General features: G+C 38.5%; 1 protein-coding gene across 4 annotated transcripts; it reads right to left on the bottom strand.

Moving 5' to 3' along the window:
- Positions 1-2,166: 2,166 nt before the first annotated feature.
- On the bottom strand, positions 2,167-94,783 carry RAP1GDS1 (Rap1 GTPase-GDP dissociation stimulator 1). 4 transcript variants are annotated; one of them, XM_071431664.1, is made up of 15 exons: positions 94,508-94,783; positions 62,829-62,936; positions 47,441-47,563; positions 42,399-42,524; positions 29,698-29,844; positions 21,725-21,853; positions 19,279-19,404; positions 15,348-15,491; positions 14,994-15,125; positions 14,461-14,595; positions 12,755-12,880; positions 11,630-11,769; positions 8,296-8,422; positions 6,890-7,018; positions 2,167-2,834 (listed from the first exon to the last, which is right to left on the bottom strand). In XM_071431664.1, the coding sequence occupies exons 1-15, from the start codon at positions 94,509-94,511 to the stop codon at positions 2,707-2,709; spliced, it is 1,824 nt and encodes a 607-aa protein (XP_071287765.1). In that variant the 5' UTR covers positions 94,512-94,783; the 3' UTR covers positions 2,167-2,706. The 4 variants fall into 4 exon arrangements, with proteins under 4 accessions (XP_071287765.1, XP_071287766.1, XP_071287767.1 ...); XM_071431665.1 differs by lacking the exon at positions 47,441-47,563; XM_071431666.1 differs by lacking the exon at positions 29,698-29,844 and having other exon boundaries at positions 94,508-94,778.
- Positions 94,784-122,669: the final 27,886 nt, after the last annotated feature.

The raw sequence follows: 122,669 nt of genomic DNA, 5'->3' as shown, positions 1-122,669 counted from the left end.
GTGAAGCTTCTCCTTGTTATAAGGGCACTGAAATGTAAAAACACATGGATGTGTTCACCTTCCCAACAGTGAGATGCTGGGCAAAAGTTTGTACAGATGCCAACGAGCGTGACACTCAAGGGAGGTGCTGCCTGCCCTGTGGTATGGCCATAGGGATTGTTCTGATTGTTCTGGCTTGGCTGTGGTGGCACTAAGACAAAGACAAGGCTCCGTGTCTGGCATTGCTGTCATAGAAACAGTCTGAGCAGCAGATGTCAAGGTTTGCTTAGATGCAATCTAGCTAGTAAACATCCAATTGGAACTACTGTCAGCGTTTTGACTTCACTTGACTTCAGTCCAGTTAGTAGTGAAATGCATGTGATAGTAATGTCCTTAGATCCCGTTTGTTATTTAAAGGTGCTCGGAGGATAAATGATTTACCAACTGCATAGAAGTAATCTGCAGACTGCAGCATGCCTCAGGACAGCACAGCATTTGTGTGGCTAGATAGTCTCTTCAGTTACCTTCTCCTACTGTGACATACACCCATCTTTGCCCTTATGTGGGCTTTCCTTCCTAGGCTCAGCACAGATTTTATCCAGGAATCTAAGTCATTTGATATTCCATCCAAGGAAACTGAAAGTAGGGTATCACCATTGGCCTGTGTTTATGCTTGCTGTGACAGTGGTACTCCTGATAAACATCTGGTGATGAGAATAGAGCTAATGCTTAACCACAGCTCCAGTTAGACAACCAAATGGGAATTCTGTCAACGTGACAACCACTTTGTGTGAGCATGTGCAGTTTATACCAATGTCAAAAGGAGCAGTCTCTTTCAAGAACCAGGTTGTTGTTAACAGGCCTCAGGCAGGTTGTTGATAACTGGCCTTTCAAATATTATTTTAGATTCTGTTTAAGTCAGTGGAGTTTCTGTGCCTGAGAGAACTTGGGCTTGTGAGGGCCTGTGAGCTGTGATTGTAAACATGCTGGTTATGTTCAGCAGCTGTGCAGAGGTTCTGTGTTATTTGGAGCCCGATGTCACGAGCTCCTGGTTTGTGTTGACAGTTCTTCACTCTGTCAGTGGCTTTATTGCACTAGTACTAGCATTTGCCTTTTTGAATGTGTTTTGTTGTTTTGTTTTTTTGCTGTTGTGCAGTTTGGTATTGGAGGATTTTTCTGCATGTTTCTGGTCCTGGATTAAATGGATGTGGAATCTCTGCAGTGTGAAAACTCCTGTAGCATCTGCTGTGTTTTGGTACAATCTGAGACCTTAAGTTGGCTATTGAAAGCAAGTTTCTTTTCATATCCAGCTTACATAAAAAATCCCTTTACCCTCATGGCTGGCATCTTCCCATCACAGTATCTGAGGGATAAGCAGTGGTTTCATGGAGCTGGGGAGTGAATTTGTGAAGGCCAAAAGCAGTGATTTGCAATTACCTGGCATGGGATGTCATAGGTGCTTGGACTTCGGGTTTGCTGCCTCTGCTGGTAAGAAAAGGAACTTGAAACTTCTGAGGCAGGCACTTCAGCACTGGGGGTGCTGAACTCACTTTAAAATGTTATAGATCTTGTGACCTTCATGCATGGTGGGCTTGATCAAGCTAGGCAATGGTATCACACAGTCCAAAATAACATCTGCTGGCTTGTTGGAAACCGCTATCCCAACTGGCTCCTTGTTTTGCCCAAGTGCTGTCTGCTGGTTTGCTCACTGGCATGTTATAGACCTACAAAAGAGCAGCTGTGAGATAAGATGCTCAGACTGGCAGTTTTCCATCTCCCTTACCTAGAAAAGGGGAAAAAGGAAGTCTCTTGCATCTTCCATTTCTCACTCGATGGGCTTCTGTTGAACAGCTGCTGCAAGATATTATTTTAAAAATCTATCTATAAAAACCCCCCAGTAAACAAAGAAGCAATCCCAAGCAAGCCCAGGAGCACTCATATGCACATGGCTTTATAAGATAAGGATTGTATCATGCATTGCTGCTAAAATGCATGATTGTTATGCCACACAGTGCCTCTGTATGAGCACACACAGTGAAAGTGGTTGGAATAGCTTCCTTTGTATCTGCTCAACTGAAAGGCAGTGATTGCGTCGGGCCAGAGCCAGGAACAGAAAGAACTCACCAGTGCATGGTGGTGCAGTCGCGGCTTCTGTGTGGGATTAGAAAAAAAGGACAAACCACAGGGTAAAGTGAGAGCACTGAAATTTTTATTTGTTACCTCTAGGTACCACGAGTTTGACATTAATAGGCAAGACCAGTGAATGAGCAGCAGTACATTGCATTCAAACCTGAATCTCCAAAGCACCAAAAATTGAGCTAGATTTACTTCTTAATCCTATAGTCAGCACACTAGTCTGGAGCTGCTGCATCTCGTGTTGTCCCTAATTTAGTAGTACATTTTTATGCAGTTAGGGGGCATGAGGAAAGAGTCAGTTGTGTAGTACCACTTCTACATCATCATAGGACTACAACATGCACATTCTACTATGTGGCCCAAGCAACAAGAATACAAGTAGAACAGTTACGGGTGGAGACAGGTTCATGTTAACACCACCTATGAATTTGTAGAAACCTTTTTGGACAGGTACCTACAGCAGTTCATCAATTTGTGTGGGAACGTTACACGCATGCACAAGTGATACAGTGGAAAACATAGCAGGAGCGGCAGCAGGACGGAGGACAAAGGTGAAATCTGTGATGGGATGCACTGGAAACAAGACCTTCCTCAGCTTTCTACAGCAAGTCTCTGCTCTGTTAGCGAGGCCTGCTGGGCAACAGTTTTGTTCTCATGGCTGCGGAGTTTTGATATGACTTCTAGAAACGCCATGCTCTGCACTTCCTTTTGGAGAGGTTCTGGAAAAGGAAATATTAAAAGAAACAGTGCTTTGTATGAGATAGGCAGAAGAAAACTGGGAGAAACTTTTCTACTAAATCCTGTACACACAAGCACGCGGCTGTGAGTACGCATAATCTGGTTATTGTTTACTTTTTTGAATTGCTTTTGTTGATGGAGAGACAACTTTTCAGGGCCTCCAGCACACACAAACTCCATGGATTTCAGGTCATGATGAATGATCAAGCTGCTGCATAGCAGTTAAGAATATCCACCTGAATTGCCTTCCAAAACAGGTGCTTAGGAAGTATTTTTAGTGAAAATACTTTTTTGGTTTATTCTTTAAACTAGCCTGACCAAGTGAGCTGGCTGTGACAGGCTCACTGCATCATTTGTGTGTGTCAACTCTTACTGGTTGTGTGGGGGTGTGAGATGGGTCCTTAATGGATGTGTCGCCACCTGGTCACTGTTTGCTGTCCCTTTACAGCTCAGCTCTGATGTTAATGCAAACAAAAACATGCATAGCATTGCTCAGTGCTGTGCATATGGATGCAGTGTTTATGTTCTGCTCAAAACTAGGAGACACTGTCTGATGATTTTGATCCTGGATTGAATGTTACTTACTTTTTGTATTATTCAAGAGAGGTTGGCAGCAACTCATAAAATTGAGCAGAAATTGTAAGAAATTTGACAAGTTTTCTCAAAGCCCTGTACACTGAACATCTCATGGTTTTGATCTAAAATGGTTGGTTTTGTTACATGCTTCTCTAGTGAAATCCCACTCAGCAACAAGTACATATTATTTTGCTTTCCACATGTTGCTGGAGGCCTAATCTCTGAATTTCCTGGGAGAAAACCCAACCATCTGTTTCAGATAGCTATGCTTTATGCTGTGCTATTTACTTTTTTTTTAAAAGCAAGCTCTGGCATTTGTTCCCACCCCTACCTACTTTCTTGTTCACATGTGTTTAGTTCTCATGCAGTTTAACCCCTGCCATGTAAGAGCTGGCACTCTCATGCTGCTGTGGACCTGGGAACGTGTATGTACAGACTGATGTCAGTGAAGCTGGTGGGGTGTTCATGCTATGTATGCACTTCCTGCTTTCTGATGAGATATCAACATGTTTAAGCAGGTATTTAAAGCACTGTGCTTTACCATGGCTGGTAACATCCAGTTTCATGGAGACTCTTGCCTACAGAAGACTGTGCTAGCTAAGAATGCTCTGATTTGGATGATCCATTTTCCATTGTCCTCATTTTTCTTTTCCTATACATTCACTCAGTTGCAAGAGAAACTTCCAGATGGAAAGAATCATATAAAAATAGGTATCTGTTAACTGCTTAAGACCATCTGAAGTTCAACAAAGGCAAATGCAGAGTTCTTCACCTGGGGAAGAATAACCCCAGGCACCAGCACAGGCTGGGGGCTGGTCTGGAGAAAGCATCTCTGTGGAGAAGGACCTGTGTGTCCTGGTAGTCCATGAGCCAGCAGTGTGTCCTTGTAGCCATGAAGGCCAATGGTATCCTGGGGTGCATTGGGAAGAGCATGGACAGCAGGTCAAGGGACCCTCTGCTCAGTCCTGATAAAGCACCATCTGCAGTGCTGTGTCCAGTTCTGGGCTCTTGAGTACAAGAGAGACATGGAGCTCCTGGAGTGGGTCCAGTGGAGGGCAACAAAGATGATAAAGGAATGGAGCATCTCTCAGAAGGAAAGGCTGAGGGAGCTGGGTCTGTTCAGCCTCAAGAGGAGATGACAGAGAAGGAAACTCATCAATGTCTATGAATATCTGAAGGGAGGGTGTGAGAGGACTGAACCGGCTCTGCTCAGTGATGCCCAGCAATAGGACAAGAGGCAACAGGCAAAAACTGATGCAGAGGAAGTTTCACCTGAACATGAGGAAGAACTGCTTCACTGTGCAGGTGATTGAACACCAGAACAGATTGCCCAGAGAGGTTCTGGAGTCTTCCTCACTGGAACTTTCTGGATGCAATCCTGTGCCATGTGCTCTAGGATGGCTCTGCTTGAGCAGGGAGGCTGGACCACTGTGGTCCCTTCCAACTTGACCTATTCTGTGAACACACAGATGTTGGCAACATCAGGTTAAATGTGATGCCAGATACCCCATAACAAAGCATAGTAACAACAGCAGTCACTGGAGAATTAAATGAAACCAGTACCAGTGGAGCTGCTTCTATTCTTTATTGAACTACACTAGGGTCAGTTACTTCAAAAATAACTACACAGGTCTGTTCACAGTAGAAAAAGGAAATGTGGTTCATGATGTGGAGATGGTAATGAAAACAATTTAGAAGCAACAGAGCTGTAAGAGGTGCATGTTAGTATTTTCCCTTGTAAAGAGCAATCAGATCCTTGATTCTCCTCTCCTTGGTTAAAATAGTAAACTCCCTCTCCCCAACTTAGAAGTTAATACCAGGGTTGCTCAGTTGTTATTCTTGTGTCCTCACTTTTCACACAGGTCTGTTCAGCAGGAAGCAGGGCAGAACACTGGGTTAGTCAAATACTGGGCCTTAACTTCACAGCTGCATAATGCAGTGACATGCTGCTGTCTGTTCTCTGGGAGCAAGGGCAAGGAGCCTTATGCCTAGGCAAAGCTTACAGTGCTGTGGCAGACTGAGCTCTGCCACTCAGATAACCCTAAAATAGCCCCCCTAAGATAAGACTGCTCTGTACTCTGGAGACAGGTATTTGACTTTAACTCTGTCAGTCTTGCAGGTAACAAGATTCAGGAAGGGCAAATGCAACTGTCAGGCAGATTTTCTGAAGATGATTATTTTAGTTGGAAGCAGTGGAAATAAAGATCAAGACGGTGAGGCTGACTGTGAAACTTTGGCAAAAGGCTTCTGCTCTAAAATGCATGGATAGTCCCAAGCATGAAATGGCTCAAGAAGGTTGTGAGTAACAACTAAGTTTACATGTCCTAGCATTAAAGTGAGTGCCTACTGAGAGCTGAGGCTTGTTAGCAAATTTTGAGCACAATCTTTGCACACGGAGATGTGTATACTCTCTAAAACCGAGTATTTGTTCCTATAAAATGGCAGGAATAGAATATTCAGTTGCATGGCTGTACAGGTCTCCAAAATTGCACTTGCAGTAGGCATGGTGAACTCTGTTTAAATAAAAAAGCGTGTTTGTTTACAGAGACAGCACACGTTTAACTGTGGTAACTTTTAATCTATTAATTGAATTGCTGTAAACTACCCTCTAGAGAACCTTCATATGTTTCACACTTGGCAAGTTGTGCAGACAGGCTCTGATTTTCCCCTTTTCTGTAATTATTCCAGTTCTTTGTCATCTTAGTTGACTGTAAATGCCTAGACCTTTATGGAATGAAATTTGTTCTCTCTCCACAGATTCAATCTTTCTTAAAGAACTGAATGAAAGAAATGTAGCAACTTCTTGAAACCTTGAATGAAATTTCCCCATGACACCTTGCTCTTTTTTGTTTTGTGGTTTTTGTCTGCCCACACACAGATGGGAAATTGCAATATCAAACCACAGCCTGCTTGAAGAGCCTGTAAACAGCCTGACCTTTAGCAGAGGGTGAGCTCAGAGAGATGAGAGTTTACAGTGTCCAGCACTGATGTGTGTTAGTGCACATTGTGACTGGTGGGCTGAGCATGCGAGGGCTTGAGGGAAGGAGTTTTCCTAGTGACATAAATGTAAGGATCCTTCCTAAAGCACCATCACACATCAATTACAGGGAACTTGCAGCTAGAAATGAAAATTAAATTCTTGTGATCTGCATATTTACAATGACAACTTGATATTTGTATAATTTTAAATGCTTTCATTTCTTTCCTGTTAAAGTTTGAGCTAGTTGCATCCTGCAGAAGCTAGGGTCAAGTTTTTGCAGTTAATATCCAAAACTGAGTTAACAGCTTCATCCTTGACACTATACACTACAGAGTCATAGTAAACTGAACTATGTGTGTTTATATCCATTCTGAACAGAGAACCAGTCACAGTGTGTTTGCACGTGATCTGGGTTCAGCTGTAGGACAGAACTATATTGCGTACATAAATCTTGGGAAGCAGCCTCTCCTGAATACTCACCAGATCCTATAAGAGCACAGATCAGCACCATGGAGTTGTATTTTATTTCTGGAGCACTCCTGTCGTCTGAGAGCAGTCTGTGTAGAATCTGAACAAGCTGAGCATTTTCAAGATCCTTTTCAGCAGTGACTGAAATACAAGTGAAAATTTGTAAGTCTGGAAGTGCCACTTGCTTTGACGCTTCCGTGAGTTGTCCCTTTATTGAAACATGATCTCTCACCAGAGTGAAAGACTGGTACATAACGCATTGGTATAAAACTCAAGCACATATTTGATGGAATGATGAAAGATTCACAGCTCTTACTATAAAAATGTGAAGTTGTCCAACTGCTTGAAAGGACAATCACAGGTTTAATGATGAAATCCAGTTTAATGTTCAGTAAGCTGATGGAAAAGCCATGAGGCTTCCTAGCCATTTAGGCCAACACCTGGAATATTTCAGCTTTCAACACTTCCATTGCCTGAATTTGCTTTTGGAAAGTCTGTCTGAGTAAATAAAGATTGCGTAGTTCTTGATTCCATGGTAGAGGGAGCTCAGGGTCCATTATAAAGCCTGTGGAAAACTTTTCAAGATCTCCATTTGAGTTACTGCCTCTGTAGCTTTCTAATATACATGTATTGAATTCGGCTCAACCTTTAAATGCCTGAAGACAAGACAAAGGGATGATTCATGTTAATAGGAACATCTTTCCTTCTATTTAAAACAATTCCTTGATGTATTGGCAGTGATTCAAAAGTTGAACAGAGCATTCCTGTAGTACACAATGGCAAGAGATGAAATAAGGAACAAAAATATGTAAGGTTGTTTGTTTAGTTCCTTAGTTAATAAGAAAGTAAACAGGATAAACAAAACCTCTGTTGAGCATTTACTTTACTGTTTCAAAAGCTGAGGTACTATAAATGCAGGTCAAGGCATGTAATCATATCTGCCTACATATGGCAATTCTTGCACTTAATCCTGGGTAATTTAATGGAGACACGTTGGGGGCATTAACCACCTCTGTGTATTCTCAAGTTCTTACTTATTAGGTAAGTGGACTCTTCATTTTGAAAAGCTCTCTCAAAAGCAGATTAATGTTCCAGTGTAGGAATGTGGTCAGGTCATATAGTCTCTAGTCTAAGATATGTTTGCTTTCTGAGTTTTACCCCAAATCTGAAAGTTAAGCTGGAGGGCCTTTCTAGATCACTCCACCACCTACCAGAATGATGGAGCAGATCCCGTATAACCAGCACTCTCCAGTTTCCTGCATAACATGATGGCTTGCCTGTGTCTGCATGAAGCACAATGGAAAAACTGAAAGGCAGGTGGAAGGAGGAGGCTATTCTACACTGCATTCTCCTTCCACGACTTCTCCTGGGCACAGACTGGAAAGGAAACAGGTGGAGTGAACTCCTGGGATACTCACCTAACTCTAGAGCCGCTATCAATGCCAGTGCAACAAGAGCTTCGTTTTGCATTATTACGTGTTCGCTGGTCGCCATGGTTACTAAATGCTTGATGCCACCGCTTTGTACAATGGTCCTAATTACATCCTGAAATAAATAACGCAAAGATGACAAAATTCTGCATTGCATACAAACTATATTAAATAAGGGAACTGTCAGGAATGCTGTGTTATCTTTGGGTAAGGGTACTTGTTGGCTTTGTGCACATACAATCACTTTATACATCAAGGTACAGATATGCAGGCCACCTGTTACTGCTCTGCAATTCTAAGATACAGTGTGTTAAACCAAGGCAGGTTGTTGCAGTGTGATGCCATTTCCTGTTTCACCTATCCCAACCCCTCAGGTGTGCCAACCTTTCCCCTTTTGCCCTCCTCCTACGAGCTGTCCATCAATCTTAACATTCCAGCAAGGGCGTCGTGTGGTTGGCAGAAGTTCAAAAGGTGCCCCTCAGGTCCGGGCTCATTGGCCTGTCCAAGTGTCTTTATCCCTCGAGCCTTCCCCTCCTCCCACCTGGTTGGCCCTCACCTGTCCCTTCCTCTCCCCCTGTCCCCGGGGCTTAAAAGGAGACGGGACCATGCGGTCGGGATTCTATTGGAGCTGTTACAAGATTCAGAGGTCTGTCATCCTGGAATAAAACTCTGGATTAAAACTCTTCAATAGAATCCTCTCCTTTCTCTTCACCGTCGCCTGAACCTTTTCCACCAGAGGTAAACTGAGTTCCTACTATGCCTGGATTTGTTCCGAGTGCCCAGCTGCAGCAGGTAAACCCATAACTAAGTTAAGACACACATAATGAACTCTTTTCCGGGTTATATGGCGTAACTCAAGTTCTCATGCTGTGCCATCAATCATCAAATAATTAGGGGTTCAAAGTATCCAACTAACTATATGGTTGAGGTAAGGAAACACACAAACATAGTTATAATAAAGTTATTAAATGCTTCATCTCTCTCCACGAATTTTCAGAGTTTCTTCAAAATGTTCAGAGAAGTGAGATCACAAATATGACACCTTACTATGTAACAGAAATGGTGTACTTGAAAAGCTGTTTAGATATAAGACAGGAAAACAAGCAGCGGTATCTTATTATGGAATTTTTCTTCAAATACAAAGGAGGTAAGGAAAAGGTATGTATGGGACATCAATGCGTTGGTTTCTGTTCTAAAGCCAGCTGTTAAAGCGAACTGTTGTGCAGTACTGCTGCCCAGTATCTAGGAACTTAAAATGTTATTTAACTGGGTTAAATATGTCTAAAATAGATAAAAATACCCAGCTGGGATTCTGTTTTCAAGTCCAAAATTTGATCCAACTTATGTGACAAGAGATAAAGATTATAGCAGACTAATACTCTACAGGTATTAGTTGTAATTTCACAAGTGGTTGTGCACCTCATGTTTTCACCATCTTATATACCAAAAATAGTTGCAAATTGTTTGCCTGAAAATCAGGTAACTTGGCATGCTGAAAGGAAACTGTTCAAGGAAATGTGGATTGTTTTTTTATTATTTTTTATTTGTCCTGTGAGTGCACAAAGGTTTGAAGTAGCATTAATTTCTTGAAACAAGAACACAATTTAAATTTTTCATCTATTTCTTAAATTTCCATTTAACACACATCCCCCTTTCTTACACTAGCCACAGCCAAGATAGTGAGATTTATAGTCTCACTACTGTGAGACTATAACATAAATTTAAAAAATAAACATCTAAACCTAAACATAAAGTACCATCTGAAATACCTTCAATCCCAATCTCAACAAAAAAAAAAAAAAAAAAACCAAACCAAAAAAAAAAAACAAAACAAAAACCAACACTCCAAAGTAGTTTTCAGACTGAGATAATCTGGGAACTGCTAAGTTTTATTTAAATTGGTGTGGAATTTTGGGTATATAAGGCTTAGGAACTAATCAGCATCTTTGACATCAGAATTTTTAATATTGTAGGTGAACCTCACCCTTTAATAGGCTGTACTGAATAGATGACAGCCATCAGGTTTGGTGCTAGTGTGGCTGAAATCACAGGTACCTACTCCAGTTTTGTAGAATGACTAAAACTGACTGTTGCCTTTGTAAATATTCCCCCAAAGCATTTAAAGTTAAAAGCCAAATTCAAACCTTATGTTGTTAAGAGCCATACAGCTGTACTCATATTCAAACCTAGAGGGCAGCAAAAGCTTAAAAATCCCTACCCTCTCAGCTCTGTTATCCTCTTCATGTCAAATTTCCTCTGTCAATACATGCACACAACAAAAATTAATTCACCTGTGATAATGCTGTTAATTTCTGCCTTAATATCTATTTGATGTAATCAGTACTGTCTCCATATTTAGAATTGAATTCTGCTGTCCTATAGAGAATATTAGTCTCACATCTGTGGTGGTGTTTGCCATCCATGCATACATGTTGGGGACATTGGGGAGGGGTGCAGAAGAAGTGGGAACCAGAAAAATGAACACTGATCAGTTTTAGAGGCTGAACATAAAATGGAGAAGGGGTTTTAGGCAGAGACAGTGATATTAGCAATCAGCAAAGATTTGAATCCCTGTGAGGCCTGTTGATTTGTTCTTGGAGACACTCAGTACACAGCAGGCCCCTACTATATTTTTCACTTCATAAATACCATGGATGAATGAAGAGGTCTATTATTACAGTCCAAGCTCTCCAAATCACACTTTCTATTTAAGTTCAGTAATGCAGCCTATGTTCTTATCAGTGAACATGCTGAAGGAAGTCTGAGCCTGAAATAGCCTGTCTCCAGAGATGTGTTTGTCCTTCATAAGGCTGCTTTGTCTAATACTCAGCTGAACAAGAATGACGGACTTGGACTGCTTAAGTAAAGATATTCGATTGATATGAAAGTGAAGGGAGGGGCAGATGAATTTTTCCTAATGTTGTACCTTTTGCCATATGCAAGCAAGCTTTTGTTAGAATTTGGAATAAATTATCATTTCTTATGATCCATCAGAATATTAAAAGTTTGAAATATGCTGTATGAAGAGTAGGGAGACAGACTATTTCTGGATCTCAGTTTAATATAAATATATAGCAAGATCCTAACTGAGTTCACTGATTCTTCATATATAGCATCATAAATACAGAGAGAATACAGCATGCTGAACTTCTGCAGGATACATTTAAAATAAAAATGAGTCAAGCCTTGGGCAGAGGAGATGTAACACATGAATACAAGCTGGCTCACTAGAAGGATTGCAAGGTGGAGGGTTGGTGACCAACAGGAAGTGCACAGGTAACTCTTGGTTCTGACAAGTTGACCTTTTTGTCCGCTAACTTACTTTTGATTTGCTGTGTCGTATAAGTGCAGAAAGTAGTCTGTTGGACTCTCCCATCACACCTGCGTGATCCTTGGCTTCACACCACTCCACCAAGCGTTCCACCAGTTTTACGTTTTTGCCCAGCTGTTCAGCTGCTTCTGCTACATGGTGCCGGAGCCAACAACACAACAAAAAGGTTGTCACTTTTTTAAAGCAAGTGCTAGAAAAACAAGCTGAAAGTTACTAACTTGAAGGAGTTAGAAGAACTTCACTAGCTTGTACTACCAGTGGGAAAAGTCTAGGTTGCATTGAAGCAAGTAAAGCCAGTCAAAATGAAAAGAAATTAAAAAAAAAATCTAGAAAAACATTAATAATCCAGTTTTTGAAACAACTTATCAGCCCAGTTAATGAAGCTTGTGCACTGATGAAGAGTAGGGAAAATACAGGTGATATCACATCCCCAGCTGAGCTGTGAGCCAGCTAAAGAATTAAAAACCAGGAGGGACTGCTGCCAGAAGGGAGCACTGTGGTCAGTCAGATCAGTTTTGATAGACTGTAAGTCACATAAGTTTTTTCAAAAAAAGTCTATTTTGCATCCAATGCTTTGCTAGATCTAGAATGGATCTTTTGAAAAAATCTGTAGGACTGAGTCAAAAATAAATACACAGCTAATTTACCTCATGAACTATTTCTGTTTTTTTAGCAGATTTCTGATTTTATAAATCCTCATCCTGGAACAAGTTGGTAACTAAAAAGTGCTTTTTCAGAATTGCAGTCTATCAATTAATAGAGTATTATCTTGTTCCAAGGACTGAGGTACAGCCAGGGAATACAGTAAGTGAACAGCAAAACAGGAGTGGTAGCTCAAAACACTCACACCTCAATACACACTTGTAATGTGACAGTGTAAAGAAGTTGAAAAATAAGCATTTGACACCTATTTGGAGGGTCCCTGGTAGTCAGTTTAGGAGTTCTGAAAAAAAAATCAACCCATGTTCCTCTCCTTTTGCATGTGTATTAAATTGATTCCATGACTTCAGGAATGAAATTTAGAAAAGCTCTGCTTCTCTCTTTTAAGAATCTTGGCAGCGTATCACAGACTGAACCAAAGAGAATCACTTAACATAGAGAACAGTTTATTTTTACCTTGTGCATCTATTAACATTCTTAATGTTCCCAGCAGCTTGAACTGAACGGGGGGCATCTCCGATCTGAGAAATTTCAACACAGCTTCTGCAACGCCAGCTGATAGCATCTTAGCCTTATTTACAACTGCATGAATAAAGAACAGGGATTGATCTCAAAAACATTTCTGGAAGATGCAGTTAATTTCAGAGCTGGACTGGAAGCAAATTTTCAGACTTGGTTTGAAAAAGAGGTTGTGAGCACAGACTTCAGGAACAGTGTGCACTGGTGATACTGTGTTGTGGAAAAATGTCACGATTCCTGTGAAATTAACTGCTTTTTAATAGCATGCACATCTAAATTTCTGTATTCAGCTTGAGCACCACCACAGGGGTAGACTCCTCCCTTTGGTGTAGGAAAGGTATCTTCCACAAAATGCATCAGGCAGGAGCCCAGGCTAATACTTGCACCCCCAAATAGGAGGAATCTTTGAGTCCCAACCACACTCTTCAATTTCTCACACGCAAAGGAACTAACTAGCAAAGCAAAGCATCCAAATAGCAGAATAACCCCTTATCCAGTTCCAATACTTCATACAAATAACACTCTAGCCTGACATGCCTGGAGTCTGTAGTCTTTTGTTGCCTTCTTCCCCTCTCCAACCTCTCTTTCATCCTTTCCACTAGTCCATGTTCTCCACTTTCACAGAGCTCTCTGAAATGTATTTAAGGTGCAAACCTTGCCCAGTAGTGTACTTGGAAAAAAATAGTTATTAGGTATTTGAAATAGTGTTTTGACACAGAGCTCATCACTGAGGTCAGTTATTACTTGCTCGTTTCTTTCTAACGTGTACAGGGATGGTGATGTAGGTCTCTGGCAGACACCCTTCAGCACAGGCTACAGGGAAGCTGACTGATGGAAGTGAAAAGAATGACTCACCTGAGAAAGGTAAGCAAATGGAATACTGCTAAACCTCAGTGGGTTATGTATGCATGATCATTTCTAAAAGTTAGGATTTGTCAAAACCAAAAATAGTAAAATAAGACTATGTGAATGAAAGACTTATTTTTGGCTTGGCACAAGAAACCATACACCAGTGTTATGGATTTGATTTGCTGTTTTGTGTTCATGCTCTACCTTTATGCTTGGGTAATCAAAACTCACACAAATCAAGTTACTAAAAATGACAAAATTAGCATTCAGCTTACTGCCAACAAACAGTAACTAACTGCAAGAGGCTGGCTATTCTGTCGGTCTACCTCCAGCTTTAATTTGGCAACTTTCAGTGTCTTATGTAAGATGCAGTGTTTTAACAAAGTGGACACTGTTCTCTGGTAGGAACCCTCAGCAGTGAGACAGATTGCAAATGAAGCAAAAAAAAAGCAGAAAGAAAAATAAATATGCAGTGCTCTGGACAAAAAAGGTTGAGAAATCATATTCAAGGCCTCCTCAGCTCCTCACCAATTACAAAGCTGCCCTTTCTTTGGTGGGGGATACTGTGGGATCAAAGTGGCAAGGGACAGTCACTATGCCTGTGATGTATTCAGAACTGCTTTTCTGAACTGCTGTGCAACAGACACAAAAGCAGTGATGGGCCAGAATGAAAAGCAGCAGTCTGACCTGCCTCTGGGACTGTCAGTCAGTGCTCCCACCCACATTCCCTAGGGGGTACAGTGGGAGAACAGAATTTCACCTTTGGGTGGTTAGCAATGCAAAGAGAGGCTTACCAGGAATAGCCAGGTTTCTGAGAGCACTCAGTGCAGCATGCTGCACAGTTACATTTCCATCCTCCACATGTCTGTCTAGCAGATCCATCAGCTTTTGAACTATGCCATTATCCACCATATGGATGCAGTTTCCGTCTGTGCGAGATGTAACAAGTCATTTGTGAAGGGAAGATTATTACTAAGATTTTTACAACAGCTTCTTATGAATAGAAGGGTTGTTTCCTTGCTCCTTTTTAGTTTTCATTGTTGAGAATTTGACTACCATCATATATGAGAATTGCAGTGCTCATGACAAACAAGAGTGATAAAAGAAATCAGAAGGCAGAAATCTCCTTTACCCCTCTACACATGCAAAATAATATTTTTAAAGTAGGTTTAAGGCTTTTGAGGATTGTAAAGTTTAAAACTAGTGATGTTGCTGTGTAACTCAACAGCAGCTTTACTGCAACATAGTTCTTGTTTGCAGCTCTACAGACAGAGCATGATAGAGGGGCACACATAAATTTACTTAAGTTATTTTGGCATGTTCTTACCATTTCTGGCAAAATTTGCAATAGCCAGTGCTCCTGCAAGCTGTAGCTGATGACTATTGGAAGGAATCCATGAAAGTACTCTTTGGAACACACTGCCTTTTCCTCCTTCAAATAACTTTTGCATGGATTCATCTGAGGTAAAAAGCACAGAGAGTCAGCAAGCCAAAGTGATTGTTAGAGAAACTTCTCTTTATATTTGTGAAGCTCTCCTGGTTCCACTACAATTAATCTGCCTGGTGTGCAGCAGGTCACCTAGGCTATTTAGAAAATTAATAAATAGTGAAATTCAGCTGCCAAACAGTGCTACAGGTATCTGCTGTTGCTTAGCAGAACATAGTGACAGCCCACCCTTACCTCCAAGCAATAATAGAACCATAAGATCAGAAGCTGTTTTAAGCTCTGCAATATCATCCTCTTTGTCACTGTCCACAGTCTTCTGGACAATCTCAAGTAGGCACTCCACCAAACCTGCTTCAACCAGCTGAAGTTTAATGACATCTGGAAAATAACATGGATAATAGGAGTCAGAATCATTTTAAATGCATCTATCCTACACACATAGGCAGGACAGACTGTAAGAAACAGTGATGTCAGTGTTTTCACTGACAACTTGTGTACATAAAACCACAGGTTCTTTATTTGAAATTCTTATGGCCAACTTCTGTTATTATTCATCTAACAGGCTCTCTGGCTCTGGACTTCCTTTAGAGCACAAGTCATAAGCTGAAGGTGTATGGAGCTCTTCACTTCTAAAAATGAGGATATTTCTCTACAGCAAACTTCTGGCACCTCAGTCATGGCACAGCAGACTCATAAGGACTGTGCTATGTTTATGCTTTCCAAAGACAGACAGTATATCTGCCATTTGTTGAAAGGGCTGCAGGAGGAGTGCAGAAAGGTCAAATCCAAAAGGTTGGGTTGGCAGAGAAGTTTGTTCTGGAAACTGATGAGGCAAACTAATTTCTTAGTTGTTATTCAAAACAAGGCTTGAGAAGGTAGTATTTTTTTTTTCAAGTGACATAAAATCTGGGAACAATATTTTTTTCTCTTTTTTCTAAAATAACAAAATATTTAACAGATGGAATCTTCTTTGGAATCTTCTTTACGTGCCTAAACTCCCTTTCTGTTAAGAGGGAATGGCAGGCTGTCTTATGCTATGTGAGGTCTCTTCATACATGGAAGTGATTCTGGTAGTTTTTGCAGGCTGATTTTGAAAAATAGTCACAAAGCTCTGCAGAAGTGTGCAAAAGTGGATTTCTCTCAGTTTTCTACATGAAATGGTATTTTTGCAAAAAGGTGTTAACCCAAGTTAAAATATGTTTAGGCCAGGGCTTTGGAAATATTTTTTTCATACAGCTTACAAACCACACTTGGGAGAGGAAGTGTGTTTCATCTCTGGTGAAGGATGTGTTTGACTCTCAGTTTCCTGGTGTCACTAGGCTTTTTGCCTCAGTGAAATTCATTGTTCCTTTAAGAGTGGCTGACCTTCTCATGAACTTTGTAAGGAAATGCAAAATCTCCAGTGGGGATTTTTTTTTAAAATAGGCTCTTTTGCACTGAGGTGCTTTAAAAAATAGAGAATACCCTTAGCTATAGAATACAGGGTTGCAGATGTTCTGTGATTTGAAATTGCTACACCAGCATGCTTAATCAACAAGTAAATTAGAAAATGTCATGGTTTGACACTGGCACAATGCCAGTGCCCCCGTGAGAATACTCTCTCCCTGGTTTCTGCTGTGAGATTGACCAGGAATAAGCAAAGCAGGCTCCCACTTAGAAGAGAAAAAAAAATTTATTAACTAAACTACAAGGGAAAGGAAAAAAAAAAAAGAAACACACAAGGCAAATGAAAACTTCACAAATACATCTCCTCCTCCTCCCCACCAAATCCCCAATACAATGCATCCCCCAAGTCATCGACTCTCGGTCCGGCACCACCCTTCAGAACACTCAATCCTCAGTTCATCAAGAGGAGAAGGAGTCCTTTTTGTGCCAATGGTGACCTCTTCCTTTCATGTCCAGCGCTCTCACCACTGAACATGGACCAGAGCTGCTTCTAGGGTCGACTTTTAAGGATGCTTTGTCCCACTCCAAAAAGGCACAGTCTCAACTTTGGGACATCTGTCCCCCCCATATTTTTCACCCCCTGGGGCCAAGGGGTACCCACACTGAACCCTCTTGGTCCTGAGGCATTGCCTCCCCCTAGAATGCAGTCCCTGTATCACAAGGAACATGGTTCTGTCCATGGCTACACAAAAAGAGTCCAGCATAAGCCACTCCATCATCTCTTCCACCTGAGTTCTTCTCTATTTCTCTCGTGGCCCATTTCCACTTATCTCATCTCTATCTCTCTTCTCATTCAGCTCCAGGAGGATTAGCATTTGTAAGGTTTCCATCATCCAAGAAAAGGGTTAAAAATCTGAGGCTCTGTCTGTCCAGAACTCCCATGGCTGCCCAGCTGCACACCCCCCCCCACTTTCTCCTTCTCAGCTGGCCACTATTAAATTTCAAGGTGGCACAAGCACAGACACAGGCTCTCTCTCTGTCTCTCCTGGGGGGGCTGCCCGATACCTCCTGGTGCTTCTCCCACCCTTCCATCCTCGGGGCCTCTTCACCTCCCTTCTCTGTCCAAGGTCTGGCCTACCTCTCCCGGCCACATGGCTGCCCTTCCCCTGCCCAGCCCGCAGCTGGGCCGGGGCAGAGACCTGAACTCTTTCCCCGCTGGAACCCAAGAGAGCCTCCCAGGGGAGAGCCCTGCTTTAACCCCGTGCTCTCAGAGGTGGATCCAATGTCCCAATGGCCACATTAGGCGCCAATATTAAAATCTGAGCATCCATTGCCCTAACCACAACATCCCAGAAAACATATTTCCTGTCAAACCACCACGGTAAAAAACCTTAAAACGCCCTAACCACCAAAATCCAGACTCTGCAAATACTTAATTGAGATGTTTTTCCCTTCTGACCTATTGCTAATTATCTACAATGAAAAGCACCTAAACAGTACCAGCAAAGTGAACTCATTTATGTATGCCTTGAATCCACAGTGGAAATGTTTTTCTGACTACCTTTCAACATCTGAGTCAGGGTCAGCAGCAGTGAATTTCTCAAATCTTATTGCAACTAAAAAACATACTCTAAGAAAAATTAAGCATTTGAACTGACATATATCAAACACACAAAAAGTTCAACCCTATTTTGTGTCACTCTGAGGATGGAACTACCTTAGAGAAGATTTTAAGTTATATATTTTGGAAAAGATGTGCATTTTTAGAGCTGAAAAAAGGAATTGATTTTCCATGCCACTTAAAAGTCAAAAAACCTTTTTAAATTGAAGTGAAAGTTTATACTGACTTACATAAATTGAAGTGAAAGTTTATACTGACTGACTTATACTTTGTAAAACAGACACACACAGAGTGTGCATGCACAACAGAATAGGATGAAACATAAATCTGAGTTTGCAGTTCTATCTAACAATCTGTTCAATTAAAAAAAAGCTTTAATGCTGAAGTGGTTAAAACAAGGTTAGAGAGCCATCAAATACTGTGATGTCTTCCCTACACAGAACTGCTTCCCACAGTCCATCTCCACCTCTTAACTCATTTCTTTATTTCCATCAAGGGCAGATGATACATTGTACAAGCCACCTTTGTTTGATCCCTTGTTCCTCTGGAGGAACATCCCGGACGGGTGACCAGGGGTGCACATCAATTCCTGCTCTGGCTTGAGCAGTGAGTCAAACTCCCAGGGGCTGCCTGGGGCTATGTAAGATATGCCACCAAACACCCAAATTAAATTCATATGATCTCTCAATGAACAGTAAGGGCAGAGTGTCCAGACCTTAGCTCTGCAATTGACATGCCCCTAGCAAAAATAATGTTATAGGAAATGGAACTGCCAGTGGCTCTGCAATTCCAGGAAACAATGTCCTGGTGGTCCAATGGTCAATGAACACTTGAGCCAATGTTTGCAGACAAATGTTATGAAGCTCTCTAAAAAGCAGCTTTTGATATTCCCACTGTGGGCAAAGAGCAATAAAATATAACATAATTGTATACAGAGTGAATCAGTGATGGAATTAGCATCAACAATGTCATATGCTCAACAATTAAGACCCATTCACTTTTCATGACACCACAATCACAAGGATCAGCTGTGGTGGCTTTGGAAGGAGACAGCCCAATACTCTGCATTTTGTGCCTGAAAAACACACCGATATACTGAAATAAAAAATACCCACAAGAGAATGAGTAAAAGATAGAGTAAGAAAAAAAAATTCTCACCATTTTCTGCCAGGGGGGCCAAAACTTCAAAAATCATCTCTTTTTTATCATGCTCTATTTGCTTCTTGAACAGTTTCACAAGCTCTTCAGCAATGTTTGTGTAGGCAAACTGCTCCTTACTTGACTCTGTGAAGCAAAAGGAGAAAATCAGTATAAAGTAAACAAATCACATAAGAAGGTAGAACAACTTTTTCTCTTTGTTACCAGGTTTATTCAGCAAGATGACTAACTGCTCTTCATAGACAAGAGCAATAGACTCATGCTTGTCACAAAATGAAAAGATAAATGTCTAACACTTTAAATGTGCTGACCTGAATTAGTTATGGTTAAGGCTGTTAAAAATATATAAATATATGATTCAAGGCTGTTTGGTCTGGTTTTGCCCACCAAAATATAAGCTAGCTCTAGCAACAGTAATAGTACAAAAAGTAGTCTTTGATTTCTCTCATCTTAAGAGAAAGAAGAGCAGGTTATATACTGCATTTTCTATGGGAGAGATGAAGATTTGCACCAAATGCTTTAATATTTACATGGTCTCATGATGGTGACATTTCTTTTGAAATCTGTGTGTGGCTGTTGCTGAGCCATCTCATACTGCACAGATACAGCATAAAGCAGTTTTACAGATGGGCGAGGTTCCTACCAGATTAGCCAGCAGGTCTTCAAATGTACACTCAACAAAAGCATCTCTTATTCCATTGCCTGTATCATATTCCTCCTCACTGGCAGTATTACAAGGGCTGCAGGTGGTAGGGCTGGTGTTCTGCATTCTCCAGTTGCCACCTCCTGAGGGCCATCTGTAGCCAGAAAACCTTCCAGCACCTTTGCTATTCTTCTGACAGATGCTTAGGGATTACTTTACTGTAGAACTGACCCCAAGGACTTGGGAAAAGCATGAACTGCAATCCTGGACACTTTTGTGCACATCTCATAATTTTCTCTCACTGTGCCTGGTTGCATAGTATATTCTATGTGGATTTTTGATCTTTCCAGTATTTTAGCAGATCCATCACTGGTTTGTGCCCTGCTTTGACACAGAATTAGAGTCATATAATGCTTTTCAAGGGATTTGTGCAATGCTGTTGTCTTGTAAGTGATGAAAAATGATAACCTCACCAAAAAAATTCCCCGAAGTTACAAGGCAAAAATAAAATAATACAGTTACAATGTGATTGACTACTGCTTAAGGGAGAATAAAGTATTACAGAGTAAATTAATTTTGTGCCAGTCTTAAAGAATGAGCACCTTTTCAATGTGTATGAACTGAAGGGAAGCAGCTGCTGTAAAGTTTTTCCCATGGTTCTCATTACTCAACAAGAGAGAGCTGGATCTTTCCAAAGAGGGGAAGGAAATTCTCAGTGAGTCTACCATTTATCATATTTAATATCATTATGGTTTTGGTTGTATTTAAACACTAGAACTTGCAGTGTATGACTGTTACAATTTTTGCTGTGCAGACACAGTACACAGTGCCCAACCTGCAGACCTCTGATTCGTTAATTTCTTTAGTGCTACCTTGATGGCTTTTTCAGCTATTGATTTGTTAAGAAGAATTGTCTCCTGTAAATAAATTTATTATGTGTATGATCAAACTAAACTAGGTAACATGATACTTTCTCTGGCCTTGAAATCTGTGAACTCAGGCCACCAAGTACTACAAATTCAGAGATATATTTTTCATATTTTGAACTGCTAAATGTTCTTAGATGATATTGTAAGTGCTATGTATTATTTACTCCAGTGTAAATAAAACCCCAACTCATAAAACTAGAATTTCTCCAAATATGTTAGCAAAAGAACAACATAAACCACAAATGTTAATAAAACACAGGCCTTAACAACCCATTGATTTACACATGGTTGAAGTCCAATGAAAACTGATCTGCTTGAAAAGACATCAGATCAAAGCAGGGCCACAAACTTCAATTTAAATGGAGTTCTAACTAAAATTAACATCTATTCATGATTTATACATGGAGGTATTTAGATTAGAGTATATTAAAATTCTGTACCTAAAATAATACTGTATATGCAGATTAATGACTATGCCTGCCTCAATTTCATTCAGAGATTTTCATGAGCCAAATTTAATCTTGATAAAACTTTGTGGAGCTATACCAGGTTACAATATTTATATTATTAACAAATAATTCACATTTAGTAGCAGTGCTATGGAAATACTGTTTAGATGATTTAAAATGTGCTTAGTTGAACTGAAGCACAGTAACATAAAACATAAGGTTGAATTAAGTACCCAAATAAATTTCAGTTGCTGAAAGGGGAAAAAGAAGAGACAACTATATATTCTAGAGAAAATAAGCAAAAATTACTCATCTGTTATTGTTGAATGTACCAAAAGAACTTGAACAAGCTTCTGGTAGTCTTTAACTAAGACTTAACATTATGAAAACTGGATGTAAATTTGAGATTAGTATCGTGGACTTACCGAGTTCTGCTAAATTGCCAAATGCAACAAGGCACATTTCTGTCAGAGCTGCATTTTGGCAATGAATGCCCAACAATTTCACTAATGTAGGAATAACACCCATATTGATAAGCTGTGACTGCAAGGTATCTACATAAAAAGAGAGTACAACAGTGAATTAGCATTTCTCTTCATAGTACTGTTCTTTTAACCAAAAAAGCATTTTTTCACACAAAGCAACTTCTAGGCTAAGAAACATTAAAATTTCTGTCTCCTCTACTCTTCAGACTAGGATTTGGTTCAGATTTGAGATATGGACTCATAATTCTTGTCCCTGGCAATGGAGTGTACTTCCAGAAATACTCTTTCCTGATCTGTTCATAGGGTATAGTGAATTATGCAGCTACTGACAATTTTGTGGTTATCAGGTTCCTAATAAATGTCAGGTTTGATTCTGGGCTCACTGAGACTAACTGACTGAAATTGACCTGAACAAGGTCAATGAAACAGTGATTTATCTGAGAGCTTTTTCTATGTACTCTTTTTAAAATTAAAGATCAAAACTGGAAAATTAAAATTAGAATGAATATAAACTGGCACTGAAATAAACATGAAAAGTTTCATAAACACAGGAAGTCACAATGTAGATTATGAAGAGCTTGAGAAAAAAGAAAGTTTAATAAAGACAAAAAATGGAAGGTTTAAGAAAAGTCCTTAGAAGCCATTCTGATAATTTCTTGCATAGGATGAAAGTTTATAGTATTTACAAGTAAGAAAAGTATTGCTCCTAGGTGTCTGCAAATAGAAAGATGCTCTGATGGTTAGGCAGAAACATGATTGGTTTAAAAGATTATTTATAACAGTATTTCCTCTTACACATTTTACCTATAACATAGCAAAGAAGAAAAACATTGTTTCACAGTTGAATAGAATGAAGCAGACATAAACATACCAGATGTTGTTTAGTAATTTTCCTAAGCATCTTTTTTTCCTTTGTTTCTAAAGCACTTCTACTATGTTTAAATGTTACAGACTCAAAAGACAAGGATCCAAAGCCCAGTGATGTCAAGAGAACTGTATTACTTAATTTAGCTTTTGATCAAGCCCTGCTGGTGAGTTCTGGGGTGGCGTGGGGTTTTTTTTGTTTGTTTGTTTGTTTGTTTTTTCATTTGTTTGGTTGTTGGGTTTTTTTTAGTGTGGTTTTCTTGTTAAGGAATTAATTCTAGGCAACTGAAATCAGTTGGAATTCTTATATCTGTGGCATCAGAGCCATAAAAAAAGCAGATTTTTACAGGGAGATAAAACCATATGACATCTGAAGTTTAGCAAATTTAGAATCATCTCTTTTTCTCAAAAAACCTTGAAATTTTCATATAATGAAAATTATGAAAGCTTCCAGAATGTTTAGCTCATTTGTATTCAGTATAAAATACTTTGATAATAATTATGAATTAGGTGTACCAAGTAATTAAATGGCATGGTTATTACAGGTTATTGGGGATAAGCAGGAATCCTTATGGCTTGACATCTTTAAAAAACTGTATTACTTACCAGTAACTGAATTTCCTTTTTTGGGGGGAGGGATTACCTCTTCCACAGATTCGTGGTCTTTAGTGAAATTTATGAGAACGCCATGTCAGACACCAAAGAGCTGTTGAAGTTGTCAAATTTCAGGTAAGTACAAATTGTACTAGCGCATGCATTGAATGCCATTTTACCTCTGGCAGATGTGTGAGTCACTACTACACCCTCCTACTTCATTCCAAACTGACTGGAAAAAATCTGTCTTTCAATAGGAAACCTGGGGAAAGAGGGAGATGGAATGGTTCTACAGAGAAAATTGTTGTGTAGGAGAACTCAAGTTACTGGTAAATAATCTGTTTTTGTCCTTGGTTTGTGATTGTCCCCTGTAAACACTTAAAAATTCTGAAGGAAAACTGGTCGTCATGGAGAGTGGGAGAACAAAGACACAAACCACAAATGCCATAGAAAATTATTTGGAAAGAAATTGTTTTGTTACTAGACTATACCTTTGGTCACTCTAAAAATCTTTTTATCCAACTGTAATGGATGAAGAGACAATCTCTGTGGACTTCATTCCAACATGAGAAGCATAAACTCTCCATTTTCAGCAGGTTTTTAGTTCTGCTGTCTCTTTCTTAATACAAAATATATAAAAAGCATGGAGGGAAACCACATAATCTTTGAAAGGAAATAGGAATCTTAAGAGTCAGATAGAAAGATATATCATTGTTCAAGAGAGCACAGAGTGCACTCACTAAAGGACCTCTAGAATTTCCAAACTAAAAAAATGAAAGAAGTCATACTCTAAAAAAGAATAATTGTATTGGGTCAAATGTCAGGTATTATACCAGACTCCATACCAGTCTGATTTTCCCAGAGTAGAAGGATGACATCTGAGTGCAGGAAATATCTACAGTGATAAGAATGGCATTACAAGAATTGACAATAAGGTAAACATTGCCTTAACAGCAGTAAGTGTTAATTTAAAACTTTAATTTTTCTCCTTTGACAAAGACAGGGCAACCCTGTGAGTCACAAAGGAAGCAAGACCTTTGAAAATAAAAGGCTGCCAGCAGCTATTTGCAATGTTTAAACTTAAGCCTGGGCTTGCCATACAAATTCTAGACCTGACATTTACATCTGTCATTATCACCAACAGGAGGCTCTTTCTCTAGCAAAGTCTATTAAGCATATAAGAGAAAAGTATCAGGCATCTCACTGGTATGGAGACCCACAGCACTTTTTAATTCAGATAAATTAAAAATATCCAAGTGGTTCCGTCTCAGCTGGAGGAACTGCCAGCAGTTCTCTCTCTGCCCTAGGAAAACCTCAGACTAGGTAACTTGGACTAATTGTGTATCTTGGCCTTTCACTGCAGAAATTGTAAATGCCCCACTAGAGCAGGAGACCATTTTGGGGAAACATGCATCCATCCTACAATCAGTTGCCTGACACAGGACTAAAGTGAGCCATGATGCCAGGCAACGTTGTTTCAGGATGAAACAGCACTTCTGTCCACTTCCTAAGCAGAACTTTATGCACAGAGAGCAGGAAGCATGAAAAACTGAATGCCTCTCCTGAATTTATGACTTAAAGCCACAATTTACACTGCTATCAGGTGTTGCACTATGTCTGTGTGTTCTTTTGGGTTGAAAAGCACTGACAGTGATGCTGTACAGATGCATATACAGGTAGATAAAAGGCAATCAATACATGCGCCAGCACAAAGAATTACCTACCTAAAACTTGAATTTCAATGGCTCCATGTCCTTCGGTGACACACATGGAAACTCCAAAGAGTAAGATCTGAGGAGAATATCCCAAATTGAAAACTTTATTGGGGACATTTTAGTTAAAAATGCTGATTTAGGCTAATTCATGATTTTGAAAAGAGTTTCAGAAAACACCTCATCATTTGTGTCCCATCAATAACTGTGATTATAATACTGAAGGAAAACTAGTTTTGTAGAAATTGATGGCATAATTTCATACTCTAGAGAAACCTGCTTGCAATCCCCACAGCTATGTTAAATCATGACAGAACATAAAAGTGATTCTATTGATTATCTCACTGTGGTAGGGAACATACTTTTATCTGCTTTTGCATACTTTAGGTTACTTTGCAATTCAGTATATTTAGGTCTTGAGCATGCTAGGCATCTCTAGCTGTGGTGTAAATGAAACAAAATGACAAGCATGAAAATTAGCAAAGGTAAGTCTTAGGAGGAAGCATTACTGAAATATTGCCGTCAGACCATAATAATGGTGCCATAAATCTCCCTTTCATTTCTTGCATATTTACATAGCTTCTGCAGATGGTCAACAGTGCACATCAGACACCAACATTCATTCCAGTTGCTAAGAGTTTTGTGAGAATAAGAAAGGCTCAGCAGTTGTATGATTTAACTTCAGGCTGTCACATTTTACAAAGGTGCTGAAGGAAAGACAATCTCGACAGACTGAAGTTTGCTATGAAATGAAATGAGGCAGCAATCTATAAAGGTAATTATTTTTATCTACATATATATGCTGACATATGTAAATGTACGTATACTTTCACACATGCATACTGTATCCAGTTAACTCCTGATCTCCAATTTGACTATCTAATAAGCCAATTGGCCTAGTTCTTCCATAATTTCTGCATTTCTTTAAAAAGCCTTCCTGGTTTGTTTTAGAGATCTCGAGAGACAATTTATGGACTGATCCCATTTACTTGCAAAAAGTCTTGCCTCACAGGATTATGGGATCTGCAGAATAACCATTCATATTTGTAACTCTTTTACATGAGTGTTTGCATATGATTGTTAGTTTTATTAGATTAGTTATTAGTTTTCCCCTCTTTATCCAAGCCTGCTTTGCTTCTTGCTCTTAAGCAGATTATTGGCTACACAGAAGCTAATAACTGAAAGCAGGGATGAGCTATTTGTGTCTGATTGAATTTGGATAGTAAAATAAAATTATGACAAAAGGGTTGAGATAACCTGGGCTGAAGGCAAAGGGATGTGTTCCATCAGAAAAAAAACCCTCTAATTTCTAGCAGTACAATTAAATATCAGCACTTTTTTTTAAGCTTAAAAGAGCTGCAAGAAATGCCAAAGTTTGAGTTTCTTGTCTTCACAATTGTAGTTACTATTGAAATGATAAGATACCAAGGAAGCAAAGAAAGAATTGAGAGACAGTAAGCAAAAATAATTCCTGAACACAAGCAGATGACACAAGAACCTTGTAAAAGGATTCCTATTTTTAAAGCTTAGACAACACTGTTATAACTGGAGTTACAATTTCAAGCTGAGTGTCCAGAAACTGGATGAGATAGAAGAATGCTCCATTAATTTGTTCTGTTTAGGAAAAGGAAGTCTTCCTTGTAGCTGCTCCTTAGTTGCCTTTTTTGTAAAACTCATATGTGATAAATCCCTTAAAGTACTCCAGACTGAGTCTCTCATGTTTAAAAAAATAAAGCAGTTGATAGTTACTAATAATAAAGTAGTAGCTATTGGAAAAAGAGGGCAATTAGCTGACTGAGAATGGCAAAACGTTTGGAATCAACTACGACAATTTATATAGTCTTTTGCTCATAAAATGCTGATGATTAGAAAATATTAGGGTGCTCACAGATAATTAGATGCAACTAAGAACCAACTGTGGTGTAATGGTCCTTATCTGGATAGCGAGTACAAATTAAAATAGTGCAAGTCATTAAGAGCAGTTAAAGAAGTCTTCCAAGTCCCCACCTGTAACTTTTTAACACAGCATGCCAAGCTGGAAAAGATTATAGAAACATGAAAAGAGAATGTAGAAGTGCTATTGCAAAGACTGAAACACTTCTTCCTTCCCTAATATATTTTCTTTTATTTTTGTCCAATTGGTTTCCATAACTACGGACAAAGAAATCTGTGACTCTAGGCTGCAATCCCTTACTGCTCATCCTTCAGCAAAACCAGTGCAGTGTTTTATCTTCTTTGTAAGTAGCTGGGATCAAACCTTTGCAAGTAAATCCCAAAAATGGTATTCACTAAGTTGTGACTACAATTAACTGTCAGGGCAATCTCTGTTTTGATGTTTAACAGGTCAGCAAAGAACTGCATTTAGTCAGAATATTATTCACCTACTGCTGCAATGCATGGAAGTGTGTGGTTGACTCAGGCTCCTAGATAACACTGACTGCTGGCCTGAAAATTCACGGTGGCCCACAGGTGATGTTTTTAGACCAGCTCACAATTACATTCCAATTGTACTCGTGACTCTTAAAACTGGCAAGAGAGGTCAACTACCTGATTCTGTATTCACATGCTACAGGTATGGACACTAAATTTTCTTCTAAAAATTTAGTCCTCTAAATCACTTTTTTTTTTTTTTTTTTTAAATATTGATTTGTCATATTATTTGGGGTTTAATTTAATGGTTGCCCCAGTCAGTGAGCAAATTCACAATTTGTGAAAATAAGAAAGGCTTAGCAGTTGTATGATTTAACATCAGGATGCCACATTTTATGAAGGTGCTGAAGGACACAAATCTAGAGGACACGAATCTTACACAGTCTACCCATGAATGCTGGGCCAAACATGAGCTGAGTTCCTACAAAAGGGACCCTTCCTCATGGAGACAACCAGGTGTGTGTGGGGTAATGTGGAGGTTTGGTAAACTCCAGCACTCCTCCCTGGTGGTAGAACACGGGGCTGGTGAGCACCCTGATCGAAGAGCTTTGAATACTCCTGCATTTCTCACTTCTGACACTGCTTCAGTGGCTCCTGTGAATAGTGTGAGATGAAAGATGTCCTTTAGCAGAGAGGAGAGCAGCTAGTGAATCCTCCTGGCTGTCACTGAACCACACAACTGCTTTATTGATTGCATCAGAATAAGCTCTCTCACTAGATGGAATGAGTCATTTATTCAATGTTCCTAACAGTTAAGCTGTTCAGAAGCTGCTTGTTTGGGAGATTTATCTCATAATTAGTTTTCCTAGAGAAGATCTGCTGGGAGCTTGGTCACTGAAGCAAAACTGATAACAGTATCTCTACACATTGCTTCTAGATTCATCTGTCTTGAGCTACCAAGTCTACTGTATGCTCATTAGTCTTAATTAATACAAAGCATTCTGGTAGCTTAGAGGTGAGAATATATATTTGCTCCAAATATTGTAACAAAGAAAAGTACTGAGTTAACACGATGAAATATAATAAATGTGATACTCATGCAAAGTGGTCAAGCAAAACAATTCCTGGAAACTCTATGAAATGAAGGAACTAGAAAGCTGCTATATAGAGAAGATGGAAGAAGTACTGTAAACAAGAATTCTTACATAATACAAAGAAAAGAGGAGGAAAAAACCCAATGTAAGAACAAGTGAAGGAGATGAGACACATACAACAGTTATATTTGGAGCTGGATGAGTAACACAAAGAGCTGAGATCTCCAGAGAGATGGCACAGAAAACACATGTGGAAACTATGCTAGAAGAGATCATAAAGCAGATTAAAAATGTATACAATAAAGCCTATGGACCATCCTGTAAAGTAGAAAAGTTTTGGGGACATAGGATTGGAAAGTGAGTTAGCAAGTGCTTTCCTTCAGGAAATGGTGAGTAAATAATAAAGAAGATATTTGTTCCTAAGATGAAACACTGCAATTTAGGAAATGTAAAACAATATAATTATTAACTGTATTTGTAATCTGTGCCATTGCAAGTCAGGAGAACAGCCTCTCTGTAGCCTTCCTAATGTATTCCTATTTTCATTTTGAAAACTTGAAAATGTGTGAATACTGTAAATATATTTTGGCACATTAAAACACTTGCGTGCAGAAGCATGCTAGGTACTAGTTTGTAGAACTAATGTAGAATGCTATTGTGTTACTCTCATTGGTCAAGGGTTTCTCATTTAATATACTCTCATGTTTTTGTCCCAGTCCCTAAACATCTCCACTTAATGGGATAATGAACATAAACATAATTTGTAGACACGGAACAGTGTTGAACATACCAATAAATGATTTCCCATTTATTTTAGAACAATGTAAGATATGGTTTTACATAGATTTCACAAGGAGAACTGTTTGGCATATACACCCTTAAATAATTAACAACACTGAACATCTAAAACAAATTAGTCTTATGATGTTGATACTATTTGAGAGAGGACTTAATGTAGCCTTCTAATTAGCTTCTGTAAATCTGTGTGAAGCATCTTTATGCTTTGCTTTTAGACAAAGAAGTAAATTCCAGATGCTGATCTTAAAACTTCACACAATTTATGTTATATGGAATTGTGTCAGGAATATATCTAGTATTTTTGGGAACATAATTTTACTGAAACAGAAAATTGTATATGTGAATTAGGTCCCTGATCTCATCAGAATAACTTAGTGTTAAGCATCCTCAATGTAAACCTACAGATGATTTTAACTTTTTATCTTTTTTTGTTGGGGTTGTTCTCCTGGTAGACATAAAGCAAACTTTCGGTGTTGTTTACCATTCTCATTGCTATAGTTCATCAGCATGCCACAAAAGACAGTCAAGAGCTTCTCACTGGCTGGATCTGTTTTACTGCACAGTGACCTTAAATGGTCTACTACAATATGTGCACCACCTGCATGGTCAACTGCGTTCCTGCCCTCATCTGTAAAACAAAGAGTTACATTAAAAAAAAAAATGAAACCAATCCCCACCGTCGAATCCCAAATGTAACAGTAATCATACAAAATGAAGCTTTTAAACAGAGTGAAGTCATTCCACCAGGGTTGTCAAATTCATCTAGAGAGATGCCTGAGGGCCAATTTTTAGTGCAACAGAGCTAGGAAAGTTAAACACCTACAACAAAAAGGATTAAGCACCTGGCACTAATACCTTTGTAGAGGAGTTCAGTGTTTGAGGCAGAGCTGCTGGAGCTGATAAATAATAGTCTGAAGATGCACTCAGTTTTGCCAGAGGGAGGTTCTGAGCACTTGACACAGCTTAGTCCATATACAGGTAAATTACTCTTGCTGTTACACAGATCAAGAAATTGAAATACAGAAAATAAATTGCTTGCATTACTTAAAAACAAAAAGAGGAATAAAATGGACAAAGCAGACAGAGGTGCTAGTTCCCAGTGGCAATTATTCATGCACTCAGTCTGCCACACAGCATGTTCTCTGCACTTCTGTAGCTGAAATTTAATGCCACTATCAGATACTTTTTGTATGGCTAAAAGAAAAATTTACTCTGCATCTATAAAAGACTACAATGTTCTGAAGGGTTGTAAATAACACATCATAATCTTTGTATGGAACTCTTCCTATACAACAAATCAGATTTGACACAACAGTGTAGGAATAAAGGAAAAATAGGCCTTATATTACAGTAATCATCAATACTGCTTCCTTCCCCAGCAGTAAGAAATAAGCAATAGACAACAGTCAATAAACTAAATTCCAGGGCTTCCAAAAGGAGAGATTTCCATGTGAGCTATCACTGGAATCAGCTGGAAAATCTGGATGAAAACAAAACCTTGGGGGGAAAAGGAGGAGGGACTCTCTAAAGTTTTGCAATATAAGAAAAAATAACGCCCTCTCCTCAATTTCTTCATGGCCCCAAAGCAAATCTCCTCTTCTCCTTGTTATTCACACTCTACCATCCCTCCTCTCTTTCCCCATCATATCCCCACAAGTCAAGCACCAAGTTTTCATCATTCTGCAACATATTCAGCATGAAACCCAAGGCTGTGCACATTTATAATATGATCTTCCACTGTAAAGTGTTCCACTGCTCTGCAAAAAGAAACTTCTAAATCTTCCAGTTCTTGTTAATACCATTCATGAACTTTATATACCCCTTTACTATATATAAAGAACAGGATTCTAAGTATTGCATATAAGGACTTCAGAAAATTTGCTGAATGGAGCTGAAGGAAGGGTAATTCTTGGCAGGTCTTAAATTATTAACAAAGTAGAAAGAATTTTGCAGAATAAATTCACTGCCATGACTATTTCCACCTTGGACAGGATCAGGATGTCAAAAAACTGTGTTTTGCTGCTGGCATGTCTAGTTCATTTTGAAAAAGGAGAAATTATAATCTATTAAGCATTTAAATTCAAGGTAGGACTCTGTGTCAAGTAGCAACTATTAAAAAAAGGACAAACAGAAAAGAAATTTCTTAGATCCTTGATGCCATAACAAACATAGCTGTAATGCTGAAACAAAAGGAAGTCCTACATCAAAATACAGTGAAACAATATAGTCAGGTGCTTAGACTCAGTGCTTACATGTACCAAATCAGCAGAGAATAAAAAGTAATTTGGGTTGGAATATTCAAGCATTCTGCTTTATTTATCCTCTTCTGGTATTTTTTACTAGAAAATTTATGTAAATACATGATTTTGTATTTAACTCATCTGTTCTGTGAATCAAAACAGGTATGCAAAATGAAACTGAATCACTGATTCTGGATCAGATGGACTGAATGTGATCTTCAAATTACTATCATGCAACTTAAATCAACAAACAAAGATGGTAAATTCAGGTAAGAATCAAGCTCAACTTGGTGTCTTGATGTTGATGAACTACATGTAAAATATGTAAGCAAAGGATAATAGAAAGGTAGAGTTTGGTGAGTGTTTGGAAACAAGTGTTAAAACACAAAAAAAAGATAGTTACAAGCCAAGTTCCTTACCTGGACAGCATTTGGCAGAACTCTACTGAAAATTACTGTGTGATAATATTTTATGAAAAATTTAAGTCATGTATCCTTTAAATTAAAATATCTCTGGTTTGTTAAAAACTGCTGCACAGTCTCTCACTTCAAATACATGACAAAACTCTTATCCACACAATGTTTTTGTTAAGTAAACAGATCACCAGCTTCTGCTGTACAGGCAGCAAAAGTAAAGCAGGAAGATTCAGAAACAAATCTCACTCCAAGAAATGTCTGGCCTTATGGTACACTCAAAAAGTTAGTTACAAATGAACCTCAGAAGGTGGCAGGCTGTAAGAGCCAGCCTTTGACAGGACTGCATATGCTGGCAGACTTGTAAAGGAGATGCCATAACTGAGTTTGTTGCGCTCCCTCTTTCCCATGCTGGAGCTGCTTCTCTGCCCCAGGCAGCTGAGTAAAGAACAGACCTGGGTGAGTGCTATAATTAGGATCTCCTGGTGCTGCCTTCTTTGCCCAAGAGGATTAACTCAGCTCATTAGTGCAAGGCCACAAAGAATCCTGTGCCAGATGTTGGAGGAAAACCCTGAAGGTCCTGCCTACCCACTGCCAGCACTGCTGTGACACTCTGCAGCATCCCCAAGCAGAAAGTGTAGTCCTGACTCAGAATGCTTCGTGTGCATTTCACCAACTCGCTTCTCACTAGTCCTCTGTCGCTAAGGAACAGATTTTGCACACTAGAATACTCATCAAACTCCAGATCGTTTACAGTCAAAACAAGCCCCCAACATGCTGAGTCTTGTTCTCAATCCAACTATTACCTTGCAGTTCAGCAGCTCTATGAACTCCCACACTTAATGTGCTTCCAAGCCTCCCAGAAGCTGTGTTGAATTTTTTTCCCTGTGACCTTTTTAAATAAACATTTTCTATTCCTATGAGAGCAGTGATTGAACAGTTTAATGACAGCATTCACATTTCTGCTTAAAAATGCTTCTCTGCAGCTCACAAAGGGCAATGCTGTATAGCTTTTTTTAAGTACATGTAATGCAGTCTAAAGATGCCAGAATGAGAACCTGAGAAACCAGACAGATTCTTTTCCCTGTAAAATGTACAGTAAGATTTATTACAGGATGAGTTATTACTTCACAATATTCTCTAGCCCAATTCAACACAACTGTCTCTAAGAATTAGTACAGTCCCTTTTTCTATCCTGAGTTGTTCAAAGGAGTTTTATGCAAAAAAAGGGTTTTAAGTAGATTATCAAATTACTGTAACTGTTGACATTCCCTCTATGAATAGTCTTGTCTAATCTTTCTGTTGCTCAACCCTGCCCAAAGTCAACAACCAAACTTTTTTAATGTACGGGATTGTTAAATCTTAACAATGCAGCATTTAGAGCAGTTTCAATTTACTTTTCCCAAGCTGTTTGCATCACTTTCCCTCGAGTTTTTTTCCCTAATTCACCAAGCCCTAAAACAAATCATTAAGTCACAAAATGTTAACAAGAAAAAAAATCTAAGTCAGGAAAAAAGGCTGTGCCATAATAGAAAGAGATATCAGAAAATATTTAGGCTTAAAAAATACACCCATTTCTCAGATGATCAGCTAGAAAATAATTTGATGGCATTTCCTAAAAATAAGCTTTTGGGCTTTAAGTATCAGATTTATACTTTGAAATGTTCTAGTTTTGTCTTGCAACTGGATACCTGAATTATCCTTTCCCCAGTTCATGTTCTGCACAAGTTTATTGGTTTAAATAGATGCATTGGTATAAATGGTGCAAGTCAGGGAGGAAAAGATCATCAGAATGATCAAGGTCCCTGATTTGTATAGACCAAATTGCCAAGACAGCAAATTTGGGTGACATGGGAAAAATACAGTATTTATTTAAAAATTCTTTTTACTTGTGTAATGATCAAATCATTTAAGTGACATACTGCCATTTTACTTTAATTACTTCATCGTTATTGCTTTTAGCTACAATCCTGCATTTTTTGACCAAAATATTGCTTAGATTGGACAGTGCTTTACAGATAACTCTTTCTTGCTTTTCTTAATTACAATAAGAAAAACATTAGCCCAAGTTGGGGGGTTGGAGGGACTGTTCTTTCTACGTGTTCTATTTTTATTTTCCCCTGTTTTTTAATTAGGTCTCTGCAAGACCTTTGTGGTGAGGCACTCATTTGCTCCTGCTGCTTATTCTTTCACCTGAAACCATAATGGTCTGATAGCAAACTGGCTGCTGCAAAGAAATTATGATGTGGCAAATATTACAAACATGTGTAAGGAAAAAACTGCAGGAGTAGAACTCCAAAGAAAAAAAATCCTGGTCACATGTGGAAAAAAAGAAAGGAAATATTCAAAAAGCAATGGCAAACCTTGAGCTAGTGTAAATGACATTACCTATGTAGACACTAGAAAAATACTGCCCCTTAGATAAACTGGGACTTCACCTTTTCTTTCTCTGCCTGAACACTGTAAGATTAAAACTTTCCACACAATTCTGTCATTCAGTTTTAACACTTGACTCTACTTTTTATCTTCAGTCTGGTTTGTGTATGCTTTTTGGTCACTGCCCCTGTCAGGTCTCTGACTGCATGACTACAGACCACAACCCTGTTACACAACACACACAGTAGCATTTCATTAATTTTATTTTTCAAGGAAAGAAAGCTTCATGTGATTATACCACACTACCTTTGTTTGCTGCTTTTTCCATATCTTCTGGGCAATGTCCAAGAGGGACATTACACAGCAATACTGTATTTTGAGATTCACGCTTTAATAATTTGAAAGATAATTTTTGGGATTGCTCTGTCTTGTACTGCAACTTCCCTTTCCTTTATTAATTCCTTTAGGAATTATAATGCTGATTACCAGAAATACTGTTTTGTTTTATTTGCTTACTGGTTAAAATCAATCAACATAATCTTAAAAGTTTTGCTTTATAAAGAAAAAAACAATCTTGAATTAGTTATGTTTGCTTCAGATAACAGAACTGTCCTGTAGTCAGTTCATCTTAAAATGCTGGCAGCTATCCTTAGCCCTAAGGGTAAGCATTGAAGGTGCTGTTTGATAAGTTATTCTTTTAGAATAATTGCTAAAATAATACATATGTAAACAGTAAATTAGGAGAACATTATCTTTTAATACAGCCCCTTCAAGGACTGAAAATAGGCAGAGTTGATCTTTTTGGATAAAACTGTTGCCAGCAATTTTTTTGGCTGATGACAACTGATGCAGCAGTGTATTGGCCCTCTTATGCAATTAGTTTATACTAACAAACAAATACAATTTTTAAATGTATCCAAACAGAAATCTAGGGATATTTTTGGTAGACTCTTCATAATATGTTCAATGTGTGGACCACAGGATATCAGTGCCATCAAGCCGTAATCTCTTTCATGATTTCTTTTGTCTACAGAGTCAGGAGCTTGGCAGAACATTTGAAGGGAAAGGTAAGTGTTCAGGTATTGAAATCTCCCTAATGCTGTGCTGAGGTAGCAGTCAAATGCAAGCTGGATTCAAGACCAGAATTCATTAACATTTGCTTCTTAGTCATATTCCTCTTATGTCATATTAATACAAGAAAAATTATTTGTTTCTTATTTCAGACAAAAGAACAGTGATGAATTTACTGCTCAAGACTTCAATAATTTACTTCCAGTCAAATGCTACTAGTGGATCTGATATTCTAATACAGCAGCAGAAATGTTTTTATCAGCAACAAGACATACAACACTACTACACTCAGTATTGGCAAGTAATTTGCTCTGGATTCCAAGGATACTTCAGTGTGTAATTAAAATGTAGTAATTACTGCTACCGAATTCTGTTTGAAATTAAAGAAGCCAACTTAGAGAAGAAGAGAATGTTCTATGTAGATATACTGAAGTCAGGTAAAGGTCCTCAAAGCTGAATGTAGCTTTGCCTTCCTTTTCATATACAATATGCTTACAGCAGACTCTTCAGTTGATTTTATAACTCTATGAAACTCCTTAGTAATTCCATTGCAGTCAAACAAATTACTCTAGGTTTATGAGAGTAAGTCAGAGCTGAAGCCATCTTAGTATTTCATACAGCACAAAATAAATCATGGAACCCAATTACACAGTAAAACAGCAGGCAGTTTTTCTACACTGGAAAAAAAGCATTTATAGAATCTCTTGCTATTAACAGAATAGACCCACACACCACAATTTATTTAGAATTCCTACTCCCAGGCCTGCAGTGCAATGTTGTCTCAGCTTCAAACTCTCCAAGAGGAAGGGTGTGAAGTGAGCATGGCATGGTCACAGTCATGGTGTAGAACAGGGGTGTGCTGCTAGCTGCTACTGAAAGGAGCCCAAATGAGCTGTGGGTCTCCACCAAAGCAGTCAGAGGAGCTGTCTTCCCAGAAAGTGTGAAACCCATGGGGATTTGGAATAGGTTGGGAAAAGCCCAAGAAGGAGAAAATAAAACAAAAGCAAAAGAATCAACCATAAAGCATGTTTGTGGATTCTACCAGGATACTTTTCTTTCCCTGCTAGAAAAAGAAGGACAATTATTCCAAGAATTGAAAAAGTAATAAGTGGATCTGGGATCTACAAACAGCTAAGGCAAGTCCTGGGTGTGGGGTCAGTGCTATTTGTCCCAAATCATGAAGCCTAGGAGGACCCTATCCTGAAAACTCATTACGTTTTGCATCACCTCTCAAATGTCTTTTTTCTGATGATCTAGAAAGATTTCCTCACCATTCTGATTCCATTTAGGCCAGCTGTAAAATAAGAAGTTAGAATAATATTGTTTAACAGCTTCCTAAGAACATTCATGATTAATTGCTAGCAAGAACTCTATATTATGGAGGAAGATTATGTTGGCATACATACACTCTAGTTTCCAGCTGATGCAATACTTGTGTGCAGAGCCTTGGAGAAAAACCTGCACTATCAAGGACCTCTGAAGTAAAAATGCTATGGTAATGCTAAAGGTAAAGCACTATTACTGTACAGTCAAAACCTTGAACTTGAATTCTCTGCAAGAAAAACACTCAGTTTTCAAGCAACAATTTAAAGACTCTGGTCTTGATTTCTTGGTATTTCTTGGGAAACAGCTTAGTAGGTGGCATGTGCATTTGCTAGGATCTAGTACAATGATAAGTGAAAAATCGTGCTAAGATGCTGCCTAGCTGCATGAATCAGGGTGACCTTCATAAAAATGGTTAGCCAGTAGTGTACCATTATCTACATCAGTTGTGTTGTAGGATTCTGCTGGTTTTCCATATGTTAATGAAAAAGGTTATGCCATTTTTTGAAGAAAACTGATTTTGACTTCTTTCCAGTATGTTTTATTTTAAAGTGTCTGATTTTCTCCTGTAGATCTGAAATTAATCGCATCTCCTGAGAGAACACAACTGTACAATTGAGCTGTTTCTTATTTTTGTACTTAATCTTTTGTACCAGAACTCTGCAAGAGATCTGTACATTCTTATAAAATAGGCAGCTGAGGTTATGGAATTTATAGCATGTATAAGATCTTTTTAACAAGATGTGATAAAATGTTCATGTTCTGGAGTTGAGGCTGAGATGAAGAGGGATCTGATTTTATGTGAAAGGCCACGTAGCTGAAATTCAGCTAGGAGGCTTGCCATCAATACAAGTAAGACTGCATAGATAACAAAGAAATATACAGCTTGGGAAATGAGAAAAGGACCCAATAAATCTCCTGCTGAGAAAAGTAGATAAGCAGCTGTCAGAGGAGATACAGAATGGGCTGGCATTTTTAGCTTCTTTCCAGCTGTATAAGATGCTTACATATCAAGTATGGTTGCTAAGAACATGTACCCAAGCTGGCGGTTTCATGAAGAAACAAGGCTGTGGTACAAAAAGAAGTAATTTCTGGATTACACAAGGTCTCTAAACACTACCATTAATATGTATATTATGGAAGGACAGAATGGGAAATTTTTCATTTCCATTACAAGATATATGGAGAGCTTAATTTCCTTTGCTAGCTTTCAGAATATGTGAATGCTCTAAACAGCAAGAAGGAAATATTTTCTAATGGGTAAGAGCTTAATCTAATCGCAACTGAAGTCAATCAGAATGCCTCCCTCTAGTTTGTATGGCTTCTGAGTCAGGCCCTAAATATCCCAGCCTTTCACTTCCTCTTAGATTATCACTTTTATAGCATAAGTATGGCAGCCTCTATCGTGTGCACAGTGCTATATAAAAACACAGAAAAATAGTTTGTCAATCACTTCAGAACTGAAGTATTTAACAAGTTACCTGTGCAAAGATAACTGAGATTAGGATAGTATGTGCATTGCAAACTTCATGATAAAAAATATTGTGAGGCTATTATTTGCTAAGAAAATACTACTAATTTAATATAGCATCATCATCCACTAAAATTCTTGATAAAACTTATTTGATTGGCCTGATCTTTCACCTAGACAAACTGCACTGGTGTGGGGGGTGTCAGAGTAGGAGAGAGACCTGGCTACAGACAGGTTTTCTCTTTCTCCCACATTGTTTTGTTGGTCTTGCAAGAAAGTAGGCCTAAGTTGAAAACTGTAGTCTCAGTTTCCCTGTCCCCCATGCGCTTGATCAGCCACATGAGACCAGTCACCAGACTCTTCCAGCCTACTGTGAAAAAAGCCACCAGAGAGAGCTGAAGGGCGTACTAATCCACCAGGGTGTTCATTACATGATCAGGAGGCGCGATTTGGATAATGCTTTGCTTTAACTTAATACCCCAATGGCCAGAGCTGATGGTAGCAAATAATTCTTAGGCTTTATCTACAGCAGAATTAGCCATTCTGCACTGACTTAACACATTGCTTTTTGCAGCAAGAACCATATTGAACATAACCTTTTCAAAAAATGGAGATGAGATCTTTACATTGCATGTGGAGCCAAGGTGCAGGGAGAACTTAGAAGAGTTTGGGAGGTATCCATTATTTATAACATCTGTACCTCTGTAATATCCCTTAAAGGGCAAACTTCCTAAAAAAGCAGCACTGGGAGGAACGACAGGAGGGGATGGAAAAGACAGACACTAGAAAGGTACCTGTAGTTTGACTCATGAATAAAGAGTGGTGAAGCAGCTAGGATAGCTGTTATGCTCTGACTGAACAATTCCTAAGAATTGAGCTTTGATTATAAGCAAAACCACATAACTGGTGGTTAAAAGGAAAGAACGGGCTAGGAGCTTTGCACCTAATAATATAGGTCTGATAAAATTCTGCCCATGAATGAGGCCAAGGATTCTGTTGTGTGGGAATTTGGAAGTACAAGCAACTATACTTGGTACAGGCTGTAGATACAATGGGGGAGAAAGCAGGAGAGAGGAGAGATCACGTCTCCATTTTTTTAGTTTGCACTTTCTGCTTTGATGAAAATTTGAGGTCTGAGGTGTTATGTGGCATTTACTAGATAAAGTGTCTAGAACAATTACAGGCTGTACAGAAACATGCAGTAATGTATCTGTTCTTAAACTGTAGAGCTGCACTGAACAATCTGCATACAGTTGCTTCTGACAGTCTGCAATTCATTACTTCTGACTTAAAATCTTTTTATCTGTCTCAACTGTTTCTTGTATCTCTGCATACAAGAGGAAGGCTGGGAGACCACAACCTCATCAATACTAACAAAGCTTCCTTCTACCCTGCTTTGCAATTATATTTGCTTGTATTCTTGATGTTCAGAGATTCACATAACACAGATTTCTTCAAAACAAATACTTTAAAAAGGATGCTCTCAAGACTGCTTGGTAAAAGTTTGACCTATTTTTTCCTCTTTAACTGTTTATGTAATGCATTTAATGCTCTGTATTTTCTCCCATGTTCAAATAGGTAATTAAGTAGGGTTTTGAGGGCCAACACATGTGAGCACCCAGACAATAACAGGTCTACCCCAAACATAACAGACAAGAAAATCTATCAGTAAGTCAACAGGTTTTCATATCATGTTTTCTGTGAGGAAATGAATCTTTTCAGTGAGGTCTTTGTCCAGGTATAATTCACCTTTAACTTGTGAAAGGTACTAAATCTCTTTCAGCATTGGCACTTAGTCATGAATTACCTTTCCATGGTAGCTGTGTTCTAGGAGTAGCCACTCCTGAACTTAGGAAATAGTCTTGCCTTCATGCAGCAACTCTGGGATCTGTGAACACTGAGGAACCACTGCCATTTTCCTTTGGAAAAACAATTCAGGCCATCCTTCTCCTCTTCAAGGCCAGTTTTAAGGGGATTTCCCTGCAGAAGCAGCTGTTTGTCCCACAACTTTCATCCTGCACCATGCCAACTCCTCTCAGAAATAGAGACCTGATTAACCCACTCTGGCACAAGCTGTCACTAAACAAAGTGATCCATGCTTGCTGGGATGAAATACAGGACAACTGGGCTTTCAATATAAAGAAATACTGCTATGAGACCATCATGAGCCAATATGGACTTTATTGCATAGGCTCAGCCTAACATTGATTTAGGACATAGAGATATTCCTCATTGCTGCATGTTATAGTAACATGGCCAGTAGCACTGAAAAAAAAAGTTCATGTAATTGGAAAAATCTAGTTACTGATGTATTTTAAGTTCTTATACAAATCACGATTACCAGAAGGGTAACAGATGCTTTTGTCTCAATTGGAAAAAAAAATACTATGAATATGTTGCATTTTTATTAAGAACTACCAGCTTCCACATCTTGTCTTTGTTATACTTTATATCTCCTTATTAGGGAAAACCAATAGTAAGAAGCTGAAATATACTATATTTTCTAGTAATAAGCATAGTGAAAGTATTTGTCCTAAAGAAAAAATTAGGATAGAATGCATAAATATTTAATAATTACACATTAAGTTAACAGCAAATGTCAGATAGGATGGATGTGATAACTAAGCACTGTAAATAGTCTCTTCCACTCAAATCCAATATGCTAACCTTGATTTTTGTCACATTTTATTACACTTTACTCATTAATTTTATTCACATACACGGGGAAGGTAGTGACTGTCCTCCCACAGGAGCACGACAACACATGGCACACAGAACACAGCACTGCCTACTGTAGATTTTATCAGTGCTAGCTTTGCTCCACAGAAGGATAACACAAAGTGAGTAATACAGTTTTCTGTACAGGATAAATTCTGCAATGTAAAAGCCAGTAGTGTCCACATAAAACCTGACGCTACAAAACCATTTCTATGTGCCGTTACTGTGTTTCATGAAAAAATGTGGGATGAACAATAACGACATGAAAAATTACATAGATTTTACTTATATGAAATAAACCAGTGCACCTGAGAGTGACCTTGATCTCATATATAATCCTGAAACAGAATATAGTAAATAAATTATGTTATAGGAAGCTTAACAGATTCTTTGTGAAGTTTCCATTGGGAAGCAGCTATTCAGCTGATTGGTCACCTTAAAAAAAAGCCTAAATGAAAGAATTATACATTAACATCCTCAAGCAGTAGTTGTCTGTAACTGGAAATGCCAATATAGGATTAACTTCCCTGAGTTTAAAGGCAAGGTAATTTAGAACAACATAAAATGTAAATTTTCAAACTCAGATGAAAAACATAGCAAGGAGAAAGGTTACAGTCAGTATTCATACAGCAGAACTTTTGGTAAACATAGCATGCAGAAAAATTCTCACCATATAAAATAAGTCACTAATTCTCAGGATAACAAAATGATTTTACAATTTCATCTCACTTCCCATCTGCAGACATCCATAATTCCTTCATGTGCAACATGTTCCTGGTGTGTCTGCTTCTGCACCATATTTATTGTGCACAGGTTTTTTTCAAAATTTTGAAGTGAGGGATAATGAGGCTGCATTTTCAAAACGCTGCAACCGCTGGTTTGGTTTTGCAGATGACGCATCCATGCATGTAATCAGCACATGCAGTCACACTTGCATTTCAAATCTCCATTGCTTCTCATTGTAAAAATTTATTGTGCCCATAAAAAGCTAAAAAGCCTAACCAATGTGTCCCCGTCGTCCCCCCCCCCCCCCTGCCCTTGACTACCAAAAATACAAATATGTAATCCTGGAGCAACTGATTGGCCACGTAAGAATTTTGAGAATCAGCAACATAACTCAGGCATCATTTCAGCCACATATGCAGCTCTGCACAGATTTGAGACTGGTTAGAATATGAATGTTCCATTCTGACTCTGTTCCATTCCAACACATTCTGTCTGAGGAAAAATTAACTGTTCAGTGCCTCTGCATATGTAGCATCTGCTCCTTAAAAACCCAGTTAACTATGTTTGAAAAAAAAAACCCCAAAAAACAAATCCAGGATCAGAAAACCTTTCTATTTTATATCCAGTTGTATTACAATATTGAAAACATGTTTTAATCTTTCTGTCACAAAAGCATTATGCAAGTGTGATGTTCAATTTTCTCATCCAATCAGAAGAATCATGGGGTAAATAAAAACCAAGAAAAGAGGAAAATGACCCTGCAGCACACAATATACAGAACACCAAAACACTCCCCTCCCTTCAACAAGAGCAAGTACAAAATAGAGCAGATTTCAACACTCACGGCTATCGTAGCATATATTGCCCAGGGCACGTCCTGTTTGAAGCAAAACTTCCTGGTCTTTGCAGTTTAACAGCTGCACCAAGGGAGGGATCAGCCCAGCATCCACACAGGGGTTCCGCATGAATTCTGCAAATAAAGCAAAGCCTCTTAACGCCAGGCCAGCTATTCCCAATCCCATCAATTCCAGCTACACTGGCCTGGCAACTGGGCCTTTTGTGTGCCTTAAACACACGCACAGACAAACAGTGTAAATTCTCATGTAAGTTTCTAGAGAATAAGCCCAAGTCAGGATTTGGGCTTAATTCTTTCCATTATTTGCTAATTTAGAAGGAATTAAGGGCATTAATTGACTTCCATGGAAACTAATTTAGCATAGATCAGACTAAGCATATTTTTAGCATCACAAAGAAGTGCTGCAAAGAAAAGTGAATTCACAACAAATTCAACATAAACTAGAATTTCTAAATAACACAAAAGATTACTTAAAACTAGTATTCTAGAGCAGCATTTTTTACTCTCTATTGCCTTAATTAGAATTCCAGAAAAGCTTTTGCTTCAAGAGATTAAAAAAAAAAGTAACAGGCTTTTATTTCAAAGGTGAAGAAAAGAACAGAAAAACAGAATGAGAAATACAAGAGTTTATGTGAGCCCAAAGGCCTGTGGCTTTCCACAATCTAACAGATACCCACCATGGGAGAAAAGATAGAGGACCCATCCACTGGGAAGCTCTCTGCCCTTCCTTCCTGCTTTACCACAGAGAACCAAAGAATTATTTTACATCTGTGCAAGTCATAGAGAACTATCCTGGTGTCAGAGACATAAATGGCAGTTCTGCAGAAGGAGATACAGCCAGGCAGACACTGTGCTGCACATTTTAAAAAGGTGGTTTATAGAAGGAACCACTTGATAACACCAGTGTTATTTCACAGTTTACTAAAGAGCACCCTTTAGAGATGTAGTATTGTAAGGCAAATGGTCAATATATTTTTGATTTGCTCTGAACTGCAAATTATCACAGAATCACAGAGTGGATAAGATTGGAAGGCACTGCAATGGCTCATCTGGTCTAACCTTCCTGCTTAAGCAGGGTCATTTCAGAGCACAGGGCATAGGATTGCATCCAGATGGTTCTTGGATATCTGCAGTGAAAGAGACTCCACAACCCCTCTGGGCAATCTGTTGCAGTGCTTGGTCACCCATACAATAAAGTAGTTCTTCCTCATACATTGGTAAGGTCCCCTCTCTGTCTCTCTGTCATCTCTTCTCAAGGCTGAACAGACCCAGCTCCCTCAGCCTTTCCTTGTAACAGATGCTCCAGTTTCCTGTCACCCTTGTAGCCTCTGCTGGACCTGCTCCAGGACTCTCTTGTACAGAAGAGCCCAAAACAGGACACTAATCAGGATGCAGCCTCACCAGGGCTGAGTAGAGGGGCAAGATATGTCTCTTTCTGATCCTAAACAATATTGGATCTTTCAGAGTCAGTTAACCTTTGTGTAACTTAATCATCTATGAGACAGAATGAACCAGGGTGTACAATCCCCCTAAAAACAGATGAGAAAATTTTTCTGATTCTGGATCAACAGAATTCCTCATGCCAATAACTCAGAGATTTCATACAATGCTTGAAGTACAAATACATCTTCTCAAATACTCTCTTTGTTGCACCTATTACAATGTTCTTTGATGTTTTGGTAACTACAAAATCTAGTCTCTTTTGTATTTAATCTTGCAGTGTTATTTTAGCTAAAGAATTGTCGGAGGTAAGCAATGATCATGTGATGATATGACTCTGATACAATCAACACACAGTTAAGAAGAATCAGCAATATCTGTACACTTACACAGGTCCAAGAAAAGATAGATGTGAGCACAATTAACCCACCTTCCCAAGGTACTGTAACATTTTAGAACTGTGGCTAGATGCTATAGTGTGATAGATGGTGATAGTATCCATTGTAATGAACAAAACAAATATCAGATACATCTGGTCTTTAAAACTGGTCTTGCCATGTCCTAGTAACATTCAGTATATTTATCGCCCACTTTCAACTTCATTGCAATGTTTATTTATTAGATGTATTTAGTTTCTTCCTCTGTCTGCTCTGTTCCCTCAGCCTCTTCCTCTCAATTGCCTGTAAAAACTTCCCTGTTCCTCAGCTATCCCTGCATCACTTTCCTTTACACCCACTAACTTACCATAGTCTCTACATCATCAAAGTCAGGTGGATATTTTTTTCCTAGTCTGTATCAGAAAATGAAACTTGTTCTCTCCCAAAATACTGAGAGGTCTCAGTCTGTTCTGCTGTTTGTTTACGTTCTTCCTCACGTGCTGAAAAGGAGTGAGTGGAAGCTTTTGCAGCAACAAAATCATTGGTCAATCGCTGAGCAAACTTGTATTTATCGAGGTCATGTAAGAGCAAGAAGTAAAAGAAACGGTGCCATATGTATCAAAATAGATCTGTGAAACAGATGTGGTAACTGCACCTACTTTTGCAGCTGATACTACACAGAAGTAATAGAAGAATGAGAAAGTAATTGAGAATAGAGTCTTTAAAAGCTTTCAACTAAACTGGGAGAGAAGTGAAGCAGATCCTTGGAAGAAAACAGCAAAGAATCGCTAATAATTTAAGAGAAGAACCACTGAGAACAGAGTAACATAAACCAAAAGAAGGACAAGATTTTGAAAGTGAAATGTAATTGTGTTGTAGTATTAAAGACTGTGAAGATGATGTTCTCTCATTCCTGCATCTGGCAAAGAAGACAAGACTAAAAACCTTGGAAGAGGGTTTAAAAGGTCTACGGTGGAGAGAGAAACTCTATGTAACAAGTTCATCTGAGCCTTCATGATGCTCACAGTTGAAAGGCAAATAGCTGTAGCTAGAGAGACATGAGTGACTAAAGGGAGTTTTGTATGTCTGGGTGTTTAAAATAGAAGAAACAAATATGAGCTCAAGCTGGGAGGAGGAAGAGTCATGTGAGCAGAGGAGGTGAAACAGCAAGAGCATGAAGAGGTGAAAAGATGAAACACGACAAAGCTGCCAAGGCAAGTAGAGAGATTTGATGTGATCAGATGGGTATGCATATGATCAGATGAGGGGAATGTAAGAGGAAAACAAGAAGTGGGGAAGGAAAAGATGCTGTTGTATCTGTAACACCCAAAATCACAGTCTCTGCTCCAAGTTCTGGCAGTACTGCATGACACGAACACTTAGGAAACGAGTTTAATGCCTACGATCCATTGAACACAAATTTCTCAAAGTGGCCTAAAGTTTGTTGAAAACAGGTACAATATAAGCATTAAACTCTTTGTTTTATGCAATAAAACAAGGAAAACAACAGAATTCAAATGAGGTATTCTCTCCTATCCTGCTTAAGCAACTGTTTCAATGAAGTTAGAAACCAATGCGAAATACCCAGATGATCTCAGTCTTGAAAGCACTGGGACCTTAAATAATTTCTGAATACCTTCACTTTAATCTGGGCTGAGGTCCCAGTTACACCTGCTAATGACTCTAAGGAAAAGACAAAAGCTATTTTGTATGATGAACCAGGTAAAATGCCAGCTTTTCTGAGAGTGTACATAATTCATCAGTTTAAAAGCTGTCAGGCAAAAGGACACATTAGAAATTATTCAGACATTTCATGTGTGATTTCAGATACTGGCTAAAATGCTCTGTAAGGGAATCTTTGCAGAAACAATACATAGTAATCAGTTTAGCTATTGTGAGCATTGATTTTATTCTTAACTTTTCCCTTCTTGGGTAGGAGCTAAAAGGACCAACTGTGAGGACATATGGTTGACAGTGTTGTTCTAAAAAGACTTATTATGAATTCACTAAGTACAGAAAAAACCCCATGATATATTTGCCTAAATCTCTATCATTCTGAAACATTTCTAAATTTAAATTTCTATGTATACATATTTTATTATTTTATTGCCTCTTTATCTAAATAATTTTAACATTTAAAAACTAAACATATCTCTTTTCTTTTCTCATTTGTGTTGTTTCTGAATAACCATATATAACTCTGTCTTAAAGCCAGTAAATTGGGTGGAGGTCACCTTGGGGTATCAGTAAGAAGCTGTAGTTTGTGATTCCTCAGAAAAGGTGGAAATGGAATGTGAAAGTAGTCAACAAAAATGTAGCCCTTTCCCTGAAGGGGCATCAACATGAGAGTTTACAAAGGGAGAGGGATGAGGCTTCCAGGACAGCAGGTAAGTAACAGTCTACTTTTCTCTCTCTAGCCTGTGGTAAAAGAAAGTTCAAAATGGAATCTGTGCCTCTTCAGCTGTGACAGCAGCAAGTCCAGGAGTAAGAAAAGTCAGCCACAAATGTCCTCTACCCTCATCACAGGGTCTGCCCATAGTGTCTGCTTGCAGGTATGAGGCCATTCTTTTGGGCTGAATATACACAGGTATTGGGTGAGCAAGATAATCCTGTCTAAAGAAAAATTGAAATAGTTTTTTGATTACCTCTGATGTTGTATTATGTAGTCTATGTATATAATACATACCAAAATGGAGCTGATTCTTATCTGGGACTTTGGACTCTAACACATAAAATGCTCTTCAGGCAGGACTAATTGGTTTCAATGTGGTATCAAAGACTCATAAGGGTTATAATCTTAGGACAAATCTCAGACCAAAGAAATTATCTACTGTCCCTTAACCACTTGTATAGATGCTGCTGCTATAACCCTATGCACAACTGGCTGTACACATTGTGCACGTCTCTTTTTCTACATGCTTTGCATATAGAAATGCATTTCATCAGTGGTCAGCTATTTCTGTCCAATAAATTACATTACTGTCTCAAAAACTAAACAGAATGAAAGTAAGAGAAATTCCAGCAGCCAACTGCTGTTCTGATTGTATTAAAAAGTACAGAAAAAAAATTAGACAAAACAAAAAGAGTGAAAGGGAGGGACATGAAAGGTGTCTAATCTATAAAATGAAAAACATAAATGAAGTAAAACATACTGACAAGTGAGGTGAAAAACTGAAGATGTTCCAGCAGAAAAGTTCTTGTAGAAAACCTCACCATTTCTGGCTACTTCTGCTATGATGTTAGCTACTTTTGCTGTGCAGGAAGATTGTGGCATCAACAGACTCGCGAACACCTGAAGAACTCCACTTTTCTGGATTTTTTCACTTGTCTCCATATCTGAAAAACACATCACACAAAAATGACTTGTACATCAAATTGCTTTGGGGAAGAACAGAAAGGAAAGCAGAAGGGAAGTCTTCTCAAAAGTTATTATGATAGCCATTATTTCCCATGTAAGAAGCCAACTGTTAGTTCACTTACCATACTTGTTTTATCTGATGTACTCATAGAACTTAATACTTTGCCATTTCTAATCAATTGACCTTTATAAGGTGACTGCTATGTAAATATATACAGATACATACTCATGCTTACATGGGGAAAATACTGGAGAGACTGTAAGAGTAAAGGTCATAAAGTGACATGCAGCAGGTAAAGGGATTATGTAAAAGTCAAGGAATGACTCTTTGAAGAGATGAATTATTGGAAATGTTCAAGGAATGATGGGGAAAGCTCTTACAGTTTAGGGTACAGCTTAATGCAATGTAGGAATCAGAAACTGGAGAAGAGGGAGAGCTAAGATGATCCTGGTTGTAGACTCCTCTTACACTCACTAAAATATCTTCTATGTTAGTCTGTTTCTGAGTGGCTCCAGTATAGACTCAGTGGAAGGGAAAGGGAAAAACACTGATTTCCTGTAGTTGGTATCAAAGATTTGTGACAAAAGCTTTCCCCTTTCTGTATGTAGTAAGAGGAATTGTGCAGCTGCTCCCTAACAGGGGCCCACCTAATATTGCTGGCCAACAGCAATGCTCTGTAACAAACTGAAAAACAACTTTATTCAACTGCAGTTAAAGAGAAGCTACTAGATGCTATGACATATTTTGCTAACGCTTTTAAAAATGGCCTATTTGAGTGTGATACGTGGCCTATTAGTGTGACACACAGTACAACTAGATAGCAGCTATCATTTTAGAAAGCACCATGACTTCTTAAGCCATTTATAAGGGAAGTTATTTGCATTCTTCAGAGTTTACAGATGCTCCAATTGATGACTTTTGCAAAGCAAAACAAATCCATCTAAATGCTGTATGCAACCACTCTTTGGCTGTGCTTCACCTGTAAATTTATAATAACATGCCACCCTCCCTCTTCTCTTCTTTCCTTTCCCCACTCTCAGAACTGCAATTGAATTTGATTTGTGGCAGCCCCAGGACCACTCTGCTGCCTCTGAGACTGGGAGAGATCCACTCAAGCTGCCCCTGAACAGAAGCCAGCACAAGCCTGGCAGAGGTGACTCCCATGGGTTTTGTGGCTTGCACAGTGTATGTACATGCTTCAGTGTCGAGAGCTGCTTATGTCTACATGACAGAAAACAGACTGAAAACAGAGAACTTGTAGTCTGGACTGCAGTTATGCCTCCCATTTCTGTATATAATTCTAATTTGGGATGTTGGTGTTTGGCTAGGACCACTCAGCTACAGTATGTCAGTCATGACATCTGATATAAACAGATTAGGCATCAGTAAAGAGTAATCTCAGCATCTCATGCATAATGTAAGTGCTAATTATTATTAACCTGCTTGCAATCCAGTTAACTGCAATTTTTGAAATACCCTGAAAAAAACCTCTCAGAAGATAAAATGTAAAGGAGCTTATGGCTTATTTGAAAGCTCTTATAAACTCTGACATGTAGCATATACTTAGTAGCAATATTTTCCAGTGGATATAGGCACGCAAAATGAAAGTCTAAATTCAGAAAAGTCATATCAGGACTAAAGACTAGTCCAGACATCTTAGATGTCTGTTAAGGAAGAGCTTCTCTCTCCCTTAAGTTCAAAACTTGAAGTACAGAATTCAAAATGCAAAATATGGATATGTGTGAATGTGTTTTAGTAGGCAGAAGACATTAATGCATTTTCTCCTGTCATGTTTCTGAGATATACAGTATCCAGTCCTATTTTCTTGGTCTGTAGTTTGATGGACTCATTACTGTGCAAAGCATAAATTACATAAGTAAAACTAAATATATCCTGCAAGAAGTGGGGAAATAAAATTAAATGCTTCTCCAGGCAAGTTGTGTGCAGCAGATACACCCTGATTTATTTTATTAAGAAAAGCAAGTGAGCACCATAAAAGCACAGGCCTAACAGACCTCTCAGAAACTGGGAAATCAATTACCTGGGATCACACAGATGAAAACTGACCAGTGACTTATTCCTACTCTGAAGCAGTAGGGGAGGCACACCTACATATACTCACTCATCCCTTCAAACCAAAATCCTAATGTTTCTTGTTAGTCAGTTGGGTATCAATGCCAAACTTTTGCTAGTCATAAAAGAGGGAAGATGGATTAATTAGACCAGCAGTGAGTGCAGAACACCCTACCTCTACTCTACCCTGGGTGAGTGCTCAAGCATGATTATTTTGAGGAAAAGCACATTACTCTGGCATCAGGCAGAAGAATTACTACTAACAGCCCACAGTGCTCTCTGAGGCATTTTTGCCAGGAATTGCCTTAGGTGTAAAAAATGCCACAGGGTGCTTCAGCTTGTCTACTCCAAGTCTATGTAAGCACTGCTCTTCCTCTGCAGAACACATGCAATTTACACTTGGTGTAATATAAAAATTAATTCAGTTTCAAAATAGAGAGATGACAGTATGACACTAAATCTTTGCAAGTAGTTTATAGTAGATCTTCCATATAAGGCATCTGAAGAGAATGTGCCAGGAAAATTACTCTTCCATCCTCGTGTACATTACTCTGTTTAGTATCTGCAAAAAAAACCCTCCATTTTTTCCCAGGGATTTTGTGTTCATCATATTAAAGTTCTAATAAAGAAGTTGGGAAAAAAAAAGAATGTGCTGTAATATACAAATTAATTTCACAAGTCACATGTTATTAGCAGATATATTTTTGTTACAGGAAACAATCTTTCTGGAGTTTTGAAATGCTTAAACAAGGAAGGGTATTTTAATTGGAACAAGACATCTTATTTATAAACCTAAAATTGCCTTGTTAAATATAGCAATTTTGCTCAGTATTTTTTATATTCTTTTAAAGGAGGAAGACTTGACAGGCAAATAATGCACGGGGATGCCCTCTGAAGTCTAAACAAAGATCTTCAACCACCCTTTGCTTGTCTGCAGAGTCAACTGTACACTCAGTTCAGGGACTAAGTGTTAAAATGCATGTCTGTAGAAGAGAATACCAAGCTGGAGGTCTTGAAGATGATTTCAGCACAGCTGTAGGTATATAAGCATTTCTTATAGTGCCCAAATGGGACAATTGCTTCACTTACAAAACATGTGTGAACAGTCCTGTGTGTGGCCCTCCTTTGTGCTCAGCTTCACGTAACACCTGTCCTGTATAAATGTATATATCCAGGGACACAGGAACAAAAATGAAGGGAAGTGTGTGTGGTGTTATTCTTTTGAGTGGACAATAGATTGTCACGTTTATGTAGCAGTATTTTCACTATGATTGTAAAAGCCATCAGTTGTTTTTGATTCTGCAGAACCTGAGACTGGGAGACCACACATCAGTGCTGCCACAGGGCTGGTACCCCCCCTACCACTGCCTGGCTCTAGGAGAAATAAGGTATGTTTTGCTGAGAATTAGAAACTGCTAGAGGCTTTAGCATAGGCAACCCTCAACTCTTGCCTTTATTTGTTCTTTTCAGAGGCAGGAGAAAGCCTGCCTGGCTTCCTGTCTCTCTGTATATATGCACTAAAGAGGTATTATTTATTAAGGATATCAATCTTCTGCATGCTAGTTTCATTCTGGGCTTCCTAATAAATTATTAGAGGGTAAACTATTTTGAAAACTTATTTCAGCTGTCATCTTTTAAATTGCTATTTCAATTGTTGTTGGAGCATGTAAAAATTCTACAGGAGCAAGAAAGACCTAGGCAAATCTCTACCACATATTCTCCTCTTGTGTTTCTATACTGGCCAAAAAGGAAATCACAGCCAACATTCCTTTTTAGCAGAACTGCATCCCCTTTAAAACCCATTAAATTTGTGTCTGGAAAAAACCTAGCAATATAGATAGCCTGACATTAGGGTGCCACACCTCATAATCCTTTTGCTATCTGTGATGTATCTGTGATTTCAAATGCTTTTTTTAAAGACTGATTTTCAGTCTGCTTACACCAACCCACACCTAGAGCTGTCTCCTCTTAAAGCAAAGAAACTGTAGGACTGTAATAATGCTGCATTAAAAGCAGCCCTTTTGCACACAGTCTAACACAGCATAATTGGAGAGGAAAGCCCTCCAAGGTTAAGCCTGCTGCTTTAGATGCCTCCTTGTATCACTTGATATCAAGACAAAGGGTTTGTTAGATCACGTGGTGTCAAAATGTTATTGATGTCACAGCTGAGTGATTAAAATGTCAATATGCTTGCTTTTTGTGGTTTTTGCAGTGCCTGAAGTCAGAATAGTTAAGGGTGTGGGCAGGAAAATCTTTAATGCCACAGATCAGAGCTGGAGAGCTGAGTACCATGGCTATCAGACTGGTTAATTAAGTAGCAGAAATCATAGGAAAAAAATCTAATATGTTTCAAATTAAAATTCTACACTCTTTTCCCTCTCAGCTCTCTTTCCTCTGAAATTTCACTTCCCTCTATTCACTCTTCTCTCCTCTCTGTATTATTTTGTACACCTTCAACTGAAATAAAAGGCAGAAAGGGGGAAGGGAAAGGCAAGGCATGTCTCTCAGCAGTACATTGCTAGCAGAAGAAAGCTGTAGGCTCACCATTCCTTATCCCCTATGAACAATGAGTCTAAGTTACACTGTTATTAGTAATCCTACAGTCGTGGTGACTAGCACTGTAATAATTCCCATGTTGTGGAGCTTCACACCACAGAATTATGAATAAACAGCTTTGTGAGGGTCCTCTTTAAGCAAACTGTGTTTGCCATGTAGTCTTTTGAAAAATGCTTGTCTTTGTAGCTGCAAAGATGTTTTATAAACCTACTGGAACTACTGCAGAAATTTACCTTGGCTTGATAATGTTCCTCCTACATGTACTCTCATCAGAAAGATGAACACATGAATAAATAATAATGAACCACATATATCATGAAAGGAACCTTCCATCTGCTCTTTCAGAAGGCAGAAGGGAAGAAAATGAAGGGAACAAGGGATATCTTTTGATCTGGCACATGCTCCTAACCACTACAGTAAGAAGGTTCATGTGACCAAGCATAAGCATTGATGCTGTCTCCATATACAGCCTCCCTCAAGAAACATTGTCCCCCTCTCCAAAGCCTCCCACTGCATTTTTCAAACCACTAAATGAAGATTTTAGTCTGGCTACAAAAGCACAAAAAGTGAGTTGTAAAGAAGCTCAGAAAAACAAATTATATGCTCTCATGGAACAAAGAATGCACCACTGATAAGGAGGTTTTGCTTAACAAACCTTAACCAAAGAGTCTGTTCCAATTATCAAGAGTTACTTAAATAGGGAAAAAGAAGTTCTTTAGTAGTAGTAGTAGTAGTAATAATAATAATAATAATAATAATAATAATAATAATAATAATAATTTATGTATAAAAATAACTGAAGACATTTGATTTCTTTTTGGCATGCATGGGAAATCCCCAAAATCTGCCTGTTCACTTATCCTTGAAATTAGACACCTATTAGGCAAGGAGGGAGGATTCTCCCTTAGCTGTACAAATGTTTCCATCATGGTGTTTGCTCTGTTTTGTCTCTGTCAGCAGCTACAGGGCAACTTCACTTCCTATTTTTAACGAAGAAAGAGACAGTACACAGATGTTTGTAATTAAAATCTCAGCTCTAACAAGGAAGGAAGGACAGATGGAGAGACAGATTTATCAATCAACTAGCTGCATGAGTCCCGATGATTAAATTCTCCAAAAGCTACATCCAAAGGACAAAAGTGAATTTCAGGATGAGATTCTACCCATTGGATAGCCTATTGCAGGTACCAATGAAGTAAAAAACATGTGACATCTTTGCCTTCAATGAAAAGAAATGCACATATACTTCCATGAATAGGTCACAGGACAAGGCAGAATATTCAAGTTAGACAGCTTGGCACCCCTGAGTTCCTGAACAGCATCCAGTATTGAGCCCTGGCATGTAGCTGGTAGATTTATCCAAGCTGTTCCCCCTTTTTGACTCACCCTCTCCAGGATATAACCACTTCAGTAGCAAGGTTGTTGAAAGAGTTTGATGTCAGTGCCTCAGCTGCCAAGTTTATTGCCTGGAATCTTAGTACAAATGTCATACACTCACATATTCTTGTTTTGTATTTGGCTTCCGTGGACATTTACCCCTTGTCTCCTCTCTTGCTTGTACTGACTGAACTTAGTAGAGGTCCCAGGGTAAAGGGTATTCTCATGCTTTAGTTCTTCAAATGTATGACAAATTCTGGTCCTATTGAAGAAAACCCTTTCTCCAAATTTGATTTAGTTTATTAACATCAAATCAAATTTGAAAGCTGATAATTTTATATGCAGGAAATGTTTCATGTTCCTTTTAAGCAAACTCTAAAGAGTGCTCTTAAGTGAGCTAAAATGCCTGCTGTGAAATTCCACCCTTTGCTTATTGAAAGAGTATGTCTACAGGAATTTTTTAATCTGCTGGTATTTTTAGTGAGCTGTGCTATCAGAGTAGTTTAAAGAAAACCTAATCTTAAAAAGATCACATTTTTAAGTTATAAGGAACTGGAGCTAAGCTAAGAATGAAACTGCAGACCTGAAATTGTGAATTACATGATCTCTAAATATAATTTTTTTGGTGAAAGGTAGGCGTTTTCCTTTGCATTTTTGAAATGCAATACAGAAGCAAAAGAAAAGGCCTGCCTTTTGAAAATGCAATACAGAGGCAATCTAAAAAAAAAAAAAAAGATGTGTCAATTCTATTATCTGTAACTGCTATTCACTAATGCCTTCTGCAAAGAAAAAAAATATAATAGTTAATCTTTATTTGGCACATTGTGTATTCAATGAATATCACTTGGAATTTAACACTTGGATAAACATTTAACTGTCTGGCACAAACTAAATACATCACTATTAAGGGGAATTTATGTAAAATATAATCCACTAAGCAGCAGTGATTACCATTCAGTATCATTAGGGTAAGCCAGTTTACTGGGAGACAGTCCAATAAAAAGCAGTCACCTTGATTTAGTATACTTATACCGTAAAAATATATTATATACAGCTCTTAATGAGGAAACATTTCTGGAGTGTACAATTATGTGTGTACAATATCATGACAAAGCAACAGTCCATGAGATAAAATGCAACAAACATCCTTCTGAAAAAAGAAGGAACACTTTATAACACAGTATTTAAGTCAAAACTCCCTCTTAAAAATATTCATCAGGATCCCCAAATTTTAGCAAGGCATTTGACCAGAAATCTTTGCAGGTAAGATTAATGGCTTGATTGGCTGAGCTGGCCCAATTAAATTTGAACCCCTGCCTCCGTTAGAAGAGATTATCTGTGTCAGAAGCAGACTAGAAATTCTTCCTAGTCTGAGATGTGGGGTTTTGGTTTGACTGCTTCCTACCAGCCACTCAGGTACATGCATTTAGCTTGGTTTTGCTTTTTTTTTTCCTCAAAAATTTTATCTTCATATCTGTTTCCACCTTCTGCCATTTCTCTTCTTCCACTAAAATAAAAATCTTAGGTTCCACTGTATTCCCTCTTACTCATCCATTTAGTTTCATTTCTTCCTTTTTCATTTCTACTCCCTCTCCCTCCCTTGGTTTGAATAGATGTTAAATGCATTATGCCCACTCCACTGAATTCCAAAGATGCTGAATCAAGGTTTAGTAGTATCTGAACAGACACTAGTTCATGTCTTCAATATGTAAAAAACCAAATCCTACAAGGTACTATGATGCCTTAGTGCTGCTCTTAATATTTTTGTAGTTTCCAAGACAGAGTAGGAATAATAATAAAGTCCTAAAATCTTTGCCATAGGCCAAGGACACCATCTACCTAAAGAACACTTTAATCTCAGCAGAGAACTATAAATTTCAGGAGACAGTCAGCAATGATACTGTTTAGTTTTTATCTTGTTGGAGGAGGATGTTGTAGCTTTCATCTGCATATTTCCTCTTCATGGATAACACCATAAATGTCTGTTGCTTGTTTGAATGTTCAAGCTGAGACATTTACATGTCAGGACTAACATGCAGGTCTGTGCCTGCTGGGTCTGAGTATACATCCATGGGTGTGATGCCTACAGAGGCTGACCTAGAACAGAGGCTGAACAGAGTTAAAGAATAAAGTAGGTGTTTATTAAAAGGCCTTAAAGGATGTACCTTGGGCAGTAGAAGAGTCTGGCCAGGGCTACACCCAAGATGGACCCAAAATGGTCAAGCAAAATGGACGACTGATCACAAGGTCCCACACTTTTATAAGTTCTGGTCCATTTGCATATTGGGGTTAATTGTCCAATTATAGCTTCAGGTCATGAAGCTCCCTGCTCGCTCTCTTCAATTCATTGTTGTTTATGCTCTTGGGCTTGAGGCTTGCAATGGTTGTCCTTGGTTCTCAGGTTGGAAAAGGATTTTTCTGTCTACCTACCCTGTGAAGACAACTTATCAACACTTAACATGAAGTTCAGAGTTACAAACCTAGGCAGCACAGAATCTGAAAAATATGGAAGCTAAAACTTAAGGCACCAGGTGGCCTCCTTCTCCTTCCAAGATCACAGCTGGGAGACATATACCAGGGATCACTGGAGGCACACCCAAGGAGGATCAAAATCCTCCTGGAAGGGAGACTGCTGCTAAGAAGAAAGGGAGATGCTAAAGATCAAAGAGGAATAAGAAAGCAGGGAAATGCTATTTGTCAGTGAACTTAATTCTACTAGTTATCAGTTGTTTTAAGGCCACTAATCCAATTAGTACCACTGCCTACCCCCTTGGTTGTGCTAAGCTCTCTTGATGTGCTTATGCACTGCCTTGTCACAGCTTTCATGTAAAGTGTGCTGAATCTACAGGGATGCTCAAAGCTCTTTTTTTATTTATACAAAACAACTGTGGTCAGAATAGGGCCTATAGACAGTTATTGTTTTAAGCTTTAATAGTGTGCAAGCATTCACAATCAGGAAAGCATTGTTTGTTGGCCACAATCTGCATGAAACAACAGTCGCATCATTTTACTCTTATTCTGTTCATACAATTTCTCCAAAACAGAGAAAGATTAGTGTGCTGATGTTTAAGAATATGCTTGCTTGAGCATGCTCTGAAATGTGGAGCTTTTTCTCCATGCTCTGTTCCACAAAAGGGAACAGAGAAAGCTCAAGATGTTTAGCCAATAGGAAAAAATGAAAGTGATTTTAGTTGTTTGTGCCTTAGAATAACTCTGCTATGACAAAAGGTTCTACAACTTAATTTTTTCTATGTTTGGGGCAGGAAGATAGATATTTTCATGCTAATGTAGAGGACTGTGGAAACAAAAGATGAAATGACTGTTTCTTAATCCTCTGTGTACTAAAGAGGAATAAGTCTTCACTGAAATCAGATGGCACTTAGTGTTCAAGTTAAGCAGACAGCTGCCTACCTGACTCTGCAATGAATAAATAAAAGAGTGTGTACACAGAACTATCAAGAATGTCCAAAAAAAAGAGGTAAATAGATAAAAAATAGGTATGTCTTGATTTTTTTCTTTTACAATTTAAAGGTTATTAATTAATAATAACAACAACACACATTAATAATAATATATAACACACAACAGTAAGGTATTAATATTTATTAATATTAATACATATTAATATTAATAAATAATAATATCAACAAATTAATAGCAAGAATAATAAACTTTAAAATTTCAGGGTTTTTTAGTTGAGCTCTGAATTACAGAATTACAAAATTCTCATTCTTCATAATTTTTCTGCTCCAGTAGAGGAACTGTTCCATTTTCTATGGCCAGTGAAGATCAGAAAAACGAACATCAAATATAGGAAGCCTAAGTATTAACTAAATTCAACAACATATGGAAGCCACAGCTATGAAGAACAGAATAAAATGAATTTCCAACTGAAATGTAACCTCTGTGTAAACATATGGTTGTGAGAACTGGAAATCCACCAAAATAATTAAAGAGAGAAAACCAGATGCCTGTTAGAGCAGGTGCCTACCAAAGTTTTAGGGCATTCAATGAAAAGTTTCACCACTGCCAAAAGAATGTGAGGAATCTGCTGTGTCTCCAGATATTCAAGATTTTCTTAAGCACTCCAGATGCCAACACATCCTCCTCTGGGATGCCATCAAATAGGAACAAACCCATTTCAGAAAACTCACTGGTGACTCCCAAGAGAAAACCTGAACAAGAAGATTTAGGTAGGAGAGATAAGCCCATGGTCCCTACAGGCTGGAACAGCAGGAAATGATGGCAAAAGCTTACTAGAAATTGCTCAGGTAATTTGTAACAATGTTATTTTCCCTGATACAACACAGCCAGTATATTCTAATCAAAGCATGGATCCAGCATATATATTCTGGGGCAAAGCAAAATACTATTATGAAACTGTGTACATTATGGGAAGAAAAATAGCTTCTAAGCCATTAGAATTAGCCTTTGAATAATGCTGAGATTTCCAGTTTCAAGCATGAATTAAAAATTTTCATTTGTCATGTGATGGTTCCTTGAGTTACCAGTCATCAGCAAAGCTCAACAAGTAGAAAATAAGGCATCTTAGTCAGCCACATCTTTAAGGTAAAGTGCATTATTTCAAATATTTCCAATATTTCTAAATCCTTTTCAAAACTAAGGCCTTGCCCTCTCATGTAAGCTTATCTTTATTGTTGTGATTTTGCTTTAACCATTTTTTCACACAAACATGTAAACTCATATTCTTAATCTTCTAAAAAGTGTATGTAAAAAAATATTTCTAATGCATGTGCCAGCCTTTCCAATTCAGCTACATGTCAGACATTTTCAGAGCCAGGTGCTGAAAGCTGGGATTAGTGGGCATTTTCAGCCTCTTACGCTGAGTACAGCAGAGCCAAAAATAACATTCTCAGCAGATTTTTCAGACTTCTCATTTATCCAAACTGGGTTATTTATGTCTGCTGTAACTTCTTGTATCTGAAACACAGCATGTCTGGACTAGCAGTAACTTTTTTTGTTGTTACTGCAATAATTATGTCCCAGAGAGCCTGCTATTTAAAAGTTTCTCTATTTCCTTTTTGCTTTCCTTCTCTCAGGCAGTCCTTTCTTGTGGACATTTATTTAGAGATCTTAGGATAAATGCACTTTTTTGATAGGCATAGTATTTATGAAATGGCTCTAAACAAGTATAAATTTGTATATGCTGGCTGAATATAATGGCCAGTATTGTTTTCTCCTGTAATTCCTTATACAAGACAATTAACCAATTGTTCCAAATATCCAATAGTAGTACATACCCATATTTTCCTTGGGTGCAAGATACAGAATAAAGCAATTATACTTTACTTACTTCATTCCAGAAAGTAAGTATATGATCTTTCAAATTAATTTTCTTCAGTACATGTCTTACTCATACTTTTGAGGAGGTTTGTGCCTTTTTTGGTTGTTATGACCATTCTACACTTCATGTCACTGTAAACAGTCTGCTTCTAGATCAGCAAAATTCTTTCTAGACAATGACACGTCAATCCATGTCTGTATAGAACCAATCCAGATTATATGGAGCAGACAATGAAGTAACTTGTTTTAATGGATAGTTGTTAAAAGAAAACACATGTAATACATAACTTTCACCTCTTGATTGAATATAAGCCAGTAATTCATTTAGTGTATGGCTGGCTCTGTTTTTTTGCCGCTAATAATGCTTATGGATCATGTACCTCAGGCTTTCCTTAAAAATCTGAATTATGGGAAGTTTAGCAGATGGTGAGTGCTTGCAGGGGGACAGAGATCAAATATTTGTGTTTTTCTTTCAGAAGAGATACTGAGGACAGAATCTCAGCTTATGCAAATGAGGTATCTCCACAGAGGTGAAAGCAACTCTTACCTTACCTGTGAATCTTGACTTATGTTACTGCAACTTTATGGCTTCCAAGTCCCCAGAAATGCTAGTTAACTTCACTGGGAATGCTGAAGGAACTCCACACAAAATGAGGTATGTCATTATTCTAAAGCATTTCGAATGCATATTTATGTCTCATTCTTCTGTCATTGTTGCCTCTTTCATTCTTTCATCTTTAAAAAACCCCCTCAGTTTTCTCTAGTGCCACAATAGACCATATGTGACTGGCCTCAGAAAGAAGTGCTGGTGACAGACAAGGACTAAAATATCTGCATAAATAGGAATATATATATTTCAAAACAATGTCTCCTGAGGAAACCATCTGTGCAGGATTTTCAGACCTAGGTCTCAGATGTGAAGAGCTATGCAAGTTTCTCCTAGACAAACTGTAGTTAAAACAATTTGAATTTGGCTTGCCAAATATTTACCAGCAGTTATCACATTCAGCTGAGTATCTGACTCACCCTTCTGTAGTATAGCATATGTGTGTGTGCATGCACCTTAATTTGACTGCTGTGACAAATGGCAGAATAGCTCCCAAAGTCAGGCAGGAGGTATCATGTTCCAGGGCATTACACATGTCTAGGATTATCAACAGATCAGTTTTGGAAATGAGAATGAAAAACGAAAGAAAACACAGCAGATTACATAGAAAGAAATGAAAAGTTACTAAATTCATCATAACTTTTCTTCTCTTTCTATAGAAAGTAGAGAATTTGAGAAGTAGGTAATGATAGATAGTAGACAGTAGAAGATATGAGAAGCATAATGAAAACATAAAGATTGTATGCAAAATAAATGGAACTATAATTTTCACTGTACTCTTACAGACTTTAACATCCTGGAATTTACAGAATATTAAACTTACAGGAATTTAACATTCTGCAGCAGCCACAAACCTATGCATGCATATACCAATAGATAGTGGTGTAAAGGTCATTAAAACATTAATGTGTACATGCACTATGCAAAACTGAAGTTGTCCTTTACTGAAAATCTCAATTTGTTGTAGTATCATTGGGTTTAACTACTGATTTTGGCTGGCAGTAGATGGGAGTGGGTTGCATTAGCATATTAGTAATGTACTAAATTTTATATAAGATAAAATAATATTTTTATCTCCAAGTTTTAAAGCAGTGAATAAAACTTTAACTTCTGTGATTAACAATACTACCATGAACTTCCAACAGTTGTTTATCTCACATTACTATGATGATTTACTGAACTATAATATAAATGTATTCTTCATTAATTTAATCATACACATGGAAATATACTAAACAAGAGCAGAATAACTTTGCAAAATATTATTTAAATGATTTCTGCATAACAATTAACATGTACTTTTATATAAACAATTTGATTTCTCATCATTATTGTGTAATAATTTATACACAGACACAGAGGTACAGTGTGTCTCTCATAACTAGGTATTTTATATATGATAATGGCTATCATTAATGACTATTTTAATGACTATCATTAAAAATCAATCAGCCAAATCCATATTAAGATGTTAACTGGATGGATGAGAGGTGTGAGAAAGCATTTAGAAAGCTGATTCTGTGTCTATTTGTTGAATCAATCCATTATATGCAATTTACCTCAGTCTCTGAAGTCATTTGAACGTACTGCTGTTCTCATAAAATTATCTCAAGCCAGAAGTCTGTTCCCCAAATCATCAGACAACCTTGATAACAAAAGCCCATCGTCCAATGAGACTTGGCAAAACTTAGCTATGGAAGTGTCCAGTTCCCTTGAAACAGAATTGATATACTGGTTCCTAAATTACCAGCAAGCTGTTTAAAAAACCTCTCCTATCTGACCCATATCTAATTTTCAGTGCATTATTTCAGTTGTCCTCAGTCTTGGGCAAATGCAAATATATGGAGATGTGTATCATAGGGGGCAGCTCAGCAGGGCTGTATCCATGTCACTGACTTACACACAAAGAGCATGGGAAATTATGGAGAGAATAAATTTTCTAGAACTACCCCAAAGAGAGAGGTCAAAATCCTAATAATCTGTTTATCTGATCTGGCAGCTACAAATCTAGAAGAGAAAAGATTTTGGAAAGAAGAGCAAAACACTAGACTGAGACAGAACAGTCTGGTTGCAAGGAAGTATCAGTAAGTTTGCTGTACATTAGTAAAATTATTTTGCATCTGCCAGACTTGTTCTCTGACACAACTATGTGACCTTCATAGACAAAATAGCAAACTCTGCTATTTACATGAGTAGTAAGTTGTCACTTTTCATATGATCTTCTCTTTAGTACTTATTGTTTAAGTATTAGGCTTAAAAATAGTGGAAGTAAATCCAATTGGAGGTTGGATTAAAGTATTGGATATACCTTATAAATAAATCCAGAACCTTCAAAAAATGATTGATCTAAACCTTAAAGATTTTATTACTTTCTGGCTGATAATCTCATTCTAAAATAGTGAGAATTAAAAATGGACTACTATTAAATGCAGACGCTGTTATAATCAATTTTTGACTTGATCTGGCTGATGCTTATATTCAGTTGTGAAAATACTCATCAAGTATTTTACACCAATTAATCCAAGAGGCTTTGATTTGTAGAATACCATCATGTGAAAAAAACAAGACTTATCAATAGTTTGTACTTTTGAGCGTATTGATATTTCCAGAGGGATAACTCTTTTTTAAAAAAAAAAGCTTTAATTGCGGCTTGTACCTATACTGAAAAGTTTTTCAACCTGAAATTGTACATATATTTTTCTTCTGCCACAATCTGAAGCATTAAGAAAGGTAATTCAGGAAAGTCTTATAAACTGTCATCTTCATTACCTTCCCTTTCTGTCTGCTGGGAGTGGGGGCAAGCATTCTAAAGTTTTTGGTGAAAATGACATCTTGTTCCATTCTGATATTATTTTTGTTACATACTACATATCAAACTTGGACTGTCCTTGGATATACAACCTAATTCTGCTAATTGAAACTCTTGGAATTAAGAAATCTGTGACCAGAAGTCTGAGGAGAAATACATTACAAATAGGAAACTATGCTCTTTCAGTCAGAATTAGCAAGCAGCTCCCTTATCCTTTTCCCCATCTTATGAGGCTTATTTCTCCATCTCTCTTCTTTTTTTTCTTGAATGATCAATTAAAAATGTAACTGTTCTACCTCACTGTGGAGAAAGGAATGGTCTACAGCTGTTCCAAATATTCAGGTATTTACCTGTCACTGTCTTCGTTGCTACTGGAACGTTACAGACATACGGGTTAAAACCCCCCAAAATTCAATAGAGCCAATCTAGCAGCCTACTGCCTGAGTCAGTCTTTCTGCCACATTTTAATTCACTGATCTCATATGATATAAAATTTGAAAGGCCCATACAACTTACTGTTTTGTGCCAGAGCCTGAAGCAGACAGTCCAAGCATCCCTCCAAGCTATCTGCTGTGCTGTCAGTGGATGTTATCTTCAGCTTTTTCAGGGCTTCACTTAAATTATCTGTTTGATAAACACAAAGGAAAAAGAAGTGTCCTCATCAATTTGTTAACAGCACTATAGTCTTGAATGTAAATAGTGTAAACAGTTCCTGTATCAATGAAGAAGACATGCATGGTCTGTATTCTGAGGATACAAAAAGCCAGGAGGCAAAGGTTATAGATGAAATGAAACTTTTCAAATTTATATATACATTTATCATTTTGCATCAGAGAACAGGATGTCACAGCAGGTGACATGGCTTTATGAAATGCCACTGAACAGCAATTTATCTATCAGTATTTTCTCAGCCTTGCTGGTACAGAAAACCAGCAGCTGTTTCTTTGCTTCTCCTCTTGTGTGTGGGAACAAAATAGAATAGAAATAAGCATATCTTGATCCTCTTCATCAATAGAGGCAAAGTAATTGAAAATGCCAATTTCTGCATGCTGTGTAGGCTTCCATCTTGACTATTCACAGATGCCTAGTGCTAAGCTTAGAGCCTTTTGAGAATTATGCCCCTTTCCACCACAGCGTTACAAGCAACATTGTTTATAGTAAGTGTGTTAACTCTTTAAATTCAACTGATCCATAAAAACAGATGGCATCTTCTCGAAATAAGAAAGCTCTGTTGTGGATTTCAGATAATTAACTCTTCCCTCTTTAAAAAAACCCACCACCACCCAAATGCAAATGAGATTACATCATTCTCAAAAGACACCTATTTGCCCAGTAACGGTTGGGGTAGTATGACTGTTACCATTTTGAGGATTCTATCCTTTCATGAGCAAGGTTTAAGGCTGCAGCTGCAGCTGAGCCTCTGGTAAGCCCACTGATGACTAACCTCTCTCTGAATGGACTATTCTTTGAAAAACGGGTGCTGATTCAGTTTCCATGCCAACTCTGACAGCAAGCAGAAAGTGTTACTCAAAACAAATAATGTTAAATAGTGTTTCACTATCTCTTGGTCCCAGTGGCTGACCAAGAGCCTTGACTCGAGCCTTGACCCAAGCCTGACCCAGGCATAGGTGCAGTTTCTTTTCAGTGCATCACTGCTATCTTCTGAGCCTGACTAGCAGCCAGTGCTGCTTGGAGCTTCCCACCAGCGTAGGAAGCCTCCTTGACAGGTGAGCTGGCACCTGCTGTGCTCTGCCTCCTCTTCACTTGCCTATGTATGGCATGGTGCAAAGGAAAAGAGTGAAGACACAGCAGGCATCCCATGAAAAGGGTGGAATCTCACTGATGGAGCTGCTTTGATTCTCAGCCAAAGCTGTGGCTTTTGTTCCACCTCCAATTTTCATTAGCATATGCTTTTGTAGTTCAATATTTCATACAGATAAAGGTGAGATACTTAACTTTCTAAAGTGTTCAGTATTTATATATGAAAATGCTTATTTGTTTCTATGATCAGGCAGTTATTTTGTCTATTCATAATGAACATGTTCTTAGCAACACTATAGCCAGGAGTGTCAGTACTCCTTAATGCAACCACACTTGGTTGTGGCTCCTCAAGATCTTAAAAACCTTCCTCCCTACCACCTCCTCACTATGCTGAACTCCCACCTTCTGGAACAAGCTAACTGGGAAAAAAACCCCTAAATTTGATTTCCTCTCATACTCACATTCCTCTCTAGCAGGCTTACCATAGCACTTTTCTTGAATCACCTTTAGCCAACAGGAAAGTTGAACATGCACTGCAAAGTCTCATTGTTTAAATTCATTATTCTATACCACTAGAATTTGTCAAAAGACACAATTTATCAACGACTAGCCCCAGCACTACAATTTTACATTGTGCACTCCACCTCCTCTCATACCTTCTTCACCTGCCTCCTTCTCATATTCTTCTCTTCAGTTTTCTGCTAACATAGCACTAATTCTCTTCCTTCCTTACAGGCATCTCATCTCCTTGTATATTCACACACTTAACTTTGAAGCTATAGCAACATTTACAATAAGAAGACTCAATCTACTATATATATGAAAAACAAGTGTTCCTATAGTCTGGGGAAGAAGAAAATGCAAAGATAAGAAATTCACTGTCACACCAGATTTTGCAGACTATTGTCAGAGAGCACACACAGATTTTATTTCTCTCTTACAGCCTCTTCTACTTCACTTGTGCTCAATAAATCACAAGATCCACTTATTATTTTTTCTGTGCGGAGATGAGTGCTTTATATAAAATACTTGTTCTTTCTTTCACTCCATTCCACATCAAAACCTGCAATAGAGTTAGAAGTCTGCCCAGTCTTTTTTCCTACCACTCCTTTCTGCTCAGTGCCACGTAAAGTTTTTCTGGGGAAAGTCCACTATTTTAATACTACACAATTACAGATGATATGCAAAAGTATGCATTTTGGGCAAAATTGTTCAAATGTGACTATCCAAATATTTCATTCCCTAGGACAAAGAAATCAATTTTTCATGGTACCAAGCATGTGCACATCCCACTGACATACCTGGACATTTAACAGCAACTTTAGACAAAGTTCAAGTATCAATGGGCACTTGTGACCATACTACTTTTAAAATATCTTATGAAACAATGTTGCACTGTGTGCCAAATTACCCTTCCACTAGGTATACTTGGATGCTGTGAGTATTTTTAAAATAACAGAACAGGAGAGATTAATTTAGAAACCATATGCATCAAGTGTGCTTCTAAAATAAATTACAATAATCCTTGATTTTCTAATAAGCCTACAACTCTAAATTTCTTGCAGCTTGACACTTAATCACTCTGTATTAAAGAAGAAAATATAATAGGAATACTGTAGAGACAAGAGATCTCTTGACCCAATGCCACAACACCAAGAGCACAGAGGGAAGAAACCATCCTTCAAGAAAGAACTTATTTGTTTGCTTTGGTTCTTTCTGTCCTAGTCCATCTCCTTTCTAAACTGAGTTGATATCTTGAAAGAGACAGTTACTTTTGAAACCCAGGAGTCTTGGCCATGTGGGAACTGATCAACAGATTCAGAGGTTTTGTTATTTTATAAATGTTTTTTCTTTTGTTGTCCTGAAAAGAACAAACCCTTACAGTCTGAGATGAGACTGACAGGGATATTCAGAGAGAAGTGCTGTAGTGCTCCAGAGGGCTCTCACCATATAATCACACAAGGCTTCCCAACTCCTGCTGTTTCACTGTTGCCCCAAACCCATTGTTTAGGGAAGAAGCTGCAAATGCTTTTTTTCCAAGTACAAAACCCCTGTTGTTTTCTTGTGATCATCTCCTGCTTACTTTTGTGTTTCCTCCTCTCCTTCTATAGAAGCTGTTTCTATTAGCCTTGTTGCTGCATAGGCTGATCAGAATGTCAGCAATAAAACCCCATCAAATAAAAGCAATATAAGGAATCTTTTTGGCTGAGTATCAGAGAAACGTGACTTGGTACATTGCGTCAACATGCAAGTTGTGTGAAGCTCACATTAGGAAGATCTAAGGGTGCAAGATTAGGATGGCTGAAAAAATTGGCTAGTGATGTTCCCTGTGGTACAGCTGGTCAACAATGTGGTATCATGTTGTGAATATGTGTGGCATGAAGTCTAACATTTAATACAAGTATCAACTATTTTGTTGATGACCCTAAGCACAGGGAGTCTCTGATATCTGCTTACTGTATTGCTTTCAGAAAACAAGTTATCTTATCTGGACAAGAAGCTCTGATTCCCACGCACCTTAATCCTGTGTATCCTAATGTTACAAACTGATAAGTTAGCAAGTGGAGTCTGCCAAGAGCTGTCAGACCTGTCTGGCCCATTCCACCTACGGTTACATTTTGTTTTCCCCGATAACTACTCCTGCACAAACGCTCATAAAAAATGAAGCAGTTTAAATTCTTTGATTACCCACATTGCTTTTTGGTAGCATGGTATTACTACTATCTCTTGCAACCTTTTGCTATCTCTTGTGCAGGCATTTCTACAGGGAAAACTAGTCAGAAAGTAACATTAGTGAATGTTTTATTATTCCATTTCACTTCACTGTAATCATTTTTTTAAGAGCTTTTCTGTGACTCACTCCTGTTTGCAGTCACTGACTTGTTTTATACAAAAGAACTGTTCTTTCATCTAGTAAAAATTTGGTAGTTCATCAGCTTTGTTTAGGGTCAGGGCCTCAGGAGTGCTGGTTAGACTGCAAAGAGTTTGAAAAGGTACCCAATAGTCTTTCTAGTAATGTAGCTTCTGTGGGTAAGAACCAACTTGCCAATTTTGCTCTGAGTCCATGGCATCTTCACCCAAATCACAGGAAAAACCCCATTCCAAGACTGATGTTAATAAAGTATGTAGAATGTCTTAGCTGAGTATTTAGATGGTCAGCTTTTGTCTGGACTGCTTGTTTTTCATATAACATTTTATCCAGTAGAGATATTTTCTCTACAAAATAAGGATTTTGAACATATAATTAATATTGACTGTATCTTTTGGTTGACACTTCATAGATGTGAATGTTGTTATTAAAGAGACTATTGCATTATACATGCAACTTAACAAATAAGGAATTCAAAATTAATAGATATTGAAATGGGATATACTGAAACATGCTGATCAGATAAAAAAACAAGTTCCAGCAGTTCTGCTATTACAGGTGGCTGTATTAACATCAGAGCCTTCTGAGTCTGTTCCACTGCCTCTCAGGAAACAATGAGACATCAAAATTGAGCAGAAGGAATGGTGCCATTTTATGGGTCTCCTTGTGTTATAATGGCATAAATCTCTTAAAAATGTAAGCACATACATGCACATGGGCTAGACTGCTAATACTTCATGTTCTTGTACATACCTGAACTTACTAGACTTTCAGTCCAAACTAACCCATAGGGGAAATGCAGCCCAGGCTCACCAGAGTTTTTGATGAAAAGTGTATTCTGATGTGATATTATTTGAGAACCTGACACAAAGATCAGATACATAATCTGCTTCGGTGAGATTTATATATTTGGCCTGAATGACTTCTTGCAGCAGAAATCCCAGCAGCTGGTGACATCTGTAGCACAACTTTGGTCTTTAATGACCCCAGATGCCACTTCCCCAAAGAAAATGGAAGACTGGTGCAAAATCATGAGAACCTTTTAGCTCCCAGGACATTGAATAAGCTGGCAGAAATGTACAGCATGGGTCCTTTCAAACCTATATAAACTGAACCACATCCTCGTGGTAATTTTTCAGCAGATACCTAGTCCCATACAAATGTTCACATCCACAGGCAAAATACTTCAAATACAGAGATTATTGAGGACAGAAGAATCTTTTTCTCACATTCAGCCCATTGCCAAAATATACTCTATCTCCTTCTTTCTTTGTAGCAGCTGCCCTCAAGCACTCCCAAGTGTGCAATATTTTCTGCCAAACCACCCAAACCCATCATTAGAGACAACCCCTTGCTCCTAGCCCATCCACAAAATTTTTAAACCTGGCATCTAATCAGGAGGTACCTATATTCTGTCAGAGGGCAGCAGTGAAGAATTAGTTTTTTATTAGTAATGCCAGAAGACCTGTACAGACATACAAGACCAACATCTTAATCAGGTAAGAACTTTTTTTTTTTAGAACTGAAGCCCTGTTAGTTTCTGTCTTACCATGTTCATTGAGGTGGGTTAATGCTTTTTTCCCAACAAATTTTCTAGTTCCAGGGATATAATGATGGATCATTAACTGCAGGGTTCCTTCTGCAACCTGTTTTTTACTTAGGTACATTTGCTCTACTTTTCTAGCATAGTAACTAATTTTAATGAGAGTGTCTATTTTTGACAGCAGTTCAGCTGCTTCATTCTTAAACACTTTCTGAATCTTAGATATATGCCATCTGGTCTTAGAGACTTGTTACTCTTTCATTTATCCTCTTGCTTCTGCATCTGTTCTTCTGACATGGGGCTTCATTTTTATTACCTGAAAATACTGACATGCCATGACTCACCGCCACCTGAGCACTAAGCTACCTAATTAGTTTTTGTAATTATCAGGTCAGCCTATACACACTAAGAGCTACTTAGTCAATCTGTATTTAAAATTAGGATAGAAACCTAAAGCAAATGGCATCAACCAGCAGTCAATACACTTGGAATCTCTTGCCAATGCAAATTTTCTGTTTGTTTCTCCCCCTTGCCCCTCAGAGGACATTTGGTATCTTTGAAAATAATTTCATGTATTGTTTTTACTGTAGCCACAGATAAACCACAGATTCTAACAGAAAAAAACACACTATGCCAAGGTATATGGATCTGTAATTGGTTTCTGCACATTAATGATCCTCTATTACTTAAATCATGACTTGCAAAGGCTATAAGAATGACAATTCCGAAGATTTTGCAGAACCTTGAAAATTTTTTTTCCTCTTCCCTAGGAAAACATGGTACAGATTTAGGTATCTTTATATTTCATAATTAAACACTGCAGATCTGGAATTATCTTAAGATCTAAAGAAACAGATCAAAATTCAGTGAAATCAATATAACTCTACTGCTTTACATAAAGCCTTAAAAGATTTTGCTTAAAACCAGTCCTAGAAGAAGAATGAAACAGCTTTTTTTCATTTAATAGAAAACTACTTGATAAAGGGAGTCTGTAGTGGATAAATTTTATTTAAAAATCAGCTAATGATAGAAAAAGTAATTGTTCCAAATAATTTGGTTCTCAGTTTATAGAGAGATCCTTTCTGATCCTCTATTACTAGCAGTAGTTGAAAAAACTATCAAGATGGCAACCAATTTGTAAAGACTTACAATTTAATTGAAAAGACTGCATTTGTATTTGCATATTTTATTTTCAAATATCTTTTTTTCTCCACGTGCCTCATCTTCACTGAGTCATATTATCAAAATGGTTTTAAACACACAAAGTTCCAGAATTAAATCAACCCACATATATTTCACCATGTAAAATATTTACCATACAATACAGTGCATGCCAAGATGTACACATGAAGAATACTGTTTTATCCAAGGGACACCTCTCTCTTTTAGGACAAATGTTCTGTCAAAGAACAGCTGAATGTCTTTTCATATCCTCCTTCTTGGCAAGCGGTTCTCCTTTTATTTACCAGGTACTACTAAAAGATGAAGGATCATTTCCTTTCTCACTGGCAATTATAAAGTTACTATCATTACATTATGTCATCATGCTTCAAAGATATGAATGTGCTAGCTTTCAGAAGGTATTTATAAAGTAAAAGGGAAGCAATGCACTGTGTAAGTGAATGGGAGAACTGCAAATTTAGGGTTGAAAGTATCTATGTGGGAAGTGGGGTTTTCAACATGAGATTTTCAGGTTCCAGAATTCCTGCACACTCTGGATTCTGCAGGAGTCTTCAGATGCAGGTACAGATGACACCCAGAACTTGTATAAACAGAGCACAACACATGATGGGCAGGTATCAAGAGAGCCTCAGGTATCGCGTGGGGCAGAAGGGGATCCTGCTCTTTGTGCGAACATTCAACTCTAAATGCTTCTCTCTAATGCCCACCCCTCCTTAGTTTATGACATGGTTTCAAAGTACTGCAACATAAAAGGCAAGGGAAGGTCTCCTCCACCAGATTATTCCAGATTACTGCCCACCTATGCACAGAATGAAAAAAAAATTAGTGGGGGAAAAACAACAGGACCAAAATAGTACCTTAAATGACTACTGTTACTTCAGACAGTAGTCCAAACCTGTTTCTTGCTCATGCAAGAACTCATCAAGCAAATTAAAATGGACAGCCTAAAGCAGACAGTTGGAACAGACTATAGCTCTTCCTGAAGAGTCAGTAAATGACTGAAACAGGATCTTGGAAAAAAAGGAGTAACCTTAATGCTAATAAAATCTATCATTCCCTACAATGCTGTACTACATATAATCATACAGAGCAGTATAGAAGAGACAAGCTGCATGTCTGCATGTGTCTATGCACATGCACACATATAAGCAGCTAGCAGGGTTTGCATCACTCTACTGGCTCTTTTAAAATTTATTTTAGGTGGTTTATTCTGTTCTTTTGTTTTCTTTCTTTTCCTTTTCTGCTCCTCCAGATGATTTCTGCCTGAAGCACTTTTAATCTAGCAAGCAAGAGTCACTTTGTCAAGTCACGACAGCAAGAACAGGTGCTAGAAAACAAACAGAAGAAAATTAAACTACTGAGACAGTACAGTCTAGAAACAGCACATTTAAAACTAAGTGTATCAAGCTTTTTCAGCTTTATCTTTTCTTTGAAATGATCTTTGCCTACATTACTGTGTCCAACTTTTTCTGACTGTACCTGCTCTAAAAGTCTTGATCCTAATGTGACTCAAGTTAGCTGATTACAAATGCCAGCCTAGACATTACACAAACAGATAATAGGAAAACACTTTGCTAAAGAGCTTTTTAATTTTTTGTTAAATGATTTCCCGTACTATACTAGAACACTGATTTCTTTGTGGCGTAATTTAATGAGGCTGCCAATCCTCTGTACTTTTTCCAAGTTGTATACAAAATATGGCTTATTAACCAACAAAATAACACATATGGAATGCTACAAGTTAGTCTGAGTGGACTTCTGTAGGATGTTATAATGCAGGACAACAATTTAGACTTCAATTCCTAATCAATTTAACCAGCTTACTCTACTGTTAGCTTTTTAGATAAGCAAGTTAAATTACTTTTTCTTACTGAGCCTAAAAACAAACCAATCAACCAACCAAAAATAAAAATAAAATAAATATAAAAATAAAATAAATATAAATAAAATAAATATAAAAATAAAATAAATATAAATAAAAACCAGGTCATAAAAAGCTGAGGATACAAAGTTCCAGAACTAAGAAAAATTCTCTTTGACTTCAACAAGCTCCAGTTCTGGTCTTTGTCCTACCCTCTGCAAGTAAGTCCATATCAACTGTGCAAGTACATGGTGCAATATCTGTCATAACTATACTTATACCAGCTTGAGTTACTGAACAAATACAGGATTTGATTCTGTATAAAGCCCTCAGGCACATCTTTCACCAGCAACAGTGAGAATTTTGTCTGGGTAAGATACCTAGGTTCAAAATTGGTACTGCTAGCTCTAATTGTATGTCACATCAGTGTTCTTCTGTCAGATGTTATGAAATACTAATCTCTGACTAGACAGCTGTTTTCTAGCTATCATGAGTCCTCTGAAAACCTTAAATATGGAAAGGAAGCACTTGAAAGGAATAGGGTGAACCATGATTCCACAGAGTGTCACAGATTTCGTTTCTTTTCTTTTAGGCTGCCTGGTTTGAAGGTCATAGAATCATGGGCTCTTTAAGGCTGGAAAAGACCTCCAAGATCATTGACTCTACCCTTCAGCTAAACACCACCATGCACACTAAAACATATGGAGAAGTGCCACATCCACCCATTTTTTGAACACGTCCAGGGATGGTGACTTTACCACTTCTCTGAGGAGCCTTTTCCTTTCAGTGAAGAAATTTTTCCTAATATCTGACCTGAGCCTCCTCAGCACAACTTGAGGTCATTTCCTCTTGTCCCAGTTATCTGGGAGAAGAGGCCAACACCCACCTTGCTCCAACCATCTTTCAGGGAGTTGTAGAGAGTGATATGGTCACCTCTTACCATTCTTTTCTCCAGACTGAACAACCTCAGGTCCCTCAGCTGCTTCCTGGGCTAATCGTCATCCTGTCATTTACTGGAGACAATGGAGATTCTCAGTTTTCAGGTATTTCTTACTGACAATAAATAAATCCATGACGATGCCAGAAAAGGAGGAGTCACATAAATTTGCATGGTCTTAATGTTTACCAGAATCCTTAAATGGAAATTTGACATCACTATTACCAGTGGTTACTGATATCAGAAATCACGTCTCTTTAATATTGAAGTATTTTTCAATCTTTTTTATAAAATACATTTTTAAGTTTGTTCATTAGAAAGCCTGTCTCTAAGCTCTGCTTTTAATATGACCACTAATTGTGTATATAAAAACACCTTTCTGAAATTCACCAAAAAAAAGTGATACCTGAATTACCATACATCTCCTAACTATCTTCTTATCTACCTTACAGAAATGACAACCTCTGAAGCAGCCTTCATCTTTGCATTAAGGGAAGGTATATGTGTAATTTTGCGTAGTATGAAAGTACATCAAGCTTTCTGACACATCCTCTACAAGCGTTTCAAAAATAGTAAGTTAAGAAACAAAATCTCAGCCCTTGTCCTGTTGGCTGTTAATAAAATTCCATCTGGTCACTTAGGAAGTGTGCCAACATTACCACACAAAGAGCTTTTAAGCTGTTTGAATGTTCAAGAGTCATTTGACAGCTTTTTTATTTACCTTTTTTTTTTGTCAAATATGCACCTAATACTATACAGATGGCTAGGTTCTAACAAGTTTACTTGTATGCAATCTTGAAACTAACCTTGAAAGTAAACTGCTGAGGTTTTGCTTTGGGGTGTTGCTTGGATTATACGTTTTTTCCTAACATTTAGGATTGTTCAGTCTACTGCTGCTCCAAGTTCCTTATTAGGCAAATACAAAGGGAAAGTGAAAACTTGATGCCTGGCTTTTCTAAAACTGCAAACTTAGTAAGAATCTGCTCAACCTGCTTAAAGACAACAGAATGGGAGTAGGGGAAAGGGAGCTGAAGTCTCAGTAGACAGCAAGTTAAAGAAATGTTCACTGACAAAAATCTTCAAAGGGAAAGAAATCCCAAGAACCACTCTGGGCAATGAGAGAGACTTCAGCAGCAGATGGAGACTATTTTCAGTGTATATTTTCTGTATATCTTTTAGTGCCAAAATCAGTTCTAGATTTAGTCTCTTGACAGTGTGATAAAATATGTGTATTTAATACAGAAAAATAATTTTCACGCTGTAATTTATAATCAAATTTGTATCAGAAAATCAAAATTGGTTTGCCAAAATAGCCCCACCCCCCCATTTAAAAAAAAATAATTTCTGAGTGACCTGATCCAGCTTCAAAGGTATCCAGCTTGGCACAGGAGGCTGTATTAGCTGATGCCATCAATGATTTCATTTTTTGTGTGAAGGTGTTAGTCCATGTGATGAGGCTGTGTAAATCACTAACACATAACAGTGAATTTGCTTGGTCTGGTCTATTGCCTTCAACAATCATTATAATGACCAAATTATCAGGAGGATTCAATATGTTACAAGTCTTGCAGGGGTAATGTTGGTCATCCACTTCTGCATGATACTGAGCCAAAAGGGACAGGTGAAACAACACTGAATGGTCCACCAGGCTCTCAGCTTGAGGATCAGCTGTCTGGGATTCAAGAAATCCAGTCAGACAAGAATGCTATTTCACTTACTTGAAGTGGTTTAGTAATGCTTTCTCCTGATTCATATCCCTCAAGTTCTTTTAACTGAATCAAGTATAAAATCTGTTAGTTAAGGGAATCAATTTGTATCTTAAATTTCTGTAGGATAAGCACTCACTATACAGGTAAGGGTCTGATTCTGTCAATATTTATAGATGGATAACTGAGGAGTCTTACACTTTTGCATACATTCTAAGGTCCTGACATACAGTGAGATAATAAAGGGAATAAACCTGCAAAAACATAGAGTATTTTTACTGTTGTTTTAATTAAATTGTGGGCAATTCAACCAAATGAAGTTTTGGAAAGGATCTGAGTAGAAAGATCTTGGCTTTGATGTTCTCTTTCAATTCTTTACTTTGGACTTAATTAAAACTAGCTACTCCAATATTCAAAGCTATAGATTAGAAACAAAGAGCAATCCACTACAGAACATAAAATGTATCTGAGCAGTAGAAAATAGAGACTAACCTAGGAAAAGCTGTGAAGATTTGAGGAAAGACCATTATAGATCCAATAACAGAATATAATGGTCTTTCTACACATATTCTGTGTGCTAAATTTTTGTTTTGTGCTATGTTTTTAAAGGTATCTCGGCACCTTAAATGAAGTTGTAATTGAAATAAATAATTTACGGAATCTGCTTTTGTATTCTTGGTCTGAGATCTTACATTTTTATAAGTTAATAACTTGAATTTCCCAGTCCTTTTCCAGGCAAAGAATCTGTCTTGTTTGTTGGGTCTTCAAGCAACTCATTTTAAATTCAAGGTTGATCAGAACACTCTAGCAACCCATTTTCTCCTGGTCCAGCTATCAACTTGAGTTTCTCTGTGGCAGCTGCTACCACAGTGTCTGGTGCTGAAAGAGTCCCCTTTGCATGTCAGCTCTGTGAGAAACATCTCTGACGTCCGACACAGAGCAGATACCAGATATTGAAAAGCCTGGGGGCTCACACAACAGTTCAATGAAATCTCAGCAAGGAAAGTAAGTAAGCATTTACCCTGATACAATTATAAAGGTCATTTTGTATTTTATTCTTTTACATTTAACATAGAAATATAAATATTAAATAAACAAATTTTAAAAGGTAGCAATTAGATTAGCTTAGCAGTTCCTAATTAAAAAGACATAAGGCATTCTGTTATGCAACTCATGCAAGTGCCATTTTCCTTCTTGACAAGATACATATCCTAAACCAGCTGATCTACTACACTCATCCCCGCAGCTATCTTTTTATGGAAACATACAGTTTTCCCCCAGTTCTCTATTCCAGCAGAAGGCTGAATTGCAGCCTCTGCATCTTGTCAGACTGGGGGACTTCACAATGATGTTCCAAAGGGTACATATTCCTTCAATACAAAGTCTTAATGGTGATTTATGGTGTACTCAGAGGACTTCAAAATTTGTGTTTGATTTGGTTTTATTTATTTTTTCCCAAAATCACCCCAAAAGTCCTTATTTTTAATTACAAGCTGCATGATAATTACAAACCATGCATGAAAGCTTTTAACCCTGAAAATACACTGTTTGAATGTGATGAGTGTGTACAAGTAAGTTCCTAATGGAAATGGCCTGCCATTTGTGTTATTGTTAGGTTTTCAGTGAAAGTTTCTTAGAAACAGATTAGTTACAAGTCTAATAAGTGCCTCTAAACCCTTTTATTTACAAATGTCTTACAATCAAACACTCTTATGGTTTTAAGTACTTGTTTGCCTGTATTATCCTACCTAATGTTCATCAAAGCATTTTTGTCCCAAGGAGAAAATCTGAGAGAAAGACTAGCAAATAAAAATGCACTTTCCACCTAAACACACAACTGTTAAGACCAGTAATTAAGAAATTCCCTTTGACCACATAAGGGGCAATAGATGTGTGACAGACTTCTCATGCCTTGGAGAAAAAGGCTTTTAGTATTCTCTAATGTCAGTGAAGGATAAAAAGGAAATTAAGTCAGTTTTGGAAATCCCTGCTTCTTGGCTGGTGAAATGCCACTAATCGTCCAATTTAGCTGTTTAGTAAAAATTACTAAAATGGCCTGAAATCAACAATATGCACTTTGCAGGCAGACTGTGGTGCCCACATATCACAAATTGAAGGCTACATTGTCTGCATCATTTGTCTATAAGCTTTTAGGGCCAAAGTGTACTCTAGAGTTTTTAGTTTCCTTTTATATATATATCATGCATAGCTTTAAACCTGGTGTTATTAAGATTAGCAGGCATCTGTGGTTAATCCCTCTAGTGATAAATAGCTGCCTATTAATGCAGTTATTTATTTTCACCTAGGAATGCATAGGATGTAGAGCATCAATAAAAACACTGCAGTGATGGGATCAGCTCAGATCCTCTCTAAAGGAACAGGATTCAACTGAGTCTTCATGTAAGACTGACACAAAACTATGGAATCAGATGGCAAAATTAAAATGGTGCACAAACTGCTCAATATAACCCTGTTTGAAACAAAAATTTTTACAAAACCCACTAGTACTCTGCATGACTGCTGTAGTTACAAGTGATCATTAACCTCTGCCCAGCCTTTAAGAGCTTTATTTAGTAAAATTCATACAAGAGTGACAATGCAGTAAACATGATACTGATGTTCTGATGCAGCACATTACAGTACATGGGCACAGCTGGATAAATCACAATCCGACTGTTACGGTCCTCAAGTATCGCTTCAAAAAGCTGTGATGAGTATTTGAATGAGTGAGATGATGCAATAGGTATGCACTGAAAATATGGTTTTGGAGAGAGAAAATCTGACAGCACAAATCAGGGGGAAAAAATCTCAGAAAGAGAGGGCTACTTCCTATGTCTTAAATCTCAGGACTCTTAATTAAACTATTAATCCCCCATTCAATCAGCAGTGTTTGGGCAACATCCCAAAAACAAGTGAAAAGCTCCCTAGCGATACATATTTACAGGAGGCCTAATAAAAAAGGCAAGCAAGATTTCTTTTCAAAAAGAAATGTAACTTTTAAAGACGAAAAATTTCTGCAAAATGCCATTCTCTAGATTAAATTGCAAGTCATTTGCTTCCCCCACAAGCAGGGTCTGACTGTGTGCAAAGTGGAGGAGTGCTTTGCTTTCTCTGCTTAATAACCAGCTCTCACACTAGGTAAAGAGTCATATTGACAGAAACTGAAAGGGGTCAGGTTCTGCACACAGTCTGCAGGTCTCAAGGATGAAGGGCAGATGGGAAGTACAAACAAGTCCTTGGCATACATTTCACAAGGGATGCAAGGATCTGTGTCAACCTGATACAGTTGCACATGCTATGTCCCCAAATGAAGAATGCCCACTGTACTCTCAGAGACGTTTATTCCTTTGATGACCATGAAGATCTTGACTGATCCTTAAATCACAGAGGAGGAAAAAAACAGCAAGTTTATATGCAGAGATGACTGGAGGAAGCCTACCTCACATGGACTCTTTTATCAGACACCAGATTCTGGAGAAATATTACTTTTCCTTTTAAGTTCCAATGCATTTGGCATATGCCCAAATCCAGAACTCTCTTAGTTCTCTCAGACAGCTTATTAACCGAATTCATATATTATTCTTACTGGTATCTCTGAAGGTATGGCTCTTCTAGGCCCTGCTTCCAATATGTCCTGTAAACACAGGCAATAGAGGAATTCTTGGGAGAAAGAATCCAACGCAAAGCACATGGCAACAATTTGAAAGTACCTTTTGCACATTAGTGTGAACATGAAAATAAACCAAATGCTATCCTCTACCTGAAGGGATTTAATAAAAATTTCTCCAAAACATACTCAAATCAAATTTTTGTATTTTTCATGTGAGGTCTGAAATACCTCTCATTTCTTCTGTTGAGACATATCTTATATTGGATGGGGCTTGAGCAACCTGTTCTAGTGAAAAGTGTCCCTGCCCATTGCAGAGGGTTTGGGACTAGATGACCTTTGATGTCCCTTCCAACCCAACCAATTCTATAATTGTATATTAAATAGTCATCGCATAAAAAATTAGTAGTCACATGAAAAAGTGCTGGAACTAAAACCCTTCACCTTTAAAAAATATACCTTATCTAACACACTAGGAACACACATCACTATTGGGTCTTATATCCTGGTCAGTTTGAGGGTATAGCTTTAATTTCAGGCAGAAGAAAACTTTGACTTTTGGAGCTCTTTCCTGCATAAAGATGTGCCTGTCCCAAAGAAGGCAAAGTTGGTAACCCACTTGTGCCTCTTCCTTCATTCACATTTGAAAAGAAAAAGGTTTCAAACTTCCTTAGAAAACATGCAGGCATCCAGCTCTAAGAAATAATTTCAAGCCCTGGGCTTAAGGCAGAAATCATGCTGATCAGAAAATGGCATGCATATTAATTAAGGGTGATTTCCTGCTGAGCTTGGAAGTTCATCCTCTTCTGGACTCTCCAAGCACTTTTTATTTACACAGCCAGAACTCTTGGCTCAGGTTTCTAAATACCACATTGGAAACCAGCACCTAAAATTCAGAGCATATGTGAAATGCAGTCTGCCCCTAACCAGGCACCTATGGAGAAACTGCCACCACAGTATTCCAGGATATTCATGGCATTTATTTTATACAGACTCTTAGGAGGACTGAGCTACTGATCAGCTGCCAGTCCTTTTGCCAATAGGAAGGAAAGAAGCAGGGATACTTCAGAGGGAAGACACAAACAACAGAAGTCAAAACCCAGCATGATTTTTGAGGCAATTCCTGACTGGCTCCAGTATGTCACAAGGATGTGGCAGCCTTTGGCATAACTGAGTGCACTTATTCATGGACCAGTAAATAGTCAAGAGGCACTAAAAATCTCTGCAATGGTATGTCAGTAGTCTGAAAAACGTCACCAATGTGCCCTAGGCCACCCTCCACTTGCATCTTGCACCAACATTAAGGAACAGCACAGTCTTTTCTATACCCTCTGTTTACAGTGTTTACACCAAGGAAATTCCTCTTGTTCAGCATCTATAACTCCCACAGATGCCAGCCACAAAGGGACCACAGTTGAGAAAAGAATCTCTCTCCTAGTAAATTTTGTGGTTGTTTTCTTTCTCCTGCAACTTTTTGTTCGCTATTATAATTCCTTTGAAAGTGGAAGAAAGGGGAAGTAGAGAAAACAATAGTTCAGAAGTTGTCACACTTTACGGGGTAAAGCTTAGAGACATTTCATGGAGTAAATACATGGAATATGCTCAAACCAAAAGCTGTTGTCAATTTTAACTACTGTAGATATGTTGATATTTTAATGAAATTAATAAAAGAAAAGGATGTTTCTGTATCAGCAGGCACAGAGCAAAGCAGCTTTGCTGCTGGCCATATCCTATTTACTCCCAGAAGCTACATATAAGAATAAAAACTTTAAAGAACATTAGCAGGTGAAATATTCTTACTTTCCATTTTATTAACACATAAAAGCATAATATGGAATGTTATTTAATGTTATTAATTAATACAGTAAACAATTGATCCTTAAAACAGCATTTATCAGGAAAGTTGATAATTCAGCTATAAGAACAAGATAGAAAGTCTCCTTCCTCAGGTCCCTTTGAACCAAGCAGCTGGGTGCAATGAATAGTAGTTTGGTTACTGCTAGTAATTTCAAATCTGCTATAAATCCAGCACAAGGACACGCTTAGCTCCTTCTACATCTTATCTAGGCATCATCAACCTTCTCAACTAAGCACTCCCCCACTCTACATCAGCACTCCCCCACTACATCAGCCAGACTCATCCATAGAAAAGGGTACAGGAAAGCCCAGAGAGAGAGAACTAAAAACTACTAGTGCTGAAAAATCTAAAATATCCCAGGAAACACATCTGGTCACCACCACCCTTTTAGACTGAAGTTTGTCTTCTTGAAAAACAGTCCAGTTATGTCCCACTAGAGAAGTATTAAATGTTTCTGTCAAAAGGAACTATTCTCTGATCTAGTTGAGCAGAACTTTTGATTGTCCTACAGTCAACACCATAGGTGCTCCAGAAGGATAAAAACTGGAAGATGCTACCAAGTAACTTTGCAAGGATAAATTCATCTATCTTGGAAAAGCTTCCTTTTCCTCCAGGTTGCCAAATATTTATTACCAAAGCTAAAAAAGTAAATTAGTAACATTACACAAGTAAAACCACAATGTGTTGGGATAAATGAACCTAATTTGTGTAGAGGATTTTACCTCTCTAATTAATACAGATACGGCCCACAACAGACAGAGTGTGCATATGACTGAAGTGTGGGACTCAAGAGAGCTTGTAAGTCCATTTTCTAGATCATCATATTCCATGTCAGAGAAGGCTCAAGGTATGCACTCTCCCCTGCTTAGCTGGAAAAGAACATGGTCATGGCATAGAATCATAGAAAAGCACTGAAAGCTGTACTAAAATCCAAAAAGATTACATCAACAACATGTAGATGGGGTGGGAGCTCAGTAGGGCTTTCATGAGAATGGCTGGGAGATCTGAACCCATTGGTTTCCCATTAACTGCTGCTGGAAGTCAATCTGAATGCATTTCTCATCAGCTAAATAAGTAATGTAGCACAGAAAGAGCTGAAATCCTATTTAGGCTACACCTTTATATTCAATCTTTCATCCCCAGTATGATTTTGCAGAATTTAGCCTGGTGGATGCGTACAGACAAAGGTTTGCCATCCTCTATCCACTTGCATTAACTTATGTTTACTTGTAACTGTGGTCAGTACAAGGCACAGTTACTTGTAGTAACTGATAAACACTCCTAGGCAATTTTTCAAGTAAACAGACTTTAACTATTCTTAATAAATAAATAGGTTTTGTATTTTATAGATAATAAATAAACTTTAATTTTCCTGGAGTCACAGTTATGAGGGGCTCATCATTGCTTTGCATACTATCAAGAAGTCACACATAAATCTGCCAGCCCTATTCAGAGTGGCTGAACAGCAGATTTTGAGTATGCAGTTTGTGCTTGAAACCACTATAGCCTAAAGGCAGATAAACACTTGTAATCTTTGCAAACAACACTGAATTTGGAGAAACAACTGGCACACCGAAGAGGAGTCCAGAGGCACTGTCCAGAAACCTGGGGACTGGATCAACAGAAGTCTCCTGAAGTTCAACAGGGGTAAGTGTCGAGTCCTGCAGCTATAGCAGAATAACCCCAAGCACCAGGGCAGGCAGGGAACACACTGCTGTAAAGACCCAGGGGTTACAGGGAATGCCAAGTAAAACATGAGGCAGCAACATGTTCCCAAAGTAAACAAAGCAAACTGTTACATGTTACATCAGGAGCATGAACAGCTCTGCTGGACGCCTGCAAGGATTTGTGTCTCCCACAATGCTATGTCTGGGTCTGTATGTCCCAGATCAAGGACACTGCAAAGCTGGGCAGAACTATCAAAATGGTCATGTTCCCACAACTCATGATGTGTAAGAGCTTGGGGCCCTCTGTAGTCTGGCAAAGAGGAGGCTAAGGGGGAAACCTGGAATCTACCTGAAGGAATATTACAGAAACTACAGAGGTTTCAAGCAGTAGCTGCACAAAATCATAGCTGACCTGGTTCAACCACCTCAAAATTCTCCCAGATGATGGTTCTGTATTTGTTCTATGATTCCATGAACTTGTTTCAAATTTCATCTCGAAACACTTTCTCTGTTTCTACTGCAGTGTCTCCAAGTAGGACATGCAGGTATGCCTAAGTCTTGTTGTGTCACAAATATAACTGCTTAGTCCATCTAAAAATTAGCAGAGCACAGATGGGAAAATTCCTCATCTGACTATTCCTGCTATCTGACTTTCATTTAATAAATCTTTTCATTTTCTTTCCAAACAGGTTAAGTACTCTTTTGTTCTACAAAACAGGTAGCAGTTTGGGGCTCATGAAGAAAAGGTCTCAAACATAAGTAAAAAGTACCCCTTTTACACCTAAAATTATTTCATTTCACTTGCAAACAATATGTTAATTTTAGAATGAGATTTTTATTATGATTCATTTATTATGATATTTACTCAACAGTGTATGCAGTTCTGGTACTGCTTGAACTCCCATATACATGAAGATAGACTGTGATTGTGAAATACCAGGCAAGCTAAGTCTTACTAGTAGGAAAAAGCAACTTGGTGATTGTGATATAAAATTAGCTTGACTTGGAGCATCCTTCATATTATTCCATGGTGTGAGCATAACTTTGAAGAACAAGGGGGATAGACTCCCTTTTACTGTGGTCTCCAGTTATAAAAGGAAAATAAAAGGAGTTTGAATGAGGCTTGATTTCTGTTACAGTATTTCAATATTGAGGAAAGAGTATTAATTATTTATATCTTTGAAGAGAAAAAGAATGCATTAAAATGTGAATTTAGGTTTTAAAAAATTCCCACAGATTTTGTGAGATGACAGTATACATGACACAAATGGAACACAAGTACCACAGAGACTATTTTGTGAACTGTTTACTAGTAGAGCTGCAAAAGTATATTAACTCTCCATTTTCCTATTAAAGCAAGCAGTTAGGAATCTCACAGCTTATTAACTGTTAGGAGGTGATGCATATATAATGAAATAACATCTAGACACTTTATATTTTGAAGTGAATAAGGAGTTTTGGTCTGAACATAAGCCTTTGAAAATGCTGAGTTAACCTCTAGCTGTCATTGTGGCACATGTTGCACCTTGAAATCTCTATTCATGTTGGAATGTCCCATTAGAAAACCACATTTTAGGAACAAATGTTTTCACATGTATCAAACCAATATTTCTTTTGCATGGCCTGCCTTTCATTTGTTATGTTTCTTGTGTACTTTCACATTTCAGAGTTCAAGGTAAAAATCTAGTTTTCACTTAATTTCTATTTCCTCATCTGGGTCAATCACAACCTTATGCAATATGTTAACTTTAAATCCTGCACAAGAATGGGAGTAGAAAGGAAGACAACTTTTTACAGTCCACTCTCTTAGTCTTGTTGTTTCCCTTTTTTAACGAAACAGATTGGAGTTGGCTAAATTTAAGCTTGGTTTTATTTACCTGATTCACTTTTTGCACAATTAAACGCTCTTGCAATTAAAAGGTTATTTAGATGAATTAATGCTTATAGAGACCTCTTCAGAGGAGTTTTTTTTTTAAGACAGAGCTGAGTTCTCTTATGTTTTCAGCAACTGTTTGTCACCCTTTGCTGGCATGTCTACATTTTCTCTCTAATATGCGAGAAGCCAGATTTTCTCATCTTTATCTGACAACATGATACACTGAACTGTCTTGTCATTTGAGAATACAACTAATTCCCCTGTGCCACAAATTCTCTGGGGTACTAAACATCTGCAATTTTTTCTGGCTTCCACAGATGTGAGTCACTGCAAAAAAAAAACCTAAAACCCTCTGTCTGTAGATCATGAAGTCATTAATTCTACTAAACCATGATGAGTATTTAAACATTTTAAACTTTGACAAGTCATCTCAAATATGAAGGCACTATGGACATAGTTTTTTTATGTATCACTTAATTACCCATTATCCTATGGTCATATATGCTCAAGCAGAATACAAAAGCTACAATTTGGGCCCAAATACCATCTTAAATCAAATCTGCAGTCTGTATGCATAATAGACAGCAAGGGGAACTGAGGCTATAATCTGACTACACTGAGGTTTCAGCAGCAAAGCTGGTTTCAACAGATTACCTTTTCTAAATGTTCTGCAACCAGATCATTTAAGGCACTGCAATACAGCGTCACTTAAGCCCACAACACACATCTAAACCTGTCATTTGATAGAGTTTTCTGTGTTCAACTTAATGAAGTCGTGTCTCAGCACTGAATGTAAGTTTTCCTTTCATTAAATTAATGCCTCAATGCCTCTTGATAAGCTGTGTTGAGCATGCAGATCTTTCATGTCAAAGCAACCACAGGTTTTTTTGCCTGATGGTTTTGTATTACTCTTAGATTACATTAGATGAAGCAGCAGAAGCATCTAGAATGAAAAGATTCAGATTATATGCTGAATTCTGGGAACAAATTAGTTCCTCAGACACAGAGCAGAATAGTATGCTCACCTAAACACAACACCACAGTGGACATCAAAGCCCCACTCTGGTTGTTCTTGGAGATGCTGACAAGTGTGTGTTAAAACATAAATATTTTCACTCCAAATTGTGACCCAGCTCAGAGAAGGCCTTTTTGTTATAAAGATGCTTTTGCCAGAAGTCAGAGAGCTAAAAGAAAATTGAAAAATCAGGGGCTTGCAAGAATTTCTGAGTTTTCAATTTTGACATGTACTCCTTGATCTCAGATTTACATGTCTGCCCAAAGACAGTCTAATCTTACTCTGGAAGCAGGCTCCTCAGCTCATTTCAGATTGTAAAAAATAAACTTCTGGTGATGGGAAAAAACCAATAGGCTCATCTACATATTTTTTAAAAATTAGAAAGGGTCAAGCAGAAAAGTCTTGTGTTTCCAAAAACCTGCCAAAACTAAGTCATTTTTTAAATGCGCCTATTGAGCAGCTTTCAAAAATCCAGCAAGTTCTTTATGTACAGCCAAAGATGCTGTTTTGTTGATAACAACTTCTGATTTTAGAAATAAAGTAGGTTTAAGTAGTTGATAGGTATGTTCACTTCCAAGAGATACCTCACTGTTGTGATCACTGAAGTACAAAAGACTGTTCAGAAGTGGAAGGGCTAAAAGTAGGCTAAAACCAATCCAGTAGTCCACAGCTGTTGCTTTTTAAAGCCTATTTAATATAAATTTAAAGAAAAAAAAGAAAACATAAAACAAGCCACCCCTTGCTTAACTGAAGTGCTGCATTATCTAGGGCATTTCTCTCTCCAGCCATCTGTTTTGTGCTGGGTGCATGCACTGAACTCAAATTTTATGTTCACAAGAGAACTCTGCCAGTTTCTTCCAGAGACTGTGGGAGAAGTCTCAAATTCTACCTTGTTCTCAACAGCAGAAAAAAAGAACTGTGATACCTTGTACAGGGAGAAGTTATGACCTTCATAAAGGTAAGCAGACACTTCAGATGATGTCTGGGATGAAGCTGCATTCCAAAAAAATCTACTGAATTGCTTTTTGTTTGTTTCCACCATTCTTGCCTTCGGAGAAGTAAGTGTCCAGACTAATGCATGTGTGATTGGAAGCATAACATCTTGCAAGGAGAAAATCCTAACATTTTCTGGGAATATCAGAAAACATCAAAAGCCATCACCTAATGGCTACAAAGTGAATTTCATTCTGGAAGTGCAGAATTTTCTCTATGCTGCTACAAGATAGAACAAAGGTCACTGTATGTAAATTAATAGCTTAGGGCACTGTGCTTACTGTTCCTTTTACAGAAGGATGTTCTAACATGATGATCTCCACATTAAATTGGTTTCTTCTTTGATATAACAAATTATATAAACTACATAATTCCATCAATTTGAAAGAAAAATCAAGTTTACCAAATAGATTTCTCTGTCATCAAATATAGCCCTTTCTTCATTTAGCAAGTTCTTCAGAGGCTGTGTATTAGTACAGCAGCATTTCTAAGAACAGAAAGTTCCTAGAAAAAGTGCTTCTGATGGTCAAAATCAGTCCAATGTCTGCATTCCTCCCCCAGCTGCATCAACTGGGGAGCCAATATTACTATGCCATGAAAGGGTGAAGTGACCCATGCCACTTTACATATTTTCACCAAAACAGGACAGTTGAAGCTGTAGCACAGCCAAGTGAAAAAAGCAGGAGCCCAATGACTTCAGTGGTGCTCAGTGTGGGCTTTGTGGGGTACAAGAATGCTGTATAAATAGCATTTACACAAATAGGGCTCAATTCTGTACAATTTCTTTCCTACAAGATACATTCTTTTATATAATGTACCTATTGTACGTTAGGCAGAACTGAAGCATGATTTTAAGCTGGTTGTAAATAACTTGATATTTAACCAAAGAAAAGAACATTAAAAAAAAAACCAAACCCAAACCACTTCAAAACTCTTGAAATTACAAAGCTGAGCACCAGTTTTTCAATTCTTTCCCTAACAAAGATGGTGAAAAGGGTATATGGTAAAAGAAGCTGTCAGGTTTTTAACTAATAAAGAAAGAACCTGATGAGGAGAGAATGTGAGATGGAAGGGAAGATGGAAAATAATAGCTAACTGGAAGCAGACAATATTGAAAATTGGACAATGAAATAAAGAAGTCTGAAGGAATAGGAAAGCTGTGAAAAGAGAGTACAAAGAGTATTAGGCAAACCAGAAAAGAACTGAATAAATACATTGTAACATCAGATAGAGATAGGTGGGCTCTGCCTGGAAAGTGTATTTTGGGCACTACTGCTCATAAACTGATTATTATCTTTGATTCAACTGAGGCACTATCTTGCTGTAAATGGATGATGGGATTTTCACTGAAAAGCTTAAAAAAAAGCCAACCCTCCTGCCCCCAAAACCTTCTTGATTCCTGCCAGCATCTCCTTACATACACATTCCTCCTCTTTCTCTCAATCACCAATGCTTCCCTGCTTTTCCTGTAATTCCATATGGCAGGAGCCAGCATGTCTATATGTTCTCCCTGAGCTTTGCAGAGAAATGGGTAAGAAAGCCTGACAAGCTTTGCGAGATGAGAGCAAATTTGTATTTGTATAAAGTGTATTAGTGGATTTCTAAATTCATTTGATTGTACCAGACATTTTTACAACAAATGTCTTCACAGACTGCTTTTCTGTTCTCGTTGTCCTTTTTTTCCTCCCACAGAGCAACACTCTGATCCTAAAATCATTCAACACAAGCAAGGAAGAGGAAGGAGGAAAAATTGTGGCTCCCAGTCACTTGAGGGAGAAGGAAAAAAAGAGAGAACAGTAAGTATGAAAGTGCCTCATAACTGTTACACTGCTGCTGCCACTCCTCTTGAGAGTCACACACTGCATTTCCTCTTAACTTGCTCAGGCAGTTCGGGCAGGGGGTCTCAGGTATTTAAACAACAGAGCTCTACCATGGCCAGCGATCCAGTGATGCCCAGAGTGCACATGAAGGACTGCAGAAGGAAGTGGTCAGACACAGAAGATGCTATCACCAATACAGCAGACTCAGAAGACTGACTCCAGTCAGTTCCTCCAAAGGCCCAGGAGGGGTAAGTTAAACATTCTGTGGACAGGGAAGATTTAGATAAGAAAGATGTGTACAATCCTGCTTTGGTTTAAAAACCCTTTTCTCTTCACATGCTTTGTTCCTGCTGTCAAGATAAAAGAGCATTTTGATTTAAGGAATCATTCCAAAGCCTTCATGTAGCAAAACCAGCTATTTGGCAGTACTGAACTCAAGCTTTGCCTGCAGCGTACTGGGTGCTATTGACAGTGAACATGATGGAATTTCTCCACAGGAAAGGGATATGGGAATGAACTTAGCAAGGCTAAAGCAAGGAGAAGGTAAGCTACTAGTCCTGTAAATAGTGGCATGTACTTGTAAGGTGGCATTTAACGCTAGGAAAGTTAAAATAGTCTAATTAAAGTCACTGGACTGTCTTATCCAACATCAAAGACAGGAAGCATTTCTAAATATGCTCCCAAGAGGAGATCGCAGCTGCTGGAGAGCAAGGCACCCTCAGCAATAGGCAGAGCTCCCCAGCCAAACATTTCACTCACCCTAGAGATTACCAAGACTTGCAGATGTTCATGTTTGTCTGATTTTGATATTTATGTAAAAGATCTAGGCCGGCAGCATTTTCAGTTCCCATTCACAGAATTAATCCATATCATACAATTTTAGTTCCCAGCCTGGGTATAATTAAGGGCAAAAGGGGTAAAACAGAGTTTGTCAAGTGCTGAGTATGAGAGTTCTCTTCCAAGTGTAATCCTCTAATGTACAGAAGACAGGATGAGAGGAAGGTGAGTACATGGTGTTCTTTCTGCACGGATGTATTCTGGAGGTTAAGGCAATTACTAAAAGATAAAGAAGGCAATAAGGACAGGATTTTCAACTCCAGGTTTTGTGTCTTGATGTTCCATGCTAGTACATCATGAAGACCATAAATGTACAGGCAGCTGACAGTGGAAATAAGAACTCAAGACTACCACGAGATGCTGAGCTGTCACCTCCCCAGGTCTCCCAAGCACAGGTCTGTTTCCCACAGGCTCAATGGCAGCCCTGACAAATTTCTGAAGGGTTTTGTTCAATCCTCATCACATCATCCATCCTATAATGCTTAGCTGCTTTCCTCCTTCAATCCCAGTCTTCTCAGGCTCCATCTCTCTGTCCAGTCTTACTCCCAAATACATTTGCAGAGCATACACAGGAAAACTGAAAGGCTGCTATTAACCATGTGAATTTAAGTACTTGATTAACTGGATTTAATCAGATACTGAAAAGACTTGTCAAACCCAAGTCAACTGATAGGAAGGGTCAACAAAAATTTTAAATTATATGAAAATTTTGTATATGTGTTCAAAACCATTGTGTCCATCAGACTGGTAAGTATCAGTGGATGGAACTGACTGATGAATTCAAACACTGATTAACTTCCATGAACCTCCCTGAGTTATTGCTAACAGTGAATAGCTCAGTGTTTTGATAAAAGCTCAGAACTGACAAATGTCTCAGATGTTCCTGTAATACACAGCTAGGAGGCAGTAAGTTTGTACAAGCTGTTAAATGTGAAGGAAATGGGACCTACTGTTGAAGTAGACCACCAAAAAAATTTCCTTTGCAAGAGTGCAATTAAAAAAAAAATTTATTTCCCCTGATTTTTAAATGTGTAAGTGCAATTTTTATAATACATTTGTCTGACCTAGAAATAGAAATCATGAAAGCATTTAATTTATTTTTAACTGCAAAGTTTAACACAAGTTTATACATTCATTCATGCTGTCAGTTTATGCATACTCTTAACTTCAACTACTTCAGACATACACACATTTTTTCCCTGACATTTCTTATCATAATTTGTGGAGCTGTATCTGAAAGTGCTTCAGGTCAGAGATATTTCTAAGACACATGCCTTGCCTGTGCACACTTACATTTGTACCGTTAAGGGATGCTGTAATTATTTGCAAGTCCCAAAGCTTCATGCATTAAATTCTGTCCTCTACCTGGAGATAAAATGAACAGCAGTTATCTGGTTTATAGATTTGACAAATTCTTCTGGGCATCTGCCAACTTTGTAATCTACTTGAACTATAGCTGAAGAACCATATGAGATCACCAGGGTTTCTGCACAACTTCAAAGCTCCCTAAGCCAGAGCTGTGCAGTTCTCTGGCTGAACAAACGTTGTCAGGCTCTGTGCACAGCTTTGAGGCTCCTTGAACCACAGCCACTTGTTCCAGAGGGTTTACAAATTCCATTAGGCATATCTGGAGCACATATAAATTCTAATACACATCAGCTATGTTTCTGCACTAAAAGGAACCTTTAGTTATTCAGAAATACATAGCTTTTAACTACCATTTTACTCTACCAAAACAAATTTCATTTGGTTGCCATTATAATAAAATCTGTAAATAGAAAAATTTTTCTATACCATATTTAATAAAAAGTGGCCCTGGGAGATTGTCCTTGCAGTGAAAGTTGCTACTTATAAAATCCTTTAGTACGAAAAGCTCCTTGTCTAATTAAAATTCACACTGCTATAAGAAAAACTTCTCCATTAGCTGGAGAACACATATTAACATTTCAAGACACCTAATTTCCAGAAGCTTAGATGTAGTTCCTAATCTATTTTAATCTGGAAACAAGTTAGCATCTAAAACTTAATGTCTTCAACAGTATCAAGACAGCAGGAATGCTCATTTTCTCCAGCCCAGCATGTGAACAGACCCAGGTGGACCAGTCAGCAGTGAAAAGTGGGTTTTCTCTTACATAAGTAACTAGGTCACCATCTAATGTCCCTTTGTTGTCCTAAAACATGAACTTCATCCTGTGACAGAGTTAAGAAGGAATAATAACCAACCTCCTTGACAGATGCCACAGAACAATCTCCATAGCCTTCTCTCCTGTCAAACAGTAAAGACATTATTTTCCCTTTCTTTTGAACAAATACTTGTTTACGCTGATCTCTTCTTTTTGTTTTACCTATTTATATAGAATTAAATTCTGAGAACTTCCAGAAATAATTCAGCTTTACTTGAGAATGATGGAAAACTATAATGGCTCTTCTCAAGCACTGTCAGCAGCATACAATTGGTACTATTTAAAAAGAAAAAAAAGAAAGTAATAGTTATCTGATTTTATTTACATTATCCTAGCTATTGTCTTTATATTGTGGGGAAGGACATAGAGTAGACTTCCTTCTTTCTTCCTCCTGTTTCTGTCCTCTGTTGCTCTATTCATCCATCTTTAGTTCTAGTATTTCTCTCCCTTCATGCATTTCCCTTAAGGGATTTCTGTTCTCTTCTATTCTTGTCTTTGTAGCTTTCTCATTTCCATTATTACGGCTTTTGTTTCCTTCAGGTTTCAGCTGTTCTTCTGCCCTTTCCTCTTTCAGTTTGATGCTACAGAAAGCCAGGCGTTCCTCACAGGCTTCTGAAACTAATTCTGAATCTTCTGTTCTCAGGAAACATACTTGTGAATGAAGCCTTTAACCTAAAGCTAAAGACAAAATTGGTTGGTTTCAGTCTCACACAGTTACAGAAGAACACAAATACTGGCCTGATCACAGGAACAGTTATTCATTGAGGAAGGTCAGTCAGAAGTAACCTAACCTTTCTGGCTGCTTTAAAAGCACACTTTAAGGTGTGCTCTTACTGAAGCAAGAGATGCAGTCTAAAAGCAGCTTTTTCTCTGTTTATGTTTTAAAGAGAAGACTTTTACCCAAAGCAGCCTCATTTTTTTCAAAAATGCTAACAACCCTTTATACTGGCTTAAACTGGTGTATTCTGGCTGGCTAGAACTAAAATGCTGGAGGTGGTGTTAGAAGTCTCATTGTTTTAGCAAAAACTTTAAAAGAATTACAAATTATCTTTTTGTGCAATTGACATAACTCTCATCAGATTTGTATGTCATGAAAGAAAACTAGCAAAAGAGCTCAAGATGGAAGACTTTTTTCCCATTAATTTTCATTTGTCTCATCTGAAGCGACTGATTACATTTTTTTGATCAAAAGCAGGTTGGTCTACTCCATCTTCCCAAAAGCAGTACTGGACACACCCACACATGAAGCTTTACATCCTCCTGCCTCCTCTATTTCATGAACCATCACCCTGAAGATAGGCAATGGTTTGTTACACGCTGCTCTGTGGTTCAGTTTCAATGTAGTGTTTCACAACCATGAGGCTGGTTGCACGTGTTAATTCTTCAGGGGAAGTGGGAGGGAAAATTGAGTATATCTGGGAGAAGAGCAGTAATAGAAATCTTTGTTCTGATAACTAAGTGGACAGTACTAAAACAAATCCATCTACATTATAGACTGGGAATCTTACATGTTTTGTCACTGAGCCTTTAATGCTAGCTATTGTAAAGAGAGCCTAGCAGGCTGCTTATGGAGTTTGTAGCCCAAGTGAACACCTATGTCTGAGCAGAGGCTGCCTTCCATTTCCTGCTAACAAGACCAGGGCTCACAAAATGGAAGAATATTTTTATGAGCTTTCACTATTACAGACTGTAACTAACACTTCAAACAAAGTGATAAGTGATATGGAGACAACTGTATCCTGTACTTGTATTCTGCATACAAACTCTTATACATAGTGTTTTTCAATCTTCTGAGCTCAATAGGTCACTGCTGAGTGGTTAAATTGTAACAGAGTTCCTAATTTTTATTTCATTAATTTACATCTGAGGAATAATTGCAGCCTGCTTACAATAACCACTATATGCCACTGCTCTAAAATGGAAAGATTTTCTTGGATACAGTGTGATTGTACGAGTTTACCAGTTGTGTTTTTCGAGGTTAAAAACAAGAATTGACTGAGGAAAGGAACTGTTCATGGTGAACTGCACTTACATTAGTAACTGAAAAGTAAAAGCCTTGTGTTTTTGTAACAACAGAAATAAAGTAGTGGTGGTGCACATGTCACTTAAAGTAGTATAAGTCTCTACTGCCAGCTCTACTTAAGGCCACCTACCTCTCAAAGTCAGAAGTTGAATAGTGTTCAAACTCTACTCAGATACAGCTTTACAAACTATAAATGCAAGCAACAGAAGTTACAATTTTGGAAAGAACCCAGGTTACTGAGAGGAAAGAGCAACCTCCCAGAGGAAACAACCATGGTAATGTCTTCAGAGGAACACACATATGGAAACAGTGTAGCAGAAGACTTATAGAGTAAAGAAAAGGCAGATCCATGTATGCATAACAAGTATTTTTAACTACAGAAATCTTTTGATTTGACTTAGCATCCGCTTGGGCTTCCGTGTTATATCTTAGTATAGAAACCAGTTAATACTATGCCAACCTGCATACATACTGAAAAGACTATATGTTTAAATGAAAGATATCACTGCACTCTTTGCCACAAGCACTTGTTTGTTGAGCATGATTTCTGGAAGAAATAAAAGCCATTGGAAGAACAAATTCATCCTTGTTTTAATTCTAAGGATTTTCAGCTTTTATGCTATGTGTTACCAAAAAGAAAGTTATAACCCAAAGGAGGGAATCTACTGCATTGACTGTGTAAGCTTAAACATAGATCTTAGACATTTAAAGTCACTACAGTTGTCAGCCAAGGAGAAACTGATTTCCATCTTTGCTGCTCACAAGAGCTGCTGCAGAGGCTACTTACAGTTTGCTTTGATTTTAGAGACAGTAGAATCAGACCCTGATATGTGAAGAATAGAAAAAGCCCCAAAAAACCCTTTCTCAGTGTTTTCACAAGCAATCTCTCTGGGCAGTTATGGACAGGTGCTGTAGAGTCTACAGGCAAGTTATTTCAGTCTTCCTGAAAATAATTATAACTACTCTTACTTTTGCAGCAAGATTTAGTAGCAGATTCTCAAGCTGTTTACAAATGTCCCTGCAACTGAAGTGTGGTTTCCTCCAAAAAGGAGTGATGTGCTCATCCTGCACCAGCTTTTCTGAGCAGGTTTTAGCTGGTGCCCTGAAGTCACTACTTTTTGGAAGCCAAAATAGCTAGACTTTGACCAGAATGATGAGACTAATCGTCTTACTTTGTGAATGGAGACCAGAAGCATAGGCAAACTAAATTTTGGTGTTTTGCCTTTTCAACCCTCATGAAAAAGAGATCTTCACTACATTGTTAGAGTTTAACCTAACTCTGATGAAATCTGACAGTTATTCCTCACATCTGAGCCTGGCAGCTTCTAGTTTGAGCGATTCTCCAAAGGTTTTCTGCTGCTTTACAGGAGTTAAATAAGTATGTAACCTCATTTCGCAACCAGAAAAACTGAGACACAGCAACAGCTTCCTTCCATGGAAACTTCTAGTTAAAAGTGAAAGATGCATGTGATCTGCAAAGAAACTACTGATATACCTAAGGCCACAGGAAGTGCTGATGTCAAATCCCCGAGCCGAGTTCAGGAGCTGCCACCTCCTTAGCCTGGTTGTGAACCATAGTTCCTCGCCCTGTGGACCTGCAACCCTGATCCTACCATCACGTTTGGCAGATTGGCTGGGTCTTTGGCAACGTGGGCACCTCCTACCCATCCCTAGGATCTACATTACAGCCAGATTTCTGGAAAATCTGTTTTATGGTGGATGTTTCATACCGAGAGAGATGTAGCTTTGTGCAAGAGGATGAGGTGGAGAAGGCAAGAGCAATTCACCAGCAGCTCTGTTACGAAAACCCAAATACCGTGCTTCCCGGTCTCGTGTGGCATTTGCTGGGCACTCCATACAAGTGTCAATCAGCATGAAACTACTTAATTTATAATCTTAAGACAAAAAAGGGAGAGGTGACATGGCTGCATTTCTAGGCACGATTAGCGCTCTAAAAGACGGAGAAATAGGAGGACCCTTGTCTTCCTCAAACAATGAGCAGAGATTATAAAACAATCTAAGCGTACTACCCCAACTTATCTCCATTACGCAAACAGTAACTGGGAAAGCGTCCTGGGGGTGCCTTACATAATTCCTTGCTCTGAGCCCCCTTCGGCACCCGGGCAGTTGCTCTTTCCCTAACCCCGACCGCAGCCCCGGCTCCGCGAGTGCCGTGCGGAGCTGCCCGGGCTGGGCGCAGCCGGCGGGCGGCGGCAGCGCAGCGGCAGCCGCGGAAACTTTGCGCCGCAGGGGCCGGGCAGCGGCCGCGGCAGCGCCGGGGGAACCGGGGGGGCTCGGCAGAGCCCCGAGCCTCCTCCCCGGCGCTGCGAGGGACACGGCCGATGGCAAAGTTCCCCCGGCCGCCTCTTCCCGCCCGCCGGAGACGAGAGGGCGGCGGCCTCCGCGGACAGAGGGGCGGCGGCAGGGACTGCACAGCGCGGGGCTGAGGCGACTTACCCATGGTGCCGCCGCGGCCTCCTCCGCCTCCTGCTGCTGCTGCTGCCGCTCCTGCAGCCGCCGCCTCTCCGCCGGCGCGGAGGGAGGCGCGGGAGGCGTGTGCGCGGAGCGAGGCGCGGCGCGGAGCCTGCGTGCGGCGGGCTATGAGTCAGGGCAGCACATCCGGGCACGGCCGGGAGACACCCCGCCCGACAGCCCGGCCGCACCGAGCCGCCGCTGCCGCCGGGGAAGGGCGGGAGCCGCGCAGGGAGAGAGGAGGCGGCGCGGGGCCGGCGGCAACGCCCCCGGCTGGGGAGGAGGCGGCGGCGGGGCGGGACCGCTCCCAGCGGCGGCTGCCGCCCCTCGGGCCTCCTTTGTTACAGGGGCTGGGGTGGGGCCGCCCGCTGGGTCCCGGGGGCGGCCGCCGGGGATGGAGGGAGGGCGGGTGCGGCGTGGTGCACCCCGCACATCCCCGCACATCCCCGCACCGCCGTCGCTGTGCACAGTTCCTCAGTCCGAGAGGAACGTGGGGTGGTTTAAACACACCGCTCGCCGTTTTAAAGTTCATATTTAATGATACGGACTCAAAGGAGGAGCGTTTTCTAAGAAGGAGGGGATTACGCTGGATGGATAAAGGGATTTTTTTGAGGTGGTTTGTATGAGGAAAAGGATCAATAGAGGAAACTGCGGGTGATGTCCAAGCGCTGCACGTTTTGCTGAACTAACATGCCAGGTTTTACACCCGAAACCGAAAGGCACTAGGTAGATCTGTGTGGAAGGCATTTTTAACAATGAAGGTCTGTGTTCAGTGGTCCCGGTTCCTTTCTGCCCTTGAGTTCAGTATCTGTAAAATAAGGAATAATAAGGAACTGCTTGCTGTTACAGTTCTCACAGCATTTTCATGGGAAACATTTGAGGGGGAAGGAGATGTTGAATTGAGTAGCTTTTGTGGCATTTTCCAAATCTTCTCATGGTTATGTGTTTATTACTCAGGTTTTACCTGAGTTAATCCTAAAGGGTGGTTAAATAGAGTAGGACCACAGAACGTAATAATAGGGGTTTGCTTGCTGTGTAGAAATGGATAGGCCAGGGACAATTCTGATGAGTGGTGCAAAAAAAAGTTTTAGTTGAATCATCCCCCACAGTGGCTTCACAAGTGACACCAGTAGTCCCTCTCACCAGCAGTCAGCAGCTGCCAGGGATTTCCTCTCTGGAACACATCCCAGGAGCTTTCATGCCTGTAAAAGGGCAGTGTGATGTGACAAGCAAAGAATAATTCATCAGTCTTTCTGCAGAGTCCAGACTGAACATGTTGGGGTTTATCCATTTACTTTGCTGCAGCCCTATGATTCACCACCTCTTTCCTTAGGACATAGCGGAATTTTGTAGTTGACTTCAGCAGGGTTAACCACTGTCCCAGTATGCAGAACTTGACACTGGAGATAAGTAAATTTATGATCAACTGATGCTGAAAATTACTATGTTTTACAAAGCTGGACAACACCACTAGTTTTGTCACTGTTTTCATTGCACTGAGACTGCAGGAAATTCAAACTAGAACATCTTGGGTTTTTAACTGCAGGGTTTATCTAATTCAGTACTTTAAAAAACCACAGGTTTCTTAAATGAGTCTAAGTGGTGAGAAGATGTATTTTTTTTTCTGCTTTCCTCTATTTTCAAACCTTGTTTGAAATTCATCTTTGTCCTATGTTTTTACCTCCTTATTTCTTTCACTCAGCAATAAATTTTGCTTTGGCTTTATAACTGTGTCCCAAAAGTCTCCTCTACTTGTCTGGGGAAAAAGGCAGTGAAATTCTCCTCTTAATGATCTGTCTTTGAGGGGTCACGGAAGACATATTCCGCATATTATTTCAAGTGGGATAAATCATGTAGGCTAAATTGGAGAAACATTAAAATGCTCAGGTTTCTCTAGTTTACTTGCATGTCCTACCTGAAATGCACACGTATACCTTTGCAAGACCCAGAAAGGTAGGACCATTGCCTGCTTCAAGAAAGGATTTTGAGGGCAGTGGCTTCTAAAGAATTCTGCCAGAAAGAGACTATAGAATGTCTTTGATTTTAATTCATTTCAGTGGCTCGAAAAGAACCATGCAAAACTAGGGAGACCTTTTTGACTGAATACTTATTAATTCTAGAACAGAAAGAGAAAGCTCCAAACAAGCTGATGACTTGATTTTTGTCAATCCCTTAATTAGGTACAAGATTTCAGCAGGAAAAAAGAGGTGTTGTTAAAAAAACCCTCCAAGTCCTGCCGTTCTTACAGTTGAATGCAAGATCCTGCATGTATGGTTACACATGGAATAGTTCAAAAGGGAGAGGAATCCTCATGAGAGGAATGTCCATTCCCAAAAGACTATATAGAAGAGTTTTGGGCCCTTAGGCTTAGATAACATATGTATAGAAGATAAGACACAAAATCAGTTTGCTGATTTTTTTTAAGGTGATCAGCACCTGCAAAGTGTGGTCCAGTGATACCTGTGAGAATATATCATAAAAACCAATGAAATTAGGATGCTCCTGATGGATTCATGAAGGAAAAAAAAATAATTAAAACCCAGGTTTTTGAGAAAAACAGGCAACTAGAAACAATGTATTGTGTTACTGGTGAGGTTTGCAGTAGAAATTGAGAAGGAACCTGTACAAGTGTATTCTGTGGATTTCAGAAGTTGTTTAATTTCAGCAGTGGGGGAAAGACTGAAAAATTAGTTCATAAAAATATCCTTTAGAACAGCTTATCACTGCTTTTCTTTCTGTACTTCTAACACAGCTGTGAAAATTGAGTTGTAGACTACAGAAATTAGGAAGTTATTAATAAGTGCTTTCTCTGCACTCCCAAACATTGACTATGTCTGATGTCCTGCAAGGAAATGGAAAATTTCTTTGAGCAAGTGACTTTCCAGTGCTTACCACTTCATGAATGTTCTTTCTCAGATCTTGCATCAACTTCAAATTCTCAGCACATCTCCTTAAAAATCTTTTGCATATGTTATATCATTTAACTTGGCACAAGGGTGCATGTAAGGAATATATTTTAAACTGCCTCTGTATGGATGCCAGAAGGCTACATGTGCAACAGGAGCATGCTGGGATACTCAAATACATAAGGAAATATGATATGCTACTGTAATTTCGTGGAAATCCCATCATCTGACGGGAATGGGCTGTTGCAGCTTGTTTAGTAATGAAGGGCAAAGAAAGCAAAAGTGTGGGTAGCACTTTACTCCTGTTAGAGACACAGGCAACCTTTTGAATCCTGGCACCCTGAGAAATCTCAGTTTTTGTAAAACTAGAGGTCAAAATGGTGCAGGGCTATCTGTAAGCTTGCATATGGAAAATAGGACAAAATACTTCATGAGAGCTTCCTGTGGTATGTGAATAGGGAGATTATAAAAGTGTGCAGAGGGAAGGAAGAGTACTCCCCAAGTATTGGCAACTGGCTGGCAACCTTCTCCCTGAAGGTAAGCTGCCTCACATGGTCCATGGGATAAGAGCACTTAGTGACTGAGAAGTGAACACCTTAACTTTTTTCTATGATAACTCATTCATGTTCCCATATCTACTGTGTAAGTATTCATGATAAAGACTTTCTGGTAAGTTGAAATTTGAAAAAGGAACCTGTAGGTACAAACAATTTGTGGTGATTGGGAGTGGGGCTGTGTCCAGCCTCATCCCCAGTGGGCTGCAGCTGTGAGCAGCAGGTGAGCAGCATTGACAGCAATGAGCCATGGAGTGCCCAGGGGCACTGACCCATCACCAAAGGGAGCAGAGGGCACACGGGTGCAATGCATGGACATGAGGGGTATAAAAGGCTGGGCTGAAAGCTAAGAAGGGCAGATGCTTACAGCCTTCTGAAGTGGCATGATGTTGCTGTTTATGGGTTGAAACTTTCTGGAATTGTATGGCGACACTTTGTGTATTGTGGCTGTCTCAACTGTACCAGATGCTGTGACAGGTACCTTTTCTATCTCTAAGTGCAATTTAAATGCAAGAGTGGCTGACCTTGGAAAATGAAATTTGAGAAATGAATTGGTTTTTTAATGCCAAACTTTCAAAAAAACCCAATGCTTAAATCTGTCTGAAGAAAAGAAAATCTGTATGTGAGTTTGTATGCCTTGTGTGTTATGCTGCAAGACTGCAGTAACCCTTTCTGGCCTAAAAATTTGGGGCTTTTTTCAATGACTTTGTTTCCATGTGTATTAGGGATAGTAAAAATGGCATGATGCTATTCATAACTCGCAAAGTTACAGTAGGTGTAGGTTTGACTCACACTTTAGAGCTGAAAGAAATTTCCTGCATAGTCAGAAAGGACTTCTTGCTTGCTCTCAAATTTAAGTGGACAGTATATTGTGTTTTATTATCTTGTTAGAATTTTATATTTGTTATGGCCTTTTCTACAAACCTCAAGAAGAGCTAGGAGAGCAACTGGAGGGGAAAACTGTTCTAAGATTATTGTGTCTGTTTGAAGTCTCTTCGAGCAACCTAGTCACAGGATCTGGGCTTGGGAAGGACTTTGTTTCTAGGTGAGATTAGAAGGGGCCTTGCCAATATTTGCCTTTCCCTTCACTATGGAGGTGGTTTGCCAGCTGGACTTCTCTCTGTAAATCTCACCTAACTAGCATCCAGGCATGCAGGTGTCTTGGGCAGGAGAATTTGTGTAGGTGATTACTGTTCCTCAGTGATGGCAGATAGCTGGATCTGACTAAACCCCAGTAGGGTTCAGGTGAGTCAAGTCAGAATGATTATGAAATGTCCAGGTTAAATTGTTGGCCCAATGGCCTCTGCTGGCATTATGCTTATGGAAGTTATTCACGACAGCTGTGAGACAAAAAGCTGAAAAGGATGAAGGAGAGTTCTGGGGAGTTTATATTCCCCTTCAAGTTTGGTGAGAGCTCAACGTCCCTCAACAGAGTTAAGTACCGTAAAATGAGAGGGGTTAAAATATTCACCAAAAATCAGGTTTGTCTGCAGAAATCTACAAATTTTCTGTAAGTGTATTCTTCCCTATATGGGCTATTATCTCCTAATTTTAATATTTTTCCTTATTAAATCAGAGGCGTGTGAGATGCATTGCAAAAATCCCTTTTATTGATTCACAGTGCTCTTTATGAGTAAGTGCGAATACACAATCCTGTTCTTGTGTAAAGTCTTCTTTGGGGCTTGTTAGATGTACAAAACAATTATACAGTGCTCTTTAGTTTTAATTGTATACCTTATTACTTCTGCATTTGCAGATAAATGTTTTTAGGCTTAACCTAGTGAAGGGAATACATCTGCAGCAGAGTTTGCTATGCTGAGTTTTATTTTAGTAGTATGAAGCATTTTATACTTAAATATTATTTAGTACAGCACAAATAATACTCCTCCATTAGGGTAATTATGCCCTATTTGTTTCTCTGCTTCCATTAATTTCTCTAATTTAAGGCAATTAAAAGTAAGTTCTGTAAGTAACTTCTAATTTGTGAAAGCTACTTTAGACATGATAATACCAGTGGAAATAATTTTAATTCTACCTGAGCAATAATAAATACAATAGCAAAGCTGTTGTTAGGTAATGCCACAGTGTTCAACCCTTAGTGATGCCTAAACCATAAGATTGCAATACAAGGAAAATCACATGATAAAGTAGAATTACAAAAACCTGGTTTGAAATATCACCTTCATACTTCCTAGGTGGTATAGGCAAGTTACCTTGGTCTGTGATTGCATGGTCATGAGCATGCCCATTCAACAATTGATGGGTAGCAAGTGATCTGTTTTTAACTGCCTGTACTTTGCTAGAACAAAAAAGCCAAAACCCCCAAAAGTCCAAGAAAAATCACACTATCCCTCAGTGCTAGACAAAATACTGCAGTGCTTTAATAATATCACAAAGCTTTCAGAATTTAAATAAGACATTTCAGAGATTTTTTTTATAGCCTTATATATTTAAATCTTTCTGCCATTTTTCAGCACTGCAATTCAGTGAGCTTGGGCTTCCTTTGTGCTCTTTCTTTATTTTGACCCCATTTGCTTTGTCCCTGTCAGGAAATAATTTTGCCATGTATGATGACTGATTTAATTCTGATTGAAGTTAGGAAATGAGTGGTGTATTTGTCAGATGAGTCTCTTCAGAGGAGTTTGCAACTCTGAGGCAGTGACTTGCCTTGTTAATGCCCACAACATTATTGGTCGTGTTAATCTGGATTTTCCTTTCTCCAGATTAACACTACTAATCTTCTGCCTGGACTGTGTCCTTTTAAAGCCTGTCTTCTGTTGAGGCAGATAAAATATAAACTCTGTTGCTTATTTTTCTTTTGGTTCCTTAGTATAGGAGTTCAGGCTGTATCTTAAGGTAGCAAAAATTATTTAGTATGTTTTTGTGTGAAGGACCCTCTATGTTCAGTGGTTCCTTAACTGTAAAACTGGCTATGAATTTCATAAAAGTAACTTTCAATATATGCATCTCTCTACCTATCTTCAAAATATTTAATGTAATGTCTGTCTACATGCACACAAATATGTGTTCATATATAGTTATTTCTGGGATGTCTTAAAAGTATGAATTGCAGATGAAGGGAAAAAAAAAAGGTTTTTTTGTATTTGTGGGATACCACAGACAAAATCCTTAGGCTTACGTTTTTCTATGCTACAGAATTAGTCATTTTCCCAAAGAAGTTACGGTCTTCACATTCCTGCTTAAGACAGCATTTTGCTGCAGCTGCATGCCTTTGTCCTTTCTGGTTTTTGTGGGCTTTTTCATTTTTTCTTTGCTATACCTTAAGCTGCTGGAAATCATATTTCTCTGACTGAATTCCAGAATGTAAATAATTAGTTACATCTTGTTTGTTCTGGGTCTTGGAGGTAGAGCCCCCTTTACCACCAGGCAACTGGGTACAACCTGGTGATCACTGTAACTTTTTGAGTTGTCATTTTTCCTGGGAAAGCTCTCAAAATTCATAATGTATTTGAGATACTGCAAGAAACATAGCCTGCAATAACATCTGTCATATCTCTAGCTGAAATCGTGCAGTTGGGCAAATCTGAGAAGACTGAATTTTCAGATGTTGAGTTCTGGTCTGAGCTGCTTGCTCTCAAGTTGGTTTTTTTTTTTGTTTCCTTAGACTATACAGCTGAAGAAGTTGGGGTAGGAAAGCATATTATGCTGTGAAAGTGATTAATGTGTATCAGCAAAGGCAGGGATGTCTCTCTATGTGTGTAAAATGTGCGTGATGGAGCTATAGCTGTAAAGTAGTGCTTTAGGCAATGAAGATGCTGGTCTCCATGAAGGATGGGGCAAGTGCCTCAGATTGTGAATTTCGAATTTGTTTTTTAGTGTTGAAATCTATGTACCAATGATGACATTACCGATAAAACCACAACCATTATAGCATTAAGAATAAGCTGTAGCATTTCTGAATAAAGAAAGGAAGACAGTGTCTTCCAAAACTAGAATTAGGGAAAATCTGCACCTAGGCACCAGCAGTGAGGCCATTATCTCCTCTGAATATTTTAGCAAGTGCTTAGCAAGCTTGCCTGCTCACTGAGGCTGAGAATTTCAGAAGGGCAGTTCTGAGACACTCAAATGCCCAGAAGAATTGCTCAAGATGTTGAAGCATTTCACTTGGTTACTGCTTGAAAAGTTAAATCTAGATGTTTAATTCTTTGGATTTATTGGGATTTGCATCCACAGAGGGCTTTATATCTCAAAATCTTGGTATCAGTTTCTCCTTCCTTAATGTCCTTTGCTTTTCCCCAAATAGGGCATTAATCTACACATACATATGTAGTAGTAGGCCCTCTCAAATGTTTCAAGTGTGCTAAACCAACTTTGCTGAGCCAGGTTTGTCACTTCTTGTTTGCTTTTCTAAGGTTTGGTCCGTGTTAAAAACTAAACAGAAGGATGTTCCAGTGTCAAAAAATATTCTTACTTTCCCCAGTGGGAGTAGAAATACAGAACTTTTTTATTCTTAAAAATTATCCCTATGGGAACAGGTTCAGTTGCCTCTAAGTTCCTTGGGTTGTATATAAGACTTTTGTGTTGGGGAAGATGAAAATTTCAATACAACAAGCTGAAGAATAATAGAGGGCAACAGGATTGCTGATGAGTGTGAGAGAGGTGTTGCTTAGTCTAGAATCTTTAAGATTATATTTGAAAGGTCTGTGAGGATGGTTGGGCTTGATGGATGATCGTTCCGAGTATATGACAGTGGTTTGACAGCTGATGCAGCAGTTGGACTATGAAGGGACTAGAGAGTAAGGCATACCATGAAGGGTTCACAATTGTAGTGTAAACTTAGACCTGAGATCAAGAAAAAAGATTATTATCTATTATACTCCAATTTGTGTGAGAAAGCTGATCTGGTGCATCAGGAGAAAAGAATGCAGTAGAGAGAGTAAAAGAATCTGGCACAAAGCAAGATGGAAAAGGATTTGTGGTCAGCAGTAGTGTTCTGACATGTAGGGGAAGCTGCTAATTAGAAGACATCCAGGCTATAGCAGCATTAAGAGAGGATTCGATTATAGGCAGTAGTGAATGCCAGTGCAATTAGAAATGCAGAGACTCTTCAGTATTTCCATTCATTGCTGCATTGTCTCTTGGACAAGCTACCCAAACAAAATAGAAAAGAAATAAATTACAATTATTCAAATCCGTACTGTTGGATCATTTAAATATTATTTTCATCACTGTTGTAGACCAAAGTCGGGGTTACTCATGTGGAAGCTTTAAAATTGACATAATATAAGAAGTTGAAAGAATAGAAAGTTTCATTGTTCTTGTTGTTACTGAGGAGAGTATTGTGGGACAGATGTGAGACTGTGATGGATTTGTATTCTGACTCCATATGAAGAAACTTGGACCTTGTTTTCCAGGAGCTGTATGAGTGTGCTTGGGACCACTCCTAGGCAATGCTGAGCATGACCCTTTAACAGTGTAGATGTAGGCTATGTATTGTACAGGTACATTTGTCTTCAGTCACAGCTTTATTTCTGAAAACTGCTAGAGGCATCCTTTTCCTAATAACAGGTATTAATGTACTGGTTTTACTCATCAGGCTTTCTAATTTTGAAGCTTGAAGCTGATTTGAAGCTGCCTTATTTTAGTGCTGTATATCTCTGATGGCATATTTTTCCCACCACTGGTATTAATTTAGCCTGTCAGGCATTGTGACACACTGCAAGACCATGCAGGTACTTGTCATGCCTGAAAACATTATCCTGAACACTGCAGGTGGGGGTGGAAGTTGCAGCAAAGGTAATTACCACATATCTTCATTTTCAGGCAGTGGAGATTGTGGTTAGGAGAGGCTTCCCTCGGGGGAGAAGGGGGCAGATAGGAGTCAGCAGTGCTGACTCGGTGCACTCTCAGTGGTTTTTGGCATGGTGAGGAGAGCTGCAGCAGCACACAAGCTGCCACCTGGGAGAGGACAGAGCCCATCAGCAATGAGGGGGGGCACACTGATGCTGCAGGGGAGGGAATGGGAGGGCCTATCAAGAAGGAGATTTAAAAATGAAAGCTTTATGAGATGTGTGTTATATTTTAGCCATACAAAGAAAATTTTGATTTAAATGGCAGTTTCCCAGTGCTATCCACTATTGCCTTTCTTAGCTCCGTGTTACAGCTAGGAGCTCCCAGTCACCTCAAGTGGTACTGTGGTTTGCCTGTTGATTGTTATGGTATAAAAAAACCTCTTATTTGATCCTAATCTGCATTCAGAGACAACCCTCTATGTACCTATATCTTAGTATTTTGAGTTATAAGGACCTCTGGAGTTGAAACAAAAATACTGTTGTCAACAACAAACTGAGAGGACTTGGAAAAATTAGCTTTGAAGTCTTAAACTTGCTGCAGGGCTGACTACAGCTGCACTTCCTGCACTTCTTGATGGCAAGAACTGCAATAATGACTAAGTGAAAGAAGGGGTTTCAAGTAATGTTTTTGTATTTGTATATCTCCTTTGTACTACTGGATTTTGGATTTTTTTGATGTTATGTTTGAGGTTATGTCCTTTTTCTTTGTGTATGAAGCTGGTAACTACCCAAAGTTTAAATTTTAAATTAGCTTTAAGGGCTCTTAATTAACAGCCCTTAAAACAATTTATTTTTCAACAGACCTAGATAATAAAGGAAAAATTAGCAGGGAAAAAAAAAAATCATGAACCGGTGTAGTTAAAATGGTTATTTGCTTCTATGTTTACTTGGATGCATTTGTCCTGTATGAGTCTTTACTGACTGTTTCATTAGAGGAAGTTTTCTAAGCTCCTGTGAATGTTATCACAAGTGGAGGCCCCAGTGAGACTGCTGCTTAGTGAAAGCATATTTCCCTCCTTTCCTGGGTTTGCATTAGTGATGATGAGTTTCGGGAGCTTTCAGAGCTCTTGCCAGGAAGATAAGGCTATCGTGTCTTTGCTGTTGTCATTCATTATAGTCACTGCTGCTTGGTGATGTGCCAGGAATAGTTCAGGGATTAGCTGGAGCTGGGCCTGTGGCTATACCTGTGTGTTATGGTAATATTGTGAAAAGAGTAATTCACAAGTACATTCAAGTGAAGTATGAGTAAATAGAATGTTCAAGTCTCACCTGCAAATTAATGGCAAGGTAGGTCTGAAAACACTGAAATCTCCTCTGTTGCAAAAGGCTTAAAATTGCATAGTTGGAGAGCTGTGCCTGCCTCATTGTATAGAGAGAAAACCTCATCTTTTTATTCCCTTTTTTCTCCTGCCCACCTGGCCCCTTGTAATGTCCTATATACATTGTGGGTTTGCTAGTTCACCTCCTCTGCAGGGACTGTAGGGCTGTGTCTTGTGCAGGGAAGCCTCTTCTCTTCTTTGTGCTTGGATGCCTCCAGGTGACCTCTGTGTCTCCTCTAGGACTAACAGTGAGACCTGAGCCTTAATGGAGGCAGCTGTGTGTTCTGACAGCACCAATGCTCACCCAAGTCCAAGCTGAGCCTCCTAGAGCCCACGTGGGCTCATACTCAGACTCCTGTGGGACCCAAGGCTATCAAAATTCACCATCACAAACAGCTTATCTACATAAAGGATCTGGAAGTGAGAGCAAACAATAACCAGTGAATAGTGTAGTGATAGCTTATTACCCTGATAAATTGGAAGGCTTGCAAGTAAAAAGTCCTTGGGTAATTTTACAGGAGGGAACAAACATAAATAACTGGAGCCTTCAATAACTAACTTCTGCCTCACAGTTTCAATGGAATATTTCATCTGCTTTCCCCTGATATCTTACTCTACTAAGTTAGAGGCATTATTCATAAAGATGGTTGTCAGAGTCGAAAATAAGGGAATAATGTACTGTGGCTCCTTGTAGGCTTTTGGACCCCTAGGTCTTTATTCTGACTGAAAAATTCTGCTGTTCCTGAGGTTGCTTATTTTAATGGATTTTTTTTTTTGTTCTTGTTGCGCAGCACAGATAGGGTACAATCACTTCAATATGAACAAAAAATAATAAATAAAAATAAAGATAATGTTTTAGAAGTTGAGCATTTCCAAAGCTTCCGACTTTGGGGAGCTGAAACTGCCTTTCCAACAGCCCAGCTCTTTTCCACAGGGTCAGGCTTTTGTTCTCAAAGAAGATGAGTCAAACCCTGCTAACTGGCTTTATAGAACTCTGAGCTCTAGGAATTCTGCTGTCGTGGACTTTTTAGCAGAGCTTTTTATTTCCCAGGCAAAAACTCATTTGCATTATGGTATTGTTATGTGTTTTCCTTTGATCTCCTACTTTGGATTTCTAAGATTGAGTGCTATTTTTTTACTTGCAAATCTGCATTGCCCCAGGATATGAGAGGTTTGTTTGAACTCCTTTAATTGGCCAGTGATGTGAAAAATGATTGTTTTCTGTATAGAAAATGAGCTCAAATAACCCCTTTGTGGAGTCCTTATAACCTACTGTAACTTTCCATGCATTTTTGCTGACTCAGATTTATCTTGTCTGGAGGGAGAATGAAATCTTTACTCTTTTCCATGTTTTCAGCCATGATTTTTGGATTTACAAGATATCACCATAAAAATATAGAAAAATCAAAAGATAATTAACCATGCTTTGCAGTGCTCTTATTTCAGTGGAAAAGATACAATTCCAATTAAATCAAAGGAGATCATCTGGATAGATATGATGTGCCGAAGAAGAAAATGGAGTTTGCTTTTTAAGCTTTCTTTCATGCTGGTTTATATTGTAATTTTGAAGAGGTTGCCTTTTATTTACACTGAGGCTATATTTTATATGGTGCTTTTCGACAAGAAGGAAAAAAAAAATCCCTTTTTATTCTCTGAAAAGCCTGAATGCAATAATCTAACCTGTAGTGTATAAAGCCTCCATGATTGGTCTTTAAAAAGACAAGGTTTATTAAGACTTAAAAAGAAGAGGCTTTATTAATATTATTATTTATTATTTTTGTTAGCATTCATGGCGTCTTGTTGTTTTGTTTTTTTTTTTAGACTCTTAGGAGAAAACTAGAAGTGTATAAATTAAACTTGACATTTTCTACTGAAATACAGACTGGTTTTTCTATCAGCTTTATCAACACTTATAGGTTTCCCTACCTTCTCTTTTGTCTTGCTCCACTGCAAAATCCTTGCCTGTGACATTTTACTCTGTTCACATTTGCCAAGCCCTGCAGCCAGAGGTTGCATATGTCCTTTGAGTCCTATTTAAGAGGAACTTGTAGGTGGGAGGGTGTTATCTTGAGATTGAGAAATAGATGGCAATTTACTTGGCTGCCATGCTGTTCAAAATCATTAGCTCCAGCTTTTCTTTTTCTTCCCACTCTTTCTCCACTCTGAACTTAAACCATGTACCAGCAATAAGCTTGGTTATATATATATATAAAGCTTTTAAAAAATAATCTTCAGGTATAGCTGGTCTGTATGATCCTAAGTGGCTTAACCTATGTACTTGGGAAAGGCTGAATGCATAGATTTCCTGCTGGATCTTGTAGCAGTTCTTTAAGTGGAGTTAATGCAGACTGAAACTTGTAATTTCTAAGTGAGAGGAACATTATAATGACACAAGTGACTACATGCTTTGTGGTACGCCTGCTATCTTGGTTTTTTGTGACTACTATGCCTTTGGAGTTGTGTTTTGGTGTTGAAAATAATAGTTAATCTTACTTCCTACTCTTCAGTGCTGTTGCTGAATTATAGTAGTTTTGTTCAATTGGGTAGGAGCTGTGATAATCTTTCATCATGCAGACTTATATTTCCTTAAGGCACATGAAATGAGCAAAATGGTGATGAACAAGTCTGAGGAAAAAAACTTATTCTTAACTCCTGAAATATGTAGGGAGCTTATGCTATTTCACTGTGTAGTGTGGAGCTAAATTAAGATAAGAAGGATGGCCCATGTTTATTATTCTAATTTTTGCCTTGTAAAACTTACCAAAGTAATGTCTGTATATGTATTTGGTCAGTTGTAGGGCTCTTGGTGGTCTTGGCTGTGTTCTGGCAGCAAGGTGTGGGTGCTGCCTGCTGCCCTGCCAAGGCACACATCAAAGATGTGTTATTTTTGAGGGTTTTGCACAGCATTCAGCAGGCGTTCTCTATAGCAGAATTAACTTGTCATGCTTGGGCTTTCTAAAGTGAAATTCCAGACTGAAACTGAGACTGTCACTTGTATCTCATCACAGATAGTGCAAGAAAATAATTAGGAAGGGAAAAGAGCAGACAGACTGCGTTCCAGGCATTTTATGCTGTCTCTATTTTAGGGTGAATGTGCACCACAGATAGAAGTATCCAGACTGGGAGGGATGTATGCAATGCCCTGTCTCCTCCTAATTTTCTTTGGAGGAAAAAATCCAGGCCTATAGATTTGAGTTATCGAATTACCATCTTTCATGTTCCACTTCTCAGAGTTTATTGAAAAAGAAATACTCCAGAAAGCACAGAATTGCCGTTTTGCTGTTTTGTTTTTTTTTTTTGTACATGATTTGTATTTGAAACAATCTAAAATAAATGGTTGCAAAAGATACACAGGAAGTTAGTCCTCAAGCTGTTCTAAGCATGGCCTCCTTGAAAATACTTACAGCCTGTGAGCTATTCTATATATTCAGAAACAGATATGGCAAAGGTTTTGCATGTTATTTTGCATGTAAAACTTCAGTCTTTCATTTTAATAAGAGATTTCTGTACTGCTGCAAGTGTCTTTAAGACCATAGGTAATATGTTTCAATTAAATATATTTCTGTTCTCACTTCTTTTGGTGTTCTGAATCTATTGAGTCTTAATCTTTACATATTATTTTTTCCCTTTTTTTATATATGCTGTGTTTTTCCCCAATGTACCACATGTAGTACCCTATTAAAATCCAGGGCTAGACATAAATAAGACATCAAATATGACTTAAAGTTGATAAAAACCAGAAAAATACTGATGGCTTTCATATTTGTCCTTTGTTAAAGAGGAAAAATGATGAAAGAGCTACCACAGGATACCAGTTCAATGCAAGCTCTTGGTGTGGACAGCCTGCATTCACACCCTTGTGAGTTCTGGGATAGCTGCTCTTGGCAGGCAAACCCTCAGATCAGTTGACAGGATTGATGTCCCATCACTGTACGTGTGTGTATCTTGATTAAGGGTACACGTTGTTGGAGCTGACAGGAATGTCAGGCTCTTTAGATTCCCAGAAATTCTCTAAGCCTGACAGATATGAGGCTGGTGTTGGCTGAATACATTGAGATAATTTTTCACAAAAGATGAGTCATTCTTCTTCCTATATGAATTAGTACCTCTTCCAGAATCTGAATTTACCATTCCTCTGTGAGATGATTTTTTACAATTCAGAGACATAGCTGTATATGTTATACTACTTAACAAACACTTAAATGGCATACTTTTAAGACATACAGAGATTTTTTTTTATTTAGAAAACCCCACTAAATTCTTAGTGTTACTAAGGACATATATTGAGATGCAAGTATATCTAGTGGAAGAAAATCTGTTCTTTTTCTGGGCAGAGACAGAATAACTATCAAAGCATGACTAAACCTTGGAAAATGTTAAGTGTTCTTTAGCTGTGGGAAAGGGTGTTTATCCTTGTATTTCTAATTACTTCATTTAAGTTATATCTTATCCAAAACTTTAAAGAGCAGATCCAAATATTTTGGGGTGCTATGAGTTTAGTAAATAAAGATATGATTTTTTTTCCCTTTAAATATAAAATTGCTTCCACACTCAGGATTTTATCAGCGTGTTTTATAAGGAAGAGATGCTTTAAACATGTAAACTAGCAGTAGCTATCACCTTTATGCAGACATCAATGTGTCAGTAAAATAGGTGTTTAACTATATCAGTTGCATGTTAGGATGTAAACCCATTTTTCTTTCTCAAACTTGGTTCAAGTAGTCATTTAAGTCAGATTTGCACTACAAAGTTTTGCTGGCATAGCTGTTGATACTTTTATTGAATGGTGGATAGCCACTGATTTCCTCTAATCTTTTATTCATAATAACCCTTTTCTTTGTATACAGTTGTCAATAAAATAGCTTTCTAAGTAAAAGACCCTGGAAGTCTGAGATCTACCTGGTGTAGTGGGAATAGATACTAATGAGCTTGGTGAGAGAAACAGGCTTGTGCCTCATGAGAGGTTGTCAGGGAAATTAAATGGACTGGGCATGAGGTTTTAGGCATGGGCTGAGCCTAATTATGGCTCTCAGACATCACTGAGGAAATGCTTTGACTGCTGCATCTTGGACTGATAAGCAAAGGGATCTAAAAGATATCAAGCACTCTGGTACTGATGATAATGGAGGCAATTTTCATAATACTTGGACAGTAATTGCTGAAATTGAGTATTTTGGTAGGAGCATCGGTTGTAAGGTAAAGAGTTGTGTAACAGTTCAGTTGTGTCAGTACCAAGTACAGTTTAGTCTTTACTAGTTCAGTGTTAATTTTCTGCCAAGACTAATTTTGATTACAGTCATTAGAACTGGATGTTGCCCTGGCATAGATAGAATCCTTCTGTATGTGTGTTTTTGTATCTCTTTTGCTGCATCTGGTCCTTAGTTAAAGCAGCATGAAAATCTGTGTGGACAAGCCAGAAATGAAACATAAGTATAAATAAGCATCAACAAAAAAAATTATTTCAAAATGTAACTTGGTGTTCTTCCTGAGCCTACTTGCATTAACCTGATCCATGGGCAGAAAAGGGTTAAACATGCAGGAAGTGGCAAAACCAACTGTTTCAGTCTTTTCAGTCTTCCTACTTTAATGAAACAAGGGAATAAATATGGGCTGTGTTTTGCACTTCTTTCAGTCTAGCCTCTAATCAAGGACCTGCTTTTTTCTTTTGCAATGGATAACATGGGGCTTAAGAGACTTCAGTTAAGAGGGACATGTGCATTAATCCAGGGCTTTATCTCCTCTTAGGTTGTCAAATATACAGATCCTTAATAATACCTCCTCTTTAGCATCTCACTGATGTCTTGATCTGTTTCCAGCATGAAAATTCAAGCTGTAAGTTGTCTCTTAGTGGTTAGATCTTATTTAGGATCTCTACATAACAAAGATCATTCATGTTCAGGAAAGGCAAATTTAAATTTGCTGTACAGGAGAGTGGGGTCTCTGTATTAAAAGTGGAGTATAAGCTGCGCTGTTGCAAATAGATTTTTATCAATCAATAGATTGGCCAACACATCTCTTAATTTGTCAACATCAGGAGGGTGAGGTACTCAGTTTTTGAGTGATTTGGAGTTTGTAGCATTATAGGAATGATGAGCAATTAGAGTTCAATGAGCTCCTTCCAATGTCTGATACCTTGTGGCACTGATCCAGGCAAGAGCTAGTTCTTAGACTAGTGCAGTTTTTCTTTCTGTCTGGGCATGCTTAGTTTGATGTTGTGTGGTTGTGGTGTGTGGGGTTTTGTTATTGTTTGCTTTAAGATTTATCTGACACCAAACAGGAATGCTGCCCTGCAGATGAGGAGTCTCTGCTCTGTGCCAGACAGGAGGCAGCCCTACAGGTGCCTCAGCAGCAGCATCAGAGCCCAGGCAGGATGCAGAGCTTATGGAATGACTTCTACATTCTCCAGCTACCAGCAGAGAGGGAACTGACAGCTAGAGAAAGTGTGGATGTGTCCCAGAAACTTTGGGCTGCTGGCTTTGCATGCTGATGCCCTCCACAGCCAGCCTGTGGCTCGGGTGCTGTGGTGGTGACAGACAGAAGGCAGGTATTTGGACAGGCAGATGGACTTGGCACTTGGACAGTAGTGGGCCTTGCTAACCCTGTCCCTGTTCTTTGGTAATTTGTAAGGGGCATTACATATGAAACAATGAAAATGTTACCTAAGAGACCCTATAATTTTCTCTATTAGATGAAAGCTAAATTTTGGTGCGCTGTTGTCAAAGTAAGAGTTTGCAGGGAGAAAGTTACTGAGGTGGTATTTCCAGTAAGCCCAAACAGAACTGTTAGAGATACTGAAAGCTCTTAAAAGCACCCAAAAAACCTCCCAAACCTCCCAAAACAAAAAATGCTAAAAGGCATTCATGAAATGAGCCAGGAAACTAGAGATTTTGAAAAATGAATTCAAATATTCTTTCCCAGTCTCTTCTGGGATATTTCCAATGCTTTGTCAGGGGAGATAAAAACTCTGTTGACCCTGTAATTTAAAGTGTCTGAGTGAATGTGGAAGCCAAATCAAAGAGTTCTCTGTCTGTAAGAGCAAGACAGATTGATGAGGTGCTCAGTGACCTGGCTGTCATGTCCCAGAAAGTTTTCCAGGAAATGAAGGAGACATGGAAGCTGCTGGTCAGCTTGGAAAATGCTGAGATAAGATGCTGTAAGTAGTGCAGGAATGAAATAATTAGCTTGAAAACAAAGAAAAAGGTTTTGGACTGCCTTCTGCATAAGATGTGCTGAACATCCAAAGGGCTTAGGTAAGCAAGGGTGTAAAATAAGAGCAGGCTGGGAAAATATCCTATGTGCAGAAGGCAGAGCCAAGAAATTGGACTGCCTCAGTTTAAATGACTTTAGCTTTAAAGAGAGAACTCCTTGTGATGATTATTTTACTGTAATGGATGACAAGAGGAGTTTTGGTAGACAGCTGAAGTGACCCACCTCTGAGGATGCTGCAGAGATTACCCACAGGAAAAGAAACCTCATTATCCAAAGCTCGAACAAGTCTGTAAGATGTGCCTTAGAACTACACATCCATCATTGTTGGCCAAAAGACAGTTGAGAACTAGAAAAAAGAAATTTCATTTGGACTGTTAAAGGTATGAAATGGTATTTGCTCCTTACCTAGCCAAAACCCCATGAGGCATTCTGGAGTAAATTGGTAGCAGGCCAATTTCTTGTTCATTGGAATTTAAGGCTAAAGATGAAAAGCCCCAGTGTAAGACAAAGCAAATGCTAGTGAGAATACTAAAGAGTGTTTTGTCTGTATGAATACTGATGTGATATGGTCTTGCTTGAGAAAGAGAACACTGACTTTTAGACTAATATCTGGGCTAGAAGAGTATTTTATAAAACAGTTGGAAATTCTGCCATAAGGAGTCAAAAATATTGTAACACTACCTCAGGTGTTTTTCACTGCACTTGAGATTCTGATATACAAATATTTAATTCAAAGTAGATGTAAAAAAGGATTGAAATATCAGCCAGCCTAGCTCTTTCCTCAAGTCAGCAGAGAAATAAAAGGATGTGAATCTGTTAACTACTGTTTCTATTGATGACATGATCAACTGTCAACAGTGTGGCAGACCATAATCTCTTGCACAGTCTGCTCTCAGCTTCTGAGAGTAGCAAAGAAATAGTGTAACTTTGCAAATAAAAAAAGCCCTGGCTAATTCAGGTGTTGAGTGTTGAAACACAGAGACTGAAGAACCTTGCAGAGTTGGCCAAGAGCCAAAGCTTGAAACCTTGCCCAGGTTTCCTCTGGTTTCTCACCAGGCAGCTGAGGTGCATGAATATGACTTTCTTATTAATCAGGTTTTTAAAAAGACTTGAATATCTTGCTTACAGCAATGGATCTAAGGTGACTGCAGGATTTTGTACTGCACCTGATGTGTGAAGCCTTTGATACAGGATAGAGCCCCAAGAAATGGGCCACTTAAGCACATGGTAAGAAATAAGTGTGGAAAGATCCAGATGTATGAGCTTTCATTCCATAATTGTTCTGCTGAATGCATGCCAACCCAGCAAAGCACCTTCTCTAGAGTTCAGTTTCCATTTGGGAGCAGGCTGAAGGCTGCTTTCCATTCTCTGATGAGATGGTAGCTTGCAGCAGGAAGTGCTGGGAGCTTGGTCTGTTCTGGTGATTTGGAGAAGGAAGGAACACTGTGAAGAAGGAAGCAGGAAGGTATTGCAGAATGTGAGGACTCCCTGATTCATTGTGTGTAATGTCAAGGCCAAAATAGCCTTTGGGTACTTGAGATAATTCAGCAGCTAAAACTGCTCATGCAAGTTCTGGGTTGATATCATTGTACACTGCTGATAGGGTGCCTGTCAGCTTCTGTGGTTTTAGGGCACACAGTAACATTTGATGAACTGTGACACAACATGCATGGTTAGTACATCAACCTTTCCATTTCCAGAGGCCTTGCAAAAGGCCCAGTGAATCTAAGCAGAATGTACTTTGCTAACTGAGTTAGTTGTGAGCTAGGATTGCAAAGCAGGGGAGGAAACTGCATTATGTGGGAGAAGGCACTAGGAAGCAATTGTGGACTTCATTTAAGATGAATTCTAGTGCATGGACATCCTCCCTAACAGCTAAATGGAAGAGACAGTCCACATTATTGATAAGATGGCTAAAACCTCAAAAGTCTTTGCCTGGGATCCTCTGTCATGAATGCCTATCTGAGAGGAATAGAAACTTAGTTTGAGAAGAAGAAAACAGGCTCCAGGACAGGCTAGCTGCAGCTGGGCTTAGTCCATGGTAAGATAGGCACAGAAGGTAAGCAGAAAGCAGAAAAAGTGAATGAGAAGTAGAGAAGAACTAAACATCAATGCATGTTTAATCACTACAATGCTCATCTACTTCCCGTGTTTAAAATTGCTGTATTTTATGCTTGAATTGGAAAAGTTTTTATAAGTTTGGGGTTTTTAAAATATATATAATAAAGTGGAAGTAAGTTGGATATGTTTCTGAAGAGAATCCCATATATTTTGCTAAAAACTAAACAACTGAAACAAATCCAACTGCTGAAGGTAGGATTTGAGATTAAAATTGGAAGTATCCAGAAAAGCTTTTATAATATGAAGTCAGCCACCTAGCAAAATATTTGTATTTTGTGAAAAACATCAATAATTCAGAAAATATTTGTAAAAGTTTGATCTCATGTTGGGGGAAACACATAATATCTTTTTCCAATTATAACAGCAGAAGGGCACAATATTGCTTGGCATTTTGAGTATGATCTTTACTTCTGTAAAGTGCTGATTGGACTTATCAGTCACTACTCACATTTTATACTTGAACTGTCTATAAAAGTGTGTTTAAAACAAAAAAAATACTGATTTCCCATCTCAACAGTAACCTTCAGGTGTGTAGGCTGGATCTTAAATTGTGCCACTGCTGTGTCTTTATCTTTGTTTACAAAGTAGATATTTTAGCAGCACATATAGACCTCAGCTAAGGTCTTTCATTCCCTGAAGAATTTTCATTTTTCGAGGGGTTAATATGGTGTATCCTCCTTTCCACATTTTTTGTGGATACATTAGTGGAATAACAGCGTATTTTATTTGGTAAGTGTTCTGTTAGATCTACAGTGTGTTACTTTTATTTCCATATTTATTAATATTGAACTGAGATTTGCTTGGAGGAGATCTGACTTAAATTGAAAGACAAAAGGAGGATTTACACCTTATTTTTCAGACGAAGGAAAAAGATGCAAGTAAATAAGTGCAGGCAGGGCAAAACCTAGGAGCTCAGAAGAACAAAGTCAGCCTTTTGCCAGCCCACTGGATTCACCCTAATGCTGTTTCTCCTTTGCTGCCAGCTCTAACAGACTCTTTTGCCATTAGATGTGCATGTGGCTGCTAGCTGGAGCACACGGAAAGATTTTTGAGCCTCACAAACCCTGGTCCAGAGTGACCAGGCAAGTTGTGCTGACTTGCTGTTTCTTTTCTGTTACCTTTCCAGAAAAGTAATTTCTAATGTAGCTTTTGCCTGTACTGAAGGGCTCAATTACCAAATGGTGCTGTGCATTCACAAATGGGAGTGAGAAGCTCATTTACAGATGAGGTGGATGGGGGCCTCATGCACAGCAAAAGGAGTCTCCTAAAGTGCTGTTTGGGTATTAGTAGGGAGAGAGGGGGGAGTTATGGAATGCAGCTGTAGAGTCTATAGTGCTTGCTGTGTAAAATGCCTACATTGCTTGCCTCTGAGCTCACAATACAGCTGGCATGCTATCAAATATCCCAAAGGGGATTAGCAATGGGATTTTAGTAAAAGCCTCTCTCTAAAATAACTAGTGCTTTTTTGAAAATAAAAATATGTCCAACACTAAGTAGAGGGGAAGAACCTAACAAAATCACAGTTGTGTGAGTCCTAGTTCAGTTATGTCTGTGTCTTTGCAGAACAAAGAACAAATATCGGGTTTTGCTGATGCAAATGTTGTTCTGGAGATGGGTCACAGCTCTCCACCTTATACTCCAATTAGTTTTTCGCTTTTGTGGTCTTAATTTTTGATTATTTTTTTCTTCTTCTTTTTCACCTTGTAATCACTTTTTGCTTAGCTTTGGACCCTCCCTTTTCCCTTCACCCCTGACATGTTGAACTTCTAAAGGCTTTGAGAAATATATACCCATGAAGTCCTTTCACCTTGACTCCTTGCTGCCTGCTGCTGGAAGTGCACTTCCACATGGCATCTGTGCATTCCACCTGGCTTTGTGGTTACCATGGAAACAGGCCACAGGCTGCATAAAGCCACTGATGAGACAAGGAAGAAGGGAGAAGCCTTTTAGCTCCTAAAATAGAATAATAAGTGTAGGACTGAGAACAAATACCACTCTAATTGTCAAGGACACATACAGAGCCAAGCATGAATTCTGGTGGTGCTGTAAAGTATGATGGTATTTTAATAGGGGAAAGTCTTTGTCTCTTTTGCATTTGTGCAGGCTTGTGCAGGGGTCTCTTTTGGCTTGGTGAACAAGATTGAATTCAGCTTGCTTCAGTTCTGAGATGAAATCCAATTTTTCCTTTGAAAGTGGGTGATCCTCAGTGTCCTGCAGCTTTAGGGTGTGGGTGATTGTTTTCAGCTGGGTGATGTGAATGTTGAGCACAGGTATTTTGCACTGGTGGCAATTTATAGAGGTGGTGTGAGTGATCACATAATGTGTGAGTGGAAGACACAGGCTGAGGGAAGCTGCAGCTGGGGAATGTGACAGCAACTCAGACATCCAAGCTCAGGCTCAGCAATCCGTGCTGCTTCTGGATGTGGGTGGGATCTTGGGTGGCACTGAAGCAATAGCTCTGTGTGCCCAGAACGCTGAGGAGCTGGGAGCTTGAGTCATTTTCCTTCTGTCTCTTGTCTTGGCTCTTGGGTTCCTGTTTCTCCAGTGGTAGCAAGTTACTGGGAGAAGGCCTATTTTGGATTTATTAAAGGCTCACGTTGGTAACTTCAGGATTTAGCAGGAGACAGATTTAGTTAGTTATTTACCTTACTTAGTCCAGCATGTTGTGGATGCCCATTTAGCAGAAGGTTTAATGAAAAAAATTCTCTACTTACTTGACTGATTTCTTGATGGAAGGTGATAAAGGGTGTCCTGGGGTGACATGCACCATAAGGTGTGTTACCCTTACCCACAAGGTGTGTTACAGGCAGCCATGGGCAAGCACAGCTTGCTCTTAAAGCCAACCAGAAGTGATGTGACAGTACCTCTATGGTTCTGAGCTAAGGCTGACACAGACTTTAGAAGGGCTAGTTAGTTCAGGGCTGTTGTGAGGCTTACTGCAGCCACATGGCTTTGGCCACTGCAAAATAAGGACAGAACTGCTGAGTCTGCTGGTTTGTCTTGCTGACAGTGGGTGATGCTGCTTTTTTCCCAAGCCAGGCAGCTGTTCACTGGCAACTGGAGTAAGAACACTGTGCTCTCAGTTCCCAGCAGCTGCTGAGCAGATGTCAAGGGGCAGCTGGCTTCTACTGAGACTTGTGACTGCAGCAGAATCAGGGGTGGCTTTGGATCCCATTACCTGCTCTTTGTCACTGCTGGTGCCTGTTCTCATTCATAGTTAGGAGTCTGAAATTGTGCATTGGTTTCATCATGCTTGCTTTTCACCTTGTGGCATTATGAATGAGACAAGACTGACTTCCCCCTCCTCCTTGTACTATTCAACCTTCCTAAAGTCTTCAACATCATAATTATGTAGCCTCCATGCCATACTTCAGTGGTTCTTACTCAACCTAATAAAACTCATTAGTAGCTGTATTTTCCAGAATAGTTTTATTTTTCTTTTGGAATTACTATGGTTCTAACATAATAAAGAAAAATTCCAGCATCCTGAATACAGTGATTATTAAATCCCACCATTTTAATGTATTTTATCTGTTTTGTAAGACTATGAAACTTGAAAGAGAAGTTTCTCAGCTATCAGGTGGAAAAAAAAAAAAAGGCCACCAATTTATTAACGAAGGAAAGTTTACAGGTGAGATGAGATTACTCTGGTGACACATTTGTATTGTCAGTGTTTGCTTTTCTGGTTCCTAATGAAAACAATAGAATGTACTAAATTCAACCAGCTCTGTAGATGATGCTGTTTAAGCAGCTTCAGTTAAAAAGGATGGGCATGTGACAGTCTTGGATGCCAAGCATATATTTTTTCTTCCTAATATGAATCCATTTTCAGTACTCCTTATGGGACACTCCATGGTTTACAGTAATAGATTTTTATTTCTAGTAATGCTCATGTGATAAGGGCAACCCCCTGCAATTCTTTTTGATGTGCATGGTTGAATGCAAAGGGCATAGATATATAGGTGCACACATTACATGTGTTAATGGAAAACACTGAGCAGTCAAAAGCAACCTCCAAAGCATTTTATATGTAATAATCACCCCTTTGGAGAGAATTACAACATGTAATGTGTTTATATTGTATTGTGTGAAAGCTGAGAACATCTCCTGACCCATAGCTGTAAAATAATATAATGCTTTCTGTTTAATAACATTTTTTCTTTCACAGAATCATTGGTTGGGTAAACAACCTTTAAATCAAGCAAACAATGAAAACTCAACCCCCCCTTCTTTAGCTTTTTTCCCCACTCTAGAAATTTAATATTCAGCTTCAGCGAGTAACATGACATGGGACCTTTCACACCCTCCACAGCATGTCCTGGATGTTGTGCAATTGTCATTGACATATTGTGGCAGTATGAACTGCAAATCTGGGACTGCACTCATCAGAGCAACTTGCTTATTTTAAAAATTGTTCACGTGATGGCATTGGCATTTCTCCATCTGCAGAAGTCTTTGTATTTTTCATGTGTATGAACTGTACTTATCTGCATGGAGAATTTAATCCTGAGTTTGATGTTTTGGATGAAACTGAAATATATATATATAAATAATGATAAATAGAAAAGCTGCATGAAAAAATTAGAAGACAGTATGGGAACTAGGGAAAACAATTGGAACAAGTATGTCTTTATACCATACCTGTCCTCAGCCAGACCGGCATCTCTTTCTTTCCAGACAAACACTATGCATGCAATTTATCCATTCAGTAACCCAACTGATAGCATTGGTTTCAGCTGCAGTAGGAAAAGAAAATTAATCAAAAAATCTCACACCAGGTTGGAAGAAGATAATGTGAGTAGAGTGAGGTCTGAGCTGCAGGAAGGATTCTGGTGGAAAGCTGCGGCTAGATATTTTCACATGACAAGCTTGGAAAATGAAACAGATGCTGAATTTGCAGCAGGATGTAGAAAGAAATGCTAGGGTAAGGAGAATCATCTCTTGGGAATATTCCCAACAATAAAAAAACATCTGGCCCAGGATTAGAAATCTGGACTATTTCATCTGCAATGTCTTAAAACATTTATAATTTATTCTAACAGTGATTTGATCATCTTCAGCTTCCCTGATCACCCTTCTTTCTGTAATAAGCCATTTTTCCTGTCTCCCTCCTCCCTGTTTTTTTTTAAACTTGAAATGCACTCATCTCTCACTGCTACGTTCTTTAATCAGCATCTTTGTGTAGTGCAATTCAGAGTAGATTAAATTCAAAGTCTACATGATCTTAGATGCATCAGAAATAATAATGCAGCATTACTAAAGCACCTTTTCACACTGCTTGGGCACCCTTTTAAAATGTATTTAGTACTTTATTTTTTGAATTGTTATTTTAAAAGTATTTATTTACATGATTTTATTTCTACAAGTTTGATAAAACACACTTAACTAGGAAACTTTCCTTCATGTCTAATGGCTCTGTCTCTGATACTGAATTCGAAGCCTGGCACTTCTCATGTAAACCAGACAAAATACAAGTATTTTTTATTTCTTCATTCTGATATATTGCCAAACTTTATATCTGCTAGTTTCATGCCATGAAACTGGTTTTCTGTGGGGATGTCTGTGTGAATTGTGTAAAATTTTCACCAGAGACAAAAAAATGCTTCTATTTTTACTGGCTTATTCACCTCGTGAATAAGCCAGTAAAAACAGACAATAAGCCTGGCTTATTGTCCTCATGAGATTTTTATGTCACAGCAGTTTCTTTCCAGCCTCAGGTAGATATGGCTACTCAACTCAAATAAGGGTGACAGCAGAAAAGAGGTGAGCAGAAGTCTGCAGTTTCTGTTGCACAAAGCCTTCTCCAGAAATGATTAGAGAGCAGAGGTTTCCATACCCTGAATGCAGTTATTGGCTGTCCTGGATCTGGGGCCCACGCTGGGTGAACTCTGATCCATGTTTGAGACATTTGTCATGTGAGAGCTCCATCAGCATTTCACATGTGTATCCCAAATAAAAATAATGACTATTTCACCTAAATGGGAAGAATATCAGTTAGGAAGAGTTTCATTATTGAATTCCCCTTGCAGCAGCTTCCTAGAGTGATCCTTACTGTGTGTAATTCTGGGACCGATGTTGATAGTGTGATTTCTTCATGTGGGTGCAGGATGGATTTGTTTATTCTTGGTGTTGCAGTAGCCTGAAGATACTATTTATAAATCACTTTTTCCTTTTTTTTTTTTTTTTTTTTTTACTCCTGGAGGCACTGGAAAGGGCAACGCTTTCTGCTGCATCATGTTTGCAATGGTGGAGTGGGCAGAATTCAGTTTACCCACCTAGCCTGAGAAAAATTGGGGAAATGCGCCATCTATAGCCACCTCTGTAGTACTTCTTTTCCTGCGGTTGTGTGCTGCTTTTCCAGTCTTCTCTACAAATCCGTTGTTGAAAACTTTAGCAAGAAATTCAACCTCTTAGTACCAGCGAAGGGCAGTGAATATTTTTAACCTTTGTATGTTGCTTTTTTTTTTTTTTTAAAACCCTCCAGTCCAATGGTAAGGAAAAATAATTCTATGGAGAATGAAATCTCTCTGAGTTTGAGTGTCAAAGGAGAAAATGTGTTCCTTTGTTTATCTTCCCTTATTTCCCTGTGTCTTGAAAAGGTCTCCCCGGATGTGGTTTCAGGTGTCTTTAGGAAATAATCTGTACTCTTTAATGGCAGACCTTGTGCAAAGAACCAGCTCACCCAGCTGTTGCTGGGGTGCAAGCCTGAAGAGGACATGTCTGAGTAGAGCACTGCATTTTGAGAGCAAGCACTGAGGCAGCTGTCAGCAGCCTGGGAATCTGTGCTGGGCAGGCCTGGAAGTGTCCATGTGGCTCAGCCACTGTGGTGTGGGAGCAGAAAATGTCATGTGGTCAGCATTTGTCACTTCAGACTTGTTGGAAAACAAAGCTGGAAACAGCACATATAATAATAATTTATAACCATTAGCAATAATCACTCCAGGTGATAGTTTAGCCTCTTTAGAGCCTTGTTGTATAGTGATAATTATTGTAAGGATATATTCTTTTCTTGATCCTTCACTTTTACTGCTGTTTAGAAATCAAGTGACAAATTGACACTCCTGCAGCAGTTCTCAGTGTTACACCAGACAGTAACATAAGCACAACAACATCTCAGCTGAAAATAAATTTTCAGTTAGGCATTGCTTTACTCACAGGGAAAGAGGTTCCATCTTAAAATTGTTCTCTGTATTTTTGTTGATCTAACACTTTCTACCTATGGTACCATATGTGATCATAGTGATTCCAGTTTAACCTGCTGAAGTTCCCTTGCAACTTGAGGGGTAAACAATAGTGGGGAGTTGGAGATCTCAAGTTTGAAACCTTGTACTTAGGATGGCAACAGTCATCAGCACTCTTATAACAAATTTGATTAGAATTCCTCTTCTTTCAAGTAAGTTGGCCAACAATGGAAAGAATGTAGGGAGGAACCATTTGCTACAATTATTATTTATCTCATGTATCTGGTTTCCCTTAGTTTCTTCTTTATTTTTCTATAGTAAGGTTCTTATAATGCAGCCCCTGAAGGTGAATGCTATCTGATGTTTAAAAATCAGTTTTGCGTTTGTTGTTTTTGATAGCTGTTGTATTTCCTAAACGATTTTTTGCTGCTTATCTGAAGTTAGATTTTGCTGTAACTAAAAATGTCCTTGTAGCCTAATGAAGTAACAAGAGGATGATTTCTAAAGAAAGAGAAGTTTGCATAAGTTTTGTTAAATCCTTGTCTCTGAAAGGGAAGTGAATTCAAGTGATGCTGAGAGACTTTTCCAAGGTACACAGGTTTTTACCACTTTATTTTACACATACCTCTTAAAAAGTATTCACAATATAACAAACAACTTATAACCTAATAGTTTTAAAGACATTCACTTATGAAACTACTGACTTGAGTAAATATGGTATGCAAATTATTACAATTTGGTTAGTAACAGATGAGATGAGGCATTTTTGAAGATTTTTTCTGACAGAAAGACAAAGTAATTTTGATTTAAGTAATCTATAAACATTTTGAGAGAGACTTTGGTGTCTTCAAATGAGTTTAAAGAAATTAAAGCTCTATGCATCGAGGTTTAGTAAATGTTAACAAAATAGAAAACAATATGAGAAAAACTCCCTGACTTTACTGTGTAAGGGAGTCTCAAGGAATTTATTCTAGGTTCACTGATATTTAATATTCCCATAAGTGATCTGGAAAAAGGGGATGACCAAGATTCTAAAGTTTGCGC

This window comes from Agelaius tricolor, unplaced genomic scaffold (genome assembly GCF_023055355.1).
Source record: "Agelaius tricolor isolate 1412-34295 unplaced genomic scaffold, bAgeTri1.0.p SCAF_8, whole genome shotgun sequence".
Lineage (NCBI taxonomy): Eukaryota > Metazoa > Chordata > Aves > Passeriformes > Icteridae > Agelaius > Agelaius tricolor.
Note: the sequence above shows the minus strand (reverse complement) of the source record. Positions and strands in the feature narration are given on the sequence as shown.

Coding starts and splice junctions, on each gene's coding strand:
- RAP1GDS1 (XM_071431664.1), bottom strand. Junction 15,492..19,278: donor GGCCCCCCTGGCAGAAAATG/GTGAGAATTTTT, acceptor GTTATTTTCCAG/ATGTCATTAAACTTCAGCTG. Junction 14,596..14,993: donor TGCAAATTTTGCCAGAAATG/GTAAGAACATGC, acceptor CATCTCGCACAG/ACGGAAACTGCATCCATATG.